This window comes from Hyla sarda, chromosome 2 (assembly GCF_029499605.1).
Source record: "Hyla sarda isolate aHylSar1 chromosome 2, aHylSar1.hap1, whole genome shotgun sequence".
Lineage (NCBI taxonomy): Eukaryota > Metazoa > Chordata > Amphibia > Anura > Hylidae > Hyla > Hyla sarda.
In genome coordinates, this window is record NC_079190.1 from 243,070,310 (window position 1) to 243,214,488 (window position 144,179).

The window sequence follows — 144,179 nt, forward strand, 5'->3', positions numbered from 1 at the left end:
CTGAGCAAATGAAAAATTCAATTGTAAATGCTCACTGTACCCCTTATTACATTAAGTGAGGGGTGTAGTTTCCAAAATGGGGTCACATGTTGGGGGGGTCCACTGTTCTGGTACCATGGGGGCTTTGTAAACACATGTGGCCTTCAATTCCAGACAAAATTTCTCTTCAAAATCCCAATGGCGCTCCTTCTCTTCTGAGCATTGTATTTCGCCCGCAGAGGACTTTACATCCACATATGGGGTATGTTCTTACTCAGAAGAAATGGGGCTGCAAATTTTGGGTGGCTTTTTTCCTATTTTCCCTTGTGAAAATGAAAAATTTAGGGTAACACCAGCATTTTAGTGAAAACATTTTTTTTTTCATTTTCCCATCCAACTTTAATGAAAATTCATCAAACACCTGTGGGGTGTTAAGGCTCACTTATACCCCTTGTTACGTTCCGTGAGAGGTGTAGTTTCCAAAATGGGGTCACATGTCGGTATTTATTTTTTTGCGTTTATATCAGAACCACTGTAAAATCAGCCACCCCTGTGCAAATCACCAATTTAGGCCTCAAATGTACATGGTGCGTTCTCACTGTTGAGCCTTGTTGTGCGCCCCCCGAGCATTTTACGCCCACATATGGGGTATTTCCGTACTCAGGAGAAATTGCGTTACAAATTTTGGGGGTCTTTTTTTTCCTTTTACCTCTTGTGAAAATAAAAAGTATGGGGCAACACCAGCATGTCAGTGTAAAAATTTTTTTTTTTTTACACTAACAGGCTGGTGTAGACCCCAACTTTTCTTTTTCATAAGGGGTAAAAGGAGAAAAAGCCCTAAAATTTGTAGTGCAATTTCTCCCGAATACGGGAATACCCCATATGGGGCACTAAACTGTTGCCTTGAAATACGACAGGGCTCCAAAGTGAGAGAGCACCATGCGCATTTGAGGACTAAATTAGGGATTTTATAGGGGTGGACATAGGGGTATTATATGCCAGTGATTCCCAAACAGGGTGCCTCCAGCTGTTGCTAAACTCCCAGCATGCCTGGACAGTCAGTGGCTGTCCGGAAATGCTGGGAGTTTTTGTTTTGCAACAGCTGGAGGCTCCGTTTTGGAAACACTGCCATACAATACATTTTTCATTTTTATTGGGGGGACAGTGTAAGGGGGTGTATATGTAGTGTTTTACCCTTTATTATGTGTCAGTGTAGTGTAGTGTTTTTAGGGTACATTCACACTGGTGGCAGTTTACAGTAATCTTACCACTAGGAGTATGCGCTGCGGCGAAAAATTTGCCACAGCTCATACTTGAAGCAGGAAACTTACTGTAAACCTGCCCGTGTGAATGTACCCTGTACGTTCACATGGGGGGGGGGGGGGGGCGGGAGAGGGCAAACCTGTATAAACATCTTGTATAAACTTTTATTAACTGCAACAGTGAATACGTAGTGTACAAAATCATCTGTACTGAATGCCGTATGAACTATATAGGAAGCACCAAAAGGAAACTCAAAAAGCGAATACAAGAACATGTCGGACATGCTGCTGGTCCTCTTACCAGCGGCATGTCTAATGTCTCTAAACATTTTTTTATTCATCATCAAGGAAATGTTTCTTCTCTAAAGTTTTCAGGGATCGAGAGGGTAACACAGTCCAAAAGGGGTGGTGACCTTGTGCAATATCTCCAGAACAAGGAGACAATGGGGATATATCTTTTAAACAGCATACAGTCACATAGTCTTAACAATAGGACTGACCTAATATTACACTATTGAAGAATGCCTCTTTTTTCTTCTTTTTCTTCATTTGCATTGAGTGTTTTGTTGTTTTTAGTCCCACAGAACAATAAAGTTGTATTTGTGTATTGTGCACCTCAATCTCTCCTCCCCCCTCCTCTTTCTTGGGTGGGGTGGAGTAGCAGGTACTACGGTTAGTACAAATAGGAAGACTAATTTGCAAACATGTATGCCATGACTAAAGGCCATTGAGCCTGAAATATGTTGGCTATGAAGTAATTCTCCAAGCTACTTTCTGGACTTTATTGTTCCTATGTTTTCCCCCACTGCTGTCTATATGGACTTTTAAGGATTATAATGTTTTAACAGGTGCTGGCTGTTGTTCCACTTGTATGGTATTCGAATTGAGTGCCGCGCACTGTGGATGCAGGTGAGCTGATACTTCGGGTTTTTTCTCCTACTGAGTTTCCACTTGTTTTTTTTTCTGGCAGTTTTTGAGCCAAAGCCAGAAGTGTATTCAAAAGGAATGTGAAATATAATGGAAGATCTTACACTTCTCCTCCCTTATGGGTCCACTTCTACATTTGGCTCAAAAACTGCAGTGGCAGTTTTTCAAAAACAGACAGAAAAATAACCAAGTGGAAACTTAGCCTTAGGAATCTGTGTTAATTCATTGAAAAGGAAAAAATAAAATATTAACTGACATAAGTATTCAGACCCTTTAGGCTGGGTTTTCACTAGGTAGTTTATTGAAAGACTGCCACTACTGTTTGTTAAGCCAAAGCGAAAGGTGGATTCATGAGGAAGAAGTCCTTCCTTTATATTTCCCATTCCATATACCTCTGGCTTTGGCTCATAAACTACAGTGGCAGTTTCCAAAAAACTGCCAAGTGGAATCCCAGCCTCACCCATTACTTAGTAGAGGAACCTATAGCAGTGATGACAGCCAGAGGTGAGATTAAAAGTAGTTCCCTACTACTTGGTGTGATGGACGTCCGCAGTGTAGCACGTTGTGGAAAATTATTTATACCATAATGTGTAAGGGTGCATGCACACCACGTTTTCACTGTACGGGTGTCGGATCTGGCTGGGGGAGGGGAAAACCATGTTCTCCTGTACCCCAGCCGGATCGGGGATGAAATCCATTGACCTTTAATGAGCCGATCAGAGTCACCATTTTACTCCGGTCGGCTCAATTTTGACTCTTATCCAGTTTTCTGACCGGACCTCAAAACGTAGTATACTACATTTTGAGGTCCGGTTAGAAAACCGGATACGGGTCAAAAATGAGCCGACCGGAGTTAAACGGTGACTCCGGTCAGCTCATTAAAGTCAATGGATTTCAGCTCCGATCCGGTTGGGGTGAAAACGTGGTATGCATGCACCCTAAGCCTTATACAAAACTGATCTGCATAAGATTCTCTTTAAGGACTGCCCTGTCTTTCGCTCCATCCATCTTTTCAATTCTGACCAGTTTTCCGGTACCTGCTGAAAGGAAGCATCCCCACAGCATGGTTCTACCACCATGATGGTGTGCTCAGGGCAGTGGCGGATCCAGGGGGGGGGGGGCAACGGGGCAATTGCCCCCCCGAGATTGCTGCCCCTCCCGATACTATAGTATTGATGAGCGGGAGCTGTCAGCCCCGGCTCCACTGTCCCCTCACCTGCAGCATTTGCAGCGTGTGAACCGCGGGGACACCATCCTCTGCAGGCTGAGGATGCTTCGGTCTCAGCATCATTCAGTCTGCAGGCTTTACACTGTGCAGGGGCTGGGAAGAGAGATAAGCTCCTCCCCCTCTCACTCCTCTGTATTTCCTGCAGGCCGGGCTGAGTTTCCTGCACCTCCACCACAGGCCCGGACACCCACCAATGCCTCCAGACCCCCCCTGCCCACCCTGATGCTGCCCTTCATGGTAAGTAACTTTGGGGTGAGGAGGAGGGGGGGTCAGGAGACAGTGAGAGATAAAGGGGGATTCTTATCAGTGTTTCCCAGCAGAGGCCTCTAACTGTAGTAAAACTACAACTCCCAGCTTGTATTTGGCTTTGTGGGCATACTGGGAGTTGTAATTTTACAACAGCTGGAGGCACCCTGGTTGGGAAACACTGATCTATCTGTCTATCTATCTCCTATCTATCTATATATCTATCTCATATCTATCTATCTATATCATATCTATCTATATATCTATCTATCTCATATCTATCTATCTATATTATATCGTATCTATCTCATATCTATCTATCTCATATCTATCTATCTCATATCTATCTATCATCTATCTTTCATATCTATCTATCATCTATCTCTCTCTCTCATATCTATCTATCTATCTATCTATCATATCTATCTATCTATCTATCTATCTATCTATCATCTTTCATCTATCTATCTATCTATCATCTATTTATATATATATATCTATCTCATATCTAGCAACAGAAGAATGCAGCAGCACACTGCCAGCACAAGGATATAGGTGAAACATGAACATGCAGATAAAACATGGAGAGCTATACAGCTATGGTGTAATAGATGCAAATGTGAAACTATGAGATAGTGAGGCACTTAGCTCGCAAATTTGTCTCCGCCGGCGGTCAAATAGCTTGGACCGTCCCACCGCATGCACCCGCAGGCCAGGTCCATATAATAGTTTGGTATCACCTAAAGTGCTGGCTGACTTATTCTTTGTCTGTATTACACATACGGGGGAGTGGCTACCTCCATGTTGGCCTTGCACCCCACCCACCTCTATCAGGTGTGTGTATATAAGGTGTCTTGGATGTTCCAGATCCTGCCATGCTTACTGAACTGTTCACACAGAGGCATATTCACAGTGTAGGGTCCGTCCCAATGAGGCCACCTTATCGCGGTGGGACGGTCCAAGCTATTTGACCGCCGGCGGAGACAAATTTGCGAGCTAAGTGCCTCACTATCTCATAGTTTCCCATTTGCATCTATTACACCATAGCTGTATAGCTCTCCATGTTTTATCTGCATGTTCATGTTTCACCTATATCCTTGTGCTGGCAGTGTGCTGCTGCATTCTTCTGTTGCTGTATATTTAGCCTAGTAGCGTGCACCTGCAGGCCAGGTCATATAATAGTTTGGTATCAACTAAAGTACTGGCTGACTTATTCTTTGTCTGTATCTCATATCTATCTATCTATCTCCTATCTATCTATCTTCTATCTATCTCTCATATCTATTTATCTATTTATCTCATATCTATCTATCTATTTATCTCATATCTATCTATCTATCTCATATCTATCTATCTCCTATCTCTCATATCCTTCTATCTATCATCTATCTATCTCATATCTATCTATCTTATATCTATCTATCTCTCATATCTATCTATCTCATATCTATCTCATATCTATCTATCTATCTTTCTCATATCTATCTATCTATCTCATATCTATCTTTCTATCTATCCCACTGCTGCCAGCATCTATTTTTCATTTATTTACAGCCTATTTAGACGCAGAGACAGAGGATAAGTTATAGATTGTGGGGCATCCGAGCGCTAGGACCCCCTACAATCTCCTGAACAGGGCCCCTGCAGTCTGCTGTAAGGGGGTGTGCAGAACCCTGCACGGAGTGCCGGCCGACATGCCCCCTCCATTGGAATGGCCACTTCCGGCAGACTGACATTGCCCCGTTATGTGCCCCTCACTTATAATACCCCCCTGCCTTGTGCCGCTAACAAATAATGTGCTCTGATTTATGATGCCCCCTTTTATGTGCCCCTTACTTAAAATGCCCCCTTACTTAAAATGAGGGTGCAGGACAGGGGGCATTATATGTGAGGGGAACATAACGGGGCATTATAAGTCGAAGCACATTATATGTTAGCGGCCCAAGACAGGTGGGCATTATAAGTGAGGGGCACATGACAGGGGGGCTCCTCACGTATAATGCCCCCCTGTCATGTGCCCCTCACATTTAATGCCCCCCTGTCATGTGCCCCTCACATTTAATGCCCACTGTCATGTGCCCCTTACTTAAAATGCCCCCTGAGGGTGCAGAACAGGGGGCATCATATGTGAGGGGAACATTTCAGGTGACAGTGGGCATTAAATGTTAGGGGCACATGACAGGGGGGCATTAAATGTGAGGGGCACATGACAGGGGGGCATTATAAGTGAGGGGCACATGACAGGGGGGCATTACAGGTGCTCACTTATAATGCCCCCCTGTCTTGGGCCCCTCACTTATAATGCCCCCCTGTCTTGGGCCCCTCACTTATAATGCCCCCCCTGTCTTGGGCCCCTAACTTATAATGCCCCCCTGTCTTGGGCCCCTCACTTATAATGCCCCCCTGTCTTGAGCCGCTAACATATAATGTAATTCGACTTATAATGCCCTGTTATGTGCCCCTTACTTATAATGCACCCTGTTATGTGCCCCTTACTTAAAATGCCCCATGAAGGAGCAGGACGAGGGCATTATATGTGAGGGGAACATTGCAGGGGCATTATAAGTGAGGGGCACAGCACAGGGGAGAATTATATGGTAGGGGCACAAGACAGAGGGCATTATTATTATTATGAGGGGGAACAGGACAGGTCATAGTTATATGTGCCGGCACAGGATGGGGCATTATTACTATATATGAGGGGCACAGAGTATAAGGAATTTCTGGGGTAGTACGGTTTTCATTAGCCACAATACATCATGGTATTGTATTCAGAGGGATATTTAGAGCGTACAGTGTGTGGTAGTATTATATTCTGAGGTTACAGTGTGTGGCAGTATTATATTCAGGGGTACAGTGTGTGGCAGTATTATATTCAGAGGTAAAGTGTGTGGTAGCATTATATTCAGGGGTACAGTGTGTGGCAGTATTATATTTAGGGGTACAGAGTGTGGCAGTATTATATTAAGTGGTACAGTGTGTGGCAGTATTATATTCAGGGGTACAGTGTGTGGCAGTATTATATTCAGAGGTAAAGTGTGTGGTAGCATTATATTCAGGGGTACAGTGTGTGGCAGTATTATATTTAGGGGTACAGTGTGTGGCAGTATTATGTTAAGTGGTACAGTGTGTGGCAGTATTATATTCAGGGGTACAGTGTGTGGCAGTATTATATTCAGAGGGTACAGTGTGTGGCAGTATTATTCAGTGGGTACAATGTGTGTCAGTATTATATTCAGTGGGTACAACGTGTGGCAGTATTATATTCATTGGGTACAGTGTGTGGGCAGTATTATATTCAGTGGGTACAATGTGTGGCAGTATTATATTCATTGGGTACAGTGTGTGGGCAGTATTATATTCAGTGGGTACAGTGTGTGGCAGTATTATATTCAGTGGGTACAATGTGTGGCAGTATTATTCAGTGGGTACAATGTGTGGCAGAATTATATTCATTGGGTACAGCGTGTGGCAGTATTATATTCAGAGGGTACAGCGTGTGGCAGTATTTTATTCAGTGGGTACAATGTGTGGCAGTATTATATTCAGTGGGTACAGTGTGTGGCAGTATTATATTCAGAGGGTACAGTGTGTGTCAGTATTATATTCAGAGGGTACAATGTGTGGCAGTATTCAGTGGGTACAATGTGTGGCAGTATTCAGTGGGTACAATGTGTGGCAGTATTATATCCAGTGGGTACAGTGTGTGGCAGTATTATATTCAGTGGGTACAATGTGTGGCAGTATTATTCAGTGGGTACATTGTGTGGCAGTATTATTCAGTGGGTACAATGTGTGGCAGTATTATCTTCATTGGGTACAGTGTGTGGCAGTATTATATTCAAAGGGTAAAGTGAGTTGTAGTATATTCGGAGGGTACAGTGTGTCAGAATTATATTCAAAGGATAGGATGTTTGGTAGTTTTATAATAATACTTGTTTTCATATAGAGGTTCAGAATCCGCTGACATAGTGAGGAGCCGTCTGGGCATCAAGTTCTTCAGCGAGAACATTTAGCTGGACCCGGTGGTATGTACCATTTGAATTAGATAAGGAAAGACTATAGAGAAGACGTCACTGATATCATTGTGTATTGTCCTGACTGTCCCATCAGAGCTGTAGTCACTTGTAAGTTTTGCAGTAATGATGGGTGACACAACAACACCCAGCATAACCTCACCACTACTTAGGTCATACTGGGAGCTGTAGTTTTAAATGGTAAAAACTTCTTTAGCGCTTTCCCATTCTGTGGCAATTGGTATATTTGATTATTATACTGGATACATTTAATAATATTGTAAGTTCTTTAAGAAACACCTTATTTTCTGTCCACCAAAACGAAATTCTCTAATAGTGCCCCTCCCGAGACTAGACTCTGGATCCGCCCCTGGCTCAGGGTGATAGGCAGTGGCCACACATAGCATTTTGCATTGAGGAAATTTTGGTTGTATCTAACCAGATCACCTTCTTCCATATGTTTGATGTGTCTCCCACATGGCTTGTGGCCATCCAGTTGGGATTTCTTGTGGGATTTCTTTCACTTACAATAAAGGCCAGCTTTGTGAAATATACAGCTAATAGTTGTCCTCTAGATTCTCCCACCTCAGCTGTTGATCTTTGAAGCTTTTCCAGGGTTATCATGGGCCTCTTGGTTTCTTCTTGGATTCATTTTCTCCTTGCCCTACTTGTCAGTTTTAGTGGACAGCCTTGTCTTGGTAGGTTTGCAGTTGTGCCATATCCTTAATATTTTCTGAAGATAGGATTTTCAAAGCTTGGGGTATATTCTTTATTACCCTGACTTTGCTTTGTACTTCTTTACAACTTTATTCCTGACATGAGGCATTGGCGCAGAACAGGTCTATTTATACAAAGATTAAATTGCAGACAGGTAAACTGTATTTTCTAATGTAATCATAGTAAAGGAGATGACTACATATGACTACTCAACAATTTTCAAATTTTTATGTAAATCATTTTGAAATCAATGTAAATGTATTCTTTTTTGGGTCAATACGATTAAAATGATACCCATGATAACATACTTTTCTATTACTGTAAGCAGCGGTATGAGGGCTCATTTTTTGCGCCGTGATCTGTACTTTTTATTGATACCATATTTGCTTATATAAAACTTTTAATACTTTTTTTAATACATTTTTTGGGAATAAAATGTTATAAAAAAGCAGCTTTTTTTACGTTCACACCGTTCACCGTACGGTATCATTAACATTTAATTTTAATAGTTGGGATATTTACGCCCGCGGCGATACCAAATATGTACCGTATATAAAATATTTTTTTTACACTTTTTGGGGGTGAAATAGGGAAAATGGGACAATTTCCGTTTTTATTGGGGGAGAGGGTTTTTCACATTATTTTCCTTTTATTTTTACACTTTAATAGTCCCCATAGGGGACTATTTATAGCAATCATTCAATTGCTAATACTTTTCAGTGCTATGTATAGGACATAGCACTGATCAGCATTATCGGTCATCTTCTGCTCTGGTCTGCTCGATCTCAGACCAGAGAAGAAGACCCCGGGAGACGGCCAGAGCAAGGTGAGGGGACCTCCGGCCGCCATGCTGGATGATTGGATCGCCGCGGCAGCGCTGTGGGCGATCCGATCATCTGTTTAAAGTCCCGCTATGCTGCAGATGCCGTGATCTGTATTGATTACGGCATCTGAGGGGTTAATGGCGGACATCCACAAGATCGCGGATGTCCGCCATTACGGGTGGGTCCCTGGCTGCTATTGGTGGGACCTGCTGCGCATGACACAAGCATCGCACCGTTGCTCGCGGTTATGCGTAGGACGTAAATGTACGTCCTGGTGCGTTAAGTACCAGCTCACCAGGACGTACATTTACGTCCTGCGTCGTTAAGGGGTTAAAAAAAAACTATCATATAAAAACATTAACCCTAGAATAAACACACAGGGAACCCCAAAGCCAAATAATAAGATGTAGTGTTGGGTAATAAACTGATATTAAACACAATTTATAACCTCTGTGAGAAAACAACAGAAGTATTAAATATAAAGAACAATGCTCAAATCACACCATATTACCTGTAGCAGGCATATTACCATCAGCTATCTGGGGATCCAGTGCTACCTCAACGAACGGTGTTTCGTGGGTAAACCCACTTCATCAGAAGGAGTAGTAACCATTGATGGCAAAGTATTTATATGGTGGTCCCTCCTAACGGCGCACAGATCGAGTTCCGGATCCAGAATTCAGACCCCACAACGTCATCAGGCATCAACAGTCATGTGCCCCCTCATACGCAAATCTATTTATGGGGTATTGGAAGAGGATGATAATACGGGAGGATGAGAGTGCTCATGATGGACAGGTCATCCTGTGGAGACGATTAATTGATGACACTTTGTTTATATGGCAAGGTATGGAGGAGACTCTCAAACAATTCCTTACATCTTTACAAAATAATGACATGAATGTCAGATTAACAAGTTAATATTGTCATAAGGAAAGCATTGTTCTTTCTTTGTATTTAATACTTCTATTGTTTTCTCACAGAGGTTATAAATTGTGTTCAATATCAGTCTATTATCCAATACTACATCTTATTATTTGGTTTTGGGGTTCCCCGTGTGTTAATTCTGGGGTTTATGTTTTTTATTGGATAGGTTTTTTTTGTCCTTGTTTTTTGTAGTTATTATCTTTTGTGCAATTTTTTGTCGATTTTTGGATTAATAAAAGTAATTTTTTGATTAATTTCTGTATATTATTTTTGGCGATATGTGTAGGTAGATAGATTGATTTTTTATGTTACCTGTTGGTGATATATATCCCATGGAAGAGTATAGGTTGATAGGCAGTGTTATACCTGAGTTATCTATCTTAAGTACTGTAAAGCCCTTTATAACACTGGCAGGGCACTTAGGAATGCATTAAAGTAGTTTAAAAGTGGTTTTAAGGTTCAGTTAATGTCAACATTACAACAAATTGCTGTAACCCATGGTAACTAACAGCTTGTTTAAAAACACAATGCACAAGTGGATTTTGTTAGCTTTTTAACATTAAAATAAAGGTGCATAAAGTATCAGTTTTTGATGCCTGTCAGTGTTAAAATGCACTTGGAGGTATTGTAAGACACAATGGCTTTTTCCAACCATTTCCAAATTTCCCTTTTTGGGAGTTGCAATATGATTGGTCCTAAAACAGTGTCCTAAGACAAAGTTGTTTATGTGAAAATAAATTGATGAAAAAGTTATCAAAAAATCTCCTTTTTTGTGAGTTGAAACAGGATTGGGGTTCCAAAGTAGTGAAGAAAAAATAACTTTTGTAAACATTGAAAGTTGAAAAAAATTATCCCTATTTTTAGGTCATGGGTTCTCCAAAAATTCCCCTATTTGGGAGTTGCAACAGGTTTTGGGCTGGCTAGTAAAGACGTAATGGCTTTTCCCAGCTTTCCAAAAATTCTCCCTTTTGGGAGTCGCAACAGGATTGGAATCCCAAAAATAGTAAAGAAGAAATGGCTTTTGTATGAAAATCCCTTTTTTTGGGATCATGGGTTGTGTATGTGTAGGCCTGGCTGATAGAAGGGTGGTGGACTGGCGGTAGTTTTAGCCAGCAGCAGGAAGTGGTGGATTAGTGATAGGTGTAGCCAGCGGACAGCAGGCAGTGGTGGATTAGTGGTAGTTGTAACTAGCAGACAGCAGGGGTGGTGTACTGGTGGTAGTTGAAGTTGCCAGCGGGCAGCAGTGGACAAGTGGTAATTATAGTAGCCAGTAGACAGCAGGCAGGGGTGGACAAGTGGTAGTTTTAGTAGCCAGCAGACAACAAGCAGTGGTAAACCAGTGGCCCTGGCCATGCCTTACTTTCTGTTTGCAGAGACAGCACTGTGCCTGGTTTTCTCTATCTGGTAAGGTACAAAAATTATTTTTATATAGCAAAATACAGTGAAGAGATATATACACCACAACCTGACAGTGCCCCTCTGGAAGGCTTTTTTTCTTAACCCTACACTAGCAGCAGCATCCCCAGATCCTGAACTGATCATACCGGCATGCCTTTATCTGGTACATTTGACAGATGTTCTGGTCCTACCTCAGCTATGCTCTTCATTGCTGACAGTAGCACCTCTACCATTCTGCTCTGAACGCATCACCTCCCCGTCACCGAGTTCCTAGTTCCCATGTCCTTTCCAAAACGACATCATCACCAAACTCCTCATCAACCCGTCAATTCCTTTGAACTTCTGATGTCTGATCATGAGCACATTGCTCTCCCTCATCATATTGCCTTACAATATCACCACCATTCCCACTAGTGCTATGTATGGCCACTGCTTACTTCACCACCAGCTCTCCAGCAACATACTCCAAAGGCTTACTGTCCTCACACAACTAATCCTCATGGCTATCTTTCTGCTTAGCACAAGGGGGGAAGCAAAGACAGAGATGATTGAACAGTCTGTCCAGAAAGGCCATTGCACTGTGCCACATAACTGCAGACAATGAGGAATTCACTGACACCTGGCTCAACATCATATCGTCAGAATAATCCTCCTTTTGCGATGATTGAAAACGAGCCAAACATTGGCCCTCTGAGACAACTACTACTACCGCTAGGCATCTTGCTGCTGCTACATGTACTGGACCTGGACAAACGGGTGGTGCTGGTACTGCCACCAACATCCTACTGGCAGAGAACATGGCAAAGGTGCTCTTTTCTCCACCCTGTCCTCATCCAATCCTTTACTGTTTTATTGGCTGACAGGGACGGAAACACCCCAGATTGTGCTGATGAGGAATGCTAGGAAAACATTGCATTCTAGAATCTAAATTGTGCGGTGGGCTATATTCTGACGTCATCTACATGTTCCTACTTCCTCATCCTATGCTGAAATGGCCCAAATATGCCATCTTTTGCCCATCCCTTCTCCTATAATAGTGCTATTACCAGGTTCATGCATAGTGAGTCTACCAAAGATCTAATGTTCGCTGAACATCATGCAATATAGTATTAGGTCCCATTATGAAAAAATATTAATAACTCACCTGTCACAGCACTCCCCCACAGCTCCTCCCAGTGCTCTCTTCCGGTGCAGGCAGTTCTTCTGTTATTGATTAAAATACTAAGAACAAACAGGAAGAAATATGGGAGGGAAAGTGATTTATGCTATTTGTGGACTGGGATATATTTCATGTTGCACATTGCCCATATTAATTTAGATTTTCTGGTGGCTTAAGGTAAATAAGGTTTATATCTTCTAGTGTATTCTAGGGTTGTATCCTGCATCTACATGAAGCATATGCACATCTTGTTTCATTTACCTACCTGTACTGCACTGATTAAACACAGAGCCAGCCAGGGACTGGGTAGCAATGAACAGCTATGCCACACTTTATTTAGCTTTAGTTCGTTGGGTACAGTGGCGGATCCAGGGGGGGGGGGGGCAACGGGGCAATTGCCCCCCCCCGAGATTGCTGCCCCCCGCCCCCTAGAATGGTGGAGCCGAAGCTGTAAGCTTCCGCTCCACCATTCACTAACCCTGGCTGTCACACGCTGTGAGTACACAGCGTGTGAGCTGCGGGGACGCGATCCTCTGCAGGCCGGCGCGATGACGAAACATCATCGCCCCGGCGCCCGGAAATCCCGTCCCCGTGGCCGGCATACTGTAAGTACTTAGAGTATGCTCAGGGCCCAGGGGATTTGGGGGACCGAATATGTGCCACTGTTAATGGCACTGTAGGGGGAGGGGAGGGGGGGGGGGAAGAGAAAGGGGAATTCTTGATGTGAGGTGCTGCAGGGCAAAGCACTGGGGGCACTATATGTTAAGAGCACATGACAGGGGGGCCCCTTGTGCTGTGCCCCTCACATATAATGCCCCCTGTGCTGTGCCCCACACATATAATGCCCCCTGTGCTGTGCCCACACAAATAAATTATATGTGTGGGGGGCACAGCACAGGGGGTATTATATGTGAGGGGCACAGCACAGGGGGCATTATATGTGTGGGGCACAGCACAGGGGGCATTATATGATATAATGCCCCCTGTGCCCCACACATAATTCCTCCTGTGCTGTGCCCCACACATATAATGCCCCCTGTGCTGTGCCAAGACATATAAATTATATGTGTGGGGGGCACAGCACAGGGAGTATTATATGTGTGGGGCACAGCACAGGGGGTATTATATGTGTGGGGCACAGCACAGGGGGCATTATATGATATAATGCCCCCTGTGCTGTGCCCCACACATATAATGCCCCCTGTGCTGTGCCCACACATATAAATTATATGTGTGGGGGGCACAGCACAGGGGGTATTATATGTGTGGGGCACAGCACAGGGGGCATTATATGATATAATGCCCCCTGTGCTGTGCCCCACACATATAATGCCCCCTGTGCTGTGCCCCACACATATAATGCCCCCTGTGCTGTGCCCACACATATAAATTATATGTGTGGGAGGCACAGCACAGGGGGTATTACATGTGTGGGGCACAGCACAGGGGGTATTATATGTGTGGGGCACAGCACAGGGGGCATTATATGATATAATGCCCCCTGTGCTGTTCCCCTCACATATAATGCCCGTGCTGTGCCCCACACATATAATGCCCCTTGTTCTGTGCCCATCACATATAATGCCCCCTGTGCTCCTCACAAATAATGCCCTCATCCTGTGCCCCTCATATATAATGCGCCATCATGCGCCCCTCACATATAATGCCCCCTGTCCTGTGCCCCTCACATATAATGCTCCTGTCATGTGCCCCAAACATATAATGCCCCCTGTGCTGTGTCCCTCACATATAATGCCCCCTGACTGGACAGGACAGGGGGCATTATATGTGAGGGGCGCATGATGGGGGCATTATATGTGAGGGGCGCATGATGGGGGCATTATATGTGAGGGGCATGAACGGGGGCATTATATGTGAAGGGCACAGCACGGGGCATTATATGTGAGGGGTGCATGATGGGGGCATTATATGTGAGGGGCAAAGAACGGGGGCATTATATGTGAAGGGCACAGCACAGGGGGCATTATATGTGTGGGGCATATGACAGGAGCATTATATGTGAGGGGCACAGCATGGGGGGCATTATATGTGAGGGGCACAGCATGGGGGGCATTATATGTGAGGGGAACAGCACAGGGGGCATTATATGTGAGGGGAACAGCACAGGGGACATTATATGTGAGGGGCACAGCACGGGGGCATTATATGTGAGGGGCACAGCACAGGGGGCATTATATGTGAGGGACGCATGATGGGGGCATTATATGTGAGGGGCAAAGAACGGGGAATTATATATGAAGGGCACAGCACAGGGGGCAATATAGGTTAGGGGCACAGGGCATTATTATGTGGGGGGAACAGGACGGGTCATAATTATTACATGTAGGGGCACAAGATGGGGCATTATTACTATATGTGAAGGCACAGAGTGTTCTGCATTTCAGAAGTATATTGTAGATTATGAGGAATTTCTGGGGTGGTACGTTTTTTTATGGGCCACAATACATTTGGGCATTTTATTCAGAGGGTGCACTGCACAGCAAGTTATATTCAGAGAGTGCAGTGTGTGGTAGTATTAAATTTAGAGGGCACAGTGTGTGGTAGTTTTATATTCAGAGAGTGCAGTGTGTGGTAGTATTATATTCAGAGAGTGCAGTGTTTGGTAGTATTATATACAGAGGGTACAGTGTGTGGTAGTATTCTATTTAGAGAGTGCAGTGTGTGGTAGTATTAAATTTAGAGGGCACAGTGTGTGGTAGTATTCTATTCAGAGAGTGCAGTGTGTGGTAGTATTCTATTCAGAGAGTGCAGTATGTGGTAGTATTAAATTTAGAGGGCACAGTGTGGTAGTATTATATTCAGAGAGTGCAGTGTGTGGTAGTATTATATTCAGAGAGTGCAGTGTTTGCTAGTATTAAATTTAGAGGGCACAGTGTGTGGTAGTGTTATATTCAGAGGGCACAGTGTGTGGTAGTATTATATTTAGATGGCGCAGTGTGTGGTAGTATTATATTCAGAGGGTACGGTGTGTGATAGTATTATATTCAGAGGGTACGGTGTGTGGCGGTATTATATTCAGAGGGTACAGTGTGTTGTATATTCAGGAGGTACAGTGTGTCAGAATTATATTCAGAGGGTGTGTGGCGGTATTGTATTAGAAGAATACAGTGTTTGGCAGTATTATAATAATTATTGTTTTCATATAGAGGATCAGAATCCGCTGACATAGTGAGGAAACGTCTGGGCATCAAGTTCTGCAGAGAGAACATTTAGCTGGAACAAGTCCGGTGGTATGTACATCTGAATTAGATAAGGAAAGACTATAGAGAAGACGTCACCTGTAGTCACTGATATCATTCTGTATCCCCCTGTGTGTGTCCCATCAGAGCTGTAGTCACTGAAGAAGTTCTGCAGTAATGATGGGTGAAACAACAACTCCCAGCATCCCCTTACCACTGCTTAGGTCATACTGGGAGCTGTAGTTTTAAATGGTAAAAACTTCTTTAGCACTTTCCCATTCTGTGGCAATTGGTATATTTGATAATTATTCTGACATGTGAACATGGCCTAAGAGTCTTAAACAAGGTTAGGACTGTATGATACATTTAATAATATTGTAAGTTCCGTAAGCAACACCTTGTTTTCTGTCCACCAACACAAAATACTCTAATAGTGCCCCTCCCGAGACTCCACTCTGGATCCGCCCCTGGTTGGGTAAGGCATTACTCTGACAGATGGAACACTGGCATATGGTGAACATATACAACCTGACCAGCAGACCTCATTGCCTGTCAAATATCAGCAAGGGAGCAGGAGGTTTTCCCCACATTTACTGTACATGAGGAAACAGCTTATTAATGTGCTGGACCTTCTACATAGTGATGTTCAATAAACTCGATGATGCCAACATGGTGGAAGCAGGCCTTAGATATTTTCTTTAATATGTATTAAAGGAAAGGTTAATTTCTCCAGAAATGTTATATTGTGACTCACTGACCTAAAGAAGACTCTTTTCAGTTTGGTTTTCAAGCATAAATGTATTTGCCAATATAAGTTTGTTTTAAGTGTATTTAACATTAATATGTCTGACATCTTCCTATTTTTCTGTATGATTTTCTCATACTGTTTTTCTATTTACTGTCTAGGCTCCTCTTCCTGCGCACAATTCAGCGAGACAGTGTCTGCTCAGATCCAAGTCTGCACAGTCATGCAGCATACAAACTACATAAGCCATCACAAACCACCCAGAAACACCAGCTTTACATTTTCATGTTAAACTGCAGTTATTTCACTTAAATTTACATACCTATGTCATGCTTGTCTGCTAACAAATATATTCAGCAAAAAGCATTACTTACTAAACATAAGTCTGACCAGGGAATCCATTCTGAATGTGTTTAAGTGCAAATTTAGGGTGATTCCACAAGCATCAGAATTGTTATTTTTTTTAGCTTTGTCACAAATATCCAGCAAAATCTGCAGGCACTGAGTGTGAATCTTATTCCTTATACACAGAACATGATGAAAACAATCATGTGGCTGCAAATCTGCAGGTAACATTTTACTGCTGTTCTGACCCTTTTACTTTCACGACAGGGAAAATTTATTTTTATTTCTTAAAGGGATTGTGCGCTGCCCTGCCTTTCGGAGCTCCGCTCGCAGCGTCCGGAAGTTCATTACTCCGAACGCTGTGTGCGGGCTTCCGTGCTCGCGGCCGCCCCCTCGTGACGTCACGCCTGCCCCCTCAACGAAAGTCTATGGGAAGGGGGCGCGACCGCTGTGACGCCCCCTTCCCATAGACTTTGGTTGAGGGGGGCGGGCGTGACATCACGAGGGGGCGGGCGTGATGTCACGAGGGGGCGGCCGCGAACACGGAAGCCCGTACACAGCGTTCGGAGTAGTTAACTTCTGGACGCTGCGAGCGGAGCTCCGAAAGGCAGGGCAGCGCACAACCCCTTTAAGTCTTTTTAAATGCTTGTCAGTGCAACCTACTTCAACACTGTTCCTCTAACACAGGCCCATGGGTGCCTAATGGTAAATACAGCCCTGCAAGAGGGTAAAATAGCTCGTAAAATTCTCTTGTTTTATTTTTTTTCAAGGGAAATTTATGCATTTTTTTTTTATTTTTAACTTGTACTTTTTGACTAGTGTACAGTTGTTTAATATTTTTGAAATAACAAAAGATAGATGATAATATTAAATTGACATGTTTGTGCGTTGGGTAAAGATAACACTATTTATACTCATAGAAATTGTGCTGATTTGTTGTAAAGTTGAAAAAAAAAAAAATACACTGCACTATCATTATCCTGTCAGGCAATGTATACAATTATGCCGTTGGCATAGCTGTATACCGGCACATACATCGAAATCCATTGGCACCCGGTGATTGAGTCATTAGGTTGCCGATGGGGGCCACAGAGCTGTGGTATGTAGGGGTTAAACCGCGAGGATCAAAGGTTTTGTGGACCTTGGCAGTTAATTGCCCAGCTGTCATGCTGATAGCCAAGCTCCCTCGATCCTGTGAAAAGCAGGAAGCTTAGCCCAAAGCCGCTGACTGACCACTGTAAAAAAAAAAAAAACGAAAAAAAAAAAAAAAAAAAAAAAAAACATATGGATGGTAACTAAGGGACTAAAACAGCTTATCAGCAGCGAAATCTGAGAGTTAGACGAGTATAGCTGACATACTGGAGCTGCGGTGGCGGCAGAGACATCGGGCGGTAGCAGGAGGAGGCAAGCCCGAAAGTGTGGCGGTGGAGGAGGCTGCAGTTAAGATCGCTGGTGAGTGATCTTCACTGTGCCTTCTAAAAGTTGCAAAACTACAACTCCCAGCATGCCCAGACAGCCAAAGGCTGTCTGGGCATGCTGGGAGATGTAGTTTAGCAGCATCTGGAGGGCCACAGTTTGGAGACCACTGTGTAGTGGTCTCCAAAATGTGGTCCTCCAGATGTTGCAAAATTACAACTTTCAGCATGCACTGACTGTCTGGGTATGCTGGGAGTTGTAGTTTTGCAACATCTGAAGTGGTACAGTTTGGAGACCACTATAAGGTGGAATCCAAGCTGTAGCCCTCCACATGTTGCAAAACTACAATTCCCAGCATGCCCAGACAGTCAGGGATGCTGGGCGGTGTAGTTCTGCAATATCTAGCCCTTCAGATATTGCAGCACTACAACTCCCAGCATGCCTGGACAGTCTGGGCATGCTTGGAGTTGTAGTTTTGCAAAATCTGGAGGGCTACAGTTTGTAGACCACTACTTAGCGGTCTCCAAACTGTTCTTCCCCAGTTGTTGCATAACTACAACTTCTAGCATGCCTTTCGGCTGTCAGTGCATGCTGGGAGTTGTAGTTTTGCAACAGCTGTAGGCACACTGGTTGGGGAACACTGAGCTAGAGTCTGTTTCCTAACCCAGTGACTCCAACCCGTGTTCCTCCAGCTATTGCAAAATGACAACTCCCAGAATGCATTGACAGACCGTACATGCTTGGAGTTTTTGTTTTGCAACAGGTGGAGGCACATGGGTTGGAATCACTGAGCTAGAGTCTGTTTCCTAACTCAGTGGTTACCCACCAGTGTGCCTACAGCTTTTGCAAAACTACAACTCCCAGCATGTATAGTATGTCAGTGCATTCTGGAAGTTGTAGTTTTGCAACAGCTGAATATTTGGCGGGAGTTTACAGTGGGTTTCCTTTTACAAGTTTGAGCTGCGGCAAATTTTCCGCTGCAGCTCAAACTCCCAGCGGAAAACTCCCTGCCTGTGTGAATGTACCCTAAAAACACTACACTAACACTAAATAAAAAAGTAAAATGCTACATACACACCCTTACATGTAGCACCCCTTCCCCCCCCCCAATAAAAATGAAAAAATGTCTCATACGGCAGTGTTTCCTAAACGGAGCCTCCAGCTGTTGCAAAACAACAACTCTCATTGACTGTCCTGGCAGTCTGGGAGTTTTGCAACAGCTGGAAGCACCAAGTTTAGGAAACACCATAGGGTTTTGGTGGAGACAAGCCCCATCCTTGTATCCAGGTCCGCCCCTATTGCAAATCCCTAATTTAGGCCTCAAATGTGCATGGCACTCTCTCCCTTTGGAGCCCTGTCGTATTTCGAGGCAACAGTTTAGTGCCACATTTGGGGTATTTCCATACTCAGGAGAAATTGCGTTACAAATTTTGGGGGGGAATTTTTTTCCTTTTACCCCTTATGAAAAGGAAAAGTTAGGGACTACACCAGCATGTTAGTGTAAATTTTTTTTTTTTTTTTTTTTTTTTTTACACTAACATGCTGGTGTTGCCCCATACTTTTCAATTTCTGGAGACATAAAAGGAGAAAAAGATCCCCAAAATTTGTAACGCAATTTCTTCAGAGTACGGAAATACCCCATATGTGGACGTAAAATGCTCTGCGGTGCACAACAGTGATCAGGAGTGAGAGAGCACCATGTATATTTGAGGCCTAAATTGGTGATTTGCACAGGTGGCTGATAGTTACAGCAGTTCTGACAAAAAAAAAAAAAAAAAACACATGTGACCCCATTTTGGAAGCTAAACCCCTCAAGGAACGTAACAAGGGGTATAGTGAGCCTTAACATCCCACAGGTCTTTGACAAATTTTCATTAAAGTTGGACGTGAAAATAAAAAAAAAAGTTATTTTCCCTGAAATGCTGGTGTTACCCCAAATTTTTTATTTTCACAAGGGGTAATAGGAAAAAAAAGCCTCCCAAAATGTGTAACACCATTTCTTCTGAGTAAGGAAATACCCCATATGTGGATGTAAAGTGCTCTGTGGGCGCACTACAGGGCTCAGAAGAGAAGGAGCACCATTGGGCTTTTGAAGAGAGAATTAGGCTGTAATTGAAGGCCATGTGCGTTTACAAATCCCCATGTGACCCCATTTTGGAAACTGCACCCCTAATGGAATTTAACAAGGGGTGGGTACAGTGAGCATTTACACTCCACTGGTGTCTGAGAGTTTTTGAACAGTCGTCCGTAAAAATGAAAAATTAATTTTTCCATTTGCACAGCCCACTGTTCCAAAGATTCTAGCACCATGGGAGCTTTGTAAACGCAACCTGGCCCCCGACTTCGATTCCGACCAAATTCTCTATCCAAAAGCCCAGTGGCACTCCTTCTCTTCTAAGCATTGTAGTTCGCCTGCAGAGCACTTTATATCCACATATGAGGTATTTCTATAGTCAGGAGAAAAAGCCCCTGAAAATTTGTAACCCCATTTCTTCTATTACCCCTTGTGAAAATGAAAAAATTGGGGTAACACCAGCATTTTAATGAAAAAAAAATATATTTTTATGTCCCACTTTTACGAAAATTCGTCAATCACCTGTGGGGTGTTAAGGCTCACTTTACCCCCTGTTACGTTCCTTGAGTGTGCCATGTTTTTTTTTTTTTTTTTTACTGTTCTGGCATCATAGGGGCATCCTAAATGTGACATGCCCCCCAAAAACCATTTCATCAAAATTTGCTCTCCAAAAGCCCAATGTCGCTACTTCCCTTCTGAGCCCTCTAGTTTACCCACAGAGCACTTAACGTCCACTTATGAAGTATTTCCTTACTCCAGAGAAATGGGTTTACAACTTTTGGGGGGCATTTTCTCCTAATACTCCTTGTGAAAATGAAAAGTTAAGTGTTAAAATCAAAATTCTCATTTTCACGTCCCACTTTCACGAAAGTTCAATCAATCACCCGTGGGGTATAAAGACTCAATTTACCCCTTGTTACGTCCCTTGAGTTGTGTAGTTTCCAAAATAGTGTGCCATGTGTTTTTTTTTCTTTTTTACTGTTCTGGCATCATGGAGGCTTCCTAAATGTGACATGCCCCCAAAAACCATTTCAGAAAAATTTGTTCTCCAAAATGCCATTCTCGCTGCTTCCCTTTTGAGCCCTCTAGTGCACCCACAGAGCACTTTACATCCCCATATGAGATATTTCCTTACTCGAGAGAATGGGAAAAAAAATGGGGCTACAATAACATGTTAGTGTAAAAACTGGAGATTTAGATTTTTCTCCTCCAATTTGCTGCAATTCCTGTGAAACACCTAAAGAGAAACAAACTTTTTTTTGTCATTTTGAATACTTTGAGGGGTGCAGTTTTAATAATGGGGGCAGTTATAGGGGATTTCCAACATAAAAGATCCTCATATTCATTTCAAAACTTAACTGGTCCCTGAAAAATTCTGATTTTGAAATTTGTGAAAAATTGCTGCTATAGTTTGAAACCCTCTAATGTCTTCAAAAAGTAAAAACATGCCAACTTTATGATGCCAACATTAACATATTGTATATGTGAATCAATATGTAATTTATTTAACAAGTCCCTTTTCCTTACAAGCAGAGAGCTTCAAAGTTAGAAAAATGCTAAATTTTCTAATTTTTCCTTAAATTTTGGAATGTTTGACCAAGAATTGATGCAAATATTGATGAAAATTTGCCACTAACATAAAGTAGAATGTCAAGAAAAAACAAACTTGGAATCAAATTTATAAGTAAAAGCATCGCAGACTTAATAATGCATAAAATGATAGAGGTCAGATTAGGGTCATAATGGGCTTTATCCCCAAGGTGTTAAAGCAGCGGCAGAAAATGCAGTGTTTCCTGTTGCTAGCAGTTTCTCTAGTAGAACACCGTGCTAGAGAACATGGCTCTGATCAATTTTGATCACATACCTTTACCATATATTAGTTCATTGTATACTTCATCTTTTGGCAGATTGTTTTTCAATCTATTCATTCACACTTTAACATCTAAATTATCTCAACTTTAATATCAAGATAATAGTCACATACATGAATATTTAAAAAAGGTGATTCCAAATAGGTCAGTAAAAAAAGTTTACCATTAGAGAGGCAAATGACAAGTAATAGGCTTAGGGCCCTTTTTGCTGTTAATCTTGAGAAATCTAAGCCCCTAGCAATAAATGATGCATCCATCACGGAAAGATTCTCAATAAGATCTTCGATTTTTAAAACACAGTTGGTCCCTGGATGAAGAGCAGGACACAGTTCAAAGAAATCTTGTGAGAAATGCCGACGACATAGGAAAGCTGCTTTACCAACCCTCATTGGCTGTGGATAGAATGGTTGTGTCACAACTACGATTGTTGCTATGGAAAGTAAGGACGATGGGGTCTCCAGCGCATGTCCTTGGAATGCAGAACTAGCTGTGAGGAAGCTTAACTTGGATGCCATAAATAAGCCAATGTTTGACACAAAAGAACAGCTTAATGAATTGTCTTCCGGATCATCTGTCATTATATATAAAAATATTGAGCTTGCATGTAATTGAACGTACTTGCAACACATCACAATGTAATAATCCATACGGCAAAATATGTATGGCTAGGTTTACTTACTTTCTTAAAGCCTTGGTTTTCACTTCTCTTAAAGATGGCTGACCAATCCTAACATGTATTCATGCATTTAATGCATATTATGGTTATGATTTGCATGGAATAAAAAAAATTGTGATCAAAAAGTCAGACTAATGACAAAATGGTACTGATAAAACTACAGATTATAGCACAAAAAATTATCCCTCCAAATCCTTTCTAAGGGTGGGTTTGCACCACAGGTTTGTCCTCACGTTTTTTTTATTGGCTTTTTTTAGTCAAAGCCGGACCAAACTGTATGCAACCATGTGCTTAAAAAAGAACTAACATACAATTTTCAAACCGTATATGGTTAAAAAACGTGTGCCCGTTTGCATGCGGTTTCATACTGTTTTTAACAACTGCATTAAATCCGGTTTTAAGATTTTTGTTATTTTTTAAATAAAGTTTCAATTGTTCTTTTTAGAATACTTTAGAATCAAATTTATCATGTGCAAAGTTAAAAACCGTATAGGAAAAACCGGATTGAACCATAGACCCATACGATTCACTACAGGGGGCGTGATATGGTCTGTGGCCAGCGTCTGAGGCTCCTCTCGTTACACCTGCTGCCTCCCTGCTATGGAAATCCGGGACCGATGATCAACTTCAGCCGCCAGCCTCCGTACAAGTGTCAGAGTGTGAGTACTCCGTATTTTTTCGTTTCTTCTATGATTGCTATATCTATCTACAGTGCTTGGACATACGTAGAGCACCTCCAGACATCATAGTTTCCTCCTACTCACCTATTCAGGTTGGATGATATACATCCACCTGTTAGTCAATTGATTGGGAGTATTTGCAACAGATTAGAAGACCAAAAGTACTAGTGCCGTCCCCGACTTTTCTTGAAGATTGTACTATACAGTTCTCATTGACTTCCATGTTACAAGAAACGTACACAGTTACAATGCGGTTTTTCACCCGTACCATAAACCATGGTAAAACACAGTTTAGAGTACAGGGGGGGGGGGGGGGGAAGTATTACAAACAAAACGCATGCAAACTGATGCATCAGGTTGCATACGGTTTCAAATGCATTGTCTATGGATACGGTTTACGATGCGGTTACAAATATGAAAGTGCACAGAAACCGTGGGGACAAACCGTAATGTGAACCCACCCTAAGACAGAAAAAGTAAAGAAATAAAAATAAAAAAAAGTTATAGAAGTCAGAAAATGGATTTTTAAATAATATTTTTAAAGTTTTCTAATAGTAAAACATGATGGACTATAGGAATTGGATATTGTTGTAATTGTACTGACCTGAAGAATCATGATAAAATTTTGACTGCACATAAACAGTGTAAAACAGAAGCCCCCTTCCCAATATTTCGGCTATTAAAAGACAAGAAGGAAAAAATAAAAATGCTAACGTTTTAATTTCCATTATTGTTGACACTATGTATGCAAGCAATAACTACGTAAGTATCTCTGAAAACTCTCTTCTGGTGTACTGTTCCCTTTATTCTTTAAAGGATTATCATAATAATAGGTTGAATGAAAAATAACTAAGTTTAGGGTTTGAAGGAGACTGGCGGTAATCCAGAACAGTATTAGATTATATTAAAAAGGGTACTGCGCCTCTAGACATCTTATCCCCTATCCAAAAGGATAGGCGTTAAAATGTCTGATCACGGGGATCCTGCCCCTAGGGACCTCTGCAATCTCTCCTGCAGCACCCACTTGTCACCAGCTGCAGGGAACGAATATCGATCCGTGCTGAGGACTCACAATACAGGGGCCGGAGGATCGTAATGTCACGGCCCCACCCCCTCCTGATGTCACACCCCACCCCTTCAATGGAAGCCTATGGGAGGAGGTGTGACGGCTGCCACGCCCTCTCCCATGGACTTGCATTGAGGGGGCAGAGCCGTGACATTACGATACTCCGGCTCCTGTATCATGAGTCATCAGCATGGAGCGATCTTCGCTCCGTGCTGCTGATGATCTCAAGCGGGTGCTGCAGGAGAGATTGAGGGGGTTGAGATTGATTCAGTGGCAGGATCCCCCCACGATCAGACATCTTAGACTTCCAAAGGATAGGGGATAAGGTGTCTTGGGGGCGGAGTACCCCTTTAAAGTAGTCCAGTGGTGACTCAGTGGTGAGCAACTTATCCCCTATCCTAAGGATAGGGGATAAGTTGCAGATCGCGGGGGGTCCGACAGCTGGGGCCCCCTGCGATCTCCTGTACGGAGCCCCAACAGCCCGCGGGAAGGGGGCGTGTCGACCTCCGCACGCCCCCTCAATACAACTCTATGGCAGAGCCAAAGCGCTGCCTTCGGCAATCTCCGGCTCTGCCATAGAGATGTATTGAGGGGGCGTGTCGGCCGCCGCTTCGTGCGGGGGTCGACACCCGCTATCTGGGCCGAGAGCCGAGGCCCCGTACAGAGAGATCGCAGGGGGCACCAGCGGTCGGACCCCCCGCGATCTCAAACTTATCCCCTATCCTTAGGGTAGGGGATAAGTTTTTCACCACTGGACTACCCCTTTAATATAATCCAATACTACTCTGGGTTACTGCCAGTCTCCCTCAAACCTTTTTAACCTTCGCTCTTCTTCATTCAACCTATTATGATAATCTTCAATGTGCCTGCTCTTTACAAACCATTAACTGCTTCAGAATTCATCAAACTCCAACAATTACTTTTGAACACTTCTGTATAAACAACCTGCACGCACCAGGTTTCAAACTTAGGCTATGTTCACACAGAAACATTTTTGCACAGAATTCTGCATGAAAAGTCTGCAGTGAATTCCGCTGAAAATAATTTCCCAATTTCAATGAAATTCCTGCAGTGGAAATTATGGGATATGGGCAGCATATCCCATTGTATGCATAAACTGTGGGATACTATGCCACCTGTTTGATGTGTATGGCTGGAGATCTCTTCACAAATACCTTTGGCAGCAATTTTTTTTTTTTTCTCTCTTCCCTCAAAAGAGCTGTATATAGGACTTTTTTTTATTGGACCAATGCCTTAATGGCACAGTAAATTGATAATGTTTAACAGTGCTTTGTATTATGGGGCTATAAATCATACATGGGCCCAATGGAGTTGCAGGGGTAGCCCCTTCCCAAGATCTGCTTAGATTAAGTGGTAACTAACCACCATTGCTTTTAAAGTTATTAAACATGTTACCCACACACAAAAAAAACATTGCCCTGATAGTTTTCACCGCTTTTTAAATGGGCGCTGTCAGATACAAAAACTTTTGATATGTTGTAAAGCATGCAAAACAAATAGGTTTTGCAATTGCCTTCATTAGAAAATTTCAGTATTTCATACTGAAAAAGCCAAACTGCCCCCCCGCCTGCTTGGACACATACTAGTCCTGCTGTGTCCATGCATCATCACCTATGTCATGGACACACTTCCTTGATTGACAGCTGTGAGTGCAGGGCTCATAGCTGGAGAAAAAAATCCTCCCATTGTCATCTGGTATCCTGCTACTGTCAGTGAGGACAAGCTGGGAGTTGTAGTTTTGCTAATGCTAGGGGAGATGTGAGCAGACAGCATACTGTGGGAGGGGGGGCGGAGACCTGCACAGTGAGGCCACACCCCCTCCCTTTGAGAGGAATTCAGACTAGTGAGCTAAATTAAAAGGGTAATAAAAATAAATAAAGGTGCTAGACACATACAAATTAGATGTACATGGTCAGGATTAGATACTGAGTGATATATTGATATATATATATAAAAAAAATTTGATCGGACGGGTATGCTTTAACGTCCTTTCCTTACCTAAATTCATCTCTGCACTTCTTTCTGAGGGCAACAGTATTTCTCAGGATGCACAGCAATCTGTCTGTCCCTCTTCACACACACAGACTAATGGACGGCGTCGGCAGGGATGTGGAATTCCTATCGCCCGGGCGTTGATCCACTATAGAGGTAGCCGGAGGGCTTACCTCTGTTCCCTGCTGTCTCATGGCTCTGTCATTGATGGAGCCTGGCTGGACTAGGCTCTATCAATGGATCGCAGAGCACGGAGATCAATGAAGTTCAATAGAGCTCTATTGGTCCGTATGAGGAATCTAATGACTCCTCCTAAAAGTCTAATAAAGTGTACAGAAAAAAAAAAGTTTAAATAAAGGTTTAAAAGACAAACATTAACCCCTTCCATGTTAAAAGTTCAAATCACCCACATTTCTTATATAAAAACCATGTAAAAATAACAATTATTTAGTATCGCTGCGTACGTAATTATACGAACTATTAAAATATAACTATGTATCCCATACGGTAAATGTAAAAAAAAATACCAGACCACAGAATTGCAATTTTTGTAATATCCCAGAAAAAAAAAAAAAAGTTAAAAAGCAATTAAAAAGTCAGGTCAATAGCAAAATGGTACCGATGACCGATTATACAGATTATGTGCCAAAAAAAAAAAAATGGAGCCCTCATTCAGCCTGGTATGCAATTAATTTTATTTTTAATTAATTGGCAATTAAAAAAAATTCAAAAAAGTTCAGAATTTTTTTTTTATTAGTAAAACAGACAAACTATACAAATCTTGTATTGCTGTAATCAGGAAGACCTAAAGTATAAAAATAACATATTAGCTCAACCATAAGGTACCGTATATACTCGAGTATAAGCCGACCCAAATATAAGCCGAGGCCCCTAATTTTACCCCAAAAACCAAGGAAAAGTTATTGACTTGACTATAAGCCTAGGGTGGGAAATACATCATCCCCTGCCCCCCCCCCCCCCCGGTCATCATCCAGACCCCCGTCATTAACACCCTCATCATCACCGCCTGTCATCATCCCACACCCCTCCCCCTTCATCATCACCGCCTGTCATAATCCCCTCATCATCCCACACCCCCCCCCTCATCATCATCACCACGTCATCAGCCCACCCTCCCTTCATCATCCCCCCTTGTCAATGTCTGATTTAACAGTGGTCTTCAACCTGTGGACCTCCAGAAGTTTCAAAACTACAACTCCCAGCAAGCCCGGGCAGCCATCGGCTGTCCGGGCTTGCTGGGAGTTGTAGTTTTGAAATATCTGGAGGTCCGCAGGTTGAAGACCACTGTGGCCTTCGACATCATCCAGCCCTCTCACCCCCTTTAGTTTTGTACTCCCCTCCGCTCGGCGGGACGTTAGGGTGCGCTGGTCTGGGCCATCTGTGTTGCAGGGACCGTCCGGTGGGAGGAATAGTCGTTCCGGGCTGTCCATCTTCACCGGGTGGGCCTCTTCTCCGCGCTTCTGGCATGGAATAGAGACGTTTCCTTGACTACGATGCACAGGGACGTTGCGCATGAACGTCCCTGTGCGTCAACGTCAAGTGACTATTCCGGGGCCGGGCCCGAAGCGCGGAGAAGAGGCCCACCCCGGTAAAGATGGACAGCCGGAACAACTATCCCTCCCCCACCAGACGGTCCCTGCAGCACAGATGGCCCAGACCAGCGCACCCTAACGTCCCACCGAGCAGAGGCGAGTACAAAACTAAAGGGGGTGAGAGGGTGGGGGGCTGGATGATGTCGAAGGCCTCAGTGGTCTTCAACCTGCGGACCTCCAGATGTTTCAAAATGACAACTCCCAGAAAGTCTGGACAGCCGATTGCTGCCCGGGCTTGCTGGGAGTTGTAGCTTTGAAACATATGGAGGCCCGCAGGTTGAAGACCACTGAAGGTGGAGAGTTCACTCGAGTATTAGCCAAGGTGGTGTTTTCAGTACGAAAAATCGTGCTGAAAAACTCGGCTTATACTCGAGCATATACGGTAAATGGCGTAGAAAAGAAAACCACCAAGTCTGCAAAATTACCGTATTTATCGGGGTATACCACGCACCGGCCTATAACACGCACCCTCATTTTACCAAGGATATTTGGGTAAAAGAAGTTTTTTACCCAAATATCCATGGTAAAATGAGGGTGCGTGTGTGCGCGTGTATACCCCGATACACCTCCAGGAAAGGCAGGGGGAGAGAGGCCGTCGCTGCCCGCTTCTCTCCCCCTGCCTTTCCTGGGGTCTATAGCCCTGCTGCCGCCACTTCCCTCCTGCTGACTATCTGCGCCGCTGCCAGTTCTCTCCCCCTGACTATCGGTGCCGGCGCCGATATCCAGGGGGAGAGAAGGGGCAGCGGCACCCATTGCCGGCGCCGCGGCACCCATTGCCGGCGCCGCTGCACCGTTGCCTCCCCCCATCCCCGGTTGCATAATTACCTGTTGCCGGGGTCGGGTCCACGCTGCTTCAGGCCTCCGGTGTGCGTCCCCTGCGTCGTTGCTATGCACTGCACGGCGCACTGACGTCATGCGCCGTGCAGCGCATAGCAACGTTGCAGGGGACGCACACCGGAGGCCTGAAGCAGCGTGGACCTAACTCCGGCAACAGGTAATTATGCAACCGGGGAGGGGGGGGGGGGGAGGCAACGGGGCAGCGGCAATGGGTGCCGCTGCCCCTTCTCTCCCCCTGTCTGTCGGCGCCGCTGCCCCATCGCCGGCAATGGAGCAGCAGCTCTGATAGCCAGGGGGAGAGAAGGGCCGGCAGCAGGGCTCTAGACCCCAGGGCAGGCAGGGGCAGAGAAGCAGGCAGTGCTGGCTGTCTCTGCACCTGCAAAGCCGCTGCAGTTCATTGATTTAAAGCGCACGCTTTAACTCATTGAACTGCAGCGGCTTATCGGCGTATAACACACACATAGACTTTAGGCTAAAAATTTTAGCCTAAAGTGCGTGTTATACGCCGATAAATACAGTATCTCTTACCATTTCAATTTCACCTCACCGATATATAATTTTTTGTTTTTGTTTCGGAGAATGTTATTGAAATATTAAAAGGCATCATTATAGTAGGTGGTTATGGCTATTATAGGGCGAGGAGGAAAAAATGAGAGTGTAAAAGCGAAAATTGGCCCGGACAAGTGGATCGTCATGAGGGACAAGTAGATTTTGCTACGTTTTAGTCCCATGGACAAGTAGTTTTTTATTAAAATTTGCACACCCGTGTCTTACACCTCTCCTTTTTGCCCACAGCAATCAGAGCTTAGCTTTTATCTTAAAGGACACTGATTGGTTGCTATAGGCAACAAAATCCTACTATAAACACAGCTTAAAAAAAATCTCCCCTAATTTGCATACACGAAAAAAAAACAACAAAAAATTCTGTAGTTCGGCACGGGATTAGTTTTTTTTAAATGCAATTGACTTTAAAGGGATAAATCATGTTATAATTGATAGTTTGGACAATTATGCATGCGACAATACCAAATCTGTTTATTTTTATTATGTTTATATATTTTTAATTTATATGAAAAATGGGAAAGGGGGGTGATGTGAACTTTTAAATATGTAAGGGGTAATGTGTGCTTTTTAACCCCTTTACTCAATAGCCTGTTTTGACCTTAATGACCAAGGCAAATTTTCAAAACCTGACATGCGTCCATTTATTTGGTAATAACTTAGAATCTCTTTTCATAAGCAAAAGCATTCCAGAGAGTTTTTTCATGACATCTTGTACTTTACATTAATGGTAAATTTTGATTGATATATTTAGCTTTTTTTGTTAAAAAAAAAAATTCCATTCAGCAAAAAAAAAAAACGAATTAATGATCTACAATATGTCTTTGTTTTCCCAACATTTGATAAACATTCTTTTAAAAGGTCCCATTAGATGCCGCCGTCAGCTTTGACATTGGCAATCTAAAGGGTTAATAGCCGCCCATGGCGATCATGCCAGCTATTAGCAGCGGCCACCAGCTGCTGAAATCAGTTGGGGGCCGCCAGGTATAAAGCAGGCACAAGTAAGGAGCCCGCTTCATACACCCTGAAGGGGGAGTTGGCCCTGTCCCTACTTGCCTGAAGCAGGGCTAAATGCATGAAAAATTCACCTGCCTGGCGCCTGAAACTGCATGCCCATCTCTGGGTAACAGATGTGCCAGGGGAGAAGGTCAGCAGCAGAACTTCTATTGTACAGCTAGTGCTTTGCTATGACACAGAAGTGTTACTTACCACTGTAATCCTGTCTGCAATAATTTGACAAAATCCAAATATAGCTTTTTGCATTTTGACTTACATTTTTTTTGCACTGCATTGCACTTTTACCATTATTCTATTACACCCAACATCTGGTATCTGGATGAGGCTCATCGCTTGTCCTTTTACACATGTTTGGCAGATGTAGCAAAGTAGTGTTTTTAGTTTTCAACAAAATATATAGATACTGCACAGTATAAATGGCATTAACATCTAAAAATGGTCTGATAAATACTAGATAACGTTTAAACATGTGATCTTATTCTGCAAAACAAAGGGGAGGGGGAACAAAAAAAAAAAAAAAAAAAAAAAAACAACACACCACACATCTTTAAAGCAGCACCCACATCAGATCTGTAAGTTTATTTGCTCAATGTGCGACAGTTACATAATGAAATCACATTCATGATATTCCATCACTGAGGAAAACTGCTAGAAATGGTCCATGTGGCAAAAAAAAAATTTTTGTAATAAAATAAAAATGGGAAAGTGTTTGAACTCAAAAACACAGAGTTTGTTTTAAAACAAAGTGAAAAAGTAGAAATGACAATTCACTGATCAGACCTTAAATAATTCACTGCATTACAATGACAAAGAAGCACAAACAAAGGCTTATTCAAAAACAGTAATTTTCCTACACATTAATAATTAGAATTTCACCATGACTAACACCAGACATTGAGGTTAGGCTAAAACTGGTGTTTAAGATACCTCCCACTCCCCAGCTAACCAATTTTTATATATTTTTTTATTTTTTCTTATTTTTTTATAACTTTTCTTTTACGATCAAAATTATATATTTGCATGTCACAATAGCAACATCCATTACATACCAATATTTAAACTATTACAGCTCTGTAGATCATAGTCTACCCCTTAAACCCTCACTTCCAATGGAGAACATTGTTTTTGCTTCTTGAAAATAAAGGCAATAAAATTGAAGACTAGTTGGCTTGCCATAGGAATACATAACATCTACTGTATAATTTAATTTCAAGCTACGTTATAGAAATACAACACTAGCATGCACAATATTGTATTGAGATTAATGCAGCGGTAGTAATTTCATTGGAGAAACTGTTATATAGGCAAGTGCAATAAAAATAAAAATTGCTGCTTCGAACCTTTTCATCATCCTTAGCTTTGGAGCCCTCTTAAAATAGTCAAGGTTTTATAGCAGCGAAGAACATAAAAAAATAAAATAGCTTATGTAATTCCAGTAAATTACTTCTATGTTGGACACAAATGTAACACTGATTACCACAGTGGTGGGGAGGGTGAAACAAAAGAAAAAAACCTGAATATTTCACTTGCTTTCAATTAAGAAAATAGAATTCTGCTACCGATATGCCTCAAATTCTGGCTATGAACATGCCACTTTAGCATTGCTATAGTAAGCTAGAAACATTCTACATATACAACAGCTTTTATGTTGCATGTCCTGTAAATACCTATGGCTTCTATAAAGAAATTAAATCATAAAAAATCTTTCTATACGGTTTCATTTAAATACTTCTAAACTAGAACGTTTAGAACTTTGGTTGCACATATTAAACCAGTCTGGAAACAAAATCAAGCAGAACTTTCTAGTTAGGAATTTGCCATTGATGCCAACAGACACTTGCAGTCAAGAGGTTAATCATAGGTTAATCATATTTTATCATGCAAGTGTAGCCAGTTACTGAAGTGTTTCAGTTCCATTTTACTAGGGGTTCAGATTAATTAGAGCATACATTATATATACACATCTATGTACAGTATATATAATTCTCTATTAAATGAACTTTAGATCTGTTTTCTATCACTGTTGCCTTTACATTGCTGAAATTAAGTATTAGGTAGTATGGTAATCAGGGTGTTTCAAGAGGAGGGAAAATGCAATACCTTAACAGAAATGCAGCAGCATTAAACCCTGATCATTTGGGTTGGTAGGTGGTCTGTTTATAGAACATTTTCTTGGTGCTGACAAGTGCTAAGATGACTTGCAAAGAACACTCACGAGACACTACTTAATCTGAGTCAGCAGATCAATTAGCTGAAGTGGAAGTCATAATTTACATCTGATGCATTAGATATCATCTAAACTTTTTATTTTATGCAACAGCATTATTTTATAGGTTGAAATAGGGAATTTACTGACTTTCCAGTAAGAGAAGGGTAAACAAAAACTGAATGCTTAAGTACTGGCAAGCTTTCCTATTAAACCATGTTATCATGAATACTGGCAGGCAGTGGCTAAAGAATTGTGTGTATACCATGTAACTAGGTGAAGTGTACAAAGTACACCACATTAAATAAATATGCATATACTGTAGCATGAAGGGCAAGACGTGCTTACAGCTAAGAATATAAATATAAAATAACTTACTGGAACCACAAAACTATTTAAAAAAAGGCATTCCATTCAAGTTATTCCTACTCTTAAATCTCTTTCTAAATATGTCTAGCAATAACTTAAAATTAAAAACAGCTCCACTTTTATTAACTACAGAACAGTCCATGTGCCAGTGTTTGGCTGCCATTCCATACTAGCACAGCCAGTCTAACTTTCCACTCGTGGTGTTTTGGCAAAATGTCGAAGAGGCAATCAAAGACAGGTGGTAGGGTCTTCCCCTGGGGAGGTTGTCCCTTCCTTACCCTCCCCCACCCTTAACCCCCCACTTGTGGGAAAAAAAATAAAGACTGCGGTAGTAGCATCAGCGTGCGGCTGCCAGTCCATAGTGAGGTCTTAATTGTTGCCTTCTCCTCCATCATCATCTTGCTGATCACTTGTCCAGAGTGTTAGGTTGTCACGTAGAAGTTGCATGATAAGAGTAGAGTCCTTGTAGGAGTCCTCATTCAGGGTATCAAGCTCTGCAATAGCATCATCAAATGCTGTCTTGGCCAGATGACAAGCCTGTTCTGGTGCATTTTGAATCTCATAGTAGAACACAGAGTAGTTAAGGGCCAATCCCAGCCTGATGGGATGAGTAGGTTGCATGTGTTCTTTGCTTATCTCATGGGCTTCGCTGTATGCTTTTTCTGAGGATTCCACAACTGCTGCTCGCTTTTCCCCAGTGGCTACCTCTGCTAGGTATCGATAATAATCTCCTTTCATTTTCAGGTAAAACACTTTGCTTTCATACTGTGTTTCACTGCAATTTTTTATAAGGAAATTATCCAATAGGTTGAGTACATCTTGGCACACCGCTTCCAATTCCTTTTCAATTTTTTCACGATAGGCACGCACCATCTCAATTTTTTTCTCGTTGCCATCAGCAGAGGTCTTCTGTTCAATACTGCTTATTACCCTCCAGGAAGATCTACGAGCTCCAACAACATTCTTGTATGCAACAGACAACAAGTTTCTTTCTTCATTTGAAAGAGGTTCGTTTAATTCTGTTACCTGGTAAAAAGGAGAAAATAATGAGCAATATAAAACATAAAAACGGTGTACTGGTTATTTGCATCTCTCCAATTAAGCCCCACTAAAATTCAGATATTTTTTCACCAGAGGGAATGGCCCAGCATATTATGCTACCCTAGACATTGGCAGCATGTTCAGATTACTCTAGGCTGTTTTACACGAAAGAGCTGGATACCTGGAACAGTTTGTTTCAGGGAAAGGTATCTTCAGTAGGTATTCCTCTGTAATTACTTTAATTCTTTCAGGGCCTATGTAGTGTCTAGCATGTGAAAAAAAAGGTAGTGACATCCATTCATTACAGCCATCAAAGACCACATTGCAGACAAAAAAAAAAAAAAGTGACCACCACAAAATAACATGCTTTTATGTGTGACAGGAAGTCACCTGTCCTGTATTACTGCTTGTAAACTACATGATTATATAATCTCCTGGTAGCTCAGACTCTCCTTGTTGGTCTCTATCATTTGTAGGCTCCTGAAGTATATCTGCCACATTAGACAAAGCACTGATATACAGTAATAGGATAGCCCATAGAGGGATAAGATGCAGAGTTCTAACACTCCCTTGATCACACAGCTTGTCTCCCTATTGCATGGATTCTGTAATATGTCCTGTGAGATGCAGTCTGACATAGCTCTTCTGTGTATAAGAGCTGAAATTCCACCTAACATTTTATTTTAATAGTTCCCCATACGGCAATATCAAATTTACGCTGGTTTCTGTACAGGATCATTAATAATGATCCTGTACAGCAATCGGTGTAATGTAAAAAATAAAATAAAAAAAATCCCAAATTGCTGCTGTTTGGTCACATCACATGCTAGAAACTTTTAATATGGCCATTGTAAATAATTTTTCAAGTAGAATCAGCTGAACCCCTTTTTTTGGCATTTTGACATTTTTTCCCGATTAATCGATGAATTAATCGACAACTAATCGATTAAAATAATAGTTAGCTGCAGCCCTAAAGTGCAGTGATGAAATGCCGCTTCCTGTCTCTGTAAAGCAGGAAATGTAGGCTGCATTAGGAGAGATATATCAGGGGAACGTGTCACAATGGCAGACAACCACACAACCATTGCGCAATTCTTTGTCGGGACTGGACTCCTAAGCATGCAAAGATCAGATTAATCAATATACACTGCTCAAAAAATAAAGGGAACACTTAAACAACACAATGCAACTCCAAGTCAATCACACTTCTGTGAAATCACACTGTCCACTCAGGAAGCTACACTGATTGACAATCAATTTCACATGCTGTTGTGCAAATGGAACAGACAACAGGTGGAAATTGTAGGCAATTAGCAAGACACCCCCAATAATGGAGTGGTTCTACAGGCGGTGACCACAGACCACTTCTCAGATTATATGCTTCCTGGGTGATGTTTTGGTCACTTTTGAATGCTGGTGGTGCTTTCCCTCTAGTGGTAGCATGAGACGGAGTCTACAACCCACACAAGTGGCTCAGGTAGTGCAGCTCATCCAGGATGGCACATCAATGCGAGCTGTGGCAAGAAGGTTTGCGGTGTCTGTCAGCGTAGTGTCCAGAGCAGGGAGGCGCTACCAGGAGACAGGTCAGTACATCAGGAGATGTGGAGGAGGCCATAGTAGGGCAACAACCCAGCAGCAGGACAGTTACCTCCGCCTTTGTGCAAGAGCCCTGCAAAATGACCTTGAGCAGGCCAGAAATGTGCATGTGTCCACTCAAAGGGTCAGAAACAGACTCCATGAGGGTGGTATGAGGGCCAGACATCCACAAGTGGGTGTTGTGCTTACAGCCCAACACTGTGCACGACATTTTACAATCTTGGATTTCACTGGCAAATGCCAAATTCGCCACTGGCGCCCTGTGCTCTTCACAAATGAAAGCAGGTTCACACTGAGCACGGGACAGAGCCTGGAGACTCTGTGGAGAACGTTCTGCCTGCAACATCCTCCAGCATGACCGGTTTGGCGGTGGGTCCGTAATGGTGTGGGATGGCATTTCTTTGGGGGGCCGCACAGCCCTCCATGCGCTTGCCAGAGGTAGCCTGACGGCCATTAGGTACGGAGATGAGCTCCTCAGACCCCTTGTGAGACCATATGCTGGTGTGGTTGGTTGGCCCTGGGTTCCTCCTAATGCAAGGCAATGCTAGACCTCATGTGGCTGGAGTGTGTCAGCAGTTCCTGCAAGAGGAAGGCTTTGATGCTATGGACTGGCCCACCTGTTCCGCAGATCTGAATGAGTGAGCACATTTGGGACATCATGTCTCGCTCCATCCACCAACGCCACATTGCACCAAAGACTGTCCAGGAGTTGGCGGATGCTTTAGTCCAGGTCTGGGAGGACATCCCTCAGGAGACCATCCACCACCTCATAAAGGAGCATGCCCAGGCATTGTAGGGAGGTCATACGGGCACGTGGAGGTCACACACACTACTGAGCCTCATTTTGACTTGTTTTAAGGACATTGCATCAAAGCTGGATCAGCCTGTAGTGTGGTTTTCCACTTTGATTTTGAGTGTGACTCCATATCCAGACCTCCATGGGTTGATAAATTTGATTTCCACAGAAAATTTTTGTGAGACTTTGTTGTCAGCTCATTCAACTATGTACAGACAAAATTATTTTTCGAGCAGTGTACAAAAAATAAAAAAAAGTAAAAACAGTATATACTTTTTATAAACACACCCCATTTTTATTTTATTACTGCAAGAGGATTTAGGATTTTTTTTTGTTTCTTTTTAAAATTAGATTAGTGGTATGCCCTAAAAAGAGGGCTATGTTGCCAAAACTACGTTTAATTTACCACATTATTTTAAAATACACGTGGCTGCCCAGTTTGGTTAGGAAAATTGCTAGGTCTGTTTGGCCAATACTTGCCCTGTGTAATAGGGCACATAAAAGCTGTAGCTAAACTTTTGCATCTGTTGCACTGAGCACCACTGTAATACAGCAAACAGTGTCCTCATGCTGTAGTTATTGAAGGGAAACTGACAGCTCGATGAACTGAATAAAAATTATATATAAAACTTACGTGGATTCGTGTCGCCTTTCAGGAGATATTCTATATTAGACTCAGTTACCATTATGTAGGTGTTCCGAGCCTCCCTGCCTCCAACCTCTCTGCTCCCATATGCCAGCCTAACTTGTGAATATTCATGAAGGAGCTTTCACTCACATAAGCATTAGGTTGGCAGGAATATGAAAGAAGAGGGGGCAGAGCACTGGCCCTCACCTCCATTCCGCAATGATATTTACATACTAACAACAGTCTAATACAGCGTGTATCTCCTGATAAATGTATCACAAAAATGTCAACTGTAAGAAAGCTACTTAAGAGTACTTTTTTTTATTAGTGTTCAGTTAAAGAGAAAGTGTCCGGGTTTGTATTTGTGTGATGCCTTACAATGGCTGTAAAGGAGAAGTAAACAGTCTAAGACTCTGTGCCATACTACATATGCAGCAGGGAAAGAACCAAAGAGCTGACTTCTACACACAGGAAAGCCTACATGCACATTAGCACTTGGCTATGTTCAGAGGATCTCCGTTGAAACAGCGGGATATGAGCAGAAAAATAAAGCTACTGCAAGCAGTAATTTTTTTTTTTATCACTCAAAGCCTGCAAAAACAACAGGCTTGAATTGAGCTCTGAATGCAGATGTGTATATAGTGTAAGGCTGGGTTCACACTACGTTTTCCCCCATACGGCAGGGGGGAGCTAAAACCTCGCGCTCCCGTATGTGCTCCCGTATGTCATTCATTTCAATGAGCCGGCCGGAGTGAAACGTTCGGTCGCCGTATGCGCTTTTACAACCGGACAGTGGTTGACCACAGTTTTAGGTCCGGTTGTAAAAGCGCATACGGCGCAAAAATTAGCCGACCGGACTGAACGTTTCACTCCGGCCGGCTCATTGAAATGAATGACATACGGGAGCGCATACGGTGACATACGGGAGCGCGAGGTTTTAGCTCCCCCCTGCCGTATGCGCTCCCGTATGGGGGAAAACGTAGTGTGAACCCAGCCTAAGAGTGAATATAAGGTAATGGGTCAGATTATACAGTCAGGAGTGTGTATTAGGCATACAAGTTGCTTAATGTAAAACAATAACACCCCACCCATCACTCCCATTTTTTTAGAATTACACTCACAGCTGTGATTCCCTAAATTGTCTGTCAGACACGCTATAAATCCCTTTATTACAGAAAAATAAGGGTGTATTGAGAAACTGCAAAAAGGTCTTTGAACAGAGCACCTTTAGCTACTAATTAATCAAGAAATCTCAAGTGTTTTAATTGGCCACAGGTCCTCTAAATATGTTACAGTAAAAATCAGCCCTAAAGTTCTATCCACTAGGGGTCCCCATACCATGTTAATCGCTGTTGTCCATCCGTCTCTATGCTCTAGCTGACCCTGGTAGTACTCCTGCGCAGTCAAACCACTAGAAGTGGGAGCTCAAACACTGTGCAGAGTGCATGAGCAGAGTACAGCAGTGAGAGCAGGCAGAGCTGTGGGCTCGGCTTTGACTGACTTCTCAGTACATTATAAATGGGAAAAAAAAAAAAAACAAGCAACTATTTGCTGTATCTAAGCTACTTAAGGATATTGGGGGGAAATTTTTGAAAACCTGTGTAGAAGAAAAGTGAAGCAGTTGCCCATAGCAAACAATCAGATTGCTTCTTTGATTTTTAAAAAGGCCTCTGAAAAATGAAAGTCCTCTGCACAGGTTTTGATAAATCTCCCCATTGGACGTTAATGTACATCCTGGAACTTTGCCACTAGGGATATAAAATGTGTTTTTACATAGCTGCACGTTAAAGTTATCTAACTTTGCAAATGTCCAAGTGTAATCTTTGTTGAGCACATACACTGTTTCTCTCAGCTTTTCCTCCAGGCAAGAAGTTCAATAGCACTAGTGGTGCACCAGAATTCAAAATTAGGGCTGAAATCGGAAATTAACTGGTTGCAGTCTAAGTACGACCCGGCTCATCCTGAGATGGCAAGCTGTGTTTGACCGGCCTGCCCCCAGCTGATTCCTGTAGCTGGGGGCCGCCGTTATCAGCCAACATGTGGCGATCGCTGCAGTGTCTAACGGGACATTTAAGCCATCCCTGATGGTCCAGTGGGCTGGATCGCCCCCCGCAGGGCTTACCTCTGTTCCTGTGCCGGCTGCCACTCTGAGAATGATAAAACCTGGCAGGACCAGGCTTTATCAATCAAGCGCAGAGCACAAAGATCAATGTGGTTCTATTGAGCCACATTGTTCTGTATGAGGAACCTACAGATTCCTCCTAAAAGTCCCCTAAACTAAAAAAATATGTTAACCCCTTCCATATTAAAAGTTTGAATCACCCCCCTTTTCCCAAATTCCATATAAAAAATATGATAAAAATAAACATGTGGTATTGACGCATGCATAAATGTCCGAACTATAAAAAATATGTTAATTAAACCGCAGTCAATGATGTATGTGTAAAAAAAAAAAAAAAAAAACTCAAAAGTCCAAAATTGCGTATTTTTTGGTCACTTTGCATACCCAGAAAATTAGCAAAATTTGCAAATTTTGGTACAAATAGTGGAATAAAAATAAATGATCAAAAAGGTAGACCATATGGCAAAAATGATACCAATGAAAAGTACAGCTCATCTTGCAAAAAAAAAAAAAAAAAAAAAAGCCCTTAATGGCATCAGATGAAAAATAAAAAAGTTACAGCTTTTGGAATATGAATGGCAGAAAAATTATTTTGCTCAGAAAAGGAAAGAACATAGAAAACTATAAAATGGGTATCGCCATAATCGTACTGACTAGAGATGAGCGAACTTTAAATTAAATTCGATTCGTCACGAGCTTCTCGGCTCGGCAGTTGATGGTTTTTCCTGCAGAAATTCGTTCAGCTTTCTGGTGCTCCGTGGGCTGGAAAAGGTGGATACAGTCCTTTTAGACTCTTTCCTAGGACTGTATCCACCTTTTCCAGCCCACCGGAGCACCTGAGAGCTGAACTAATTTATGCAGGATAAGTCATTAACTGCCGAGCCGAGAAGTTTGTGACGAATCAAATTTACTGTAAGTTCGCTCATCTCTAGTATTGACCCACCGAATAAATCTAACATCACTTTTAGCACAGTGTATACACCATAAAAATTTAAAAAATTCCCGAAATTTTCCAGTTTTTCACAATATTTTGGAGTTTTTCACAAAAATGCTGCATGTACTTATATAAAGTAAAATATGTCACAAAAAAGAATCAGAATCGCTCCGCTCAGAAAAAGCGTTCTAAAGCTATTACCATTTAAAGAGACATGTTAAAAAAAAAAAAAAGGGGGGGGGGGGGGCCTGGTCTTTAACCCCTTAAAGACATTTTTTAGGGAGGAAACTTACATGAAAACCAATTTTGCACATTTTGGAGGGTTTCGTTTTTACTCTTGAAATTTATGGTAAAATGGCATGTGTTCTTTATTCTGTGGATCAATACGATTAAAATGATACCCATGACTAGATACTTTTACATTTTTGTACCGCTTAAAAAAAAAATTATAATCTAAAACCTTTTTGTACAAAATCAGTAATCTAAAATTGCCCTATTTTCACCACCTATAACTAATTTTTCCATATATAGAGCGGAATGAGGCCTCATTTTTTTGCGCCGTCATCTGTACTTTTTCTCGATACCACATTTGCATATATAAAACTTTTACATCATTTTTTGTAAATTTTTGGGGGGGGGGGAATAAATGGTGACAAAAAAGCAGCATTTTTGGCCTTTTTTTTTTTAAACGTTTACGCCATTCACCGTACGGGATCATTATTATATTTTGATAGTTCTGACATTTTACACACGCGGCGCAATAAATATGTTTATTTAAAAAAATTACTCTTTTTGGGGGTAAAATGGGAAAAACTGGCAATTTTCATTTTTATTGGGGGAAGGGATTTTCCACTTTTTATTTTAAAATTTTCCCAATTTTTTTTATTTACACACTTTGTGTGTCCCCATAGGGGACTATCTATAGCAATCATTTGATTGCCAATACTGTTCAGTGCTATGCATAGGACATAGCACTGATCAGTATTATCGGCTATCTTCTGCTCTGGTCTGCTCGATCTCAGGCAGGTGAGGGGACCTCCGGCCACCATTACAGATGATTGGATCGCCGCTGCAGCGCTGCTGGCTATCCGATCATCTATTTTCACATGTGCATTGCCGCAGATGCCGTGATCTGTACTGATCATGGCATCTGAGGGGGTTAATGGCGGACACGCGCGCGATCGCGGATGTCGGCCATTACCGGCGGGTTATACATAAATGTACATCCTGGTAGGGCTGAGCGGTATACCGGTTCATACCGAATACCGAAATTTTTGGGCTGCACGATATGAATTTTTCACATACCACAATACCAGTTGGGCCCCTCCCCCTTGGGAATGAATTATCAGCCCAGCGCAGCGCTGTCCCCACATCGGGGAACTAATCATATGTGACCCGCCAGCGCTGTTCTGCTCCCCCCCCCAAATCATGTTACCCGCCAGCACTGTTCTGCTCCACACCACCAAATCATGTTACCCGCCAGCGCTGTTCTGCTCCCCCCAATTAATTATCCGCCCAGCGGGGTACTACTCACATATGTCACCCGCAAGCACTGCCCTCCTCTTTGTTGGGGGCCGCCGGCAATGGAACTCTATACTGTACACCAGTGGTCTCCAACCTGCGGACCTCCAGTTGTTGCAAAACTACAACTCCCAGCATGCCCGGACAGCCAACGGCTGTCCGGGCATGCCGGGAGATGTAGTTTTGCAACAGCTGGAGGTCCACAGGTTGGAGACCACTGCTGTACGCTGTATCCCTATGCCCGGGCTGCAAAAGATAAAGAAAATAAACTTTAACTTACCTACGTCGGCCTTATGCTGGGGGGGCATGCAATGGAAGTCAGGGGCCATGTGCGTTTACAAAGCCCCCCGTAATGCCAGAACAGTAGACCCCCCACATGTGACCCTATTTTGGAAACTACACCCCTCACTAATAAGGGGTGCAATGAGTATTTACACCCCACTGGTGTTTGACAGATCTTTGGAACAGTGGGCTGTGCAAATGAAAAATTTTTCATTTATCACGGACCACTGTTCCAAAATTCTGTCAGTCACCTACCTGTGGGGCGTAAATGCTCACTATACCCCTTATTACATTTTGTGTGGGGTGTAGTTTCCAAAATGGGGTCACATGTGGGTATTTATTTTTGCATTTATGTCAGAACCGCTGTAAAATCGGCCACCCCTGTGCAAATCACCAATTTAGGCCTCAAATGTACATGGTGCGTTCTCACTACTGAGCCTTGTTTTGCGCCCACATATGGGGTATTTCCGTACTCAGGAGAAATTGCGTTACAAATTTTGGGGGTCTTTTTTTCCTTTTAACGCTTGTGAAAATAAAAAGTATGGGGCAACACCAGCATGTTAGTTTACATTTTTTTTACACTAACAAGCTGGTGTAGCCCCCAACTTTTCCTTTTCATAAGGGGTAAAAGAAGAAAAAGCCTCCCAAAATTTGTAGTGCAATTTCTCCCAAGTACGGAGATACCCCATATGTGGCCCTAAACTGTTTCTCACTTCGGAGCCCTGTCGGATTTCAAGGAGAGTGCCATGCACATTTGAGGACTAAATAAGGGATTGCATAGGGGTATTCTATGCCAGTGATTCCCAAACAGGGTGCCTCCAGCTGTTGCTAAACTCCCTGCATGCCTGGACAGTCAGTGGCTGTCCAGAAAAGCTGGGACTTGTTGTTTTGCAACAGCTGGAGGCTCCATTTTGGAAACACTGCCATACAATAAGTTTTTAATTTTTATTGGGGGGGGGGGGGAGTGTAAGGGGTGAATATGTAGTGTTTTACCCTTTATTTTGTGTTAGTATAGTGCTTTTAGGGTACGTTCGCACTGGTGTGTTACAGTGAGTTTCCCGCTCTGAGTTTGCGCTGCGGTGAAAAATTTGCCACAGCCCAAACTTGAAGCAAGAAACTTACTGTAAACCTGCCCGTGTGAATATACCCTTTACGTTCACATGGGGGGGACTGAGTCGGGCAAACCTCCAGTTGTTTCAAAACTACAACTCCCAGCATGTACTGACAGACCGTGCATGCTGGGAGTTGTAGTTTTGCAACAGCTGGAGGCACACTGGTTGGAAAACCTTCAGTTAGGTTCTGTTATCTAACTCAGGATTTTCCAGTGTGCCTCCAGCTGTTGCCAAACTACAACTCCCAGCATGTACTGATCACCAAAGGGCATGCTGGGAGATGTAGTTATGCAACAGCTGGATCTACGCAACTACAACTCCCAGCATGCCGAGACAGCTGTTTGGGCATGCTGGGATTTGCAGTTTTGCAACATCTGGAGGGCTACAGTTTTAGAGACAACTGCAAAGTGATCTCCAAACTGTGACCCTCCAGATGTTGCAAAACTACAAATCCCAGCATGCCTGGACGGCAAACAGCTGTTTGGGCATGCTAGGAGTTGTAGTTTTGCAAGATCTGGAGGGATACAGTTTAGAGACCACTAGATAGTGGTCTCAAACTGTAGCTCTCCAGCTGTTGCAAAACTACATATTCCAGCATGCCCAAACAGCTGTCTGGGCATGCTGGGAGTTGTAGTTTTGCAACATCTGGAGGGCTACAGTTAGAGACCACTATCTAGTGGTCTCAGACTGTACCCTCCAGATGTCGCTAGGCAACTCACCGGCTTCCGTAGGATCCAGCCGCATGACGTTGTCGCCCGCAGCCTCCGGATCGGTAAGTGGATCTTCGGCGCCGGTCCCTATCGGGTTTCCCCATCCTGTCCCGCCTATTGTGGGTGGGCAGGTCGGGGAAAACAAAAGTTAAACCCCCCGCCCCCGATCTGCTATTGGTGGTCGCGTCTAGACAGGGGGTGGCACTCCTATCCCTTCAGGGGGATTGTGGGTGTCAAGGACACCCACGGCCCCCCCTTCTATTCCGGGTCACCATAGACCCGTAATCGCGCAAATCGCAAGTGTGAATTCACTTGCAATTTGCCACGATCGCCGACATGGGGGGGGGTCCGATGACCCCCCTGGGCCTTTGCACGGGATGCCTGCTGAATGATTTCAGCAGGCATCCCGAACCCATCCCCACCCGGTGCGCGGCGGGGGCCGTAATTCTCTATGACATACGCGTATGTTATGGATCCTCAAGTACCAGGGTGTCATGACTTACGCGTACGTCAAGGGTCCTTAACCCTTTAACGATGCTGGACGTATATTTACGTCCTGTGCCGGCTCCCACAATATGAAGCGGGGTCGCATCACATCGCGTCGGTCCCGGCGCTCATCAACGGCCGGGACCCGTGGCTAATACCACACATAGTCGATCGCGGCGATGTGTGGTATTAACCCTTTAGAAGCGGCGGTCAAAGCTGACCGCCACTTCTAAAGCGAAAGTATCCCGGTTAGTCAGTAGGATGAGTAGGATGAGAGATCAGTGTGTGCAGTGTTATAGGTCCCTTTGGGACCTATAACACTGCAAAAAAAAAAAAGTTTCAAAGAAGTGTTAATAAAGATCATTTAACCCTTTCCCTAATAAAAGTTTGAATCACCCCCCTTTTCCCATAAAAAAAAAATAAAACAGTGTAAATAAAAACAAACGTGGTATCGCCGCGTGCGTAAATGTCCAAACTATAAAAAATATATCATTAATTAAACCGCATGGTCAATGGCGTACACGCATAAAAATTCCAAAGTCCAAAAAAGCGTATTTTGGTCACTTTTTATCCCATTAAAAAATGAATAAAAAGTGATCAAAAAGTCCGATCAAAACAAAAATCGTACCGATAAAAACTTCAGATCACGGCACAAAAAATGAGCCCTCATACATTTTTAAACGTATACATTTTCCTGCATGTAGTTATGATTTTTTCCAGAAGTACGACAAAATCAAACCTATATAAGTAGGGTATCATTTTAACCGTATGGACCTACAGAATAATAAGGTGTCATTTTTACCGAAATATGCACTGCATAGAAACGGAAGCCCCCAAAAGTTACAAAATGGCGTTTTTTCTTCGATTTTGTCGCACAATGATTTTTTTTTTCCGTTTCATCGTGAATTTTTGGGTAAAATGACTGATGTCACCGCAAAGTAGAATTGGTGACGCAAAAAATAATCCATAATATGGATTTTTAGGTGGAAAATTTAAAGGGTTATGATTTTTAAAAGGTAAGGAGGAAAAAAACGAAAGTGCAAAAACGGAAAAACCCTGAGTCCTTAAGGGGTTAAGAGGTTAAAGGGGTACTCCGGTGGAATTGTTTTTATTTATTTTTTTATGAACTGGTGCCAGAAAGTTAAACAGATTTGTAAATGACTTCTATTTAAAAATCTCAATCCTTTCAGTACTTATTAGCAAGCTGTATGCAACAGAGGAAATTTATTTTTTGACTTCTCCACAGTGCCCTCTGCTGACGCCTCTGTCCGTGTCAGGAACTGTCCAAAGCAGCATAGGTTTGCTATGGGGATTTTCTCCTGCTCTGGGCAGTTCCTGATCTGGGCATCAGGTGTCACCAGAGACCTGTGGACAAGACAAAAAAAAAAAAAAAGAATTTCCTCTGTAGCATACAGCTGCTAAAAAGTACTGGAAGGGTATAGATTTTTTAATAGAAGTAATTTACAAATCTGTTTAACTTTCTGGCACCAGTCGATTTATTTTTTTTAATTTTATTAAGAGTTTCCAGAGAACCCCTTTAACGACCACAGACGTAAATGTATGTCCTGGTGAGGTGGTACTTAGCGCACCAGGACATACATTTACATCCTATGTATGACCTCGAGCATCGGAGCGGTGCTCGCGTCATACACGGCAGGTTCCAGATGCTAGCAGCTAGCGATGGCGCGCGCATGTCCACCATTAACCACTAAAATGCTGTGATCAGTACAGATCACGGCATCTGCGGCAGTGCACATGTTAAAATAGATGTTCGGATTGCCCGCAGCGCTGCCGCGAGATCCGATCATCTGTAATGGTGGACGGAGGTCCCCTCACCTGCCTCCGTCCGTCTCCCGCTCTGGTCTGAGATCGAACAGACCAGAGCAAAAGATCATAAATAATACTGACCAGTGCTATGTCCTATGCATAGCACTGAATAAGTGTAAAAAAAAAAAAAAAGTTGAATGTAGAAATTAAATAAGTAAAAAAAAGTGAAAAATCCCCTCCCCCAATAAAAATTGTCTGTTTTTCCCATTTTACCCACAAAATGTTTTTTTTTTTTTTATAAACCTATTTGGTATCGCTGCATGCATAAATGTCCAAACTATCAAAATATAATTTTAATGATCCCATACGGTGAATGGCGTAAATGTAAAAAATTAAAAAATGCTGCTTTTTAGTCACATTTTATTAAAAAAAAAATTTTTATAAAAAAATTTTCTTCACGTTTTATATATGCAAATGTGGTATCGATAAAAAGTACAGACGACGGTGAAAAAAATTAGCCCTCACACTGCCCTATATACGGAAAATGTATATAGAAGATAAGGCGAGTGGCACGGCACTGCTGTAACTAGTGGACTCGATGTGGTATAGGTGGATGGATGTAAATGAGGGTGGTGGTGCTCTTGTCAAAACTGAGGCACAGTTGAAATAATGGAGTGAAGACAAAGGATCAGACCGGCAGACTCACCATGTTTCTCTTCTTCTTTATTTGCGTCAGCAAAGCATAGACATATACTCACAAACTTGGGGGGGTAGGACGTGCAGTGGGGGGACAAACTGGAAAATGTATATAGATTACTGATTTTGTACAAAAAGTTTTAGATTTTTTTTAAGCAGTACAAAAATATAGCCATGGGTATCATTTTAATCATATTGACCCACAGAATAAACACGTCATTTTTACCGTAAAGTGTACAGTTTGAAAACAAAACCCTCCAAAATGTGCAAAATTGTGGTTTTCATTCAAATTTCCTCCCTAAAAAAATTATTTTTTGGGTTCGCTGTAAATTTTCTGGTAAAATGAGAGGTTTCTTTACAAAGTACAATTGGTAACGGAAAAAACAAGCCCTTATATGGGTCTGTAGATGGAAATATAAAAGTTATGGATTTTAGAAGGAGAGGAGGAAAAAAATGAAAAAATAAAAATAAAAAAACTGGTGTGGTCCTTAAGGGGTTAAAGGATAAATCCTATGGAAAAAAACGGATAGGGGATACGTTTTTCTTTCATGAGACTTCTCCTTTAAACATTCAGTTATCCAAATATTGTGTTGTTGAGGTGTTCATTAGAGATGAGCGAACTTACAGTAAAATTGTGTAGGGCCGAAACAACTAATTAATAGATTATGAAAATAGTTGTCAACTATTTCCATAATCCATTTGTCGGTCAGCCAATTTCTAAAGTTCACATGCACATTATAGCGATCATCATTATGTATATATGCGATTGTGGTCCTCAGCAGCATGTTTAGTGAAGAGGGGACCCAGAACACACAATCTTCTGCTTACTGCAGCTCTGTGCTAAAGTCTAGACTTTCAATAATTGCAGAGAGAAGATGCAGGAAGTGGAAGATTGTGTGCGCTGGCCCCCCTCTTCACTATATGGGCTGCTGGAGGCATGTAGGACAGACAATCAGGGAATGTGCTGCCCCTCCTATCTGACCACAGGTAAGCAACAGGGACGGGAGTATAGCCCTTACAAGGAAAAAAAAAATATTATATGAAAAGAAAATTATATTTAACCTCTTTAGGTCAAGCCCCTTGTCCCACTTCCCTTCTATGACGCGCGCTCATGTTGATGCCCAGCATTAACCCCTTAATGACCAAGCCAATTTTATTTTTGCATTTTCGTTTTTTCCTCCTCGCCTTCTAAAATCCTTAACTCTTATATTTCAATCTACAGACCCATATAAGGGCTTGTTTTTTGCGTGACCAATTGTACTCAAAATGAGAGGTTTCATTACAACCATAATATGTACGGGAGGAAATTTAAATGAAAACCAAAATTTTGCAGGGTTTTTTGTTTTCACACTGTACACTTAACGGTAAAAATGAAGTGTTCTTTATTCTGTGGGTCAATGCGATTAAAATGATACCCATGGCTAGATACTTTTATATTTTTGTACCGCTAAAAAAAAAAAAAAAAAAAAAAAAAAAAAAAAAAAAGATCTCAAACTTTTTGTACAAAATCAGTAATCTAAAATCCCCATACCTTCACCACCTACAACTTTTTCATTTTTCCGTAAAATAGGGCAGTATGAGGGCTCATTTTTTTGCCCGGTCATCTGTACTTTATTGATTCCACATTTGCATATATAAAATTTAGATAATTTTTTAATGAAATTTTTTTGAATAAAATGTGACAAAAAAAAAAAGCAGCATTTTTGGACTTTATTTTTTACGTTTACGCCATTAACCGTACGGGATCATTAACATTATATTTTGATAGTTCAGACATGTACGCACGCGGCGATACCAAATATGTTTATAAAAAAAAAAATTACGCTTTTTGGGGGTAAAATGGGAAAAACTTAATTTTTATTTTTACATTTGTGGATTCTTCACTTTATTTTTACATTTGTAAACTTTTTTTTTTTTATAGCACCGATCAGTATTATTGGTGATCTTCTGCTCTGGTCTGCTCGGCAGAAGACCCCGGGGGACAGCCGGAGCCAGGTTAGGGGACCTCTGGCCGCCATGCTGGATGACCGGATCGCCGCGGCAGCGCTGTGGGCGATCAGATTATCCATTTAAAGTACCACACTGTCACAGATGCCCTGATCTGTATTGATCACGGCATCTGACGGGTTAATGGCAGAAATCCGCATGATCGCAGATGTCGGCCTTTACCGGCGGATCCCCGGCTGCTGATAGCAGCCAAAACCTGCCGTGTATGACGCGAGCACCGTTCCAATGCTCTTGGTCATACACAGGACGTAAATGTACGTCCTGATGCGCGAAGTACCGCCAAACCAGGACGTACATTTACGTCCATTGTCGTTAAGGGGTTAACTGCCGCGATCAAAGTTGATCATGGCGTCTAAAATGTTTAAAAGAAAATTTCCCGGCTGCTCAGCAATGCCCATTGGGGTTCATTCACATGGGCGGGTTTACAGTGAGTTTCCTACTTCAAGTTTGAGCTGCAGTAAATTTTCCGCCGCAGCTCAAACCCCTAGCGGGAAACTCACCGTAAACTAGGGATCGACCGATATCGTTTTTTTAGGGCCGATACCGATAATCGGTGCCGGTTAGGGACGATAGCTTATACCGATATTCCGGTATAAGTTATCGGCTATTTAACCCCCTGCGACACCGCTGCAGATCGATTTAAAGCGGGCGCTTTAAATCAATGATCTGCAGTGGCTTTTGCGGGGCCATAGGCCACCGCCACCACCCGCTTCTCTCCCCTTACCTGTCACGGTGGTCCGGGCCATCCATCCATCGTTCCTGTAGTGTCCGGGGGCTTTTCGGGTTGAGAGTGGTCCGGTCCGGGCTGTCCTTCTCCGGCTGTCATCTTCTCCACTCCGGGCATGCTCTGGCCAATACGCTGCATAGACGCCGCTGCGCAGTGACGCCCGTGCGCAGCGACGCACCTGACGTCACGGCGTAGCGGCATCTATGCAGCGTACTAGGCCGGAGCCTGCCCGGAGTGGAGAAGAAGACCGTGGGAGAAGGACAGCCCGGACCGGACCACCCTCCACCCGGAACGCCCCCGGACGCTACAGGAACGATGGATGGATGGCCCGGACCACCCCCATTACGGGTAAGTTTAATTTTTTTTATTGACTGGGAGGGTGGGGGAGGGGCCCGACCGGTATAGAGGTATGTGAAAAAATCCATACCGCCTAGCATCACGGTGGGGGGTGCGACGCGGTGCGGTGGGTCGAGGGGGTGGCGCTCGCGGTGCGGTGGGGGCATTATCGGCAAGATAATTGCCGATACCGATAATGCCCAAAATCGTGATTATCGGCCGATAATCGGTCGATCCCTACCGTAAACCCCTGCCTGTGTGAATGTACCCTAAAAACACTAGGCTACAACAACACATAATAAAGGATAAAACTACATATACACCTCCTTATACAGTCTCCCCCCCCCAATAAAAATGAAAAACGCATCGTAAGGCAGCGTTTCCAAAACGGAGCCTCCACCTGTTGCAAAAACAACAACTCCCAGCATTTCCGGAAAAGCCACTGACTGTCCAGGCATGCTGGGAGTTTATCAACAGCTGGAGGCACCCTGTTTAGGAATCACTGGCATAGAATACCCCTATGTCCACCCCTATACAATCCCTAATTTAGTCCTCAAATGCGCTCTCACTTCGGAGGCCTGTCGTATTTCAAGGAAAAACAGTTTAGGGCCACATATGGGGTATTTCTGTACTCTGAAGCATAGATTTCTCTTTTTACCCCTTGTAAAAATACAAAAAATGGCTCTACAAGAAGATGTGAGTGTAAAAATTAAGATTTTGAATTTTCTCCTTCACATTTTTGCTATTCCTGTGAAACACCTAAAGGGTTAAACTTTCTGAATGTCATTTTGACTACTTTGAGGGGTGCAGTTTTTATAATGGGGTATTTCTAATGTGAAGGCCCTTCAAATCCACTTCAAAAACAGAACTGGTCCCTGAAAAATTCCGATTTGAAGTTTGTGGAAAATTGCTGATGAACTTTGAAGCCCTTTAATGTCTTCCAAAAGTAAAAACATGTCAACTTTATGATGCAGACATAAAAAGTAGACATACTGTACATATGAATAAATATATACCGTATATACTCGAGTATAAGCCGAGTTTTTCAGCACGATTTTTCGTGCTGAAAACACCCCCCTCGGCTTATACTCGAGTGAACTCCCCCACCCGCAGTGGTCTTCAACCTGCGGACTTCCAGAGGTTTCAAAACTACAACTCCCAGCAAGCCCGGGCAGCCATCGGCTGTCCGGGCTTGCTGGGAGTTGTAGTTTTGAAACCTCCGGAGGTCCGCAGGTTGAAGACCACTGCGGCCTTCAACATCATCCAGCCCCCTCTCACCCCCTTTGGTTCTGAGTACTCACCTCCGCTCGTAGCTGGTCCGGTCCTGCAGGGCTGTCCGGTGAGGAGGTGGTCCGGTGGGATAGTGGTTCCGGGCTGCTATCTTCACCGGGGAGGCCTCTTCTAAGCGCTTCGGGCCCGGCCTCAGAATAGTCACGTTGCCTTGACAACGACGCAGAGGTGCGTTCATTGCCAACGTACTTCTGCGTCGTTGTCAAGGCAACGCCTCTATTCCGGGCCGGAAGCGCGGAGAAGAGGTGCCCCCAGTGAAGATAGCAGCCCGGAACCACTATCCCACCGGACCACCTCCTCACCGGACAGCCCTGCAGGACCGGACCAGCGCCGAGCGGAGGTGAGTACTCAGAACTAAAGGGGGTGAGAGGGGGCTGGATGATGTTGAAGGCCGCAGTGGTCTTCAACCTGCGGACCTCCGGAGGTTTCAAAACTACAACTCCCAGCAAGCCCGGACAGCCGATGGCTGCCCGGGCTTGCTGGGAGTTGTAGTTTTGAAACCTCTGGAGGTCCGCAGGTTGAAGACCACTGAGGGCGAATGATGAGAAGAGGATGATGAAGGGGGGTGTGGGGATGATGAAGGGGGGTGGGGATGATGACAAGGGGATGATGAAGGGGGGGTGTGGGATGATTACAAGGGGATGATGAAGGGGGGATGTGTGGAATGATAAGGGGATTGAAGGGGGGATGTGCGGGATGATAAGGGGATGATGAAGGGGGGGATGTGTGGGATGATAAGGGGATGATGAAGGGGGGGGGGGGATGTGTGGGATGATGACAAGGGGATGATGATGAGGATGTTAATGACGGGTCTGGATGATGACAGGGGGGATGATGTATTTCCCACCCTAGGCTTATACTCGAGTCAATAACTTTTTTTTTTTTTTTTTTTTTTTTTTTTTTTTCCCCTGGGATTTTGGGTTGAAATTAGGGGTCTCTGCTTATACTCGGGTCGGCTTATACTCGAGTATATACGGTAGTTTATTTGGAATATCCATTTTCCTTACAAGCAGAGAGTTTCAAAGTTAGAAAAATGCTAAATTTTCATGAAATATTGGGATTTTTCACCAAGAAAGGATGCAAGTAACGACGATAATTTACCATTACCGGTATGTTAAAGTAGAATATGTCACGAAAAGACAATCTCTGAATCAGAATAAAGCGTAAAAGCATCTCAGGGTTATTATATGCATAAAGTGACAGTTGTCAGAATTGCAAACAAGGGCTCAGTCCTTAAGGGGTTAAAAAGTTATTCCAGGATTTTTTTTAAATTGACTGTGCTACACGGGCCATAAAGTTAGTGTAGTTCATAATATAGTGTCTGTACCTGTGTTTGATGGTTGACGTAGTAGCGCATGTGCTCTAATGAATTGGAGCCATGTGCCAATGTTGTTCTGACATTACCCTTTTTGTTCACAAGACGCTACATAGTAGCGCATGCGCAGTAACAACTCAGTAACTCAGTAACAAGCGGTCTGTATGTGAGCCTCCAGCGCTGCTTAACCCCTTAAGGACTGAGCCCTTTTTCACCTTAAGGACTTGGCCATTTTTTGCAAATCTGACCACTGTCACTTTAAACATTAATAACTCTGGAATGCTTTTAGTTATCATTCTGATTCCGAGACTGTTTTTTCGTGACATATTCTACTTTAACTTAGTGGTAAAATTTTTTGGTAACTTGCATCCTTTCTTGGTGAAAAATCCCAAAATTTGATGAAAAATTTGAAAATTTTGCATTTTTCTAAATTTGAAGCTCTCTGCTTGTAAGGAAAATGGATATTCCAAATAATTTTTTTTTTATTCACATATACAATATGTCTACTTTATGTTTGCATCATAAAATTGACAAGTGTTTACTTTTGGAAGACACCAGAGGGCTTCAAAGTTCCGCAGCAATTTTCCAATTTTTCACAAAATTTTGAAACTCGCTTTTTTTCAGGGACCAGTTCAGGTTTGAAGTGGATTTGAAGGGTCTTCATATTAGAAATACCCCATAAATGACCCCATTATAAAAACTGCACCCCCCAAAGTATTCAAAATGACATTCAGTAAGGGGTTTCACAGGAATAGCAGCAAAGTGAAGGAGAAACTTTACAATCTTCATTTTTTTACACTCGCATGTTCTTGTAGACCCAATTTTAGAATTTTTGCAAGGGGTAAAAAGGAGAAAATTTTTAGTTGTATTTGAAACCCAATTTCTCTCGAGTAAGCACATACCTCATTTGTCTATGTTAATTGTTCGGCGGGCGCAGTAGAGGGCTCAGAAGGGAAGGAGCGTCAAATGGTTTTTGGGGGGCATGTCACCTTTAGGAAGCCCCTATGGTGCCAGAACAGCAAAAAAAAAAACACATGGCATACCATTTTGGAAACTAGACCCCTCGGGGAACGTAACAAGGGGTAATGTGAACCTTAAATACCCCACAAGTGATTCACGACTTTTGCATATGTAAAAAAAAAAAAAAAAAATTTTTTTACCTAAAATGCTTGGTTTCCCTAAAGTTTTACATTTTTAAAAAGGGTAATAGCAGAAAATACCCCCCAAAATTTGAAGCCCAATTTCTCCAGATTCAGAAAACACCCCATATGGGCGTGAAAAGTGCTCTGCTGGCGCACTACAGGTCTCAGAAGAGAAGGAGTCACATTTGGCTTTTTGAAAGCAAATTTTGCTCTGGGGGCATGCCGCATTTAGGAAGCCCCTATGGTGCCAGGATAGCAAAAAAAAAAAAACCCACATGGCATACCATTTTGGAAACTAGAGCCCTCGGGGAATGTAACAAGGGGTTAAGCGAACCTTAATACCCCACAGGCGTTTCACGACTATTGCATATGTAAAAAAAAATAAAAATTTTTTTTTACCTAAAATGCTTCTTTTCCCAAAAATTTTACATTTTTAAAAAGGGTAAAAGCAGAAAAAGCCCCCCAAAATTCGTAACACAATTTCTCCCGAGTACGGCGATACCCCATATGTGAACCTTAACTGTTGCCTTGAAATACGACAGGGCTCCAAAGTGAGAGCGCCATGCGCATTTGAGGCCTAAATTAGGGATTGCATAGGGGTGGACATAGGGGAATTCTACGCCAGTGATTCCCAGACAGGGTGCCTCCAGCTGTTTTAAAACTCCCAGCATGTCTGGACAGTCAACGGCTGTCCGACAATACTGGGAGTTGTTTTGCAACAGCTGGAGGCTCCGTTTTGGAAACCGTGGCGTACCAGACGTTTTTCATTGGGGAGGGGAGGGGAGGGGGGGCTGTGTAGGGGTATGTGTATATGTAGTGTTTTTTACTTTTTATTATATTTTTTGTGGTAGTGTAGTGTAGTGTTTTTAGGGTACAGTCGCATGGGCGGGGGGTTCACAGTAGTTTCTGGCTGGCAGTTTGAGCTGTTGCAGAAAATTTGCTGCAGCTCAAACTTGCAGCCAGATACTTACTGTAAGCCTCCGCCCATGTGAGTGTCCCCTGTACATTCACATTGGGGGGGGGGGGGGGGGGGGGGGGGGACATCCAGCTGTTGCAAAACTACAACTCCCAGCATGCGCTGACAGACTGTACATGCTGAGAGTTTTAGTTTTGCAACAGCTGTAGGCACACTGGTTATGTATCACTGAGTTTGTGACCTAACTCAGTGTTTCAAAACCAGTGTGCCTCCAGCTGTTGCAAAACTACAACTCCCAGCATGTACGGTGCATGGTGTAAGGTGACATCAGGTGCCCTGATTGGTTGGCCGGTAATCCGGCCGACGAATCAGGGCAATCGTGAGGTGGCACCAGTGCCACCTCACCCTGCAGGGTCAGAGACGGCCCGAAACAGCCAGTAATTCCGGGTCACTGGAGACCCGATTGACCCGGAATCGCCGCAGATCGCTGGACTGAATTGTCCAGCGATCTGCGGCGATCGCTAGACATGGGGGGGGCATAATGACCCCCCTGGGCGATATGCCGGGATGCCTGCTGAACGATTTCAGCAGGCATCCGGCTCCGGTCCCCGACAGGCTAGCGGTGGGGACCGGAATTCCCACGGGCGTATGGATACGCCCTGCGTCCTTAAGGACTTGGAATGCAGGGCGTATCCATACGTCCTTCGTCCTTAAGAGGTTAAACAGCTCTCTGGCCCTTTATTATATGTTTTATTATGAATTTGTGTATATATTTTACTGAGTGTATATGTAGTTATTATTCTTCCTTTGTGTTCTTTTGCTTTTATGATGTTTTAATATGTATAATGTGATGACCTTTTACTCGGATGCAGAGTGAGCCCAGGCTTTTTAACCATGAGTGTTTGCAGTGTATTTCATATGCCTGAGGAAGAGACTTGCATAATGCGTACGTCATGAGTCCCGGTCCTGCGATATAACGCGGGGTCACACGGTGACCCCGCATCATATCGCGGCGGGCCCGGCGTCATAGTGAAGCCGGGACCCGCCTCTAATAGCGTGCGGCACTGATCGCGGTGCCGCGCTCTATTAACCCTTTAGCCACGCGCTCAAAGCTGAGCCGCGCAGCTAAAAACGAAAGTAAAAGTGCCCGGCTAGCCCAGGGAGCTGTTCGGGATCGCCGCGGTATAATCGCGGCATCCCGAACAGCTGTAGCACAGGAGGTGGTCTTCTTACCTTCTCCTGTGCTGTCCGATCGCCGAATTAATGCTTCAAGCCTGAGATCCAGGCTTGAGCATTCAATCGCCGAAAACACTGATTGATCCATTCCTATGGAGATCGATCAGTGTAAAAGATCAGTACATGCAATGTTATAGCCCCCTATAGGAGCTATAATATTGCATAAGAAAAGTGTTTAAAAATCATTAACCCTTTCAATTATACCTTCCCCTAATAAAAGTTTGAACCACCCGGCATTTCCAAAAATAAAAAAAACATTATGTAAATAATAATAAACATATGTGGTATCGCCGCGTGCGGAAATGTCTGAATTATAAAAATATACTGCTTTTTAAACCGCTCGTTCAATGGCGTAAGCGCAAAAAAATTCCAAAGTCCAAAATAGCGCATTTTTGATCACTTTTTATACCACAAAAAAGTGAATAAAAAGTGATCAAAAAGTCTGATCAGAACAAAAATGGTACCACTAAAAACTTCAGATGATGGCGCAAAAAAAAAAAAATAAATAAATAAAAATAAAAAAAGAGTCCTCAAAGCGCCCTGAACACGGAAAAATAAAAAAGTTATAGGGGTCAAAAGATTACCATTTTAAACGTATACATTTTCCTGCATGTATTCATGATTTTTTTCGGAAGTGATACAAATTCAAACCTATACAAGTAGGGTATCATTTTAACCGTATGGACCTACAGAATAAAGATAATGTATCATTTTTGACAAAAAATGTACTGCGTAAAAACAGAAGCCCCCAAAACTTACAAAATAGTGTTTTTTCATCAATTTTGTCGCACATTGATTTTTTTTCCCGTTTCACCATAGATTTTTGGGTAAAATGACTAATTTCATTACAAAGTAGAATTAGGGACGCAAAAATTAAGCCATTATATATAATTTTAGGTGAAAATTTTTAAGAGTTATGATTTTTTAAAGTTAAGGAGGAAAAATTGAAAATGAAAAAACGGAAAAAGCCCGGGTCCTTAAGGGGTTAAAGCACTGAGCGTCTAGTACACTCAGAGAGGACCCTGGAGCTGCTGACCTCACACCGACCAAGCGATACTACATGCCATCATAGGTGTTGTGCCCTCAGCACAACGCCCTCTGGTAAGTCTAAAATTTGTTTGTTCTAAGGGGCTTACCTATCGTAAAACATACCACACTAGGAGTGCATCTCTTTTTTTCTCTCTTTCATATATTGTGTTTGATGGTTGTCTCACAATTCTTATATGATCTTTGCCACTGTTCATTTTTAAATAGCACACAAAATGAGTATTCTCAGGTTTTCCCAGGTTGCAGAGCAGCACTTCACTAGTCAGGTGTTCAGAGGGAGCCTGTCTTTGCATCAGTGTGTGGAGCAACTACTGAGTGGTAAGGAGATCATTCTGCAGTAATTGTAGTTTTGCAACAGCAAGAGGCACCCTGGTTAGAAAACACTGGTCTATTGTTCACAGCAAAGTATGGAAAGCAGCACACCTGTGGTTCAGTGGGTGGGGTGGCTAATATGTGGGAGGGAGAAAAGTGACACCACACTTACAAACAAGGTATTATGGGATTTGGAGTTTAAAGGGGTACTCCGGTGAAAACCTTTTTTCTTTTAAATCAACTGGTGGCAGAAAGTTAAACATATTTGTAAATTACTTCTATTAAAAAAATCTTAATTCATCCAGTACTTGTTAGCTGCTTAATGCTACAGAGGAAATTCCTTTCTTTTTGGAACACCGATGACATCACGAGCACAGTGCTCTCTGCTGACATTTGTCCATTTTAGCAACCATGCATAGCAGATGTATGCTAAGGGCAGCATGGTGGCTCAGTGGTTAGCAATGCTGCCTTGCAGTGCTGGGGACTTGGGTTCAAATCCCACTAAGGACAACAATAAATAAATCGTTATTATAATAACATCAGCAGAGAGAACTGTGCTCATGATGTCATCAGAGAGCATTCCAAAAAGAAAAGAATTTCCTCTGTAGTATTCAACAGCTAATAAGTACAGGAAGGATTATGATTTTTTAATAGAAGTACTTTACAAATATGTTTAACTTTCTGCCACCAGTTGATTTAAAAGAGAAAGGTTTTCACCGGAGTACCACTTTAACTGAGGGATTTCCTGCAGGATATAGCCATTTCACAAAAAGCTAGCCACAGCCATATGGTAATCTTACAACACTGCCATTTAGCCCCAAGACAAGCTAAGCATGTCCATAACTGTCTAGCAGGCAAGTACTAAAAATCACCTTATGGTGGTTAACCCCTTTAATGACGCAGCCCTTTTTTTTTTTTGCAAATCTGACCACTGTCACTAACCCCTTAAGGACTCAGGGTTTTCCCGTTTTTGCACTTTCGTTTTTTCCTCCTTACCTTTTAAAAATCATAACCCTTTCAATTTCCCACCTAAAAATCCATATTATGGCTTATTTTTTGCGTCACCAATTCTACTTTGCAGTGACATCAATAATTTTACCCCAAAATTCACGACGAAACGGAAAAAAAAAAAATTAATTGTGCGACAAAATCAAAGAAAAAAAAACGCCATTTTGTAACTTTTGGGGGCTTCCGTTTCTGCTTCATATCGCGGGAGCCGGCGCAGGACGTAAATATACGTCCTGCGTCGTTAAAGGGTTAAGGACCGAGCGTTTTTCCTCCTTACCTTTTAACCCCTTAAGGACGCAGCCCATTTGGGCCTTAAGGACGCAAAAAATTTTATTTTTACGTTTTAGTTTTTCCTACTCGCCTTCAAAAAATCATAACTTATATTTTCATCCACAGACTAGTATGAGGGCTTGTTGCGCGACCAGTTGTCAGTTGTAATACCATCACTCACTTTACCATAAAATGTATGGCGCAACATAAAAAAAAAAAAACACTTAATTTGTGAGGGGAAATTAAAAAGAAAACCGCAATTTTTTTAATTTTGGAAGGTTTCGTTTTCACGCCGTACAATTTACAGTAAAAAAGACGTGTTATTTATTCTTTGGGTCAATACGATTAAAATGATACCCATGATAACATACTTTTCTATTACTGTCGCGCTAAAAAAAAACAAAAAAAAAACTTTTTTAACCAAATTAGTACGTTTAAGATCCCCCTATTTTGAAGACCTATAACTTTTTCATTTTCCGTATAAGTGGCGGTATGAGGGCTCATTTTTTGCGCCGTGATCTGTACTTTATTGATACTATATTTGCTTATATAAAACTTAATACATTTTTTATAACTTTTTTTGGGAATAAAATGTTAAAAAAAAGTCCAAAATAGCTGCTTTTTTATAACGTTCACGCCGTTCACTGTATGGTATCATTAAGATTTTATTTTAATAGTTCAGATATTTACGCACGCGGCGATACCAAATATTGATATAAAATATTTTTTAAACACTTTTTGGGGGTGAAATAGGGAGAATGGGACAATTTACATTTTTATAGGGGGAGGGGGTTTTTCACATTTAAAAAAAAAAAACTTTTTTTAACTTTTATTTTGACACTTTAATAGTCCCCATAGGGGACTATTTATAGCAATCATTAAATTGATAATGCTGTTCAGTGCTATGTATAGGACATAGAACTGATCAGCGTTATCGGTCATCTTCTGCTCTGGTCTGCGGGAAGGCAGATCAGAGCAGAAGACTCCCGGAAGGCAGCGGAGGCAGGTGAGGGGACCTCCGTCTGCCGTGCTAGATGATAGGATCGCTGCGGCAGCGCTGCAGGCGATCCGATCATCCATTTAAGTGACCGCGATGCTGCAGATGCCGTGATCTGTATTGATCACGGCATCTGAGGGGTTAATGGTGGACATCCGCAGGATCGCGGGCGTCCGCCATTACCAGCGGGTCCATAGCTGCGATCAACAGCCGGGACCTGCCGCACATGATCCGGGCATAGGATGTCCTGGTGCGTTAAGTACCACCTCACCAGGACGTACATTTACGTCCTTCGTCGTTAAGGGGTTAAAATCATAACCCTTTCAATTTTGCACCTCAAAATCTATTTGATGGCTTATTTTTTTGCGCCATCAATTCTACTTTGCAGGCACATCAGTCATTTTACCCAAAAATCTACGGCGAAACAGAAAAAAAAAAATTGTGCAACAAAATGGAAGAAAAAAAATTCCATTTTGTAACTTTTGGGGGCTTCCGTTTCTACGCAGTACATTTTTCAGTAAAAATGACACCTGATCTTTATTCTGTAGGTCCATACGATTAAAATGATACCTTACTTATATAGGTTTGATTTTGTCGTACTTTTATAAATTTTCCTGCATGTAGTTATTTTTTCATGTTTAAAATTGTCATCTTCTGACCCCTATAACTTTTTTATTATTTTTCCACATATGAAGTATGAGGGTCATTTTTTGTGCTGTGATCTGAAGTTTTTAGCGGTACCATTTTTGTATTGATCGGACTTTTTGATCGCTTTTTATTCATTTTTTCATTATATAAAAAGGGACCAAAAACACGCTATTTTGGCATTTTTTGCGCATACGCCATTGACTGTGCGGTCTAATTAAGGATATATTTTTATAATTCGGACATTTCTGCACGCGACGATATCACATGTTTATTTTTATTTACACTTTTTTTTAAATGGGAAAAGGGGGGTGATTCAAACTTTTATTAGGGAAGGGGTTAAATAATTAACTTTTTTCACTTTTATTTTGCAGTGTTAAATGTCCCATTGGGGGCTATAACACTGCACACACTGATCTATTGCATTGATCTTTATTCTGTAGGTCCATACGATTAAAATGATACCCTACTTATATACATTTGATTTTGTCGTACTTCTGGAAAAAAATCATAACTACATGCAGGAAAATTAATACGTTTAAAATTGTCATCTTCTGACCCCTATAACTTTTTTTATTTTTCCACATATGGGGCGGTATGAGGGCTCATTTTTGGTGCTGTGATCTGAAGTTTTTAGCGGTACCATTTTTGCATTGATAGGACTTATTGATAGTTTTTTATTCATTTTTCATGATATAAAAAAAGTGACCAAAAATGCACTATTTTGGACTTTGGAATTTTTTGGCGCGTACGCCATTGTCCGTGCGGATTAAATAATGATATTTTTATAATTCGGACATTTCCGCACCCGGCGATACCATATATGTTTATTTACACTTTTTTTAATGGGAAAAGGGGGGTGATTCAAACTTTTAATAGGGAAAGGGTTAAATGATCTTCATTCACTTTTTTTTTTTGCAGTGTTATAGCTCCCATAGGGACCTATAACACTGCACACACTGATCTATTACATTGATCACTGGTTTCTCATAGGAAACCAGTAATCGATGATTCTGCCGCTTGACTGCTCATGCCTGGATCTCAGGCACTGAGCAGTCATTCGGCGATCGGACAGCGAGGAGGCAGGTAGGGATCCTCCAGCTGTCCTGTAAGCTGTTCGGGATGCCGCGATTTCGCCACGGTGATCCCGAACAGCTCCCTGAGCTAACCGACATGCTTTCACTTTCACTTTAGACGCGGCGTTCAACTTTGAATGCCGCGTCTAAAGGGTTAATAGCGTGCGGCACCGCAATCAATGCGCGCGCTATTAGCCACAGGTCCCGGCCGTTAGAGGCCAGGCCCAACCCGCTATGACGCGTGGCCATGCCGTGGCCCCGCGTTATAGATCAGGAGCGGACTCCTGACTAAGAATCAGAATGAAAAGTAAAAGCATCCCAGAGTTATTAATGCTTAACCTCTTAAGGACCCATGACGTACCGGTACGTCAAGGGTCCTTAAGGGGTTAAGCATTAATAACCCTGGGATGCTTTTACTTTTCATTCTGATTCTTAGTGGGTTTTTTTGTGACATTCCACTTTGTAAGTGGTAAATTTTCTGCGATATTATTGGTGAAAAATTCCAAAAATTTTTACAAATTTTAACATTTTTTTTTTTACTTTGAAACTCTGCTTATGAAAGGAAAATGAATATCCCAAATCAGGGGTGTGGAAATTTTAAAAAGAACTACTTGTCCAAGGGACTAAAGCAGAACACAATCTACTTGTCCCTGAAGATAATCCACTTGTCCTGGTTGATGAAATAATTTCAACCAAAATAGTCTGATCCCCCCCACTAGACCACCAGGGATGGATATAAGATCCCTGCCCGATACAGGGCTAAATCTATAAACAATTCACCTGCCCGGCGCCCAAAACTACTTGTCCCGGGCATCGGGCTATAGGATTTCCACATCCCTGCAAATTAATATATATATTGATTCACATATACAATATGTCTACTTTATGTTGGCATCATAAAGTGGACATGTTTTTACTTTTGGAAGACACCAGAGGGCTTCAAAGTATAGCAGCAATTTTTCATAAAATTTTAAAAATCTGAATTTTTCAGGGACCAGTTCAGCTTTGAAGTGGATTTGAGGGGCCTTCATATTAGAAACATCCCCATAAATTACCCCATTATAAAAACCGCACCCCTCAAACTATTCAAAATAACATTCAGAAAGTTTGTTAACCCTATAGGAGTTTCACAGGAATAGCAGCAAAGTGAAGGGGAAAATTCCAAATCTTCATTTTTTACACTTGCTTGTTCTTGTAGACCCAGTTTTTGAAATTTTACAAGGGGTAAAAGGAGAGAAATAATCCTAAAATTTGTAACCCAATTTCTCTCGAGTAAGGAAATACCTCATATGGGGATGTCAAGTGCTCTGTGGGTGCACTAGAGGGCTCCGAAGGGAAGGAGCGACAATGGGAGTTTGGAGAGTGAGTTTTTCTAAAATGGTTTTTGGGGGCATGTCACATTTAGGAAGCCCCTATGGTGCCAGAACAGTAACACCCCTCCCCCACCCTCAGCACACTATTTTGGAAACTAAACCCCTCAAGAAACTTAACAAGGGGTCCAGTGAGCCTTAACACCCCAAAGGTGTTTGACGACTTTTCGTTAAAGTTGGACGTGTAAATGAATTTATGAATTTTTTTTCACTAAAATGCTGTTTTTTCCCCAAATTTTACATATTTACAAGGGTAAATGTCCCCCAAAATTTGTAACCCCACCTCTTCCGAGTATGGAAATACCCCATGTGTGGACGTCAAGTGCTCTGCTGGTGCACTACAATGCTCAGAAGAGAAGGAGTCACATTTGGCTTTTGGAAAGCAAATTTTTCTGAAATTTTATTTGGGGGACATGTCCCATTTAGGAAGCCCCTATGGTGCAAAAAAAATAAAAAAATAAATAACACATGGCATACCATTTTGTAAAATACACCCCCTCAATGAACGTAACAAGGGTTACAGTGAGCCTTAACACCCCACAGGTGTTTGACGGCTTTTCGGTAAAGTCTGATGTGTAAATTAAATTTTTTTTTTTTTTCACTAAAATGCTGTTTTTCCCCCAAATTTGACATTTTTACAAGTGGTAATAGGAGAAAATGCCCCCCAAAATTTGTAACCCCATTTCTTCTGAATATGGAAATACCATATGTGTGGACCTCAAGTTCTCTGCTGGTGACCCCATTTTGGAAACTACACCCCTCACAGAATTTAATAAGGGGTGCAGTGAGCATTTACACTCCACTGACATTTGACTGATCTTTGGAACAGTAGGTTATGCAAATGAAAAATTACAGATTTTTGGAACAGTGGTCTGTGAAAATGTAGACACCTGTGGGGCGTAAATGCTCACTGTACCCCTTATTACCTGAGGGGTGTAGTTTCCAAAATGGGGTCATGTGTGTGTGTGTGCGTGCGCATTGCTCTGGCACTATGGGGCTTTGTAAAGATGTGGCCTTCAAATCTGGACAAATTTTATCTTCAAACGCCCAATGGCGCTCCTTCTCTTCTGAGCACTATAGTTCGCCTGCAGAGCACTTAAAGGGGTACTCCGCCCCTAGACATCTTATCCCCTATCCAAAGGATAGGGGATAAGATGTCAGATCGCCGGGGTCCCACTGCTGGGGACCCCGGAGATCGCTGCTGCAGCACCCCGCTATCATTACTGCGCAGAGCGAGATCGCTCTGCACGCAATGACGGGCAATACAGGGGCCGGAGCATAGTTACGTCACGGCTCCGCCCCTCGTGATATCACGGCCCGCCCCAGTTGTCACGCCCCCTGCCATAGACTTGCATTAAGGGGACGGGCCGTGATGTCATGAGGGGCGGAGCCATGACGTCACGCTGCTCCGGCCCCTGTATCGCCCGTCATTACGCACAGAGCGAACTCGCTCTGTGCAGTAATGATGGCGGGGTGCCGCAGCAGCGGGACCCCGGCGATCTGACATCTCATCCCCTATCCTTTGGATAGGGGATAAGATGCCAGGGGCGGAGTACCCCTTTAACATCCACATATGGGATATGTTCTGACTCATGAAATGAAGTTACAAATTTTGGGGGGCTTTTTTTTCCCTATTTTCCCTTCTGAAAATGAAACATTTAGGGTAACACCAGCATTTTTGAAAAAAAATTAAAATGTTTTCTCTTCATTTTTCCATCCAACGTTAATGAAAATTCGTCAAACACCTGTGGGGTCTAAAAGGCTCACTATACCCCTTGTTACGTTCCGTGAGGGGGTCACATGTGGGTATTTAGTTGCGTTTATGTCAGAACCGCTGTAAAATCAGCCACCCCTGTGCAAATCACCAATTTAAGCGTCAAATGTACATAGTGCGCTTTCACTCCTGAGCCTTGTTGTGAGTCTGCAGCATATTTTACGCCCACATAATGGGGTATTTCCGAAATTGCATCACAAACTCCCCCCCCCCCCCCCTTTGTGAAAATAAAAAAAGTATGGGGCAACACCAGCATGTTAAAAAAAAAAAATTTACACTTTTTTTTTTTTTTTTTTTTACACACACTCTAACAGGCTGGTGTAGACCCCAACTTTTCCTTTTCATAGGGGGGTAAAAGAAGAAACCACCCTCAAAATGAAACGCAATTGCTCCCGAATACGTTAATACCCCATATGTGGCCCAAAACTGTTTTCTAGAAATATGAACAGAGAGCGCCATGTGCATTTTAAGGACTAGATTAGGGATATTCTATGCCAGTGATTCCGAAACAGGGTGCCTCCAGCTATTGCTAAACTCCCTGCATGCCTGGACAGTCAATGGTTGTCCGGAAATGCTGGGAGTTGTTGTTTTGCAACAGCTGGAGGCGGGGGGGGGGGGGGGGGGGGGACAGTGTAAGGGGGTGTATATGTAGTGTTTTACCCTTTATTTTGTAGTAGTGTAGTGTTTTTAGGTTATATTTGCACTGGCGGGGGGATTACGGCGAGTTTCCCGCTAGGAGTTTGCACCCCGGCAGAACATTTCCCTCAGCTCAAACTTAAACCCTTAAGGACCCATGACGTACCGGTACGCCATGAGTCCGCTCCCGTTCTATAACGCGGGCCCACGGCGTGGCTAATAGCGCGCAGCACGCTATTAACCCTTTAGACGCGGCATTCAAAGTTGAACACAGCGTCTAAAGTGAAAGTGAAACAATGCCGGTTAGCTCAGATAGCTGTTCGGGATCGCCGTGGTGAAATTGCGGCATCCCGAACAGTTTGCATGACAGCCGGTGGGCTGAATGACTGCTCCGTGCCCGAGATCGAGGCATGAGCAGTCAAGCGGCAGAATCATCGATCAGTGGTTTCTTATGAGAAATCACTGATCAATGTAAAAGATCAGTGTGTGCAGTGTTATAGCCCCTATGGGAGCATTAACATTGCAACAAAAAAAAAAAAATAAATAAAAGTGAATAAAGATCATTTAACCCCTTCCCTAATAAAAGTTTGAATCACTCCTCTTTTCACCGTGTGCGGAAATGTCCGAGTTATAAAAATATATAATTAATGAAACCGCACAGCCAATGGCGTACGGGCAAAAAAATTCCTAAGTCCAAAATAGTGTATTTTTGGTCACTTTTTATATCATGAAAAAATAAATAAAAAGCGATCAAAAAGTCCGATCAATACAAAAATGGTACCGATAAAAACTTCAGATCATGGCCCGAACAATGAGCACCCATACACGGAAAAATTAAAAAGTTATAGGGGTCAGAAGAGGACAATTTTAAACGTATACATTTTCCTGCATATAGTTATGATTTTTCCAGAAGTACGACAAAATTAAATCTACATAAGGAGATCATTTTAAATCGTATGGACCTTCAGAATAACGAGAAGGTGTCATTTTTACCGTAAAGTGTACCTGTGTAGAAACGGAAGCCCCCAAAAGTTACAAAATTGAGTTTTTTCTTCAATTCTCTCACAATGATTTTTTCCCCCGTTTCACCATAGATTATTGGGTAAAATCATTACAAAGTAGAATTGGTGGCACAAAAAAAATAAGCCATCATATGTATTTTTAGGTGCAAAATTTAAAGAATTATGATTTTTTTTAAAGGTAAGGAGGAAAAAAACGAAAATGCAAAAACTGAAAAACCCCGGGTCCTTAAGGGGTTAAAGCAGGAAACTCCCTGTAAACCCACCCGTGTGAATGTACCCTGTACATTCACATAGAGGGGGGCAAATCCGATCCCCCTTATTTTCACCGGAGACCCATATGACCCAGAATCGCCGGTCTGAATTCCCAGCGATCGCCAATATGGGGGGAGGTGGGGGGCTCAGGACGCCCTACGACCTTAATGACTCAGGATGCAGGGCATACGCATACACCCTGCATCCTGAAGAGGTTAGCACAATGCATCCCTTACCTAAAACACACAGAAGACCTTCAGTCCTATCCCCTCCCTCCCTAATCTAACTCACAAATGATCTTCTCCACCATGGTTATTTTTATCCGATTAGTCGATCAAAACATTAGTCAACTAATCAATTATGAAAATAATCATTAATCGGAGCCATAAACCTGTGTGTGCGTGCAAGTCTTTAACCCCTTAAGGACCGGAGGTTTTTCCGTTTTTGCATTTTCGTTTTTTGCTCCTTGCCTTTAAAAAATCATAACTCTTTCAAATTTACACCTAAAAATCCATATGATGGCTTATTTTTTGCGCCACCAATTCTACTTTGTAATGACGTCAGTCAGTAAGAAACCAGTGATCAACGATTCTGCCGGATGACTGCTCATGCCTGGATCTCAGGCACTGAGCAGTCATTCGGCGATCGGACAGCGAGGAGGCAGGAAGGGGCCCTCCCGCTGTCCTGTCAGCTGTTCGGGATGCCGCGATTAGCCGCGGCTATCCCGAACAGCCCGACTGAGCTAGCCGGGAACTTTCACTTTCAGCCGCGCGGCTCAGCTTTGAGCGCGCGGCTAAAGGGTTAATAGCGCGCGGCGCCGCGATCGGCGCTGCGCGCTATTAGAGGCGGGTCCCGGCTTCACTATGACGCCGGGCCCGCCATGATATGACGCGGGGTTACTGTGTAACCCCGCGTTATATCAGAAGAGCAGGACCAAGGACGTACCGGTACGTCCTTGGTCCTTAAGGGGTTAAAGGAGATCTCATCAGCATCACCTGAACTAATCTGTTGGTACAGGCTACTAGTACGGGTATGCTGATTAAAATGGTCTTTAATGGAATAGGTGAGGTGCGCTGCTTCACAGCTATCTGCTTACAGTGTCGAAGCATTTATAAATATAATAGGTCGTTTTATACTTGTCTAAAAACAACTTTATAATCCCTGCGGGAGTCAGGTCAACTGCTCTGGGTCCGCTCTGCTCCAGGGCTGCACCGCTTCTCTCCGGCTACTTCAAAGTTGTTTGACACACAGGGCTTACATGCCTTTGGCTGTCCTGTATATCTCTGCTGCGCACCTGCTGACTGGCAAACAACTGTGCAACATGAGCAGAGAGAAGCAGAACGGCCTAGAGCAAAGTGGACCCCGGATTCCTCCATTATGACTGCTGGTCCGACTGGCAGGATAATAAAGTTGTGTTTAACCCCTTTACGATGCAGGATGTAATCATCTAAATGTAGTACGTACATTTACGTCCTGTACATGACTGTCATGCACTGCAGGTCCCGGCTGCTATCAGCAGCCAGGGACCCGCCGATACCGGGACACATCTGTGATGGTGCTGATGTGTGCCATTAACCCCTCAGATCCCGTGAACAATACAGATCACAGCATCTGCGGACACTAAAATAAAGGATTGGATCGGCCCCAGCGCTGCCGCGGGGATCCGATCATCTAGCATGGCAGCCGGAGGTCCCCTCCCCTTGCTCCGGCCGTCTCTAGGGGTCTTCTGTTCTGATCTGAGATCGAGCAGAAGACGACCGATAACACTGATTAGTGCTAAGCCCTATGCATAGCACTGAACAATATTAGCAATCAAGTGATAGCTATAAATAGCCCCCTATGGGGACTATTAAAGTGTAAATAGAAAAGTAACAAAAATAATAATAATTTTGAAAAATTCCCTCCCCCAATAAAAATTTTAATTGTTCCTTTTTACCAACAAAACGCATCAGTATCAGGAACCATGGCTAATGCCAGATCATGAATCCGGGTGATGTCCAGCGGGTAACTCTTGATCGCAGCATCTAAGATTTGTAAAAATTCAATCTCGGCTGCTAAATCGGACTAATTGGGACACCTGCATTGAAATCAGCTAAGAGAACACTGGGAGGGCCCTTACCTGCCTGCTCCAGGCAGAATGGAGTGCTGATAACACGAATCAATGTTATGCAATGGCATAGCATTGAACAGTGTATGCAATCAAAAGATTGCATGTAAAAGTCCCCTAAAAGGTAAAAAAAAAAAAAAAAAAAAAAAAAAGTTAATAAACGTGGTTTAACCCCTTCCCTAATAAAAGTATGAACCACCCCCCTTTACATTATTTTATAATAGGAAAACAAAAACATACATACAAATGTGGTGTCACTACTTGCTTAAACCCCTTGGCTTATTTTCCCCTTAAGGACTCAGCAAATTTTCGTTGTTTGCATTTTCGTTTTTCCTCCTACCCTTCTAAAAATAACGCTTTCAACTTTGCACTTACAGACCAATATAAGGGCTTGTTTTTTGCATTAGGGATGGATTTTTTAGGGCCGATGTGGAGGTTCGGGCCGATAGCCGATAACCCGGTATAAGTTATCGGCTATTAATCTCTCCGACCCCCCCCCACGACACCGCTGCAGATCATTGATGTAAAGCGGGTGCTTTAAATCAATGAACTGCAGCGGCTTTTGCGGTACCACAGGCCGCCGCCGCCACCCGCTTCTCTCCCCCTGCCTGTCCGGGGGACCTCCTGTGTCCCATCACCGTCACCGCACCGCGTCGCACCCCCCACCGCACTGCCCCCATTGCCTCCCCCATCCCTGGTTTTATAATTACCTGTTCCCGGGGTTCACTCTACATCTGGCTCCGGTGGCATCCTCCTGAGCTGTCACTGTGCGCACTGACTGTGATGTCGCGTCACGTCACTCGTCATTGCGCACAGCGTAACGCAGGACGCAGCAGGAGCCCCAAACCGGGGATGGGGGAGGCAATGGGGCCGGGGCGGTCGCGGTGCATTATCAGATTATCGGCATGGTAATTGCCGATAACGCACAAAATCCTGAATATCGGCCGATAATATTGGCCAAACCGATAAATCGGTCGATCCCTATTTTGCGTCACCAATTGTACTTTGTAATTTGTAATTTTACAATATAACCTGCGGCGAAACCAGGTGTGCGGTCTCGCAAGACTGATCGCTGCTTACATATAGGGATATAAAGCAGGTATTCATGACCTTTATCCATGCATTGGTGGCAATATACCGATATTAGAGTACTCAGGAATTGCCACTTTTGTTAGTATGAAAGAGAATGAATGTGATTGGCCCAAGTTTGCTTTATATGGCCGATGTTGACCCAAAGTTAGCCACACCCCCTGAGGAAGCTTGACGGAGCTAAACATATGTAGGGGTCTGGCATGTCCCTGGGCAAGGCTTATTATATATATCATCTGGTACTGGTTATATCATTTTACTACCTATACTTTTGGCTCAGCATGAGTGTCATATATACTTTTTTTTTTCTATATACCCATTCACAGCCTGCCCTGGTATGTGCTAACCATAGTCTTTTCCTACTGTGCCATTTCATTGTCTATATTATTCAATAAAGATAATTTTTCTATTATTGTTCTTACTGCCTTTGGTTAGGGTTCATTTTTTAGTGTAGAGCATCCATTCAAAGTGCTGCATTGCCTGATCGGTATTTAACATGCATCTGAGGGGTTAATGGCAGACATCAGCTTGATTGCTGATGTCTGCCACTACAGCAGGTCCCTAGTGGCAGGTTGTGTGTTAAGTCCCAGCGGATCAGGATGTACAGGGGTTAAGGGCTGGCACTGTACATCAATAGTAACCTTCCTGACTGGCGAGCATTCCCTGACTGGTGATTCAATGAGAGGTTTTAAAGAGTAGCAGCATGTTGAGCCACTGGCGATTTTTCCCCTGAAATAGTGGTGTTTTTCTCCCATAGAAGTCTATGAGAGTAAAAAAAAAAAAAAAAACGCCAAGAAAAACACCATGTGGGTTTTTAACTGACTTTCTTTTTTAGGCGGTTTTTATTCTCTTTTGGACTTAAGCAATCCAAAAAATAAAAAATAAAAAGTGATTGAGATACCTTTTTTAATAAAATTTCGTAGGATACCATTAAAAAAATAAATAAAAAATATATATATTTAAAAAAAAGATACAGTAGTGATATTAAAAAATTTCGTTATACAATCTTTTTCTAACAAATTTTTTTTATACATTTTTAAACAAGGATCAATTTATGTGGGCGGGCAGGGCACTAAAGATGTAGTGTGTGTGTGTGTGTGTTTCACATTTTCTTCTTTATTCTTTAGGTAGTACTACTACCCCCAGCATGGAACACACTGTTCCATGATGGGAGTAGTAGTTCCTGTACTCATTGACAGATCGCCCCGGGTCTGTTGCGATCCTCCTGTATAATGAATACATGCGGCCAGCCGCTCTTCTATGGTCCCCTGCCACGTCAGTGCAGGGGACCATAGAAGAACGGCCGGCGGCATCTATACATTATACAGGAAGATCACAGCGGGTGTCAGGACTGAAATTTGCTGTTATCTTTCCTTAACTGCAGGTACTACAGCTCCCAACATGGAGCAGAGTGTGCTCCATGATGGGAGTAGTAGTACCTGCAATTAAGGACAGATAACAGCTGGTATCACTCTTGACATCTGCTGTGATCGTCCTATCTATTGCAGAGATGCGGAGCGGCTTTATACAGCGCTCGCATCTCTGCGCTATACTCTGGCCAGTCATATGACTACAAAATCACTCATTCATATTTCCCGCTGAGAGCTGTGATTGGCTACAACCATCCGGCTAAACCCCACTCTGGGTGGAAAATATGAATGAATGATGTGAATTTCTATTCACATCACTGGCCGACCCGGAGTACAGAGCAGAGATGCGAGTGCTGTATAGAGCCGCTCTATATTATGGACGATTGCATTGGGCGATATTAGTACATGAACTACTACTACCACCATCATGGAACAGTGCATTCCCTGCTGGGAGTAGTAGTACTACCTAAAAAAATGTTAAGAAAAAAAGTGAAAAACACACTTTATAAAAAATTAAATATAAGAAAATATACATTTTAAAAAAAATTTTTTTACATCACTACTGCATCCTTTTTTCTTGGGTAACCGACAAATTTTGGGTACCAAAGAAGAAAAAAAAGGCCAAAAGGGGCCAAAAAATTAAATTTCCACATAAATGAAAAACACCAGAAAAACCGCAAGACGCAGGAAGTTGCACTGGCGTTTTTTTTCAAACCAAAAAATGCAGGACAAAAAAAAAAAAAAAAAACAAGTAGAAACTTAGCCTAAGGCATTTAAGAGCATAGTTTTGTATTGTAAGTAGTCCAATAACAAAAGCATGTTAAAAAAAAAATAAAAAAGTATTGTTTTAAAACCCAACTGTCACCAAAAATTTTTAAGCTGTTCAAACAGCTGGCGAAAATCTGTGCGGATAGCGCATGGAGGCCCCACCCCTTTCCAAAGGGTTAGAAAATAAATCCATTCATTTAAACAAGCCCTAAACCTCTTTTTCGTAGGTATAAAACAGCCCAACTTGTCTATAATGGTATGCCTAGAATATGGTTGAGAAGACCTAGTGCACTGTGTGCCGCCTCAAGCATATATTGACCCACAGAGTAAAGATAACATGTCCGTTTTACTGTAGAGAGCACTGCATAAAAAACTATTCAGACAGTCAAATATACCGGAGTTCCCCCTTAAAAGACATGCTAAATATTCGTCAGACTGACACACAGTACAGCCAATATTGTAAAAGTCCAAAGTAGTCATAGTGCTGGTAAAACCATCCGTTTATTTAGTTCCATTAAAATTGACAGCATACAAAAAGGTGCACACCGGCATGTTCGTGGTAAGATCTCCCCCTCTGAAGGGGAGGTTTTACCTCGAACATGCCAGTGTGCACCTTTTTGTATTCTGTCAATTTTAATACCAGGCTGTATGAAGGATCATTATTTGCATCGGTACCATTTTGGTATTGATCACTTTTAACCCCTTAAGGACTCAGGGTTTTTCCGTTTTTGCACTTTCGTTTTTTCCTCCTTACCTTTTAAAAATCATAACCCTTTCAATTTTCCACCTAAAAATCCATATTATGGCTTATTTTTTGCGTCGCCAATTCTACTTTGCAGTGACATTAGTTATTTTACCCAAAAATGCACAGCGAAACGGAAAAAAAAATCATTGTGCGACAAAATCGAAAAAAAAAACGCCATTTTGTAACTTTTGGGGGCTTTCGTTTCTACGCAGTGCATATTTCGGTAAAAATTACACCTTATCATTATTCTGTAGGTCCATACGGTTAAAATGATACCCTACTTATATAGGTTTGATTTTGTCGCACTTCTGGAAAAAATCATAACTACATGCAGGAAAATTTATACGTTTAAAAATGTCATCTTCTGACCCCTATAACTTTTTTATTTTTCCACGTATGGGGTGGTATGAGGACTCATTTTTTGCGCCGTGATCTGAAGTTTTTATCGGTATGATTTTTGTTTTGATCGGACTTTTTGATCACTTTTTATTCATTTTTTAATGATATAAAAAGTGACCAAAATACGCTTTTTTGGACTTTGGAATTTTTTTGCGCGTACGCCATTGACCGTACGGCTTAATTAATGATATATTTTTATAGTTCGGACATTTACGCACCCGGCGATACCACATATGTTTATTTTTTATTTTTTTTACACTGTTTTATTTTTTTAATGGGAAAAGGGGGGTGATTCAAACTTTTATTAGGGAAGGGGTTAAATGACCTTTATTAACACTTTTTTTTTACATTTTTTTTGCAGTGTTATAGGTCCCATAGGGACCTATAACACTGCACACACTGATCTCTAATGCTGATCACTGGCGTGCATTAACACGCCTGTGATCAGCATTATCGGCGCTTGACTGCTCCTGCCTGGAACTCAGGCACGGAGCAGTCATTCGTCGATCGGACACCGGGGAGGCAGGTAAGAGCCCTCCCGGTGTCCGATCAGCTGTTCGGGACGCCGCGATTTCACCGCGGCGGTCCCGAACAGCCCGACTGAGCAGCAGGGTCACTTTCACTTTAGAAGCGGCGGTCAGCTTTGACCGCCGCTTCTAAAGGGTTAATACCGCACATCGCCGCGATCGGCGATGTGTGGTATTAGCCGCGGGTCCCGGCCGTTGATTAGCGCCGGGACCGACGCGATATGATGCGGGATCGCGGAGCGATCCCGCTTCATATCGCGGGAGCCGGCGCAGGACGTAAATATACGTCCTGCGTCGTTAAGGGGTTAAAAAAAAATAATTTTCATGGGATATTTGGAAAATTGCAATTCTGTGGTTTGGTATTTTTTTCACATTTACGTCATTCACCATATGGGATACATAATGCTATAATTTTAATAGTTCGTACAATTACTAACGCAGCGATACTAAATATGTTTACATATAGGAAAAGGGGGTGATTTGAACTTTTAACATGGAAGTCGTTAATGTGTGTCTTTTAAACTTGTATACTTTTTTTTTTTACACACACACACACACACTTTATTAGACTTTTAGGTGGAATCATTAGGGGGTGGGGGCTATCCACCCCACTAGGGAGCATTCACATGTCCCTTTAGATGCCACTGTCAGCTTTGACAGCGGCGATCTAAAGGGTTAATAGCCAGACACGGCGATCGCCGCATGCTGGCTATTAACGGCGGCTCCCAGCTACAGAAATCAGAGCTGGGCGGTATGAGCAAAAACGTGTATCACTGGGTTTTTTGATGGTATTCCACTGTATTTAACAGTATTCCCCCCCCCCCCCATGTGTCCCCACATCATGTCACCCGCAAGCGCTCCACTGCTCATCCTCCTATGAGTTGTGGGCCGCCGGCGCTTGAAATTTGTACTGTACTACAAATAACGTTTCCCTGGCGGCAAAAACAAACAAACTAAATTTTAACTAACCTGCCTACGTTCCCCCGTTGCTCTGATACAGTCTTTACTGTCCAGCGCTGCGGTCCTCTTAATGTTTCCTTGGGGCAGGACATCGCTGCGGCCGGTGATAGGCTGAGCCCACTAACATGTATGAAGCCGGCCTGCTCCATACATTACAGTGGGCTCAGCCCATCAGCGGCCGAGGCGGGACATCGCTGCGGCCGTTGATAGGCTGACGGCTCTGTGACGTTCCCATCCCCAGGACCGCAGTGGAGGGACGTGAGGCCGGTAACGGGGAATCTCGGAAGGTGAGTTTAAGTTTATTTTTGCAGCCCGGGCAACGTTTTTTGTAGTACAGTACATATTTCGAGAGCCGGCGGCCCGCAACTCATAGCATGAGCAGAGGAGCGCTTGCGGGTGACATGATGTGGGGACAGCACAGCTGATAATTCATTGGGGGGGGGGGGGGGGAAGAAAAGCAGAACAGTGGGTCACATATGATTAGTTCACCGATGTGGGGACAGCGCGGCGGATAATTCACTCGTTCGAGGGGGGGGGGGGGGGGCAACCGGTATTGCGGTATGGGCAAAATTCATATTGTGCAGGAAAAAAATGTTGGTATTCGGAATGAATCGGTATACCGCCCAGCACTACTGGGGGCTGCAGAGTATGGAGCGGGCACGAGTCGGGAGCCCGCCCCATACACTCCTCTGAGCGCCGCCGCGCTTGTCAGGTCTGGCCCTTGCTGCCCGAAGCCGGGCTAAGGGACGGAAAAATTCACCTGCCCGGCACTGCATGTCCCGGGTGTAGGGCGATAGGAATTCCACATCCCTGTTTCACCCCTTCCCTAATAAAAATCAGAATCACCCCCTTTTCACCATTTAAAAAAAGTGTGTAAATAAAAAAAAAACATGTGGTATAGTCGCGTGCGTAAACGCCCGAATCATAAAAATATATTGTAAATTAAACCGCACGGTCAATGGCGTACACGCAAAAGAAAATTCTCAAAACTCCAAAATAGCGTATTTTTGTTCAGTGTTTTTTTTTTTTTTTATAAAAAGCAATCAAAAAGTCTGATCAAAACAAAATTGGTACAGCTGAAAACTTCAGATCACGGCACAAAAAATGAGCCCTCATAAAGCCCCGTTCATGGAATAAAAAATAAGTTACAGGGGTCAGAAGATGACAATTTTAAACGTATACATTTTCGTGCATGTAGTTATGTTTTTTACAAGAAATAAGACAAAATCCCACCTATAAAAGTATGATATTTTAAATCGTATAGACCTACTGAAGATAAGGTGTAATTTTTAACAAAAAATGTACTGCGTAGAAACAAAAGCCCCCAAAATTAAGTTTTTTCTTCAATTTTGTCACACAATGATTTTTTTTTAATCCGTTTTGTCGTAGATTTTTGGGTAAAATGACTGATGTCATTACAAAGTAGAATTGGTGGCGCAAAAAAAAAAATCATGTATTTTTAGGTGCAAAATTGAAAGGGTAATGATTTTTAAAATGTAAGGGGGAAAAAAAACAAAACTGAAAAACGCTTGGTCCTTAAGGGGGTTTATACTAGAGAAAGCTCAGTATGGATTTTTTTTAAAACACACTTTTAGTCCTCCTAGGGGACTTGTATGAGCAATCATTCAATTGCTTATACAGATCAAGGCAGTGTATATGTACTAGGGATCGACCGATTATCGGTGTGGCCGATATTCACGATTTTGGACGTTATCGGTATCAGCAATTACCTTGCCGATAATGCCCCGCCCCTGCCCCCCCCCCCCATCCCCGGTTTTATAATGACCTGTTCCGGGGGTCTGGGGCCCCCGCTACTTCTAGCTCCTGCTGCGTCCTGCGTTATGCTGTGCACTACGCAGTGCAATGACGAGTGACGTCCTCATGCGACGTCACCGTCTGTGCGCACAGTGACAGCGCAGGACGGGAGCCAGAAGTAGCGCAGGCCCCGGGAACAGGTAGTTATAAAATCGGGGATGGGGGAGGCAATGGGGCAGCATGCGGTGCTGTTCGGTGGGGGGTCAGTGGCGGTGGTTGGGAGGACCCCCGGACAGGCAGGGGGAGAGAAGCGGGTGGCGGCAGCGGTCTCTGGCCCAACAAAAGCCGCTGCAGTTCATTGATTTAAAGCGCCCGCTTTAAATCAATGATCTGCAACGGCTTCTTCGGAGCCTGGGGGGGGCGCGGTGGAGAAATAGCCGATAACTTATACCGATGTTCTGGTATAAGTTATCTGCAGTCTCTCAAAAGCAGAGTGTTAGCAGTTACATAGGCCTAGCAAAGGCCTCGGGCTGCAATGACAACAGATCTGCTGCCCACTATTGCATTACTGGCAGCAGATTCAGACCACTGCACCATCAATGCACTTGTAACGACCATTTACATGCTGCTGACAACTAACCACAAAATCTAAATCATCAATAGTTGAAAGCAGAAATTGCTTCACTCCAGCAATTAGCAGTAGCCCCCAGTTACTGAAAGTAAACAGGTTTGAAGCTGGATAACCCCTTTAAAAGGATCACTCCGGGATATACAACTTGTCCCCTATACTAAGGATAGGGGTTTAAGTATTAGATCATGGGGGTCCAACCGATGAGACCCTCACGATCTCCCGAATGGCGCATGGAACGAGCATTTTCGACCACCGCAGGAAGCGGCGGCCGACACGCTCCCTCTATACAGTGCTATGGGAGAGCCGGTGCGCTGCTTTCGGCAATCTTCGGCTCTGCCATAGAACTGTATGGAGAGGGAGTGTCGGCTGCAGCTTTGTGCTGTGTCAAAAATGCTCGTTCCATGCAAGGAGCCGGGGCACTGTTCAGGAGATCGTAGGTGGCCCAGGGGTCGGAACCCCGCAAATTTAACACTTATCCCCTATCCTTAGGATAGGGGATAAGTTGTATATCCTGGAGTTATCCTTTAACTGTCTGCCCATCACAATTACAATGTGGGCAGGCAGAACTACTAATGGATAATGAAGATTGTTTTAAAGGGAACCTGTCACATTGACATGCAGTTATGCAATTGTCGTGTCCCGGTACAGAACATGGTTCTGTACAGTTCCTAAAGTCCCCTCAGGTAGAGTCTCAAGTCCACAGGGCTCTCCTGCAGGGTCCCCCTATATCATTATTATTGTATATTACTCGTGTACAATTATAAGTATTGCACAGTGAATATAAACTATGTACAAAAGGTTATTAGGATGTTTAAACTGTATAAGACCTTCCTAAGGTCATGTGATATGTGATCACCTGATACCCAGAGTTCCAGAGGCACAGGTAACCACAGGAAACCAGCTACCAATGGGCTTTAGTCCAGCCCCTTGACATATATAAAGGGCTGTAGTCTCCAAACTAGGCCTTTTAGTTCCTGGACAAGAAAGCAAGCACAAGTCCTGTACAAGTTAAGTCCAGTACAGCTAGGCCAAAGCCTACAAGTCTGCAGCCACATCTAATCTGCAAGTCTCATTTAGGTCTACAAGTCAAGTCTCTACTGTCCCTACCAAAGTCATAACAGTAGCACAGTGGCCTGCATCATCATTATCTCTACAAGTCCAAGAAAGCCTGAGAGGTTCCCTGTGTCCCGGTCACCTCTGTGGAAGTTGGCTATCTGTAACAAATATTATACTGCCTTCTTCAGTAAAGTTCCAGTTGCATTAAAACCTGCTTTGTACTCTCCTTTAATATATGCCGTTTCTGGGTTGGTTGTCGTCGGTGCCGACACCAACCAACCACATTCTGGTGTCACGAACACTAGGGGTTAAAAACATCTTGCCCCAGGGGTTAATACCATCTGGCCCCACCACCTACACTCCATGGTCCCGCCATATACAGTGGGTCACCACACAATAAAACAAGATCACATGAAAGGCAGGGTTCATACTGGAGAATTTCCAATAAATCCACATAGAAATTACGCTAGAAAATTCTGATGCAGAAAAATCCATTGCTGTAAGTGGGACTCCGCTGCACACTTCGGAATTGCAGCAGCAGAGCTTCTGCTGACAAAAGAATGATCTTGCTCGTTTATTTGGCGCAATCCACGGGGTCCTAATGACAACTAATTTTCCAGCCTGAATATTTCCGTCTGAGAATCCCCAGTGTGAACCTAGACTCAGTGGCAGACGTCTTATTTCCCGAACTTCTCTAGGTTAGAAGTGCTAATTGCGTGTGCCACCAAGGCCCAAGAATATGGCCATTTGCATGTGTCACCTGCAGCCACTGTGTATTATTCATCAATTTGCAATTTGTAAAAAGGTATAAGCAGGAGAGGACCCTAAATTGAAATTAGATTAATACCTCATTCTGACCTATAAAAATTCACTGCCCAGTGAATTACAAAGATCTGAACTCATGTAGCTTTCCTTTTTCCAGATGTCAATACATTTAGAAAAAGAAAAAAAAATTAATAACTGCTAATAAGAGGGTTAGACCTGATCCAGATCACTGGATCTCATATTCCAAAATAAATTTAAGGATAACAGATCTAGTCCTAACCAGCAGCGGGTTACAGAAATTAGGTAACAAGCTCTGCTATGGACTGAAGCTATAGAGAGCGCAAAGTATCCATCACTCTGGAATATGTCTGCTTTACAGGAACGATGGACAATAAGTCCAGGTCACTTTAGGCGAGGTAAATGCTGGCAGCGTCATCATATTTCATCATTGCAGTGTCTTGGATAAGGGCCATACATGCTGTCTGGTACCAACCACCTGGGCGCAATGCAGATTTAGTCTCCAAATGACATCACTGGTTGCTATGGAAATGAGTGAGGTAACAAGTTTCACTGCGTGAGGGCAGAGAAGGACATACTTCTGCATGCATGCCATCGCTACATACACTGGACATGGGAGCATGTGATGGCTGTAAGGAAGCAGAGATCCATCATCTACATATGCAATAGTCTGCATCAGAGGATCCTAATCTGGAATAAGAAACCAAATGCTTATTTGTAAGATAAACAATATTTGAACCAGATGTGGCTGACTGGCACATGAAGATACAGCAGTAGCATGTGTGAGGGCAGAGCATGTGCCATCCTATAGAGGATGTAGATGTGCCCCTCACAGCACCCTGCGCTTTCCCTCGATCCATTTAAACAATTGCCTCTTCCCCCATTCCCCTCCCTCCTCCAGACAGTCCAGCCTCTCCTCTGCAATATGACAAATGCAGAATCTTCTGGAAGGGCTGGTACTGCCTCCCACCACTGCTTTGTCTCCCTCACCACTGCTCTGTGAGTGGCAAGCATATGGCACTGACCATGGGGTATAATAGGTAAGAAAGGAGGAGTGCTAGCCACTGGGCACCAGGCAGAGACGAGTCCCATTCCAGCAGCCCTCCTATCTATGAGTACCCCTAGCCCATCCAATGCCCCCACCCTCTTCCCTGCTGACAGCTAGCCCGCAGCCTTATCTAGGGTGGACAGGGGCAGCCGTGACGTCACGACAGTCAGCTGGAGCCGGCTGTACCGCAGTGTGGCGGGAGATAGGAGCACATGTGTCAGGGGACAGGAGCCGCACTTACTGCTTTCATGGCAGCCGCCATATCGTCGTATCTCTCGGCTTGTTCAGCCAGTCGGGCTTTCTGCACCAGCTGCTCGCGGTCCACCATGTTGCACGGAGCGGGTGTGGGCTCAGCTGCGGCTAGCTGTATCTGTGGTACAGGGTGGTGCTGACTGGCGCCGGGAGCTACGCCCTTACTCGTACACTGGCACAGGCTGCTCGCTGTGTCCTCTACTGCTGCTGCTGAAGCTGAATAACGGTCTCTCCGCTAGCCGGTTACTCCCCGCTGACTGGACGTGCCTCCTGGACCGCCCCCCGCTCGCTCCTCCTATAGTGTGTGGAACCGCCCGGTGGCGTCATGTCAGCCTCTCCCGCCCTTTCTCCTCCACAGCTGATGTCAGCAACCGTAAAAGGGCACCCGACGGCTCCATGGCTTGTGAGAGGCGCTTACAGCCTAATGGGCGGTGGCCCTCAGCTTGCCAGCCGAAACGCCAGGTTGTCGCAGCGCGTTCTGGGACAGGTAGTTTCTGCAGGCTTGCGGTACAGACGGTTGTAAAGGGAAACGCCTTGGTGAAAAAACTACAACTCCCGACAGAAGCTGGAACGTCTGTTCCTTTTTCCTATCATATTTTATATTCACATATTTCCTTACACTGTAGAATGTGTCGTTTCTCTGCGTTATGTGGCGGAATATGAAGCCAGTACTGCAGATAGAGGCCATAACCTGAGTCATGCTGACTCATGCAGGTGCTTGAAGAAAACCCATAGACTCATGGTTTGCCCACAGGGTAGTTACTGTGCTGTATAGACTCATGGTTTGCCCACAGGGTAGTTACTGTGCTGTATAGACTCATGGTTTGCCCTGGTAGGTTAACCTACTTTGCTGTGTAGACTCATTGTTTGCCCTGGTAGGGTAACTTACTGTGCTGTATAGACTCATGGTTTACCCTGGTAGGGTAACTTACTGTGCAGACTCACAACCCTCATAAGGTAACCTACTGTACTGTATAGGCTCATGGTTTGCACTCAGGATAGCCTCCTCTGCTGTATAGACTCATGGTTTGCCCACAGGGTTGGCTACTGTGCTGTATAGCCTCATGGTTTGCCCTGCTAGGGTAACTTACTGTGCTGTATAGACTCATGGTTTGCCCTAGTAGGGTAACTTACTGTGCTGTGTAGACTCATGGTTTGCCCTGGTAGGGTAACCTACTGTGCTGTGTAGACTCACAACCCTCATAAGGTAACCTACTGTACTGTATAGGCTCATGGTTTGCACTCAGGATAGGCTACTCTGCTGTATGGGCTCATGGTTTGCCCTCATAGGGTAGGCTACTGTGCTATATAGACTGGTGACAAACAGCTCTGTAGATCCATTAAGCAGTGTTCACCATGGTTAGATAATAAGCCACATTTTGACAAATATTCCACTCTTGAAATCTGCATCAAATCAGATCAAACCCACCTCCAATACAACTCTGTTCATATGCATCAGAAAATAGTTGACTGTGGGAAAAGGAGGATAGGTGTCGCGATTCGGCTGGCTGGAGGTGGATCCTCTGTGCCAGAGAGGGATTGGCGTGGACCGTGTTGGTGGACCGGTTCTAAGTTGCTACTGGTATTCACCAGAGCCCACCGCAAAGCGGGATGGTCTTGCAGCGGCGGTAGCAACCAGGTCGTATCCACCAGCAACGGCTCAACCTCTCTGACTGCTGAAGATAAGCGCGGTACAAGGGAGTAGACAAGAGCAAGGTCGGACGTAGCAGAAGGTCAGGGCAGGCAGCAAGGATCGTAGTCAGGGGCAACGGCAGGAGGTCTGGAACACAGGCTAGGAACACACAAGGGAACGCTTTCACTGGCACAATGGCAACAAGATCCGGCGAGGGAGTGCAGGGGAAGTGAGGTATAAGTAGGGAGTGCACAGGTGAACACACTGATTAGGCCTGCTGCGCCAATCAGTGGCGCAGTGGCCCTTTAAATTGCAGAGACCCGGCGCGCGCGCTCCCTAAGGAGCAGGGCCGCGCGTGCCGGGACAAGACAGACGGGGAACGGGTCAGGTACGGGAGCCGAGATGCGCATCGCGAGCGGGCGCCTCCTGCGTCGCGAATCGCATCCCGGCTGGGAGTGATATTGCAGCGCACCCGGTCAGCAGGTCTGACCGGGGCGCTGCGAATGAGAGGATGCTGCGAGCGCTCCGGGGAGGAGCGGGGACCCGGAGCGCTCGGTGTAACAGTACCCCCCCCCCCTTGGGTCTCCCCCTCTTCTTGGAGCCTGAGAACCTGAGGATAAGACTTTTGTCTAGGATGTTGTCCTCAGGTTCCCAGGATCTCTCCTCTGGGCCACAGTTTTCCCAATCCACCCAAAATTTTTTTTTACCTCTGACAATCTTGGAGGCAAGAATCTCCTTCACAGAGAAGACATCAGACGAACCGGGAACAGGAGTGGGAGAAACAACTTTGGGAGAGAAGCGGTTAAGGATGAGTGGTTTAAGGAGAGAGACATGGAAGGCATTGGGAATACGGAGAGAAGGAGGAAGAAGGAGTTTGTAAGAGACAGGGTTAATCTGGCACAAGATTTTGAAAGGACCAAGATAGCGTGGTCCCAGTTTGTAACTGGGGACACGAAAGCGGACATATTTAGCGGAGAGCCATACCTTGTCTCCGGGAGCAAAAATAGGGGGCGTTCTTCTTTTTTTTATCAGCAAATTTTTTCATCCGGGATGAAGCCTGTAAAAGAGAATTTTGGGTTTCTTTCCATATGGTGGAAAGATCACGAGTCACTTCATCCACAGCGGGCAAACCAGAGGGCAAGGGAGGGGAGGAAGAGGGTGACGGCCGTACACCACGAAAAATGGGGATTTAGCAGAAGATTCGGAGACTCTGAAGTTGTATGAGAATTCGGCCCATGGTAGAAGATCTGCCCAGTCATCCTGGCGGGAGGAAACAAAATGCCGTAAATAGTCACCCAGAACCTGATTAATTCTTACTACTTGCCCATTGGATTGGGGATGATAAGAAGAAGAGAAGTTCAATTTGATCTTGAGCTGTTTACAGAGGGCCCTCCAGAATTTAGACACGAATTGGACGCCTCTATCCGAGACGATATGCGTGGGCAAACCGCGAAGGCGAAAAATGTGTACAAAAAATTGCTTTGCCAACTGAGGCGCTGAAGGAAGACCAGGAAGAGGAATAAAATGTGCCATCTTGGAAAATCGATCAACGACTACCCAAACAACTGTGTTGCCACGGGATGAGGGCAAGTCCGTAATAATGTCCATACCAATCTGTGACCAAGGCTGTTCAGGAACAGGCAGAGGATGAAGGAGACCAGCAGGCTTCTGGCGAGGAGTCTTATCCCGGGGACAGACAGTACAGGCCCGCACGAAATCAACAACATCAGTCTCCAGAGTCGGCCACCAATAAAATCGAGAGATGAGTTGAAAGGATTTTTTGATGCCTGCATGGCCTGCGAGGTGGGAGGAGTGTCCCCATTTGAGAATCCTGAGACGCTGGCGTGGCGAAACAAAGGTCTTCCCTGGAGGAGTTTGCCTGATGGAAGCTGGAGGAGTGGAGATCAGACAGTCCGGAGGAATGATGTGTTGCGGAGAGACCTCTGCTTTAGAGGCATCAGAAGAACGAGAGAGGGCATCGGCCCTAATGTTCTTGTCAGCAGGGCGAAAATGGATTTCAAAGTTAAAACGGGCAAAGAACAACGACCACCTAGCCTGGCGAGGGTTCAGTCGTTGGGCAGACTGGAGATAGGAGAGATTCTTGTGATCAGTGTATATAATAACTGGATATTTTGATCCCTCCAGCAGGTGTCTCCATTCCTCAAGCGCCAATTTAATGGCCAGTAGTTCTCGATCACCAATGGAGTAGTTTTTCTCCGCCGAAGAGAAGGTCCTAGAAAAAACCCCACAAGTAACAGCATGCCCGGAAGAATTTTTTTGTAGAAGGACAGCTCCAGCTCCCACAGAGGAGGCATCTACCTCCAATAGAAAGGGTTTAGATGGGTCAGGTCTGGAGAGCACGGGAGCAGAAGAAAAGGCAGACTTGAGATGTTTAAATGCGTCTTCCGCTTGGGGAGACCAGGACTTAGGATTGGCATTTTTCTTGGTTAAAGCCACGATAGGGGCCACAATAGTGGAGAAGTGTGGAATGAATTGTCTGTAATAATTGGCGAACCCCAAGAAATGTTGGATAGCACGGAGTCCGGAGGGGCGTGGCCAATCTAACACGGCAGATAGTTTATCTGGGTCCATTTGTAGTCCCTGGCCAGAGACCAAGTATCCTAGGAAAGGAAGAGATTGACATTCAAAGAGATATTTCTCCATTTTGGCATAAAGTTGATTGTCCCGAAGTCTCTGAAGAACCATGCGGACATGCTGGCGGTGTTCTTCTAAGTTGGCAGAAAAAATCAGAATATCGTCCAGGTAAACCTCAACACAGGTATATAGGAGATCACGAAAAATTTCATTAACAAAGTCTTGGAAGACGGCAGGGGCGTTGCACAGGCCAAAGGGCATGACCAGATACTCAAAGTGTCCATCTCTGGTGTTAAATGCAGTCTTCCATTCGTCCCCCTCCCTGATGCGGATGAGATTATAAGCACCTTTTAAGTCCAGTTTGGTAAAGATGTGGGAGCCTTGTAGGCGATCAAAGAGTTCCGAGATAAGAGGTAAGGGGTAGCGTTTTTTTACCGTGATTTTATTAAGTCCGCGGTAAACAATGCAAGGGCGTAGGGAGCCATCTTTTTTGAACACAAAAAAAAATCCAGCTCCGGCAGGAGAGGAGGACTTGCGGATAAACCCCTTTTTTAAATTCTCCTGGATGTACTCCGACATGGCTTGGGTTTCTGAAGCAGACAGAGGATAGATTCTGCCCCGGGGTGGAGTAGTACCCGGGAGGAGGTCAATAGGACAGTCATAAGGCCTGTGAGGAGGTAAAGTCTCTGCCTGCTTTTTGCAAAAAACATCAGCATAGTCCAGATAAGCCTTAGGAAGACCAGATACCGGGGGAACCACAGGGTCACGACTGTGAGTACTGGGCACCGGTTTAAGACAGTCCTTGTGACAAGAAGTACCCCAGTTCTTGATTTCTCCTGTGGGCCAATCAAGGGTTGGGGAATGGCGTTGAAGCCACGGTAATCCAAGAAGAATTTCTGAAGTGCAGTTGGAGAGGACCAAAAATTCAATTTTTTCGTGATGGGGTCCGATGCACATTAGGAGAGGTTCCGTGCGGTAACGCACGGTACAGTCCAATCTTTCATTGTTAACAGAATTGATGTAGAGGGGTCTGGCGAGACTGGTCACCGGGATGTTAAACCTGTTGATGAGAGAGGCCAAAATAAAATTTCCTGCAGATCCGGAATCCAAGAAGGCCATAGCAGAGAAGGAGAAGGTAGAAGAAGATATCTGCACAGGCACAGTAAGGCGTGGAGAAGCAGAGTTCACATCAAGAGCTGTCTCTCCTTTGTGCGGAGTCAGTGTACGTCTTTCCAGGCGGGGAGGACGGATAGGACAATCCTTCAAGAAATGTTCGGTACCGGCACAGTACAGGCAAAGATTCTCCATGCGGCGTCGTGTCCTCTCTTGAGGTGTCAAGCGAGACCGGTCAACTTGCATAGCCTCCACGGCGGGAGGCACAGGAACGGATTGCAGAGGACCAGAGGAGAGAGGAGCCGGGGAGAGAAACCGCCTTGTGCGAACAAAGTCCATATCCTGGCGGAGCTCCTGACGCCTTTCGGAAAAATGCATGTCAATGCAGGTGGCAAGATGAATAAGTTCATGCAGGTTAGCAGGAATTTCTCGTGCGGCCAGCACATCTTTAATGTTACTGGATAGGCCTTTTTTAAAGGTCGCGCAGAGGGCCTCGTTATTCCAGGATAATTTGGAGGCAAGAGTACGGAATTGGATGGCGTACTCGCCAACAAGAATTACCCTGGACCAGGTTCAGCAGGGCAGTCTCAGCAGAAGAGGCTCGGGCAGGTTCCTCAAAGACACTTCGAATCTCCGTGAAGAAGGAGTGTACAGAGGCAGTGACAGGGTCATTGCGGTCCCAGAGCGGTGTGGCCCATGACAGAGCTTTCCCAGACAGAAGGCTGACTACGAAAGCCACCTTAGACCTTTCAGTAGGAAACTGGTCCGACATCATCTCCAAGTGCACGGAACATTGCGAAAGAAAGCCTCGGCAAAACTTAGAGTCCCCATCAAATTTATCCGGCAAGGATAATCGAAGGCTGGAAGCGGCCACTCGCTGCGGAGGAGGTGCAGGAGCTGGCGGAGGAGAAGATTGCTGGAGCTGTGGTAATAGCTGCTGTAGCATCACGGTCAGTTGAGACAGCTGGTGGCCTTGTTGCGCTATCTGTTGCGACTGCTGGGCGACCACCGTGGTGAGGTCGGCAACAACTGGCAGCGGGACTTCAGCGGGATCCATGGCCGGATCTACTGTCACGATTCGGCTGGCTGGAGGTGGATTCTCTGTGCCAGAGAGGGATTGGCGTGGACCGTGTTGGTGGACAGGTTCTAAGTTGCTACTGGTATTCACCAGAGCCCGCCGCAAAGCGGGATGGTCTTGCAGCGGCGGTAGCAACCAGGTCGTATCCACCAGCAACGGCTCAACCTCTCTGACTGCTGAAGATAAGCGCGGTACAAGGGAGTAGACAAGAGCAAGGTCGGACGTAGCAGAAGGTCAGGGCAGGCAGCAAGGATCGTAGTCAGGGGCAACGGCAGGAGGTCTGGAACACAGGCTAGGAACACACAAGGGAACGCTTTCACTGGCACAATGGCAACAAGATCCGGCGAGGGAGTGCAGGGGAAGTGAGGTATAAGTAGGGAGTGCACAGGTGAACACACTGATTAGGCCTGCTGCGCCAATCAGTGGCGCAGTGGCCCTTTAAATTGCAGAGACCCGGCGCGCGCGCGCTCCTAAGGAGCGGGGCCGCGCGTGCCGGGACAAGACAGACGGAGAACGGGTCAGGTACGGGAGCCGTGATGCGCATCGCGAGCGGGCGCCTCCTGCGTCGCGAATCGCATCCCGGCTGGGAGTGATATTGCAGCGCACCCGGTCAGCAGGTCTGACCGGGGCGCTGCGAATGAGAGGATGCTGCGAGCGCTCCGGGGAGGAGCGGGGACCCGGAGCGCTCGGCGTAACAATAGGCCCATGCTCTTCACGTTCTCAGCCCCTCCATTCTGACGGGGAAGTGGGTTCCATTGATTATAATGGGGTGCATTGTTTTAGAGGAGTAGAGCAGGAGAAAAAGATGGTGCATGCACTAATTTTTTTTCCCCGCTATACTCCCGTCGTTTGCCATTGGCCGGTGTACTGCCGGGACATAACGGCAATGTGGAAGTAGCCTAATAGTGGGACAACCCCATCAGCTGCAATTTATGTTCCAAACTGCTAACACTGCTGTTAGGCTGAAGTGACACATGGTATATAGATCTGTCTGTGCTTCTATAACATAGAAATATTCTTACATTCTCCTGCTCCAGAAGTCGAAGAGGTGTTCCCGAGCCCCCGAAGGACTAAGGGCTGGAACGCCTCCTCACTCTCCCTCCTATCCCTGCTTGATTTACAGAATGGATCTATTTTCTTAAAGGAGATATGCAGCGCACAACAATTGCTTTTCCCATACAGCAGAAACAAAAAAGTTATATAACTTTCCAATATACTTGTGTTTTTTCTTTTTCACAGTTCATCTGTAATTCCTTCCTGAGGTGTGTATTTAACATATCAAGAGAGAAGGGCCCTGTGTGCACTTGAGGGGGATGCCTCCCTGGTCATAAAACCATCAGATAAAGGTGGAAAAATAGTAGTTATGACCAAGGAGGCATCCCGTACAATTTGCATGACTATACTGGAGGGGGCCGGGAATGTTATAAAAAAAAAAAAAACTACCCAGGGATCAGAGTAGGTTGTTCAGTGAGGAGTTGCTTGATATTCTCACTAGAGCGAGACAAGCTCGCTTAATAGATGAGAGAGAATTTGAATATCTCAAACCTGACTCTCCTAGGATAGCATCCTTTTACAGCATCCCTAAAGTCCATAAAGGGTTCAATCCCCTGAGGGGACGACCAATCGTCTCGGGGATTGATAACCTTACACAGGGCCCTAGTCAGTATGATGACAGTGTATTGCGTCCATTTGTGCATTCGTTGACGTCATACATTAGAGACACAACGGATGTTTTAAGTCATCTAGAGGGCCTCCACGTGGAGAGGGGCTGCTATCTGGCGTCTCTGGACGTGGAAGCCCTCTACTCTTCCATCTTACATAGACAGGGTTGTGCAGCAGTGCAATCTTTCCTCAGTACGAGAGGTGTACAATTCACCGCCCACAATACATTCATAATGGAGCTCCTACATTTTGTACTTTAAAAAACTTTTTTCTCTGAGGGCGGGTCCTCCCACTAGCAGAGAGGTACAGCTATGGTGAGCCCTTGCCAGTTACGTTAACCTGTACCTCGGCTGGTGGGAGGACCAAGTGGTGTTTGCAAAGGGAATGTCGTCGTATACCGGGCACATACATTTTTGGCTCCGGTATATAGACAACATTTCTCATATGGTCCTCCACAAAGAAACACTTTGACGGCTTTGTATCAGAGCTTAATAGGAATGATCTTGGGCTAAGATTCACCCATACACTTAGTGAGACCAACTTGTGGTGTTCCTTGATCTGAGCGTTTGCCCCAGGCAATCGAGTAATGACCACATTACATTGCAAAGAAACAGCGACCAACATTCTACTCCAATGGGGAAGCTGTCATCCCCCTTCATTAAAGAGAGGTATACCAGTGGGACAGTACCTTAGAGTACGCTGAAATTGTTCTACACTGGAGGAGTTTAAGGTTAAAGCTGCTGAACTCAGAGCTAGACTAAGAGATCGAGGGTACCCAGAGTTCTAAAAAAGGCCTATGTTAGGGCCCTAACTAGCAATCGTGAGTCCCTCCTTACAACACACAAGCAAAACAGACAAGACACTACGAGTACGGGCACTACGAGTACAGAACCATTGCGGATAATAGGTACATTCGACGAGCAGGCAGGAGAGGTGAGAGAAGTTATCTCCACCTACTGGAAAATGCTGACATCAGATGATATACTGAAGGGCATCATACCTGTTAGCCCACAAATAACATACTGCCGGGGCAGAAACTTGAGTGATCATATCTGCCACCCACCCCTAACATGGCTGAGTAATAAGAGGATAGGCACATATCCTTGCAGCCACTGTTCCATCTGTAGATATGTAAAACCCAGCAAAAAATTTAGGAGTGAGGTCATAGGACAAGAGTCTGACATTAGGCACTACACCAACTGTAACACTGTTACGCCGAGCGCTCCGGGTCCCCGCTCCTCCCCGGAGCGCTCGCAACATCCTCGCTACTGCAGCGCCCCGGTCAGATCCACTGACCGGGTGCGCTGCGATACCGCCTCCAGCCGGGATGCGATTCGCGATGCGGGTGGCGCCCGCTCGCGATGCGCACCCCGGCTCCCGTACCTGACTCGCTCTCCGTCGGTCCTGTCCCGGCGCGCGCGGCCCCGCTCCCTAGGGCGCGCGCGCGCCGGGTCTCTGCGATTTAAAGGGCCACTGCGCCACTGATTGGCGCAGTTGTTCTAATTAGTGTGTTCACCTGTGCACTCCCTATGTATACCTCACTTCCCCTGCACTCCCTCGCCGGATCTTGTTGCCATTGTGCCAGTGAAAGCGTTTCCTTGTGTGTTCCTAGCCTGTGTTCCAGACCTCCTGCCGTTGCCCCTGACTACGATCCTTGCTGCCTGCCCCGACCTTCTGCTACGTCCGACCTTGCTCTTGTCTACTCCCTTGTACCGTGCCTATCTTCAGCAGTCAGAGAGGTTGAGCCGTTGCTAGTGGATACGACCTGGTTACTACCGTCGCTGCAAGACCATCCCGCTTTGCGGCGGGCTCTGGTGAATACCAGTAGTAACTTAGAACCAGTCCACTAGCACGGTCCACGCCAATCCCTCTCTGGCACAGAGGATCCACCTCCTGCCAGCCGAATCGTGACAGTAGATCCGGCTATGGATCCCGCTGAAGTTCCACTGCCAGTTGTCGCCGACCTCACCACGGTGGTCGCCCAGCAGTCGCAACAGATAGCGCAACAAGGCCACCAGCTGTCTCAACTGACCGTGATGCTACAGCAGCTACTACCACAGCTTCAGCAATCATCTCCTCCGCCAGCTCCTGCACCTCCTCCGCAGCGAGTGGCCGCTTACGGCCTACGACTATCCTTGCCGGATAAATTTGATGGGGACTCTAAGTTTTGCCGTGGCTTTCTTTCACAATGTTCCCTGCACTTGGAGATGATGTCGGACCAGTTTCCTACTGAAAGGTCTAAGGTGGCTTTCGTAGTCAGCCTTCTGTCTGGGAAAGCTCTGTCATGGGCCACACCGCTCTGGGACCGCAATGACCCCGTCACTGCCTCTGTACACTCCTTCTTCTCGGAAATTCGAAGTGTCTTTGAGGAACCTGCCGAGCCTCTTCTGCTGAGACTGCCCTGCTGAACCTGGTCCAGGGTAATTCTTCCGTTGGCGAGTACGCCATCCAATTCCGTACTCTTGCTTCCGAATTATCCTGGAATAATGAGGCCCTCTGCGCGACCTTTAAAAAAAGGCCTATCCAGCAACATTAAAGATGTTCTGGCCGCACGAGAAATTCCTGCTAACCTGCATGACATGCGTTTTTCCGAAAGGCGTCAGGAGCTCCGCCAGGATATGGACTTTGTTCGCACGAGGCGTTTTTTCTCCTCGGCTCCTCTCTCCTCTGGTCCGCTGCAATCCGTTCCTGTGCCTCCCGCCGTGGAGGCTATGCAAGTTGACCGGTCTCGCTTGACACCTCAAGAGAGGACACGACGCCGCATGGAGAATCTTTGCCTGTACTGTGCCGGTACCGAACACTTCCTGAAGGATTGTCCTATCCGTCCTCCCCGCCTGGAAAGACGTACGCTGACTCCGCACAAAGCTGAGACAGTTCTTGATGTCAACTCTGCTTCTCCACGCCTTACTGTGCCTGTGCGGATATCTGCCTCTACCTTCTCCTTCTCTACTATGGCCTTCTTGGATTCCGGATCTGCAGGAAATTTTATTTTGGCCTCTCTCATCAACAGGTTCAACATCCCGGTGACCAGTCTCGCCAGACCCCTCTACATCAATTGTGTTAACAATGAAAGATTGGACTGTACCGTACGTTACCGCACGGAGCCCCTCCTAATGTGCATCGGACCTCATCACGAAAAAATTGAGTTTTTGGTCCTCTCCAATTGCACTTCCGAAATTCTCCTTGGACTACCGTGGCTTCAACGCCATTCCCCAACCCTTGATTGGTCCACAGGAGAGATCAAGAGCTGGGGTACTTCTTGTTTCAAGGACTGTCTTAAATCGGTTCCCAGTACTCCATGCCGTGACCCTGTGGTTCCCCCTGTAACCGGTCTCCCTAAGGCTTATATGGACTATGCTGACGTATTTTGCAAAAAACAAGCTGAGACTTTACCTCCTCACAGGCCTTATGACTGTCCTATTGACCTCCTCCCGGGCACTACTCCACCCCGGGGCAGAATTTATCCTCTGTCCGCCCCAGAGACTCTTGCTATGTCTGAATACATCCAGGAAAATTTAAAAAAGGGGTTTATCCGCAAATCCTCCTCTCCTGCCGGAGCTGGATTTTTCTTTGTGTCCAAAAAAGATGGCTCCCTACGTCCTTGCATTGATTACCGCGGACTTAATAAAATCACGGTAAAGAACCGCTACCCCCTACCTCTTATCTCAGAACTCTTTGATCGCCTTCAAGGTGCCCACATCTTTACCAAACTGGACTTAAGAGGTGCTTATAATCTCATCCGCATCAGGGAGTGGGACGAATGGAAAACTGCATTTAACACTAGAGATGGACACTTTGAGTATCTGGTCATGCCCTTTGGCCTGTGCAACGCCCCTGCCGTCTTCCAAGACTTTGTTAATGAAATTTTTCGTGATCTCTTATATTCCTGTGTTGTTGTGTATCTGGACGATATTCTAATTTTTTCTGCCAACTTAGAGGAACACCGCCAGCATGTCCGCATGGTTCTTCAGAGACTTCGAGACAATCAACTTTATGCCAAAATGGAGAAATGTCTGTTTGAATGTCAATCTCTTCCTTTCCTAGGATACTTGGTTTCTGGCCAGGGACTACAAATGGACCCAGATAAACTCTCTGCCGTCTTAGATTGGCCACGCCCCTCCGGACTCCGTGCTATCCAACGTTTTTTGGGGTTCGCCAATTATTACAGACAATTTATTCCTCATTTTTCCACTATTGTGGCTCCTATCGTGGCTTTAACCAAGAAGAATGCCAATCCTAAGTCCTGGTCTCCTCAAGCGGAAGACTCATTTAAACGGCTCAAGTCTGCCTTTTCTTCTGCTCCCGTGCTCTCCAGACCTGACCCATCTAAACCCTTCCTATTGGAGGTTGATGCCTCCTCAGTGGGAGCTGGAGCGGTCCTTCTACAAAAAAATTCTTCCGGGCATGCTGTTACTTGTGGGTTTTTTTCTAGGACCTTCTCTCCGGCGGAGAGGAACTACTCCATCGGGGATCGAGAACTACTGGCCATTAAATTGGCACTTGAGGAATGGAGGCATCTGCTGGAGGGATCAAAATTTCCAGTTATCATTTACACCGACCACAAGAATCTCTCCTATCTCCAGTCTGCCCAACGGCTGAATCCTCGCCAGGCCAGGTGGTCTTTGTTCTTTGCCCGTTTTAACTTTGAAATTCATTTTCGCCCTGCCGACAAGAACATTAGGGCCGATGCTCTCTCTCGTTCCTCGGATGCTTCGGAAGTAGAGGTCTCTCCGCAACACATCATTCCTCCTGACTGTCTGATCTCCACTTCTCCAGCCTCCATCAGGCAAACTCCTCCAGGGAAGACCTTCGTTTCTCCACGCCAACGTCTCGGGATTCTCAAATGGGGTCACTCCTCCCACCTCGCTGGCCATGCGGGCATCAAAAAGTCCTTGCAACTCATCTCTCGCTTCTATTGGTGTCCGACTCTGGAGACGGATGTTGTTGATTTTGTGCGGGCCTGTACTGTCTGTGCCCGGGATAAGACTCCTCGCCTGAAGCCTGCTGGTCTCCTTCATCCTCTGCCTGTCCCCGAACAGCCTTGGTCTCTGATTGGTATGGACTTTATTACAGACTTACCCCCATCCCGTGGCAACACTGTTGTTTGGGTGGTCGTTGATCGATTTTCCAAGATGGCACATTTTATTCCTCTTCCTGGTCTTCCTTCAGCGCCTCAGTTGGCAAAACAATTTTTTGTACACATTTTTCGTCTTCACGGTTTGCCCACGCAGATCGTCTCGGATAGAGGCGTCCAATTCGTGTCAAAATTCTGGAGGGCTCTCTGTAAACAACTCAAGATTAAATTAAACTTCTCTTCTGCTTATCATCCTCAATCCAATGGGCAAGTAGAAAGAATTAACCAGGTTCTGGGTGACTATTTACGGCATTTTGTTTCCTCCCGCCAGGATGACTGGGCAGATCTTCTACCATGGGCCGAATTCTCGTACAACTTCAGAGTCTCTGAATCTTCTTCTAAATCCCCATTTTTCGTGGTGTACGGCCGTCACCCTCTTCCCCCCCCTCCCTACTCCCTTGCCCTCTGGTTTGCCCGCTGTGGATGAAGTTACTCGTGATCTTTCCACCATATGGAAAGAGACCCAAAATTCTCTTTTACAGGCTTCATCTCGCATGAAAAAGTTTGCCGTTAAGAAAAGAAGAGCTCCCCCCATTTTTTCTCCCGGAGACAAGGTATGGCTCTCCGCTAAATATGTCCGCTTCCGTGTCCCCAGCTACAAACTGGGACCACGCTATCTTGGTCCTTTCAAAATCTTGTGCCAAATTAATCCTGTCTCTTACAAACTTCTTCTTCCTCCTTCTCTTCGTATTCCTAATGCCTTTCATGTCTCTCTTCTTAAACCACTCATTATCAACCGTTTCTCTCCCAAACTTGTTTCTCCCACTCCTGTTTCCGGTTCCTCTGACATCTTCTCCGTAAAGGAGATACTGGCCTCCAAGACGGTCAGAGGGAAAAAAATTTTTTTGGTTGATTGGGAGGGCTGTGGTCCTGAAGAGAGATCCTGGGAACCTGAGGACAACATCCTAGACAAAAGTCTGGTCCTCAGGTTCTCAGGCTCCAAGAAGAGGGGGAGACCCAAGGGGGGGGTACTGTTACGCTGAGCGCTCCGGGTCCCCGCTCCTCCCCGGAGCGCTCGCAACATCCTTGCTACTGCAGCGCCCCGGTCAGATCCACTGACCGGGTGCGCTGCGATACCGCCTCCAGCCGGGATGCGATTCGCGATGCGGGTGGCGCCCGCTCGCGATGCGCACCCAGGCTCCCGTACCTGACTCGCTCTCCGTCGGTCCTGTCCCGGCGCGCGCGGCCCCGCTCCCTAGGGCGCGCGCGCGCCGGGTCTCTGCGATTTAAAGGGCCACTGCGCCACTGATTGGCGCAGTTGTTCTAATTAGTGTGTTCACCTGTGCACTCCCTATGTATACCTCACTTCCCCTGCACTCCCTCGCCGGATCTTGTTGCCATTGTGCCAGTGAAAGCGTTTCCTTGTGTGTTCCTAGCCTGTGTTCCAGACCTCCTACCGTTGCCCCTGACTACGATCCTTGCTGCCTGCCCCGACCTTCTGCTACGTCCGACCTTGCTCTTGTCTACTCCCTTGTACCGCGCCTATCTTCAGCAGTCAGAGAGGTTGAGCCGTTGCTAGTGGATACGACCTGGTTACTACCGCCGCTGCAAGACCATCCCGCTTTGCGGCGGGCTCTGGTGAATACCAGTAGTAACTTAGAACCGGTCCACTAGCACGGTCTACGCCAATCCCTCTCTGGCACAGAGGATCCACCTCCTGCCAGCCGAATCGTGACAAACACGACTGGAGTAGTATATCTCATCACATGCTCCTGCCCCAAGAATTATGTGGGCAAAACTATTAGATCTATCTTTGAAAAAATGTATACAGGAGCATGTGGGAGATATAGTCAATGAGAGGAATTCTCCAATTGGTTAGTCCATATCTACATCTGTATCAACAAGCGATACAAAATAAGTAACTCAAAACATATTCACCAAATCTGCAGTATCCTCATCTAAGAGTATCCCCAATGTATACATAGGATGTGCAATTTCGGATCCTCATGTAGTAGTGGCTATGATGCGAATACAAGTCCTAGGATGCGCACACGAAAACGAGGCTTGACATCCACTTGTTTAGCTAGTAAACTAGTAATGCGAAAAAAAGGCTTGACATCCACTCACAATGCAGTAACCTGATAGTGTCTTTGCAAGCAAGGCTTGCAGCGCATAGTTAGCACTCCACCCCGACACTCCTCCCCCACAGACAGACAGACCTATTCGCACACTGATTGGCGAGTAAGGCGTCCAGTGAAAGGGTTGTGGTAGGGGCAGGATGTTTTGAAAAGGGGATGTATAAATAGCACACAGCAATGCCTTATCAATGCACGACCGCCATCAGAAGCCATGCACACCACGCTATACCTAGCGCTGCTGCTATGATGATAATGGGACTGTCAGCGATTCGCGTTGAATCGCTACCCTAAGCCACCATCCACATGAGAATATATGAAAGGAGGAACGCCTTGGACAACAGTTTTTTTTTCATTTACACATGTGTGCCCTCTGAACAGTAATCTGTATTGCAGTGACTGTGAGCCCTATGCTGTCTTACACACCTATAGCTGCTATGCACAGGCACTTTATTGAACACCAGTATGCTGAATAATTACGTTACACTCCTGAATTGCTACCTAGGACGCACACGTATTGTGTGGACATTATATGGACTATGAGCATGCACTTTTAAGGGAGTGTTTATTTGACAGCAGGATATTCCAGATAAGAGTGGATGTATGGATACATGTCAATTATTCCCACTATGATTATGCATACTAAGGTCTCCTACGACTCTTGCTAAATACATTTGGAGACATTGTTTGTTACTTTTTTCTGGGACAGTGCAATTGACTTATGAACAATTTCCTTACTGCTATCAATGTGAGGGAATTGAGTGATTCTTCTGCACCTTAAAACTATGCTTCTAAAGCAATTGCTAGTGCAATTCTGCTATACACAGCACTGTACTGTTATCAAAGTGAGTGGTACATGTGTTATGCCTAATCTACATATAAAACTAAAAAGGCTAAGATACTGGATGGCGGGCGTTTAGTTTAATACAATTTATTTTTGTGTGCAATCTATTTTAATCGTACCAATAACATTTTGCATTTTAATCCTTCCAATCTTCAGTGCAATATATATTTTTGGGAAGGTCTTCTCCATTATTTTGTGTGTCAAAGTCAGTGCCCCCTACAGGAAGCTCAGTAGTTCTTCCAGCTAGTGTGACTTTCAAGCCCATAGAGCTGCATTAGGCAGCCATATTAGACTCTGAACGTCATTATTGCCCACAATGCAACAGGAGGGTTTTCTCCCTCCTGCTCCAGCCTGACGACCCACTCCTTATGAATATTCATTAGGCATCCCTGACAAGCTGAGCTTTGTATCCCAATCCCCGCCAGCATTCTTTATGCTAGTATAGCAGGTACAGTGGTCTGCAATCTATGTTTCTCCAGCAGTGGCTGTCCAGGCATTCTGGGAGTTGTAGTTTTGTGCGCTGGGAGTTGTAGTTTTGCCACCGCTGGAGACACATAGTTTGGAGACCACTGTACATGCTATGCTAGCATAAAGAATGCCGGCGGGGATCAGGTTTTTCGGAGAAGATCCCGATCCCCGCCGGCATTCTTTGTGTAAAGCCTATCTGGCTGTATTTGTGTGAAGGGCGGAGTATGTCAATTCCCTACACGTACAGGCGGGGCAACAAGCAGTTGTGGGTAGGGGCGTGGGTATTTAATGCCCCTGCTCCTACGAGCGGGACGTACGTGACGTTTTGCGGACAGTCCGGGTTTAGAATTTCCCGCCACTTGTGCGGAGCTCCGGCGGCCGCTCACTCGAGGAGACTCTCTGATCTGAAACCCCAACAGGCGAGGTGATCTCGGAATAATGCCGGCTATCCCACGCGGCATGATTTGTCAACTTAACCCTCAAAGGGAAAGGGTTCTAAAGGCCGTGCTATAGAACCGGCGGTAGCGGGAGTAACGTACAGAAGAGGTCTGATAAGTAGGGGCTGAGCTCTCCCCGTCATACCGCTCAAACGTGTGGCTTTCCCCTTTAGCCTAAGCTTCGTGTGGGGCATACAGCCAGGAGCTGCAGTGTGATCAGACGCGATATCAAATATGCGCTCCCCAGCCCAACCAGACTTAGTATCTCGGCTACAATATACTAAGGCCTATATATACATGCCACAAGCCCAATTGTGCATTTCTAATGACTAACACATAAGCTGCCCACCGCTCTATATACATATGATTGTATTCACAAGCACTGCAGTTACCTGGATTCATGCCCATGATCTGGGCTCTCTACACCGCAATACGCTCTCAGCCTCGCCCTTCCAGCAAGATTGGGCGAATCCTACCATGTGACCAGGACGCCTGGCAACGCGTCACTAGTTACCCGAGCTCCGTAATGGGCTCCCACTCCTGCTTCTCCAGCGCTGCAGAATGAGAGGCGGGACACCCGGACATCGCTCCCTGGGTTTAATCACGCTACGTTAATACATTTATATATATAAAATGTTTGCTTGCTGTCAGGATCCGGACTGGTATGCAGCGAGGACACTGGAGGTGGATCCTCTGTGTCAGTGAGGTGATGGCGTGGGCCGTACCAGGGGAACAAAATCTAAGGGGTTACTGGTTTTCCCCAGAGCCCGCCGCAAAGCGGGATGGACTTGCAGCGGCAGGTAACCCCCAGGTCGTTCCACCCGATAGCGACTCAACCCCACTGACAGCTGAGACAGGTGCGGTACACAGGGACAAGGCAAGAGCAAGGTCAGACGTAGCAGAAGGTCAGGGCAGGCAGCAAGAGTCTTAGTCAGGGGAAACAGCAGAAGGTCTGGGTACACAGGCTAGGGAACACACTAAAATGCTTTCTCAGGGCACTAAGGCAACAAGATCCGGCAGGGACAGGAAGGGGAAGTGGTTTTTTATGACAATGGAAGTGATTGACACTGATTGGACCAGGCACCAATTAGTGGTGCACTGGCCCCTTAAATCCCATAGAGCCGGCACGCGCGCCCTATAGAGCGGGGCCGCGCGCGCCGGGACGGGACAGGTGAGTGGATTGGGATGTGACCCGCGGGCGGGCGCGTCCCGCTACGCGGATCGCATCACCGCCGGCAGAGACAGTGCAGCACTCCCGGTCAGCGGGTCTGACGAGGGCACTGCAGAGAGGAGAAAGCCGCAAGCGCTCTGGGGAGGAGCAGGGACCCGGAGCGCTCGGCATAACAGTACCCCCCCCTTTGGTCTCCCCCACTTTTTGGAGCCCAGGAACCTATGGATGAGCTCCTTGTCAAGAATATTGTCACGATTCGGCTAGCTGGATGTGGATCCTCTGTGTCAGCGAGGGATTGGCGTGGACCGTGTCGGTGGACCGGTTCTAAGATGCTACTGGTATTCACCAGAGCCCGCCGCAAAGCGGGATGGTCTTGCTGCGGCGGTAGCAACCAGGTCGTATCCACTGGCAACGGCTCAACCTCGCTGACTGCTGAGAAGGCGTGGGACAGAAGGACTAGGCAGAGGCAAGGTCAGACATAGCAGAAGGTCGGGGCAGGCGGCAAGGTTCGTAGTCAATGTAGATAGCAGAAGATCTGGAAACACAGGCTTTGGACAACACTAAACGCTTTCACTGGCACAAGGCAACAAGATCCGGCAAGGGAGTGCAGGGGAAGTGATGTAATATAGCCAGGGAGCAGGTGGGAGCTAATTAGGCTAATTGGGCTAATTGGGCCAGGCACCAATCATTGGTGCACTGGCCCTTTAAATCTTAGAGAGCTGGTGCGCGCGCGCCCTAAGGAGCGGAGCCGCGCGCGCCTGGACATGACAGCCGGGACAGGTAAGTGACTTGGGATGCGATTCGCGAGCGGGCGCGTCCCGCTATGCGAATCGCATCCCCGCCGGCAATGTCAGTGCAGCGCTCCCGGTCAGCGGGGCGCTGCAGAGAGAGGAACGCCGCGAGCGCTCCGGGGAGGAGCAGGGACCCGGAGTGCTCGGCGTAACAGATATTGTCCTCGGGCTCCCAAGACCTCTCTTCGGGGCCACAATTCTCCCAGTCAACAAGAAATAATTTTTTACCTCTGACAAACTTGGAGGCGAGGATTTCTTTTACCGCGAAGACATCAGAGGAGCCAGAGACAGGAGCAGGAATGGTGACCTTGGGCGAAAAGCGGATAAGAACGAGAGGTTTGAGAAGGGAAACATGAAAGGAGTTAGGAATACGAAGAGAAGGAGGAAGATGTAGCTTGTAGTAGACAGAGTTGATTTGACTTTTGACTTTAAATGGTCCAAGGTAGCGTTGACCCAGCTTGTAGCTAGGAACACGAAACCGGATATATTTGGCAGAGAGCCACACTTTGTCACCAGGAGCGAAGACAGGAGGAGTTCTTCTCTTTTTATCTGCATGTCTCTTCATACGAGACAAGGCCAGTAGGAGCGACTTTTGAGTCTCCTTCCAGATAACAGAGAAGTCCAGGGTTACTTCATCTACGGCAGGAACTCCAGAAGAAGTGGGAATGGGGAGAAGGGGGGGGGGGGGCAGAGGGTGACGGCTGTACACCACAAAGAATGGGGATTTGGCGGAGGATTCAGAATTTTTGAAATTGTACGAGAATTCAGCCTAGGGCAGAAGGTCGACCCAATCATCTTGGCGGGAGGAGACAAAATGTCGCAAGTAGTCACCAAGAATCTGGTTAACTCTCTCTACTTGTCCATTGGATTGGGGGTGATAGGAGGACAAGAAATTTAATTTGATCTTTAATTGATTACAGAAAGCTCTCCAAAATTTTGACACAAATTGAACACCTCTATCCGAGACGATATGCATGGGAAGCCAGTGAAGATGAAAAATGTGCAGAAAAAATTGCTTCGCCAACTGTGGCGCAGAAGGAAGGCCTGGAAGCGGAATGAAGTGAGCCATTTTGGAAAAACGATCAACGACCACCCGGATGACGGTATTGCCATGGGATACGGGAAGATCAGTAATGAAATCCATGGCAATTTGGGACCATGGTTGCTCAGGGACGGGCAAAGGAAGGAGGAGTCCAGCAGGCTTCTGGTGAGGGGTTTTATCCTGGGCACAAATAGTACAGGCCCGAACGAAATCAGTAACATCACCCTCTAGTGTAGGCCACCAATACAGACGGGAGATGAGCTGAATGAACTTTTTAATGCCAGCATGACCAGCCAGGTGAGAGGAATGCCCCCATTTGAGGATCTTGAGGCGAAGGCGTGGAGGAACAAAAGTCTTTCCAAGGGGGGTTTGCCCCAGTGAGGCTGGAGCAGAGGAGACCAGGCACTCAGGCGGTACGATATGCTGCAGAGGGGCTTCAGATTCAGAGGCATCAGAGGAACGAGAAAGGGCGTCAGCTCTGACATTCTTGTCAGCGGGACGGAAGTGTATCTCGAAGTTAAAGCAGGCAAAAAACATGACCATCTAGCCTGGCGAGGATTCAGATGCTGAGCGGACTGGAGGTAAGAGAGATTCTTGTGGTCAGTGTAAATGACAATGGGGTGTTTGGAACCCTCCAATAGATGTATCCACTCCTCGAGTGCTAACTTGATGGCCAGAAGTTCACAATCTCCAATAGAGTAGTCCTTTTCTGCTGGAGAGAAAGTTTTTGATAAAAAACACAAGTAATGTTACGTCTGGTAGCGTTTTTTTAAAGAAGTATGGCTCCGGCTCTGACTGAGGAAGCGTCAACTTCCAGGAAGAATGGCTTCAACGGATCAGGTCTGGACAGAATTGGTGCAAAGGCGAAGGCAGCTTTGAGACGATTGATTAGCATTCTTCCTGGTCAGAGCCACAATAGGGGCCACTATGGTGGAGAAGTGGGGAATAAACTGTCGGTAATAGTTGGCAAATCCCAGGAAGCGTTGGATAGCGCGGAGTCCAGAAGGGCGTGGCCAATCCAAAACCGCCGACCGTTTATCTGGATCCATTTGAAGCCCTTGGCCAGAGACTAGATAACCTAGGAAAGGAAGACTGTTGCATTCAAAGAGACATTTTTCAACTTTAGCGTACAGGTGGTTTTCACGAAGTCTTTGGAGCACTTGACGGACATGACGACAGTGTTCCTCTAAGTTAGAGGAAAAAATCAAGATGTCATCCAAGTAAACCACAACACAGGTATACAATAAGTCCTGAAAGATCTCATTAACGAAGTCGTGGAAGACTGCAGGGGTGTTGCAGAGCCCAAAGGGCATAACTAGATATTCAAAATGTCCATCTCTGGTATTGAAAGCGGTCTTCCACTCATCACCTTTCCGGATGCGAATAAGATTATACGCGCCCCTTAAGTCCAGTTTGGTGAAGATACTTGCTCCGCGTAGACGGTCAAAGAGTTCGGAGATCAATGGTAGGGGATAGCGGTTTTTGATGGTAATTTTATTTAAACCGCGGTAGTCAATACATGGTCGTAAGGATCCATCCTTTTTTTAAACAAAGAAGAACCCCGCTCCAGCATGGGATGAGGATTTCTGAATAAAACCTCTCTTTAGGTTCTCCTGGATATAATCTGACATGGCTTGAGTCTCTGGGGCTGACAGAGGGTAAATCCTGCCACGCGGCGGAGTGGTACCAGGAAGGAGGTCAATGGAACAATCATAAGGTCTATGAGGAGATAAGATCTCTGCTTGCTTTTTGCAGAAAACATCTGAAAAGTCCTGGTAAGCCTTGGGAAGGCCCGGTAAAGGTGAAGCCTCAGGGGTTTGACAAGTGGGAGCAGATGTGAGGCATCGCTTTTGACAAGAAGGACCCCAATTTTTGATCTCCCCAGTGGTCCAGTCGAGGGTAGGAGCATGACGTTGGAGCCACGGCAGGCCGAGAAGAACTTCAGAGGTGCAGTTAGGCAGAACGAAAAATTCTATTTTTTCATGGTGAAGTCCAATGCTCATGGGCAGGGGTTCAGTGCAGTCCAATTTCTCTCCGTTAACAGAAGAGATAAAGAGCGGTTTGACGAGACGAAAGAGGCCAAGATAAAGTCTCCTGCAGATCCTCAGTCCAAGAAGGCCACTGCTGAGAAGGAGGAGTTGGCGGAAGGAGAAATCCGCACAGGTACAGTCAGACGTGGAGAGGCAGAATTCACACCAAGAGTCGTTTCACCCTTGTGAAGTAGGTGCGTGCGTTTCTCCTTACGCGGAGGGCGGATAGGACAGTCTTTGAGGAAGTGTTCGGTACTTGCACAGTAAAGGCACAAATTCTCATTACGGCGGTGAGTCCTCTCTTGTAGGGTCAGGCGAGACCGATCCACTTGCATAGCCTCCTCGGCGGAAGGCACAGGAACAGATTGCAAAGGACGTTGGAAGAGAGGAGCCGGGGAGAAGAACCGCCTGGTGCGAACAAGATCCTTTTCCTGTCGAAGTTCCTGGCATCTTTCCGAGAAACACATGTCGATGTGGGTGGCCAAATGGATTAGTTCAGACAGATTTGCAGGAATTTCTCGTGCGGCCAGGATATCTTTGATGTTACTGGATAAGCCTTTATTGAAGGTCGCGCAGAGGGCCTCATTTATCCAGGATAGCTCAGAGGCGAGGGTACGGAACTGGATGGCATATTCGCCCACAGAAGAACTCCCTTGGACGAGGTTCAGCAAAGCAGTCTCGGCTGAGGAGGCCCGGGCTGGCTCCTCAAAAACACTGCGTACTTTTGAGAAGAAGGACTGGATAGTAGCTGTGGTGGGATCGTTGCGGTCCCAAAGCGGTGTGGCCCATGACAAGGCCTTTCCAGACAGGAGACTGACCACGAAAGCCACCTTAGACCGTTCAGTAGGGAATTGGTCCGACATCATCTCCAGGTGTAGGGAACACTGGGACAGGAATCCACAGCACTTTTTAGAGTCCCCATCAAACTTGTCCACTAGAGACAGGCGGAAGCTGGGAGCAGCCACTTGCTGCGGAGGAGAGGCAGGAGCTTGCGGAGGAGATGATTGCTGTAGTTGCGGCAGAAGCTGTTGCAGCATAACGGTCAGTTGAGTCAGCTGCTGTCCTTGTTGCGCGATCTGTTGTGATTGCTGGGCGACCACCGTGGTTAGGTCAGCGACACTAGGCAGCGGGACCTCAGCGGGATCCATGGCCGGATCTACTGTTAGGATCCGGACTGGTATGCAGCGAGGACACTGGAGGTGGATCCTCTGTGTCAGTGAGGTGATGGCGTGGGCCGTACCAGGGGAACGGAATCTTAGGGGTTACTGGTTTTCACCTGAGCCCGCCGCAAATCGGGATGGACTTGCAGCGGCAGGTAACCCCCAGGTCATTCCACCCGATAGCGACTCAACCCCACTGACAGCTGAGACAGGCGCGGTACACAGGGACAAGGCAAGAGCAAGGTCAGACATAGCAGAAGGTCAGGGCAGGCAGCAAGAGTCATAGTCAGGGGCAACAGCAGAAGGTCTGGGTACACAGGCTTTTGAACACACTAAAACGCTTTCTCAGGGCACTAAGGCAACAAGATCCGTCAGGGACAGGAAGGGGAAGTGGGTTTTTATAACAATGGAAGTGATTGACACTGATTGGACCAGGCACCAATTAGTGGTGCACTGGCCCTTTAAATCTCAGAAAGCCGTCGCACGCGCGCCCTAGAGAGCGGGGCCGTGCGCGCCGGGACGTGACAGCCGGGGAACGGGACAGGTGGATTGGGATGCGACCCGCGGGCGGGCGCGTCCCGCTACGCGGATCGCATCCCCGCTGGCAGAGACAGTGCAGCGCTCCCGGTCAGCGGGTCTGACCGGGGTGCTGCAGAGAGGAGAATGCCGCGAGGGCTCCGGGGAGGAGCAGGGACCCGGAGCTCTCGGCGTAACACTTGCCATGCATTATATAATAGAAAAAAAAAGTTTCTCAGCATATGCATCTCACACACTTTACAGTAGTTGTTTGGGTATGGACCCGCGTCTGTACAGCACATGCAATCCTGGAAGGCTGTTTCAGGAGTTGGTCCTGCGCTTTCGCTCTTATTAGTCATGCACGCATAGCAGCATGCGGTATACCTGTTTCAATTTTCATCTGACACACACGCTCACAGCGTTTCTCTGTACATACGCTCATAGCCAAATGCATAGCAATCATGACATGCACGCCCATAGCACTTGTACTGCACGCACGCTCTTAGCATTGTATACCGCATGCTCTTAGCATTGTATACTGCACGCATGCTCTCAGCATTGTTTTCTGCATGCATGTGCTTAGCATTGTATACGGCACGCACGTTTTTCACAGTTATCATACTGCAGCTCACTCGTAGCTTTTGATACGACACGCAGGCTCATAGCAGTTCTCTACACGCACACTCGTAGCATTCATTTTGGATGCAGGCTCATAACATTTTCTCTGCACGCACGTTCATAGCATTACTCCACACGTATACTCATAATGTTCATACTGCAAGTACGTTCACAGCATTGCCTTGCATGTTTTCACTCCTAATACTTTCATACGCTCATGGAGTTTACACGATAATTTGCTCATAATATTATTGTTTGTGCGATCATGGCATCCATACTATTCATGCGCTCTTGGCTTTTATACAGGTCATACATGCGTACCTTTTTATACTGTTCATAAGGGTAGGACATCGTCACTGTTCGTACCTTCATGCCTTGATGTCGTCCGTACGCTCATGGCCTTTATCTGTCATATGTGCATGTTACACTGCTTGTACGCTCATAGTATTTCTGTTATATCATTTACACGGTACATATGCTCTCAGTATTTATCGGGCCATACGCCCATAGCTTTCCTATTTTACAATTTTATTTATTCTGTTCAACTCCGGTATCTGTAATTCCATACGCTCACAGTGTTTACACTGTCCACAAACTCATGTCATTTATGTGGTTTATAGGTCATTGGTGGGTGCATTTTCTTACGTTTATTCCGTATGGTGTTACGTTCATGGCAGCCACACGCTTTACACGTTTTTTTTCTTGGTATTCATACTGGTTCATACGCTCAAGGCTTGCATACTGTTCATACATTCGTGGTATTTCATACTGTTCATGGCATTTTCTGGCCATGGTGTTTATACGCTCATGTTTACTCGCTCATGGCTTGGTGGCCACACGCTTAGGGCCTTTTAGACGGTTCACGCGCTCAAAGTATCATACTGGCCCATACATTTGTGGTGTTACAGTCCTCACGCTCATGGCATTTATACGGTCCACTTGCTCATGGTATTTATACTGTCATATACGTTCATAGCTTTCACACTGCAATACGCTTGCGGCATCCACTGTTCATTCGTTCTTGACATCATACTGTTCCCGCGCTCATAGCATTCATCGTTCACACGTTCTTGGCATTTATACGGCTGACACACTTTTTGTTTACCCGTTAATGATAATTAAGCTGCACATGCATCCGTTGCGGTTTTGGTGCTGTGAATGCGCTCTGGGCTCATGTTTCACTTGCTAATGGTATTGGTGCTGCATGTGCGCTCGTGGCATCGTGTTTTCGGGCACCTATGGCGTTTGTGCAGTTCAGACGCTCATACACACTCATAGCATTACTAGGCACAGTGATCGGCATCTATGCTTAGTATACGTTCACATAATTACAAAGCTCATGTACTCATTGCATTAAACGGCACATATGTTCGTAGTTATACTATGCACACGCTATAGTATTCTTACTCTACATACAGTCACAGCTTACAAGGTATTTTCACGCATCGCGGTACACAGGTCCATTGCGTTATACGGCTCATACGCTTATAGCATGTTTACGGTGTGACAGGCATTCTCTCTGGGCATACTTTCCTAAGTTTTATGATACTATACCGAAAAGTCGCGATAGCATTCTATGTTGTTTTACACTGTGCAGTCATATGCAGCATTTTCTGGACACAGATTATTAGCTTTCATAGCAGTCATACGGCCATGAGCAGACCTATGTGGTACGGTGCACAGATAGGTCACATACAGACGTCGATGCTAGAATTTACAGGCATGTGGTTTAATGATGGTTTCATTTCATCCATACATTCAATAGTACTCGCACTACGATAGCCGTCAACCCCCCGTATGTGTTAGTCGTCTTTGTAATCACGCACGTGTTTCCCAGTTGTACTTCATGTCTGTTAGTTCAGCGGAAGTTCCAGACATCATTTACTTCCCAGCGGAGTCTACATGCACTAGCAATTCTAATCGTATCATGTACGCCACTAAGTTCAGGCTCACTCAGTGTTAGGATCGGAGCAGCTCACTATGCAAATGTTAGTTACCTCACATGACACAGTTCGTATCGCGTGCTTATGCCACCACGCTGTTATACGGTCCTTCGTTCCTGCAGTTAATAGGTCATATAAGTTACTATAGTAGTTGCAACACATGGTAGTTACTAAAGTCAGCATCACGGTCACATTCCAGTACTGCACCTTGACAGCTGATAGGCAGCCTCTACCTTTTTAATCTATGCGTCCAAGTACACGCACCAGGGTATTGGTGCAGATACATCTCCAGCAAATAACATCATGAAACAGAAGTGGTTTTCCCAACATATCTGCCATGCCTGCAGGGGGGCTTGCAGGGTGCAGCTCTTGCTACTGATACATTTTTGCGGAGCAACACTATCAGGACACACAAGCAGTGGCATACCCTTCATGCCTGCCACATCTGCAGGGGGATGCACTGCATAGTATGTTTGTCTTGGACACGTGTTCAGAGCACAACACCACGACAAATAGGCAGTTGTATACATTTCATACCTGCCACGCCTACAGGGTGGTACACTGCGTAGTTGTCGTTACTGACTCATTCTTTGGAGCAAGAACATTACCACACATAAGTAGTGGTATACCAGTTAACTGCCTTGTCTGCAGAGGGTTGCAATTCATATTTGTTACTGACACATTTTCAGAGCAACAACATCATGACACACAGATGGTTGTTTACCTGTTATGCCTGCCACGTCTGCAGGGGGTGGCACCACACAGGTTATTGTTACTGACACGTTTTCAGAGCAATAACATTTCAACACATAGGGGTTGGTTTACCCGTTATGCCTGCCACGTCCGCAGGGGAAGCACCACACAGGTTACGGTTACTGACATGCATTCAGGGCAATAACATTAAGACACCTAGGTGGTTGTTTACCTGTTATGCCTGCCACGTCTGCAGGAGGAGGCACCACGCAGGTTATTGTTACTGACACGTCTTCAGAGCAACAACTTTACGACACACGGTTGTTTTCCCATTATGCCTGCCACGTCTGCAGGGGGAGGCACCACAAAAGTTATCATTACTGACGCCTCTTCAGAGCAATAACATTTCGGCACATAGGTGGTGGTTTGCCCGTTATGCCTGCCACGTCTGCAGGGGGAGGCACCACACAGTTTATTGCTAATGACACCCCTTCAGATCACTAACTTTACGACACATAGGTGGTTGTTTCCCGTCATGCCTGCCACGTCTTCAGGGGGAGGGACCACAATGGTTTTTGTTGCTGACACCTCTTCAGAGCAATAACATTTCGACACCTAGGTGGTTGTTTACCCGTTATGCCTGACATGTTCTGCAGGGGGATGCACTGCGCAATTGTTGTTACTGACACTTCTTCAGAGCAACAACATCACGATTCACAGGCGGTGGTATACCCGTTATAACCATCACGTCTGCAGAGGGATACACTGTGCAGTTGTTGTCACTGACACGTATTCAGAGCTACATCTCGGTGGTGGTATAACTTTCATACCTGCCACGTCTGCAGGAGGATACACTGCTTAGTTATTTTCACAGACACGTTTTCACAGCAATAATTTCATGACACAGGTGGTTGCAAAGAACGTTGGAAAAAAAATGAGGAAGAGTGCCTCTCACTTCTATAGCCACGATGGTTACGCAAAGGCCTGGCACATCCATAGGCACGGTGGTACACAAGATCTGTTTAGTTTACAGGCATGATGGTTCACGCACAGTACTGCCACGGCTACTGGTTATGTTGGTTATGCAAGACCTGTCATGTCTATAGGCATGATGGCGGGGAAGGGATTGGCCAATCACAGTTGAAGGTATGGTTTAGTCAGGCAAGGTGCTTATTCGAGGCAAGTTGATTACAGGAGTTATGGCGCCACAAGGTATTATCACAAAGCTCTGTCAGGTAGCTTGTTGTGTGGTATTTTTGCTAACAGTTTATTTTTGCTACCTAATAGCAGGGACTGGACAGTTTCTTAGTATGCCTGACAGGTAGCTATTGGTTTCCCTCTTACCACAATGTCACAGGCAAGAATGTTAACCCCTTAAGGACTCAGGGTTTTTCAGTTTTTGCACTTTCGTTTTTTCCTCCTTACCTTTTAAAAATCATAACCCTTTCAATTTTCCACCTAAAAATCCATATTATGGCTTATTTTTTGCGTCACCAATTCTACTTTGCAGTGACATTAGTCATTTTACCCAAAAATGCACGGCGAAACGGAAAAAAAAAATCATTGTGCGACAAAATCGAAGAAAAAACGCCATTTTGTAAATTTTGGGGGCTTCCGTTTCTACGCAGTGCATATTTCGGTAAAAATTACACCTTATCATTATTCTGTAGGTCCATACGGTTAAAATGATAACCTACTTATATAGGTTTGATTTTGTCGCACTTCTGGAAAAAATCATAACTACATGCAGGAAAATTTATACGTTTAAAAATGTCATCTTCTGGCCCCTATAACTTTTTTATTTTTCCATGTACAGGGCGGTATGAGGACTCATTTTTTGCGCCGTGATCTGAAGTTTTTATCGGTATGATTTTTGTTTTGATCAGACTTTTTGATCACTTTTTATTCATTTTTTAATGGTATAAAAAGTGACCAAAATACGCTTTTTTGGACTTTGGAATTTTTTGCGGGTACGCCATTAACTGTGCGGTTTAATTAATGATATATTTTTATAGTTCGGACATTTACGCATGCGGCGATGTCACATATGTTTATTTTTTTTTTTTAACACTGTTTTATTTTTTTTATGGGAAAAGGGGGGTGATTCAAACTTTTATTAGGGAAGGGGTTAAATGACCTTTATTAACCCTTTTTTTAACATTTTTTTGCAGTGTTATAGGTCCCATAGGGACCTATAACACTGCACACACTGATCTTTTACACAGATCACAGGCGTGTATTAACACGCCTGTGATCAGTGTTATCGGCGCTTGACTGCTCCTGCCTGGATTTCAGGCACGGAGCAGTCATTCGCCGATCGGACACCGAGGAGGCAGGTAAGGGGATTTCACCGCGGCGGTCCCAAACAGCCCGACTGAGAAGCCGGGTCACTTTCACTTTAACTTTAGAAGCGGCGGTCAGCTTTGACCACCGCTTCTAAAGGGTTAATACCGCACATCGCCGCGATCGGCGATGTGTGGTATTAGCCGCGGGTCCCGGCCGTTGATGAGTGCCGGGACCGACGCGATATGATGCGGGATCGCGGCGCGATCCCGCTTCATATCGCGGGAGCCGGCGCAGGACGTAAATATACGTCCTGCGTCGTTAAGGGGTTAAAGAGTCATCTGCTTGCATGTCAGTTTGAACACCCAATTTTATAACAAGACAGGAGACTCACATTATGCTAACTCTTTCTTTACTGAATGGATAGCAGAAAAAAAAAGTTAATAAACTGTTAAGAAAAAAGTTGAAGCAGTACATTAAGTCCAGTATGTAACCAGTAATGGTACAGTCCAGGTGAAGCCCCCTCCTCTTTCTTTGCTGCTAATGGTTAAGATAAGTACAGTATTTTTGCTCTCTCTCTCTATACCTATATCTATATATATTGCTCAAAAAAAAAAAGGGAACACTTAAACAACACAATGTAGCTCCAAGTCAATCACACTTTTGTAAAATCACACTGTCCACATTGACAATCAGTTTCACATGCTGTTGTGCAAATGGAAGACACAACAGGTGGAAATTATAGGCTATTAGCAAGACACCCCCTAATAATGGAGTGGTTCTGCAGGTTGTGACCACAGACCACTTCTCAGTTCCTATGCTTCCTGGCTGATGTTTTGGTCACTTTTGAATGCTGGCGGTGCTTTCACCCTCGTAGAAAACCCACACAAGCGGCTCAGGTAGTCCAGCTCATCCAGCATGGCACATCAATGCAAGCTGTGGCAAGAAGATTTGCTGTGTCTGCCAACGTAATGTCCAGAGCATGGAACTGCTACCAGGAGACAGGCCAGTACATCAGGAGACATGGAGGAGGCCATAGGAGGGCAACAACCCAGCAGCAGGACCGCTACCTCCACCTTTGTGCAAGAAGGAGCACTACCAGAGCCCTGCAAAATGACCTCCAGCAGGCCACAAATGTGCATGTGTCCACTCAAACGGTCAGAAACAGACTCCATGAGGGTCCCATGTCCACAGGAGGGGGATGTGCTTACAGCCTAACAGGACGTCTGGCATTTGTCAGAGAACACCAAGATTGGCAAATTCGCCACTGGCGCCCTATGCTCTTCACAGATGAAAGCAGGTTCACACTGAGCACATGTGAGTCTGGAGACGCCGTGGAGAACGTTCTGCTGCCTGCAACATCCTCCAGCATGACCGGTTTGGTGGTGGGTCAGTAATGGTGTGGGGTGGCATTTCTTTGGGGGGCTGCACAGCCCTCCATGTGCTTGCCAGAGGTAGCCTGACTACCATTAGGTACCGAGATGAGATCCTCAGACCCCTTGTGAGGCCATATGCTGATGCGGCCCTGGGTTCCTCTTAATGCAAGACAATGCTAGACCTCATGTGGCTGGAGTGTGTTAGCAGTTCTTGCAAGAAGAAGGCATTAATGCTATGGACTGGCCCGCCAGTTCCCCAGACCTGAATCCGATTGAGCATATCTGGGACATCATGTCTCGCTCCATCCACAAACACCACGTTGCACCACAGACCAGGTCTGAGAGGACATCCCTCAGGAGACCATCCACCACTCATCAGGAGCATGCCCAGGCATTGCAGGGAGGTCAAACGGGCACCTGGAGGCCACACACACTACTGAGCCTCATTTTGACTTGTTCTAAGGACATTACATCAAAGTTGGATCAACCTTTAGTGAGATTTTCCACTTTGATTTTGAGTGTGACCCCATATTCAGACCTCCATGGGTTGATAAATTTGATTTCCATTGATAATTTGTGTGTGATTTTGTTGTCAGCACATTCAACTATGTAAAGACTAAAGTATTTCATATGATTAGTTAATTCAGTCAGATCTAGGATGTGCTCTCTTAGTGTTCCCTTTATTTTTTTTTTGAGCAGTGTGTGTGTGTGTGTGTGTGTATGTATGTATGTATATATATATATACATATACACAGGGTGGGCCATTTATATGGATACACCTTAATAAAATGGGAATGGTTGGTGATATTAACTTCCTGTTTGTGGCACATTAGTATATGTGAGGGGGGAATATTTTCAAGATGGGTGGTGTCCATGGTGGCCATTTTGAAGTTGGCCATTTTGAATCCAACTTTTCTTTTTTCAATAGGAAGCGGGTCATGTGACACATCAAACCTATTGGGAGTTTCACAAGAAAAACAATGATGTGCTTGGTTTTAACGTAACTTTATTCTTTCATGAGTTAATTACAAGTTTCTGACCACTTATAAAATGTGTTCAATGTGCTGCCCATTATGTTGGATTGTCAATGCAACCCTCTTCTCCCACTCTTCATCCCGGCATATCGCCCAGGGGGGTCCCGAGAAAACCCTCCACCCCCATGTTGGCGATCGCGGCAAATCGCAGATCAATTCAGATCTGCGATTTGTCGCTATTCCGGGCTGATTGGGTGTCTGGTGACCCGATCGCCCAGAAAATAGGGATGATCGGAGCTGTCAGTGACAGCCCCGATCATCCTAAGGGATAGGAGCGAGGTTGCAGTGTTTCCACCTCCTCCTATCCCCAGCCATTAGTCAGCAATGACTACTGACCAATGACAGTTGAAGACTGGAGGTTACCATGGAAACCCCCCACTCTGCCCGCCCCTGGATGTCGGGCAGAACGGGGGGAGAAGATGGAGGCCGGTATCTGGGGACTTTCATGCGGTGGGGACCGCCGATCATCGATGGCATCAGCGGCGGAGGTAGGGAGGCGACGGCGCGGAACATCAAGGAAGGTGGCAGTAAAGCGATCATTACTGCTGCCTTCTAGTGGTTGCCAAACTGCAACTCCCAGCATGCCCAGTTTTTCAGCATGCCCAGTTTAGCAACATCTGGAGGGTCACAGTTTGGAGACCACTATACAGTGGTGCCCAAACGGTAGCCCTCCAGATGTTGCAAAACTACAACTCTCAGCATGCCTAGACTGCCCAGGCATGCTGGGAGTTGTAGTTCTGTAACCTCTGTCCCTTCAGATTTTGAAATGTTCAAATTGCTGCTATACTTCGAAGCCCTCTAATGTCTTCAAAAATTAAAAATAGGTCAATTTTATGATGCCAACATAAAGTAGACATTTTGTATTTGTGAATCAATATAAAATGTATTTGGAATATCAATTTTCCTTACAAGCAGAGAGTTTCAAAGTTACAAAAATGCTAAATTTTCTAAAGTTTAATAAAATTTTTAGATTTTTCACCAAGAAAGGATGCAAGTAACGACAAAAATTTACCGCTATGTTAAAGTAGAATATGTCACGAAAAAACAATCTAGGAATCAGAATAATCGGTAAAAGCATCTTAGAGTTATTAATGCATAAAGTGACAGTGGTCAGAATTGCAAAAAATGGCTCCGTCCTTAAGGTGAAAAAGAACTGCGTCCTTAAGGGGTTAATGTCATTAATTTAATAATAAATATTTCTCGTTCGGCTCCATTGGGGGACACAGGAACCAGGAGTATATCTTGCTGACACTCTGCATAAAAAAAAAAAGTAGGCCCCTCCTGGCAGGATATACCCCGCCCACTGACTCTGAGCTAATCAGCTTTAGCTTAGTGTCTGTAGGACGGCAGACACAGGTCTGGAGCTCTCTAGACCTGGTCTTCTTTTTCTTATTTTCTAGTTTTATAGAGTTATATTTTTACTCTCCTTTGTTATTTTTCTAGGTTGGATCGACAGGAGCATGGAACTGCCTGATCCCCCTCCCTACTTGCGAACAAAGGGCACGGTTCATAAGGTATGAACTGTTAACCCTTTCTCGCTACCGACCAGCAATAAGGGATGTACCTTGGGTCCGGGTCCCCTCTTGCCCCTGCTAGCCCCGCTTTTGCAGCCTGGTATGATGTAGGTGGCATCAGGCTGGTCGAAGACTTTAGGGGTGAGTATATGGGACATCTTTTATAGGTAAGTATCCTGTTTCCTCTCCATCCCTGACCTCCCTTATTCTAAAGGTTCTCCCTTTATCTTAGTTTGCTCCTGGCTGCAAGCTCTTATCTTGATAGGAGAGCCTGTTGGGAATTCAGTCTCCCCCCCCCCCCTTTTTTTCAGGCAGGGCCGGCAATTTTCCCCCTAGGGTCTGTCATACAGTGCTCTGCTGCGGCTGTGACAGTCTTTCAGACTATCGCACACGCGCCGCCTCTCTGACTCAGCCGTGGCATTTTATGCACAAGCGGCCCGGCTTTAGGTTCTGCAGCCATTCTCCGCTTCCTCCAGAGACCGCAGCCGGTCTCTCTATTCTACCGGAGGGTATCGTAGCACGGCACTCTGGTGATCAGGGGTCGCGGCTGCCCGTTAACTTAGCCCACGGCTTCAGCCTGTTCTTTTCTGACGGGTTGCTCCACCCCCTATTTTCCGTGCGTTACGCGTGCTTCCAATCCCCTGCTAGCGCGAGCACGAGGGGTCAGTCTCAGCCTCTCCTGCTTTGGCGCACCCTCTGGGGGTCACAAGTCCCTCTGGATCCTCTAACCTATCAGAGAGGCCTTGAGCTCCTGCGAGGGAGGGGGGGGGGGGTCACGTGCTCTTCAGTCGGAGCACGTTTGTTCCCGTTCTGCTGCTCTCAGTAGTTCTCACTACCGGCAAGGCTTACTACCGGCAAGGCTGCTCCTGTTGCTGCAAGCTGTTCCTGTTGCTGCAAGCTGCTCCTTTTGATACAAGACAAGGACTCTCTCCTCTGCAAGGGACTCCATCTGCACTGCCATGGCTTCAGGACACAGGAACCTGGGTGAGCTTGTTCCTTTTTTCTCTGGGTTAGCTGACTTATCTGGTTTTCCCATGTCCGATCCCAGCTCCGAACCCATTAACAGACAAGCGGTCGCCGCCTTAGTGACTTACTATGCTTGCATGGGCTGTAAAGCTAAAATGCCAGGTGGTTCGGCTGAGTCCACCTGTTCTTCCTGCTTAGCCTAACGTCCCAACCCCCCCCCCCCCCCCACCGGTTTGGGTGTCTTCACTATCTCAGATGAACGCTTATCTGGCACAGGTTTCCAGAGAGGTGGCTACTACCTATGAAGCATTCCTCCTGGCTTCCTCACTCCCGGGAAGCCAGTTCGGCGTCCTCGGGCTGCCGACGCTCCCACAAGCGTCCCAGGGTCATTTACTCTGACTCCTCACCCGAAGGAAGGTCTCCTCACCACTCTCGCCCCCCATCTCCATCTTCTAGGCAGCATTCTCGCTCACGCGGTCGCTCCCCTAGCAGCTAATCCCAGGCCCACCAGGCCAGATCTATTTTACCTAGATCTGGAGCCTCCATTGCTTGTTCTCGGTCTTCTGGGGAACTGGTGGATTTAGACTCGGATTCGCAAGTGGAATCCGAAGAGCTGTCATCCATGTCTGACATTGGGGACAGCTTGGTGTCGGTTGTCAGGGACACCTTTCACCTACAGGACCCTGGAACTTCGGACCAAGGTCTTCAATACTCATAAGTATGATGACCTGCTGGAGGCACCCGGAGAAATGCTTCCAGGGGTCTAAACGACTGAAGGCTATGTTTCCATTTACCCAAGACCTGGTCTCCAAATGGACCGCCCCGCCTTTAGTGAACCTTCCAGTCTCTCGCTTATCCAAATCCACCACTCTTCCACTGGCTGATGTGGCTTCCTTCAAGGACCCCGTGGACAAGCGAATTAAGAATTTGGCGAAGTACACCTTTGAGACGGTTGGCTTTTCTTTACTTCCGGCCTTTGCCGCTACTTGGGTATCCAAAGCCCTGTCAGCCTGGGCCCCTCAACTTCGCCAAGGCGTTTAATCTGGGGCTCCAGAGGATCTGGCTCTCCAGATCTCAAACGCTGGTGATTATCTATGTTCAGCTTCCCTGGAATCTGCACGTTGTGCGGCCTTTGCTTCTGGAAACTTGGTGGCTATTTGCCGCTCCATGTGGTTGAAGGCCTGGAATGCCGATGTGGCCTCCAAGAAATCCCTCACCGAGATGCCGTTTACTGTCGGCCTTCTTTTTGGCAAACAATTGGATGAAATCATCTCCGAGGCTATGGGCGGTAAGAGCTCTCTGCTTCCCCAGAATAAGGTACGTCACACTGATTCTCGCTGCAAGTCCTCTTCGTTTCGGTCCATTTGTTACTTTGGCTCAGGTCGTCAGGACAAGCCAGTGCCCGCACAGTCTAGGAAGGCTCCTACCTTCACAATTCTCCCCTCCTGGAAGTAGGACGGCCGTTCTGGACGTTTCTTTGCCAAATCAGGTACTCGCAAGCCTACCTCCACCTGAAGGGGCGCCCCTACCCAAGCCTTCCCTTCAGGTGGGTGGTCACTTGTCCCTCTTTCGGGACACTTTGTTGGCGCAGGTCCAGAATTCTACGGTTCGGGACGTCATTTCAGACGGCTAACGAATCTTTTCCTTGGGATCGTTTCTTCCGATTCCAGCCTCCCCGCTTGCTGATCTTGGCTGCAGCCTTTCAGTCTTCACTTCACACCCTCCTTGCACAAGGAGTTATTGTGCCAGTTCTGCCACAGGAACATTTTTTTGGGCTCCTATTCCTATTCATTCTTGTGCATACCTACACATCCCCATTTTGCCGCCACACCAAAATTTTCTGTGGTTTGCCATTCCGGAAGGTGATTTTCAGTTTGTGGCCCTGCCCTTCTGGCTGGCTACGGCCCCCAGGGTCTTTACCAAGGACCTGGCATCAGTGATCGCTATCCTCCGCTTTCGAGGGGTGTCAATGCTTCCTTATCTGGATGACCTGTTGACAACAGCTCCATCCTTGGCCCAAAACAGGGAGAGTCTACACATCACTCTTCAGAATCTGACCAGTTTCGGGTGGTTGATCATCAGGGAGAAATCCAACCTTTCTCCCTCCTAGTCACTGGTTTTCCTGGGGCTTCGATTCGAACACCGAGAAGGCTCGGGTCCTTCTTCCACCGGACAAGCAGAGTGCTCTTCTGTCCGGGATCGCCTCTTGGGCCACCCACATCCGGTGTCCATCCGTTCGTGCATGAAAGTGTTGGGCAGGATGGTGGTGGCCATGGAATCCGTTCCTTTTGCTCAGTTTCGGTGCCGCTATCTTCAATGGCACATCCTGCCCTATGGGACAAGTCTCCATGATCCCTCCACTGCCAGATCTTCTGCCCACCACAGCTCGTTGGTCACTTCTTTGGTGGCTCCGCTCTCCTTTCCTTTGGGAGGGTCATTTGTTTCTCCCACTGTGTTGGCAGGTTCTAATGAACGATGCGAGTCTCCTCGGCTGGGGAGGTGTTTTTCAAGACCAGACTGTTCAAGGTCGCTGGTCTCCTTAGGAAGCTCATCTTCCCATCAACATACTGGAGCTCCGGGCCATCTTCCTTTGCCTACATCACTGGGAATCGCTTCTCCAAGGCCGTCTGGTTCGAATTCAAACGGACAACGCCACAGCTGTGGCTTACATCAATCGTCGGGGGCACTCGCAGCCTCACTGCCATGGCCAAGGTGTCAAAAATTCTTGTCTGGGCGGAACCCCAGGTTCCCTCCATATCGGCGATCCACATTCCGGGGGTGGAAAATTGGGAGGCGGACTTTCTATGTCGCTCCTCGCCCAACGTGGTACGTCTAGTAGCGGACGTTCCCTTTCGACTTCCGTATCAGCCTGACCTTCTCTCTCAAGGTCCTCTTTGCCACCCCAATTCACTGCCGCTGCTTTTGATGGCATGGCGGTTGAAACCGCGGTGCTGAGGGATCGCGGTTTTTCTCTCCTGGTCATTCATACCATGCTTACGGCTTGTAAACATTATTCTGCTAGGATTTATCACAGGAACCGGCAGGCTTATTTTCAGGGGTGTGAGGCCCTCCTGTTGTTTTTTCCTTGCCAAACCTGCTTTCCTTTCTGCAGTCGGGGATGGAAACTTGTTTGGCACTCAGTTCCCTCAAAGGGCAGGTGTCTGTGCTTTACATTCTTTTTCAATGCCCCCTGGCATCTGATCCTCATGTTCGCACCTTCCTCCAGGGGGTGGCACACAAGATTCCTCCCTTTTGGTCTCCCACTCCGCGCTGGGACCTGAATTTGGTCCTTAGCACTTTGCAAATCGCCCCATTTGAGCCCCTTCGGGAAATCTCTGCTTCCTTTCTTGGAAAGTGTCCTTTCTCATTGCCGTGACTTCCATTCGGCGGTCGTCGGAACTGGTGGCTCTCTCCTGCTGACCCCCCTTTCTGCTCCTTCACCAGTACTAGGCTGTGCTTTGACCGGTGCCTTCCTTTCTGCTAAAGGTGGTCTCCTTTTTTCATATGAATGAGGATATCCCTCCTTCTGCCCAGCTCTGTCTCATCCTAAGGAGAGCTCTCTCCACAACTTAGACGTAGTCAGAGCTTTGCGTGTTTACCTCTCGGCCACCTCTTTTTTTAGGCGTTGTGATTCGCAGTTTGTCATTCCTGAGGGCCGACGCAAGGGTCCTCCAGCTTCCATAAGGCGACCATATCCCAGTGGACCCGGTCTACCATATCAGAGGCCTATCGTTCTAAGGGGAAGGCTCCCCCCTTCTGGGTTACGGCTTACTCCACTCGCTCTGTTGGGGCCTCTTGGGCGGTTTTTATCAGGGCTTCAGCCCTGCAGGTGTGTAAGGCAGCCACTTGGTCGTCTGTGCACACGTTCACCAAGTTTTACCAGGTGCACACTTTTGTGTCTGCTGACGCCAGTTTGGGGCATGTTGCAGGCGGCAATGGCATTGCCATCTGCCTGATTTTCGGATTGGGTTTTGTTTTACCCATTCCGGAGACTGTTTTGGTACGTCCCACGGTTCCTGTGTCCCCCAATGGAGCCGAATGAGAAAAGTAGATTTTTTATACTTACTGTAAAATCTCTTTGGGGATCCATTGGGGGACACAGCCCCCACTCCGTTGGTTATTAGTTTGTTGACCTGAAGGTCGGTTGCCTGTCAGTTTGTTGGGTTTTTGTTTGGGCCTTACTCAGACTTCTGTTTTTTTCGGTTCCATCTGTAAGACTCAACTTTCAGAAGACAGGAACCCCAGTGGATCCGATGGACCTGTGTAGCAGATGACTCGGACCATACCAGGGAGCGGAGTCTAATGTGCTGCTGGTTTTCACCAGAGCCCACCGCAAAGCGGGATGGACTTGCTGTGGCAGGCGGCACCCAGGTCGCTACCCCTCGCACGGCTTGACCACACAGGCGGCTGAGGAGATGCGAGGCGCAGGAGGGATAAGGCAGCTTGTAGTCAGGATAGCAGAAGGTCAGGGCTGGCTGCACAGTAGCGTAGTCAGGAACGTAGCAAATGGTTAGTAGGCAGGTGGCAAGGAGCAAGGTCAGGTCACGGAGCAAAGGATCAGATACACAGCAAGGCAATAACAGGAATGCTTTCTCTCAGGCTCAAGGCAACAAAGATCTGGCAGGGAAATGAGGAGGGTGCAGGAATTTATCAATGAGCCACAGGTGAATTACACTAATGCGCGCACTGGCCCTTTAAATCTCAAAGCTCCGGTGCGTGCAGAGAGTCGGGGGGGGGGGGGGGGGGCAGGAGAAACACCTGGGAGTGACGAACTGGGGCTCGCATGCGGGCGCGTCCCGCGATGCAAGTTCCAGCCTCGTCGGCAGCAGCAGGTAACCGGACCATGCACTCACGGCCAGCATGTGCGGCTGGAGCACATAACTTAACAGTACCCCCCCTTTGGTCTCCCCCTCCTTTTTCGAGTCTGAAAACTCTTGAGAAGGTCACGGTCCAGGATATTCTCAGGTTCCCAAGATCTCTCCTCAGGACGGTAACCCTCCATATGGACCAAAAAAAATTGTTTACCTCTCACAGTTTTCGTAGCAAGAATCTCTTTAACCTTGAAGATGTCAGAAGAGCCGAAGACAGGTGTGGGGACAAGATTCTTCTGAGAAAACCGGTTTATGACAAGAGGCTTTAGGAGAGCGAAGTGGAAGGAATTGGGAGCACATAACGTAGCAGGTAGACTGAGTTTGTATGAGACAGGATTGATTTTTTTGTAGAATCTGGAAGGGACCAAGGTAGCGAGGACTGAACTTGTAACAGGGGATCTTGAAGCGGATGTACTTGGATGAAAGCTACACCATGTCACCAGGAGAGAAAGACAAAGGAGGTCTTCTACTTTTATCCGCTTGCGCCTTTGCGTGAAGAAGCCTGGGATAACGACTGTCGGGTCTGTTGCCAGATGGTAGAGAAGTCACGGACCAGCTCATCAACAGCAGGCACACCGAAGGAGACTGGGAGAGGAAGAGGAGAACAGAGATGGAGTCCGTAGGACAACAAAAAAGGGGGATTACCTTGTGGACTCGGAATCCTTTATGATTATATGAGAATTCAGCCCAGGGGAGAAGGTCGACCCAATCATGTTAATGAGCTGAAACAAAATGCCAAAGATAAGTCTCAAGGATTTGATTAACCCTCTCCACCTGACTGTTGGACTGAGGGTGGTAGGCCAATGAGAAGTCCAGATTGATGTCCAGACGGTTACAAAGGGCTCGCCAGAACTTAGAGAAAAACTGCACACCTTGATTCGAAACGATGTACTGAGGAAGACCATGTAAATGAAAGACATGCAACAAGAAGTACTTCGCCAGCTGCGGGGCAGAAGGAAGACCTGGTAGAGGATTGAAATGAGCCATCTTGGAAAACCGATCTCCAACGACCCAGATGACAGTGTTATCATGAGATGGTGGCAAATCGGTGATGAAATCCATGGAGATATGGGACCAGAGAGTCTCTGGAATGGGTAAAGGCTGTAAGAGTCCTGCAGGTCTCTGTCGAGGAGTTTTGTCACCTGCACAAGTTTCACAGGAACAAACAAAATCAGAAACCTCAAGATGGGGCCACCAGTAGTGCCCGAAAATAAGTAGAGTCTTGCGTATTCCAGGATGTCCTGCTGTCAAGGAAGAATGACCCCATTTCAGGACCTTGCATCTCAATCTGGCGAGCAAAAAGAATTTTCCTGGAGGAACTTGCTAAATCTCGGCAGGAGCGGCAGGAATCACAGTCAGGAGGAAAAATATGCCTAGGTGTGGAGTCCAAACCAATGATGTCAGAGGACCTGGAGAGAGCATCAGCCCTGATGTTCTTGCCTGCTGGACAGAAGTGAATGAAGAAGTTGAACTTAGAAAAGAACAGTGACCACCTTGCCTGGCGGGGGTTCAAACACTGAGCAGACTGGAGGTATAGAAGATTCTTATGGTCTGAGTAGATGCTGACTGGATGAGAAGAACCTTCCAATAAATGTTGCCATTCCTCCAAAGCTAGCTTGATAGCGAGGAGTTCACGATCTCCAATGGAGTAATTCCTCTCAGCAGGAGAGAAGGTCTTGGAGAAGAACCCACAAGTAACATTCTTGCCTTTGGCATTTTTCTGAGTGAGAAAGGTACCCGCTCCAATAGATGAGTAATCAACATCCCAAGCAAAGGGTCTCTCCGGATCAGGTCTTGTAAGCACGGGAGCAGAGGCAAATGCAGACTTTAAACGGGAGAAGGCCTCTTCAGCCTCTTGAGGCCAAGATTTAGGATTAAATGCCTTCATAGTGAGGGCCACAATAGGAGCAACCAAGGATGAAAAATGTGGGATAAATTGACGATAATAGTTTGCGAATCCCAGAAAGCGTTGACTAGCACGTAGGCCCGAAGGACGAGGCCAATCCAATACTGCTGACAATTTATCTGGATCCATCTGCAGGCTCTGATGAGAGACAATGTAGCCAAGAAACGGAAGACTAGATTTCTCGATCAGGCATTTCTCCAGTTTGGGGTAGAGATGATTCTTATGTCACAGCATATATTACCAATATTGCGTAAGAGGAATTACTTCACAATATATATCACAGCATATTATTTCCCCTCCTGTTAAAATATATAATGTTTATTGATATGCATTAAAAAGCAATAATATCCCATATCTATAGTGTCTAAATACGTGACCATAAAACCACCACCACTTTGATTCTAGGGTTACTGATACCACACACCACACTAATAACTTCAGCACAGATATTCAATTCTGTACCTTACTTGGTCAAAAAAAGATGATATGACTGATATTTACAGAAGTCGTGGTTCACACCTAATCATCAATGTTTCACCATGTGATGTTTTGTGAGAAAAATAGAAAGATCCTACTTTAAAATTGTACCGACGCGTTTCCCCCCCTATGATACTGGGGTTTCTCAAGGAACACAAATAGTTAATGGTCTGAAACTTCAATGAGGGTTCACATTTAGAACCGCCACACACAATAGAAATGCCCCAAATGGTTGGTCATAAGCTGTCTTTAGATATCCTGTAGACATAAATATAGACATATCAGGACGCTGTATCATATTCACTACCTATTTAGAAGATACACATTCAAATCAATAATGATCTTACCCTGCCCTTTGTTGCATCGGATCACGATGGGTCCGTATCCCCAGCGGTTCGGTCACCATACTGTTTATGGTCGGTGCCGCTCTTTAAATGGGCTGCCGGCGTGTATCACGCCAAAACTATTTCCGGCTGTCAATAATGACATATATCCGGTTTTGCCCATTCCTAAGATGACGTCTGTCGCCTCATATATATATTGTGCATGTGCTAGAGGTCCACTGTCATCACATTCATTCACGTTCATCCAGCACCAATACAATGCCATTTGCGCATGCGCCCGGGTACTGTGGTGCAATATAGACTGCATATGTGCTCAGGCACATGAACGCGATCCTCTCGATTTCTCGCGATACTGCGCATGCACCAACCTGTACCCATGGATACGCTTGACGCTTTCAGTCATGTGATCCAATACTGATCACATGATCATTTGTTTCAGCATATATGTTAAATGAGAAATAAACAAAGGATTTAAGTAGTGGCATCGACATCACAACAGAGGTATGTTTAATCATTTTATTGAGGCACAATGGTGTGTGGCCGGTACTAGTAGATCAGCGAGAAGTGGTAACACCAGATGTATCGATATTCTATTATATTCTATGCTCCTCATTCTGTAATGAATATCCTTGTCATACATTTATCACATGTGCATTTTCTCTCTCTCCATAGCTCCTCCTACACAAGGTCATTTTTAGTGATATACACATTCTCTTAATAACAGGAAACTCGCATGCTTCTATGCTATTTTGGGGGGCAAATTCATAGCAGGCAATTTTTTGTTCAATCAACATGTCTACCACCAACTCAGGGGCACGGCTATGGGGAGCCCGTGTGCCCCCTCATATGCCAATGTGACCCTGGGTTGGTGGGAGGACAATATTGTGTTTGGAGAGGAAAATGAGAAATGGATGACACATATACTATACTGGGGAAGATTTATTGATGATGTGTTTATATTGTGAAAGGCACATGCACGCTGTTCTCTGAATTTGTAACATCTCTGAATGAAAACCCCATAGGTCTAAAATTTACATCCACATGTGATAATAATTGTGTGCCTTTTTTGAATGTAATAATTAAAAAAAATGGATGTGGGAGCCTTGAAACCAGTATCTTTAGAAAACCAACATCTATGAATAACTTACTGAGGTGGGAGAGCCATTACCCCTCTCCCCTAAAAGAAGGAAACCCAAAAGGACAATATTTGCGCCTTTAGACGCAATTGTTCAAATATTAGGGATTTCATGGTACAATCAAAGGATCTCAGATTGAGATTCCAGGAGCAGGGGTACCATGATGGGGCATTAAGAAAGGCATACAACTATGCCCTTAGGAGTGATAGATCAGCCCTCCTGATTCCAAAAAAGAAAGAACCTACCCAAGACAAAGTGATACGGCTGATTGGAACATATGATCAAAGGAGTGAGGAGGTAAAGAAGATACTGCGTCGTCATTGGGGCATTTTAAATTCAGACCCAGACATTAAAAAAAAGTGTTACCGACACACCCATCAGACCGATTGATACATAGTCATTACATGGCACCTACACAAACAGGATCGTGGTTGGAACGAAGACCAGTAGGGACATTCAGGTGTGGGGAGAACTGTGTGGCGTGACCCTACATAAACAAAAATAAGACATTTCGAAATGAACACATTGAGAAGGAATTTAAAATACGCGACTTTCCAAATTGTGAAAGCACAGGGGTAGTTTATTTATGTAAATGTACTTGCCCCCTAAGCTATATGGGCAAGACAATTCGTGAGCCGAGGAGAAGAATAGGTGAGCACCTAGGGGATATTCGGAACCATCGTGATACATCAATAGCCCAACACGTCTGGGAAAGACATGAAGGGGACCCCAAAGTGTTGAAATTCCAGGTCATCAAAACTAACATAAGGAGGGGAGATGTAGATAAGAGAATATTGAGGAAGGAGACAGAGTGGATCTACAGGTTAAAAACTGTAAACCCACACGGCCTCAATGAGAGCTATAATTTCTCAGATTTTATTGATCAATAGGACACTAGTCAAAAGAGTACCAAATGGATGGATGTGAAGAATGGTTTCGACATCGTCCCATTTATGTAAATTTTCAAATTAAATTTACTTTTTATCATTGTAGTGTGAACTGATCCCGAGATGGGAACATTGTTCTAAAATATCACCCATGATAATAGTTGGTAGTTCAGCAGGAAGTGGTTCTAATAATGGATGGGGATAGATATGCTTTTCCTTGTTTCTTATTTCTTTCTTTATTGTTTCTCTATCTTAGCATAACTTAATCCTAGCGCCCTCACTTGAACTAGCGTAGGAATCGGCACCGTGGTTGAGGCAACCCTATTAAGGAGGTGGGTCCCTCAAAAGGTAGGGAGAGTGGTGGGGAGTATAGAGTGTTAGGGGGCACACCTGTCTCCTGCCTGCTATTTCATCTGGGCCCACCTATAAAGACAGGGGTGGTGGTCCATTTACTTTAACAATTGTATAGTTATAAAATCTGATTGCCTGCTATGAATTTGTCCCCCAAAATAGCATAGAAGCATGCGAGTTTCCTGTTATTGAGAGAATGTTTATATCACTAAAAACGACCTTGTGTAGGAGGAGCTATGGAGAAAGAGAAAATACACATGTGATAAATGTATGACAAGGATATTCATTACAGAATGAGGAGCATAGAATATAATAGAATATCGATACATCTGGTGTTTCCACTTCTCGCTAATCTACTAGTACCGGCCACACATTATATGAGGGGCAAATAACGGGGTCATTATATGTGAAGGGCACAGCACAGGGGGCATTATATGTGAAGGGCACAGCACAGGGGGCATTATATGTGAGGGGCACATGACAGGAGCATTATATGTGAGGGGCACAGGGGGCATTATATGTGAGGGGCACAGCACATGGTGCATTATATTTGAGGGGCGCATGATGGGGGCATTATATGTGATGGGCAAAGAACAGGAGCATTATATGTGAGGGGCAAAGAACAGGGGCATTATATGTAAAGGGCACAGCACAGGGGGCATTATATGTTAGGGGCACAGGATAGAGGGCATTATTATTATGTGGGGGGAATAGGACGGGTCATAATTATTATATGTAGGGGCACAAGATGGGGCATTATTACTATATGTGAAGGCACAGAATGTTTTGCATTTCAGAAGTATAGTGTATATTATGAGGAATTTCTGGAGTGGTACGGTTTTTATGGGCCACAATACATTAGAGTATTTTATTCAGAGGGTGCACTGCACAGTAAGTTATATTCAGAGAGGGCAGTGTGTGGTAGTATTTAATTTCCTGTCATGTGCCCCAAACATATAATGCCCCCTGTTCTGTGCCCCTCACATGTAATGCCCCCTGAGGGGACAGGACAGGGGCATTATATGTGAGGGGCACAGAACAGTGGGCATTATATGTAAGGGGCGCATGCTGGGGACATATGTGAGGGGCAAAGAACTGGGGCATTATATGGGAGGGGCACAGCACAGGGGGCATTATATGTGAAGGGCACAGCACAGGGGGCATTATATGTGAAGGGCACAGCACAGGGGGCATTATATGTGAGGGGCACAGCACAGGGGGCATTATATGTGAAAGACGCATGATTGGAGCATCATATGTGAGGGGCGCAATGATGGGGCATTATATGTGAGGGGCAAAGAACAGGAGCATTATATGTCAGGGGCAAAGAACAGGGGCATTATATGTTAGGGGCACAGGACAGAGGGCATTATTATGTGGGGGGGGGACAGGACGGGTCATAATTATTATATGTAGGGGCACAAGATGGGGCATTATTACTATATGTGAAGGCACAGAGTGTTTTGCATTTCAGAAGTATAGTGTATATTATGAGGAATTTCTGGGGTGGTACGGTTTTTATGGGCCACAATACATTACGGTATTTTATTCAGAGGGTGCACTGCACAGCAAGTTATATTCAGAGAGTGCAGTGTGTGGTAGTATTAAATTTAGAGGGCACAGTGTGTGGTAGTATTATATTCAGAGGGTGCAGTGTGTGCTAGTATTATATTTAGAGGGCGCAGTGTGTGGTAGTAATATATTCAGAGGGTACGGTGTGTGGCGGTATTATATTCAGAGGGTACAGTGTGTTGTATATTCAGGGGGTACAGTGTGTCAGAATTATATTCAGAGGGTGTGTGCCAGTATTACATAGTTAGTACGATCGAAAAAAGACATGTACATCAAGTTCAACCAGGGAATTAAGGGGTAGGGGTGTGGCGCGATATTGGGGAAGGGATGGGATTTTATCTTTCTTCATAAGGATTAATGTTATTTTGTTCCAGGAATGTATATAATCCTGTTTTAAAGCTGTTTATTTTTCCTGCTGTGACCAGTTCCTGAGGTAGACTGTTCCATAAGTTCACAGTTCTCATGGTAAAGAAGGTGTGTCGCCCCTTGAGACTAAACTTTTTCTTCTCCAGATGGAGGGAGTGACCCCTAGTCCTTTGGGGGGGTTTAACCTGGAACAGTTTTTCTCCATATTTTTTGTATGGGCCATTAATATACTTATATACGTTTATCATATCCCCCCTTAAACGTCTTTTCTCAAGACTAAACAATTGTAACTCCTTTAATCGCTCCTCATAGCTAAGATGTTCCATGCCCCATATTAGTTTAGTCGCGCGTCTCTGCACCCTTTCCAGCTCCACAGTGTCCCTTTTATGTACAGGCGACCAAAACTGAACAGCATATTCCAGGTGAGGCCGTACCAATGCTTTATAAAGGGGGAGTATTATGTCCCTGTCCCTCGAGTCCATGCCTCTTTTTATACATGACAATATCCTGCCGGCTTTGGAAGCAGCAGCCTGACATTGCATGCTATTCTGTAGTCTGTGATCTACAAGTACACCCAGATCCTTCTCTACCAGTGACTCTGCCAGTTTAATCCCCCCTAAGACATACGACGCATGCAGGTTATTAGTACCCAGATGCATAACTTTACATTTATCCACATTGAACCTCATTTGCCAAGTGGATGCCCAGACACTTGGTCTATCCAAGTCATGTTGTAACTTATGCACATCCTCTATAGACTGCACCGTGCTACAAAGCTTGGTGTCATCTGCAAAGATAGAAACAGAGCTGTTAATGCCATGCTCTATATCATTGATAAATAAATTAAACAACAGCGGGCCCAGTACTGAACCTTGGGGTACACCACTAATTACCGGGGACCAATCAGAGTACGAATCATTGACCACCACTCTCTGGGTACGATCCATGAGCCAGTGTTCAATCCAGTTACAAACTAAAATTTCCAAACCCAAAGACCTTAACTTACCTGTCAGACGTCTATGAGGGACAGTACCAAACGCTTTAGCAAAATCCAGAAACACTATATCCACAGCCATTCCTCTGTCAAGGCTTCTACTCACCTCTTCATAAAAGCAAATTAGATTGGTTTGACAACTTCTATCCTTAGTAAACCCATGCTGGTTATCACTTATAATACAGTTATCCCCTATGTATTCCTGTATGTAATCCCTTATAAGTCCTTCAAACAATTTACCCACAATGCACGTTAAACTTACTGGTCTATAGTTTCCTGGGGAAGACCTAGAGCCCTTTTTGAAGATTGGCACCACATTCGCCTTGCGCCAGTCCCTTGGCACAATACCAGACACCAGAGAATCTCTAAATATCATGAACAGGGGTACAGATATTACTGAACTTACCTCTCTAAGAACTTTTGGGGGCAATCCATCTGGCCCTGGAGATTTGCTTACATTTATATTACTTAACTTACCTTGTACCATCTCTACATTAAGCCAGTTCAGTACATTACATGATCTGTTACCAGCACTGACCTGTCCAATGTCAGCTCCTTCTTCCTTAGTATATACAGAACTAAAGAACCCATTCAGTAGCTGCGCCTTCTCTTGATCGCCCGTGACAACCTCCCCATTATCATTATTAAGGGGTCCTACATGCTCTGTCCTTGTTTTTTTTGCATTTATATATCTAAAAAAATATTTACGATTAGTTTTGCTTTCTTTGGCCACCTGTCTCTCGTTTTGAATTTTTGCTGTTTTTATTACATTTTTACAGATTTTATTAAGCTCCTTGTACTGTTTAAATGTTATAGCTGACCCATCAGATTTGTATTTTTTGAAGGCTATTTTTTTGTTGTTTATTGCTCTTTTAACATCATTTGTCAGCCATGTAGGATTTAGTTTTAGTCGTTTATATTTGTTCCCCTTTGGTAAATATTTAGCTGTATAGTTATTTATAGTGTTGCTCGCGAATATTCGCAATTCGAATATTATTCACGAATATCGCATATTCGCGAATTCGCGAATTTTGCGAATATAGCGCTATATATTCGTAATTACGAATATTCGTTTTTTTTTTTTTTTTTTTTTTTTTCTTCACAGTACACATCACAGTGATCATCCCTCTCTGCTTCCAGCTTGTGTGGTGTAAAGAAGGCGCTAATACTACTGTGCGAGACTGGCGTGCGAATATTCGCATATGCGAATTTACGCGTACGTTAATTTTGTATATGCTAATTTTCACATATGTTAATTTTCGCATACGCGACTTCGCATATGCGAAAATAAAACGAGGATATAACGAATATGCGAATATTCGCGAATATATGACGAATATTCGTCCATATATTCGCGAATATTCGCGAATTCGAATATGGCCTATGCCGCTCAACACTAGTTATTTAGAGTTGATTTAAAGATGTCCCATTTACCTTCTGTATCAGTATTTGAGAACACCTCCCCCCAGTCTATGTCCTGTAGTGCAGCCCTCAGCCCAGGGAAGTTTGCCTTTTTAAAGTTATATGTTTTTGCCTTCCCCGCCTGTCTTTGTTTTCTACATTTTAAGTCAAAAGTAACTATATTGTGGTCGCTATTACCAAGGTTTTCCCGCACAGTTACATTACCAACCAGCTCTGCGTTGTTGGAAATGATCAGATCCAACAAGGCATTACTTCTTGTTGGGTCCTCCACAAACTGGCCCATAAAATTATCCTGCAATAAATTTAGGAATTGTCGCCCCTTTGTAGTTTTAGCCAACCCCGGACCCCAATCTATATCTGGATAGTTAAAATCTCCCATTATTACCACTGTACCTGCCCGGGCGGCCCTCTCTATTTGTTTATGAAGCCGAACTTCTATCTCTTCAATGATATTAGGGGGTCTGTAGATTACACCAAGTATTATTTTTTGAGTATTTCCCTCCTTTTGTAATTCTACCCACAGTGATTCCATCTCCTCAGAATCATCACACACTATGGCATCGTTCACACTGACTTTCATACCACTTCTTACATACAGACAGACTCCACCACCTTTTCTGTTCATTCTATCTTTGCGAAACAATGTAAACCCCTGCAGATTAACAGCCCAGTCATGCGAGGAGTCCAGCCATGTCTCAGTGACCCCAACTATATCAATATGTTCCTCCAGTATCAAGGCCTCAAGCTCCCCAATTTTATTTGCTAGGCTTCTGGCATTTGTGAACATACACTTTACATTTCCATCCTTTATGTTATTGGGGTTAATGGGATTCAAGGGTGTAAGTTTTATTTTCCTATGAAGCCTATTCCTATTAACTATTCTAACCCCTCCCTCGGCTCCACCCCAGGTACATTTATAATTCCCACCTCTCTATCTACACTATCTTCCCCCTCTTTGCTGTAGGTTCCCTCCCCCAAGTCCCTAGTTTAAACACTCCTCCACCCTTCTAGCCATCTTCTCCCCAAGCAAAGCTGTATCCTCCCCATTGAGGTGCAGCCCGTCCCTACGGTAGAGCCGTTAACCGACAGCGAAGTCAGCCCAGTTCTCCATGAACCCAAACCCTTCCTTCCTACACCAGCTTCTGAGCCACTTGTTTACCTCCCTGATCTCCTGCTGCCTCTCTGGTGCGGCTCGTGGTACTGGTAGTATTTCAGAAAATACTACCTTGGAGGTCCTTGCCTTAAGCTTGCGGCCTAAGTCTCTGAAATCATTTTTAAGGACACTCCACTTATCTCTTACTTTGTTATTGGTGCCAATATGTACCATGACTGCTGGGTCCTCTCCAGCCCCGCCCAGCAACCTGTCAACCCGATTCGCAATGTGCCGAACTCGTGCGCCAGGCAGACAACACACTGTTCGGCGATCCCGGTCTTTGTGACAGATTGCCCTGTCTGTCCCCCTAATAATTGAGTCCCCCACCACTAGTACCTGTCTGGCCTGCCCTGTACTCCTCCCTCCCTCCTTACTGGAGCAGACACCCCCCTGGCGGTCAGAGGCGGTATCCTGCTGCAGTTCTGCTAGCTCTGTAATTGCATCCCCCTCATCTGCCAAGCGGGCAAACTTGTTGGGGTGTGCCAGTTCAGGACTGGCCTCCCTGACACTTTTTCCCCTACCACTCTTTCTAACTGTAACCCAACTAACTGCCTGACTGTCCTGCAACTCCGTCCCACTGTCCTCCCCCACCTCTATTCCCGAGAGTGCCTGCTCAGTGAGCAGGAGACTCCTCTCCATATTGTTAATGCTTCTCATTGTTGCCAGTCGCCCCTCTAGATGCAGGATCTGGGCTTCCAAACGGACAACTAGCACACATCTCGCACAACAATATGCACCCTCAAACTGTTGTTCAAGGATTGCATACATTGAACAGGATGTACATTGGACTGCATTTTCCAACATGGAGGCCATCTAGTTATGGGGATTTCACAAATGTATAGGCAAAAACAGACAGTCAAAATTACACTTAAAATTTTTTGTAGACCTTGTGGGTTCAGAAATTAACACTCACAGCGATCTCAACCTCCTGCTTTCAAACTCCTGTTTTTGAAACTCCTCTTTCACGCCCCCTCTTACACAGCAACACTCAGAAGAGCAAGCTCTCAAGAAGAGTCCCAAGCTAAGATTTATACACCTGTGCCCAATTTACTCCTCCTCCCCCTAGAGGTGGAACAGAGAAAAAAAAATTAGAAAGGGTGTTTAAACTCTAACAGTTATCCCACTATGTGCAAGAGAGAAAGACTTACCCAAAATATGAATCTGGACTATGGGCAGTCGCACCCACTCCACAGATTCACTCCGCACAACAGATAATCACAGTTTTGGAAACTCCTCTTTCACGCCCCCTCTTACACAGCAACACTCAGAAGAGCAAAGAATACAGTGTTTGGCAGTATTATAATAATTATTGTTTTCATATAGAGGATCAGAATGCTCTGACATAGTGAGGAGCCATCTGTGCTTCAAGTTCTGCAGAGAGAAGATTTAGCTGGAACAAATCCTGGCGGTATGTACCAGCTGAATTAGATAAGGAAAGACTATAGAGAAGATGTCACCTGTAGTCACTGATATCATTGTGTATTCTCACTATAGAGAAGACGTCACCTGATATCATTTTGTATTCTCCTCACTATAGAGAAAACGTCACCTGTTATCAGTGATATCATTGTGTATTCTCCTCATTATAGAGAAGACTTCACATTTAGTCACTGAAATCATTGTGTATTCTCCTCACTATAGAGAAGACTTCACATGTAGTCACTGATATCATTGTGTATTCTCCTCGCTATAGAGAAGACTTCACCTGGAGTCACTGATATCATTGTGTATTCTCCTCACTATAGAGAAGACGTCACCTGTAGTCACTGATATCATTGTGTATTCTCCTCGCTATAGAGAAGACGTCGCCTGTAGTCACTGATATCATTGTGTATTCTCCTCACTATAGAGAAAACGTCACCTGTAGTCAGTGATATCATTGTGTATTCTCCTCATTATAGAGAAGACTTCACATGTAGTCACTGAAATCATTGTGTATTCTCCTCGCTATAGAGAAGACTTCACATGTAGTCACTGATAGCATTGTGTATTCTCCTCACTATAGAGGAGACGTCACCTGTAGTCACTGATATCATTGTGTATTCTCCTCACTATAGAGAAGACGTCACCTGTAATCACTGATATCATTGTGTATTGTCCTCACTATAGAGAAGATGTCACCTGTAGTCACTGATATCATTCTGTATTCTCCTTACTGTGTCCTATCAGAGCTGTAGTAACTTGTAAGTTCTGCAGTTATGATGGGTGAAACAACAACTCCCAGCATCCCCTTACCACTGCTTAGGTCATACTGGGAGCTGTAGTTTTAAATGGTAAAAACTTCTTTAGCACTTTCCCATTCTGTGGCAATTGGTATATTTGATTATTATTCTGAAATGTGAGCATGGCATAAGAGTCTTAAACAAGGTTAGGACTGTATGATTGTTAGGTTAGGACTGTACATTTAATAATATTGGAGGACATTTATCAAGGGATTTAGAGTTCTTTTTTCGCTTACAAAAGTCGCACAAAAAGTTGCATTAGCACTTAAGCAAGTTTTTTGTGCGACTTTTGCCTGTATGCAAAATGCTACAAAAGAGCGTACGAAAGTAAATTAAATTTTTTACTTTGCAGTGGTCAAGGATTTATCAAGTGCAAAAGTTGCACTGCGTAAATGTTAGCCAGCCCAGAGTTGGCTTACAAAATGGCTTTTGAGAGAAAATTTTATATTTCCCGCTGGCAGCCGTGACCACAGCTCCAGCGGGAAATATATTGCAACTGTACAAAGGAGCCCAGGCTTGCATCACTCTGCAGCTGCCCGGCTCTGTCTGATTCTAACCCTGCTACACTAACATAATGACATCCCCCCTTCTCTGCCACCTGTTGCAAGACTACAGTTCCCAGCATGTCCATACAGTGAGGGCATGCTGGGAGTTGTAGTATTGTAGCAGGCGGACAATGTGCGGCGTAGGCAGGTAGAAGACAAGGAGGGGGGGGGGGGTTATGTAACGCAGTGTCCCCATCCCCATCATTATATTAGGGTAGCGAGGATAGAATCAGAGGAACCCGGGCGGCTACAGAGTGAGGCCAGCCCGGGCTCCTTACCAGGCACTACGTAGATAATAGTTGACGGAGCCCTGGCGGCTGAAGACTGATGCCAGCCTGGGCTCCTTTTAACATACCTCGCAGAGTTTCTATGTCCCGTACTGTAATTTCATATTTCCCGCTGGGTCCCGTGATTGACCAGCCAATCACGGGACCTGCGGGAAATTTGATATTACATGACAGACTAAACGCTCAGCGGCTCTGCTAGATGTTAAAAGGAGCCCGGGGTGGCATCAGTCTTCAGCCGCCCGGGCTCCTCACATATCCTGTGGCGCCGTGGTAAGGAGCCCGATCTCCATCAACTATTATCTCCGCAGCGCCTGGTAAAAGCCCAGGTTGACATAACTCTGCAGCCGCCCGGGACTCCCACAGTCGGACAGGGAGATGTGTAGGTGCCGTCCCTGCCATCTCACAGCACTGTGGTACATGCCGAGAGATGGCAGGGATGGCTTCTGCACATCTCCCTGCCCGGCTGCGGGAGTCCCGGGCAGCTGCAATATTATGTCAGCCCGGGCTCCTTACCACAGCGCTGCAGAGTTTAGTGTCATTTTAAATTTCCTGCTGGGTCCCATGTCACGGGACCCGGCGGGAGATATGACATTACAGTAATTCTCTGATCACTGCAGCCAGGGAGCGGAGCGCATTACCACCCGCTTCCCTGGCTGGCACGACTACAACTCCCAGCATGTCCTTACAGTAAGGACATGCTGGGAGTTGTAGGGGGGTAACAATCTCCCGCACCACATGACTACAACTCCTAGCATGTCCTTACAGTAAGGGCATGCTGGGAGAGTCGTGGGGGCGCCCCCTGCCGCACAACTACAACTCCCAGCATGCCCCTACAGTAAGGATATGCTTGGTGTTGTAGTCATGTGGTGCGGGAGATTGTCACCCCCCGACAATTCCCAGCATGTCCTTACTGTAATGGCATGCTGGGAGTTGTAGTTGTGCGGCAGGGGGCAGGTGACAGGCTTGTCACCCCCCCCCCTTACAACTCCCAGCATGCCCTTACAGTAAGCATATGCTGGGAGTTGTAGTGGGGGGGTGACAATCTCCTGCACCACATGACTACAACTCCCAGCATGCCCTTACTGTAAGGACATGCTGAGAGTTGGAGTTGTGTGGCAGGGGGCTGGTGACAGGCTTGTCACCCGCCCCCCTACAACTCCCAGCATGCCCTTACAGTAGGGATATGCTGGGAGTTGTAGTCATGTGGTGCGGGGGATTGTTACCCCCCCACTACAACTCCCAGCATATCCTAACTGTAAGGGCATGTTAGAAGTTGTAGTCATGTGCGGGCGAGTGATAATAAATGTATTAACCTATTTTTCTTTTTTTCTCATTTCAGATCTGTGTATCTTGTGGACTACTTCGGATTCGGTGGACTGCTTCGATGACCAGCTTTTTTAAAAATCTGTTTAATGTTAATAAAATGGTTAATGAGGGCTTGTGGGGGAGTGTTTTTTGGAATAAAACGTGTTGTGTTTTAATTTTTATTTACTTGACAGGCTTAGTAGTGGAATTTGTCTAATAGACAGAATCCATTACTAAGCCAGGGCTTAGTGTTATCCCCCAAAAAAGCTAGCGCTAACCCCCAATTATTACCATGGTTCCCTACCGCCACAGGGATGCCGGGAAGAGCTAATGCCAACAGGCCGGGAGCATCAAATATGGTGCTCCTGGGCCTAGGCGGTAACAGGCTGGTGTTATTTAGGCTGGGGAGAGCCAGTAACAATTGTCCTCGCCCACCCTGGTAACGTCAGGCTGTTGCTGCTTGGTTGATATTTGGCTGAAAATAAAAATAGGGGGAACCCTATGCGTTTTTTTTTGTATTTTTTTAAATAATTAATTATTTATGCAAAAAAATGATAAGATTCCCCCTATTTTTATTTTTAGCCAAATACCAACCAAGCAGCAACAGCCTGATGTTACAAGGGTGGGCGAGGACCATTGTTACTGGCCCTCCCCAGCCTATATAATGCCAGCCTGTTACCGCCTAGGCCCAGGAGCGCCATATTTGACTCTCCAGGCCTGTTGGTACCGGCTTCTCCTGGCACCCCTGGGTACCGGGGTAATAATTGGGGGTTAGCGCTAGCTGTTTTGGGGGCTAACGCTAAGCCTCAGCTTAGTAATGGTCTCCGTCTATTAGACAGCTTCCACTACTAAGCCTGTCAAGTAAATAAAAAAAACATGTTTAAAAAAAAATTATTCCCAAAAAACACTCCCCAAAAGTCCTCATTAACCATTTTATTAACATTAAACAAAAAAAATGCTGATCACTGTACTCCCCTGAATCTAAAGTAATCCACAAAATGTACGGATCTGAAATGAGAAGAAAAAAAATGAGTTAGTACATTTAGGGGGAAAAAAGTGGTAAAAAATATAAAAAACATATATATCACACATTTTTTTTCAAAGCAGCAAATTTGTGTTATGAAGTAATTTATTGGTTTTTGCTTATGTGTGCTAAAAAAATGGTATTCAAAAGTGATTTATTGATTTTTGCTTATGTAAGCCAAATTTATCAACCCACCATGATAGTATAATAAATGTGTCACACATAAGCAAAACCGAAAGCAAGAAAAAAATGCCTACAGAACTCGCTTACCAAAGCAATGATGATAAATGTCCCCGATTGTAATTTCCGTAAGCAACATCTTATTTTCTGTCTGCCAACACAAAATACTCTAATAGTGCCCCTCCCGAGAGTAGACTCTGGATCCGCCCCTAATTGGAAAAGGGGGCTGATTTAAAATTTTAATATGCGATCCACACCACTACACCACCAATGACAGCTGTAATAATAATTTAGATGCCGACTTTGAGGATTCTCTACCACTTTAACTAATAAAGGGGGTTCTGCTTAATGACCTTTAAATGCCCTCAATAATATAATACTAATAACTTTTTTTTGTCTATTTATATTCCATTGCAATAAATCTGTGCACTGTTTGTTGTCTAAATTATGCTTTGAATTAAAAAGTTAATGTTGCTTCTGCAAAAACTAAAACAAATATACATGCTTTACTGGTTATATGAAGTGGAGTATTTGCTCATCTCTGCTATGACAAAATGATACAGCATGAGTAGCTGCAGAGGCGCAGTGCTCATAGATGCCAAAACCAACCTCAATTTGCTGCCAAGGGAAAAAAAAAAAAACAATCCAGATGCTTAAGTACAGCAATACGCCCTTTGGAGAAATCACTCACTACTGTACCTTTGGAAATGCATGTAATTTGTTGTTACAGCAGAGCTCTTTTCACTGAAGGAGCCTGTCCAAGATCCACCAATTATGTGACTGATTGTGTATAAAACAGCATCCAAGAGGATACTTCTACAATGGCCCTGGATCACCACATAAAGCAAAAGTGAGATGAAAAATAAAATGAAGAGGTGTGCACTCACACAAAGGATGGGTGTGCACACTGTAAGAGAATACAATGCAGACATCTTCACAGTTTTAGATCCTAAGTCAGCTTATCTAGCTCCATCCACTGGATAGAGGGGTCACTCAATCCTCATTATCCTCAAGCAAATATTCACTAAACCCCAGGGCCGCAGACCGGGGTATAACACACTTGATATGACCCCTAAAAAATAGCTTTTATTGGTATTCAGTGTAAAATCGTAAACCCAGAAATATGGTTAAAATGGATGCCAGATAGGCAATGACGTGTGTATAACACTGGAGGTATTCACTCCAAATAATAAGTATTCGTACTGCAGTTACCAAGTGCCCATCTGGAAATCACTTAAAAAATCACACTATATTGCCAGCCTCTACATGGTTCTCCGTTACAATGGCATTCTCAAGAGGCAAATAGTGGCAAGGGCCATTGCGTCAATTTGCCTCTTGAGAACGCCGTTGTAACTGTGAAACATGTAGAGGCTGGCAGTATAGTGTGTTTTTTTAAAGTGATCTACAGATGGGCACTTGGTAACTGCAGTACCAATACTTATTATTTGGAGTAAATACCTTCCAGGGTCTCTTTGCAAAACTTTAAGAAGCACTCCAGGAATTTAATTATTATAATTTTTTTTGTCTATATAGTGCAGCCTAGGCTATTATTAGAGAATACTTTAGGGGTTCTTGTGTATGCCTTGTGCTTACCTATTTTAGCTGATGTGGCAAACATGGAATTTAGATGTAGACTTTTCACTGAAGTGGTTCTATAATGCTGCCTACATTTCCTATGAATCATTTGTCTTTGGGTATGATGTTTTATTATTGTACCCATCCATCTAATAAGGCTGCTAGTGCTGGAGATCCGGCAGGTAAACTGATTAGACTCATAAGTAAGTTGATGTCAGTTCAAACCACATTCAGTTTTGATGCGTTTTCTTATTCAGAGAAATATTCCCACAAGGTAAAAATGATTTGACATATGAGAACAATTGCACATTGAGTTTTTACTGCATTTTGGCTGTGTTGCGAGATTCCCAAATTGCGGAAAACATTACACGTTTACCATTATTTGCACTATTGCAGTATATAGCACCATTTTGCCACAATTGTGGGACAGTTACAGAAAAGAAAACTGCAAGAAATGCAATGTGTGAACACAGCCTTAGGGGAAGTGTAGATCTACTATACATCCTGATCCTATATAGATAGAAGCAGCAGTATCATTTGCCACTTTGCACAAGCCCACTCTGTTGTTTAACTTTTTTTTCTTTAAAACAAGAATTTATAATTTTTAATACATATATTCTGTTGTTCATATAACAGATTGTAAGGGTCATGGCAGGTGGTGGATCCTCAGGGCCTGTGTGGATGATGATGTGAGCCGTGCCAGGGAGTCTAAGGTCCCGCTGGTTTTCACCAGAGCCCACCGCAAAGCAGGATGGTCTTGCTGCGGCAGGCGGCATCCTAATCGCTACCCCTGGCACGACTCGTCCACATAGGTTGCTGGAATGAAGCGTGGTACAGAAGGATAAAGGCAAGACGTGGTCAGGATAGCTGAAGGTTAGGGCAGGCGGCAGTAGCAGGGCCAGGTCACAGAACAAGGATCAGGTACCTGAATAAACAGGAACACAGGAATCACAGTAGCTTTCTCTCAGGCACTATCGCAGCAAAGATCCCTCACCAGGCAGGAGGAGGTGCACACACTTATAGGGAAGGAACACGTGAAGACACTAATTAGGGCGTACTGGCCCTTTAAATCACAGAGCTCCAGCGAGTGTGCACCCTAGGAGGCGGGGGCAAGCGTGCCGGGACTGAGAACACAGGGAGGCGAGTGACGGGCTGGAACTCGCATGCGGGCGCATCCCGAGATGCAAAATTCCCCTTGGCGCGTGCAATGCAGACCCTCCAAAGGCACACATTTTTGCACAGAAATGACAATGTGTGAGCAAACATTGCCATTTCTGTACAAAAATGTGCAACTTTAGAGGGTCTGCGCCACTGGCTCAGCTTAATAAATTACCCTCATTATCTCTCACAGCTGTGGATCTTAAGATCCTCACTAGAGAAACACATTTTAATGTCAAGTATGTTGCCAATATAGAGCATTATTGTTTAAAAAAAATCGGATGTAAGCAATCATGCTGATAAATGCGCTTGTGGTCTTCTATGGATTATATTGTTCAACCAGTCCAACTGTATTTATATATCATTTAAAGTTATGTTTGCGTAATAAAAAGATGGCAAACAGACTGATTATATAAGCTAGCTGCAGCTGGAGGCAATAACACAGAAACTGAGAGAAAGCACTGGATTCTTCCGTTCCGAAAATGAGTTGTGGTTGTGAAGAGATTTCTTTAATAATTAAGCAGGCTAGTCAGGGCCCAGATGTCTGCTCCGATTTAATAAGTCTGCAGGAATACCGCATATGCAGCACTTAGGGCTGAAACAGTTGTTCACAAATCACGACATCAGATTTCTAGAATTTTTTAAACTTTATAGTCCGTATGTAAAATCATTTAAAGGGCTTATCCAGGCTTTTACAACCAATTGCCTGTATTAAAAATGGGCCATCAATATTAGACTAGAGGGGCTCAATCTTTCTGCACCCGTGCCTCAGATTTTTAAAATATTTCCAAGCACCATGCAAAAGAGCCAAAGTGTTGAGGGAAGCTTAACTCCTAGTTGTGAACTGACTCTAGTTATTTTTTTTTATACTTTGTACCCCTAAAACTAAGATTTTGCCCCAGTATGGCCTGTATCTGTAAATATATGCAGCAGGGTTCCCTAGACTAAAAGCAGGAATCTTGGAGTTATGAATAATATTGATGCTTCTATCCTATATAATTATGTGATGAAGAACTTTAATAGAGGTTAAATCAGTATATCAAGGTAATGGAGGAAGAGCAAAAGAATCAGGCCAGATAAGAAAGACAGAAGATGGTAGAAGATGACTCATTTAATGGAACATTTTCTATGTAATAATTGTATTTGTGATCGGGGATCACACATTCGTGCTCGTGATAACAATGATATACTTACTTGTTATGTACACATTATAACTTAACATATCGGTCTGAAATGTGCACAATGACCTCGACGGAGGCCACACCTTTTGAGGGCTAAAAGTCAATCTGATAGGGAATTAAATGTTGTAATCAAGAACCAAAGCCCCTACCTTAGCACAAACCCAAGATATAGCTCTAACATTAAGACAGAAAATAGGTGAAGCGAACTGACTGGCCCAGGAATTGATGCCTGGAAACTGAAGAATTGTGATAGTCATGCCCCCTCTTAACCGAAACCAGAGTTGGCACTGAGCAGAGTCAGGCTAAACCCAGGCTGATATCTGCTTGAGGCATGTGGCCTAATATCAGTGCGAGAATGAAACACTATGACCTGTCAGGCCTAATCCCATCATGTTCCTGCTAATGAGTGGCAAAATAAAGACTGTTAGCTGGATAGGCACAACCATCACCACCCTACTGACCTCGGCGGTAACAGCCTAATTGCCTGAAGATAAAACAATATCCGACTACCTTACCTGAAAACGAAGCCAATCCCAATGCCCCATTCCTAACTCCACTAGCCTCATAAGTGGTGTCCCATTGCGAGTGACCCATCCTGTTGTTGCCATCATGTTTGTCATTGCCTACCCAATGTACCTGCAGACAATACCGCTACGTGTCTGAGCCATCGTGCCCTCAAGCAGGACCATTGTGCATATGATAATGCAGATGAAGCAGGTGCTACTAGGGCCATCGACCGTGTGACAGACTCTAGCTGGAAACATGTATGTGACAACCTGCGAGGTATAACCCCCGGCAGACGTGTTATCATAAATGGAGACCCCATGTACGTGATGAGTTGCTTTTAATCTACAAAGTATCAGTGACCATAAACCTGTGCTGCCTCCTCTTGCCAATATGATAGGCATCCGGGATATCCGAGCGAATATGCCGTGGTCTATCGCTTTGAGACTGTCAGTAATGTAGACCTGCGTGAGCCTTACCCTGCAGACGTGGTAGGCCTAAAGGGTAACAAATGCCTGTGTCGAAATGTTAATGCCCTGAAAACGTGTCAGTAACAATAACCTATGCGGTGCCCCCCCTGGAGACATGGCAGGTATTGCCAGAGAACAACCACCTGTCGAATTGTCATTTCTCTGAAACGTGTCAGTACCAATGACCTGCATGGTACCTCCCCCTGCAGACGTGGCAGGCATAACGGGTACACCACCTATGTGTCGTAGTGTTATTTCTCTGAAGCCGTGTTGGTAACCATTAGCTGCGTGGTACCTCCCCTGCAGATGTGGCAAGCATATCAGGTAAACAACCACCTGTGTATGGTAACGTTGTTGCTCTGAAAACATGTCAGTAACAATAACCTGCGTGGTGCCTCCCCCTGCAGACGTGGCAGGCATAACAGGTAAACAACCACCTATGTGACGTAATGTTATTGCTCTGAAGGCGTGTCACTAACAATAACCTCCGTGGTGCCCCCCTGCAGACATGGTAGGTATAACAGGTAAACGACCACCTATGTGACGTGATGTTATTGCTCTGAAGACGTGTCAGTAACAATAACCTCCGTGGTGCCCCCCCTGCAGATGTAGCAGGCATAACAGGTAAACAACCACCTATGTGACGTAATGTTATTGTTCTGAAGACGTGTCAGTAACAATAACCTCCGTGGTGCCTCCCCCTGCAGAGGTGGCAGGCATAACAGGTAAACAACCACCTATGTGATGTAATTTTATTGCTCTGAAGACGTGTCAATAACCTCCGTGGTGCCCCCCTGCAGATGTGGCAGGCATAACAGGTAAACAACCACCTATGTGATGTAATGTTATTGCTCTGAAGACGTGTCAGTAACAATAACCTCTGTGGTGCCTCCCCCTGCAGACATGGCAGGCATAACAGGTAAACAACCACCTATGTGACGTAATTTTATTGCTCTGAAAACGTGTCAGTAACAATAACCTCCGTGGTGCCCCCCTGCAGACGTGGCAGGCATAACAGGTAAACAACCACCTAATGTTATTGCTCTGAAGACGTGTCCATAACAATATTCTCCGTGGTGCCTCCCCCTGCAGATGTAGCCAGCATAACAGGTAAATAACCACCTGTGTCATGACGTTATTGCTCTGAAGACGTGTCAGTAACAATAACCTCTGTGGTGCCTCCCCTTGCAGACGTGGCAGGCATAACAGGTAAACAACCACCTATGTGTCATGATGTTATTGCTCTGAAGGAGTGTCAGTAACAAAAACAAGCGTGGTTCCTCCCCCTGCAACGTGGCAGGTATAACGGGTAAACAACCACCTATGTGTCTTGAAGTTGTTGTTCTGACGTCGTGTCCGAGACAGGGACCTGCGTGGTGCCTCCCCACTGCAGTTATGGCAGACATAACAGGTAAACCACCACCTGGGTATCGTAGTATTGTTGCTCTGAAGGCGTGACAGTAATGATGACCTGCGGTGCCTCCCCCCTGCAGACGTGCCAGGCGTGGCGGGAAACCGACGACCTATGTGCGTGTGACATAACTATGGCAATCATGGGAAACTGTAACGTAAGCCCCAAGCTTGGCTACAGTGTAATTATAAGCGGATGAGCAATATGATGTTATGCGTGTGTGTGAACTATAACTGCATGCACTGCATAGAAGCACTCACCATGTATGGTAAATACTATGAGCATATGCACCACACCAATGCCACCAGCTCACCAATGCCATGCTACTTCACATGGCACCGACGCCATGAGAGCCCGAACAACCCGAATGCCCAGGGCGCATGGAACACAGAGAAAACCAAGCAACACACACACACACACACACGACCAGTCCCGCATCAAGAGAGAATGTGTTGCATAAAAGCAATGAATGTATTAAACAACGAGTGTAAATGATCAGCAAGCCCTGCGTACCATGGAATTCTATGATTGGCTTAACCCCTTAAGGACCGGAGGTTTTTCCGTTTTTGCATTTTCGTTTTTTGCTCCTTGCCTTTAAAAAATCATAACTCTTTCAAATTTACACCTAAAAATCCATATGATGGCTTATTTTTTGCGCCACCAATTCTACTTTGTAATGACGTCAGTCATTTTGCCCAAAAATCTATGGTGAAGCGGGAAAAAAAATCATTGTGCGACAAAATTGAAAAAAAAAACGCTGTTTTGTAACTTTTGGGGGCTTCCGTTTCTACGTAGTACATTTTTCGGTAAAAATTACACCTGATATGTATTCTGTAGGTCCATACGATTAAAATGATACCCTACTTATATAGGTTTGATTTTGTCGGACTTCTGGAAAAAATCATAACTACATGCAGGAAAATTAATACGTTTAAAATTGTCATCTTCTGACCCCTATAACTTTTTTATTTTTCCGTGTATGGGGCGGTATGAGGGCTCATTTTTTGCGCCGTGATCTGAAGTTTTTAACGGTACCATTTTTGCATTGATAGGACTTATTGATCACTTTTTATTCATTTTTAAATGATATAAAAAGTGACCAAAAATGCACTATTTTGGACTTTGGAATTTTTTTGCGCGCACGCCATTGACCGAGCGGTTTAATTAATGATATATTTTTATAATTCGGACATTTCCGCACGCGGTGATACCACATATGTTTATTTTTATTTTTATTTACACTGTGTTTTTTTTTTTATTGGAAAAGGGGGGTGATTCAAACTTTTAATAGGGAAGGAGTTAAATGATGTTTATTCACTTTTTTTTTTCACTTTTTTTTTGCAGTGTTATAGGTCCCATAGGGACCTATAACACTGCACACACTGATCTTCTATGTTGATCACTGGTTTCTCATAAGAAACCAGTGATCAACGATTCTGCCGGATGACTGCTCATGCCTGGATCTCAGGCACTGAGCAGTCATTCGGCGATCGGACAGCGAGGAGGCAGGTAGGGGCCCTCCCGCTGTCCTGTCAGCTGTTCGGGATGCCGCGATTTCACCGCGGCTATCCCGAACAGCCCACTGAGCTAGCCGGGATGCTTTCGGTTTCACTTTAGACGCGGCGTTCAACTTTGAACGCCGCGTCTAAAGGGTTAATAGCGCGCGGCACAGCGATCAATGCCGCGCGCTATTAGCCACGGGTCCCGGCCGTTGTTAGAGGCCGGGCCCGACCCGCTATGACGCGGGGCCACGCCGTGGCCCCGCGTTATAGATCGGGAGTGGACACATGACGTTCCAGTACGTCATGTGTCCTTAAGGGGTTAAGAAACACTAGAACCATGAGCGTGTGACAAAGTGAGAGCTAAGGATGAATGAACAGAAAGGTATGGATGCTATGAGCGTATGAACAGTACAAAGTGCATAGGTGTAATGTCAATGCCAAGAGCATGTGGCCCGTTTAAATGCCTTGAGCGGATGATTGGTACAAACACCATTAGCGTGGAAAAATAAAAAACCATTGCATATATGGACAGTATAACCATGCGTGTATGAACTGTGTGCAAGCCATGAGCGAATGATCGTGGGAATGCTAATAGCGTGTGAAAAAGTATGGCTAATAACACAGTGATGATGTCATGAACGTATGTGAATACGATGAGCGTATGACCACTATAGGTACCATGAGCTTATGAACAGTATAGAAGCCGTGGGTGAATGCAACAGTATGATGCCGTGAGCATATGACCAGTATGTGTGTTGTGATCATATGAATGGTGCAAAAACGCCTTGTGCATCTAACAGCAAACCCGTGGGTGTGTGACCAGTATGAATATTTAAGCATGCGATCAGTATGAATACCACGAGCGTATGGCAGTATAACTGCCATGAGTCAATACAGAGTTGCTTACGGCCAGCATGAATGCCACAATCATATTGATAGTATGTTCCATGAGTGAATGCATGCCATGGGTACCCAGCAACTGTAGCCATGAGAAGACTGTACATGCCATGCGCCAACGCCCTAGGTGTACGCACAACATAGATGCCATGACCAAGCGAGCAATACCAGTGGCGTGAGCATAGAACAGCATGAATCCTATGTGCGCCCGACCTGTGCATGCGCCATAAGCAAGCACATAGAGCGTCATGAATGTAAGAACAGTGAAAATGCCATGTATGAACCGCATGAAAAGTGTAGATGTCCTGGACATACAACAATATAGATGTCC

The 144,179-nt window shown here is 45.0% G+C and overlaps 1 protein-coding gene and 1 long non-coding RNA gene across 2 annotated transcripts; one reads left to right on the plus strand and one right to left on the minus strand.

Annotated features, from left to right (window-relative positions):
* The first annotated feature begins 15,850 nt into the window (after positions 1–15,850).
* On the plus strand, positions 15,851–23,755 carry LOC130355924 (uncharacterized). Its single transcript, XR_008888703.1, has 3 exons — positions 15,851–15,934; positions 16,790–17,197; positions 22,635–23,755. It is a non-coding gene; the product is annotated as an uncharacterized LOC130355924 (long non-coding RNA).
* A 7,606-nt stretch (positions 23,756–31,361) lies between these two features.
* Positions 31,362–80,227, minus strand: YWHAG (tyrosine 3-monooxygenase/tryptophan 5-monooxygenase activation protein gamma). The gene is made up of 2 exons (XM_056556789.1): positions 79,921–80,227; positions 31,362–34,398 (listed from the first exon to the last, which is right to left on the minus strand). The coding sequence occupies exons 1-2, from the start codon at positions 80,005–80,007 to the stop codon at positions 33,742–33,744; spliced, it is 744 nt and encodes a 247-aa protein (XP_056412764.1). The 5' UTR covers positions 80,008–80,227; the 3' UTR covers positions 31,362–33,741.
* Between the last annotated feature and the right edge of the window lie 63,952 nt (positions 80,228–144,179).

Bases quoted from the DNA above. Each gene is read 5' to 3' on its own strand.
- YWHAG (XM_056556789.1), bottom strand. From the start codon at position 80,007: ATGGTGGACCGCGAGCAGCTGGTGCAGAAAGCCCGACTGGCTGAACAA. The intron at 34,399-79,920 runs GTAAGTGCGGCT...CCTTTTTACCAG, and splicing joins TGGCGGCTGCCATGAAAGCA to GTAACAGAATTAAACGAACC.